Source organism: Brachycentrus maculatus, unplaced genomic scaffold, assembly GCF_059751285.1.
Source record: "Brachycentrus maculatus isolate JH-2025_06_01 unplaced genomic scaffold, ASM5975128v1 h1tg000420l, whole genome shotgun sequence".
NCBI lineage: Eukaryota > Metazoa > Arthropoda > Insecta > Trichoptera > Brachycentridae > Brachycentrus > Brachycentrus maculatus.
Window position 1 is genome coordinate 177533 of NW_028281168.1, and position 144179 is coordinate 321711.

Below are 144179 nucleotides of genomic sequence, written 5' to 3' on the forward strand. Positions count from 1 at the left end.
ATCAATCGCGGATGCTACAATTTTCATATAAAATTTTTGTCAAAAACGTAATCTATTAGAGACGTCTCATTGTTGCGAGGGACTTGTCGTTGGCTTAATGTGCAAGTGAGGCAACTCCGTTTGGCCAAATTTTAGAGAATACTTAATTAAAGAGATAACTTAATTTTTTTTTTAAACATATGAAATATCTCATGGCCTTTTAAATGCAGCATATAATCCTGTGGTAAGCGCACTCGTTACCGTGCTGGGGGTTACGGGTTCAATTCCCAGGTCAAAATTATAATTACTATCAATCAGTGTCGGGTTGTCGTCTCTCGAGTCACGGACTCTGAGTCAATATTTCTGGGTTCGACCCCACCCTACTACAACTTGATGCCCATTTTTAATAACGAGCCCTTTAGGCTTACGAAAATAGTATTAAATTAAAAAATTTGCGTAATTTACTTATTTATTTAACATTACCCTGGACTAGCGGAGGACTTGTCACCTTGTCTTAACACAGTTAACAATCAAGACAACACTGCGTCAATGCGATGCAGTGCCTTATGCACCATTGGGTTCGGATTAGGATAAGAAAAACCGTACAAATACTAAAAATGAATGTCAATATTATCGCTGTATACTTATTTGCAGAAATTTATACATATTGAATATTTCTCCAAATATACGATATATTAGCTCAATTAGGTTTAACTACTGCACGACAGTACAGAGATCACTAGAAAAGTATTTGACAGAACGTTTTCAGCAGTATTACATTTAAAATTAGGTCAGTTAAAAAGAGTTGTCACATTTGCACATTAAGCATACGGCATTCCCGATTCGCTCCTGTTATCCGCGTTAATCTATTACAAACAATTGTCACAAATGTTTAGCGCATCATTGACATATATATACCTTCCCGCACGAAAACATTTCTCTCACTCGTCACATTTGAGTTTGAATCTGTCGCGAACTGGTTAAGTCGTGTGTGTTGTTACTGCGGTTACGTGTGATGCTTTTTTAATATGGTTTTTTCAAGCGACGTGTTGAAAGCGATATGCGTGCGGCTGCGGCGTGGTCGCCCCCTGTACGGTCGCCGGCGCTACACCTTGGTTTCGCCGTGCCGCGGCGTCTTTTGCGGAGTCAGCTGTTCGCCTCTCTCCTTGCGCAGGTAGACCTGGAATTTGAAACGCAACGTCAACGCAAGTCCATGGTTTTTGAAAGAGAGGAAGATGTAACAGAACTAGCTAATTGGGTGTTTGTGATGTATTTTTCACATTTATCTTCCCTATCCTTGTCCACCTCTGTAGCGCAGCGGTAAGCGCGTTTGGCTACCGTGCTGGAGGTCCCGGGTTCGATTCCCAGGGGGGTCAAAATAAATATGGCCGATTTTCACTCTCATATTTATTTAATATCACCCTGGACTGGTACAAGAAGCGCAGAGCTGTCTTCATGCAAGTAACGATCAGGATAACACTGCGTCGCTACGATGCAGTGCCCTATGCACCATTGGGTACGGACAAGGGTTAGAAGAAGAAGAAGATCCTTACAAAGATTTTACAGCAAATCTTGGTCACAACTATCGGTAGGCAGAGAGAATAGAACGCCACACCACTCTGCCTTTGCAAACATTCTTCGCCTCTTCCACGTTCATGCATCTCCTCATACATACCCGCCGATTGTTACGACTCCTAACCTGACCACTTTCAAGTATTTGGCATACCTGATCGCGTCATGTTTTTCTCGGTCTTCCTCTGCTCCTTTTTCCAGTTACATTTGCCTCATAAATTTGTTTTACCGTTCTTTCCTCACTCATTCGTTCTACATGTCCAAACCATCTCAACACACCTTTCTTAATTTTATCGATAATGCTGTTAATGAATAAAAATATCCCTTTAATTTGGAGTTAGCAAGATGTTCAAGCAATATCTCCGCTGTGACGTAGAGTCTTTCATCGTTACCTGGAGGAGTCGGATCTTGGATGCAGTGAGCTGCTGCAGATGAGGCTTCATGCGCTCCTCGCCAGTGGCGAGCTGCAGTTGCACCATGCAGAACACGGCGGCCTTGCGCACCGAGCTGTTCTCGTGGTCGGCCAGCTGGGGTAGCAATCCAACAGATGTATTCAAGTGTAGAGAGTGATAATTCAATAATAAGTGGATTTAATTTCAAATTCAGCAAACAATTTTGAAGTGAAAAATTATTCAGAGTGGTGGTCAATGATTTGGAGTGAAAATTATTTTGAATGAACAATGGCTTTAAGTCAAGAGTTTATATAAGTAAATGATGATTCGTAGTGAAAAAATATTCTGAGTGAACAAACAATGATTTTGAGTGAAAAATTATTTAAAATGAAAAAATCATAAGAGTGAACATGATTCGGAGTGAAAAATTATTCAGAGTGAACAATAATTCCAAGTCGAAAATTATTCAGAGTAAACAATAATTCCGAGTCGAGAATTATTCATAGTGGGCAATAAACTCAAGTCAAAAATTAATCAGTGAACATAATTTTAATTGAAAAATTATTGGAGTAAATAAAGCATATAATTCTAAAATTAGTTAGAGTAAACAATGATTCATAGTCAAAAATTATTCAGAGTGAACTATGATTCCAAGTCAACAATTATTACGAGTTAACAATGATTCGGGGTCAAAGATTATTCTGAGTAAACAATGATTCGCAGTCAAAAATTATACAGAACGAATAAAGATTACAAGTCAAAGATTAATCAGACTGAACATGATTTGGACTGAAAAATTATTGAAGGCTAAAATATTTCAAACAGAAAGATGATTTTGAGTTCAAAATTATTGAGAGTGATAAATGATTGCAAGTCAAAAATTATTCAAAGTGCACAATAATTTGGCGTTAAAAATTATTCAGAGTGAACAATAATTTGGAGTTCAAAATTATTCAGAGTGAACAATAATTTGGAGTTCAAAATTATTCAGAGTGAACAATAATTTAAAGTCAAAAATTATTCAGAGTGAACAATAATTTGGAGTAAAAAATTATTTAGAGTGAACAATGATTCCAAGTAATTAAAAATTCAGAGCGAGCATGATTCAGAAAGAAGGATTAAGCATGATGGGTCTCACGTTGGCGACGCCCGGCATGAGCGCGGCGAGGTGGTCGTCGGAGATGTCCTGCGGGCGCGCGCGCGCCAGCTCCGTGGCCAGCTTGAGCGCGCACAGGTTGTGCGGGAACTCCCGCGTGCTGATGATGGGCCGCAGGAACACCACCGTCTTGTCGGCCGGCAGCGCCTTGGCCAGCGCCGGCATGCCCCCCTCGATCACCCGCGTCACCTGCTCGACAAGCAAACACGCATGAGCACATTGTCCGCTATGTTGAACAATATCACATTGGATATGTTCCATCTGTTCCATGTGTCCGAAGGAGTTTTCCGAAGCGGGATTCTTCTACACATTTAACAAGAGTCTTCTTGCTTACTTTTTAATTTGTTTTTTTATTGTATATGCCTTAAATGTTAGTTTGTAATGTATATATTAATTATTGAATAAATTTAATTGAATTGTCGCAGCCCCGGCTCTAATTACGGTATCAACTTACCAACCCTCAATAATTTATACAGGGTGGCGCAAAATTAATCATCCCTATCAGAGGATGTTATAATTTTGGCAAATAGCATCGTGCGGCAATCATATTCGACATTTGTGAATTAGACAGCTGCAGTTACTTACAGGAAGGCAAGATGATCACTCTTGCGCTTCAGAGACCAGTGCAGGGTGATATTATATAAAAATTAGAGTGTAAAATCACTTATATTTATTTTCACCCCCCCTGGGAATTGAACCCGGGACCTCCAGCACGGTAGCCAAACGCGCTAACCATTACACCACGGAGGCGGACAAATGTGAATGTTACATGTACGTAAAATGATCACTTGACCAAGCCTAAGACGGTCGTGAGTCCTGCAAATGCCCAGACTTTCATATTCTTCTACATCTATGTTGAGACGTTAAAAAATGATTATATATATTGATTTTTTTTTAAAACATGCCCTTTTTAAAAAATAATCTTCATAATAGGGTTAAAATAAATAGATGAAAATGCAACATATTGAGTGTGTCCTACTCATACTTGTTCACAAATCTGGATCACTGAAACCAGCCTATGAAGGTCTTAAGCCTCGTAAATGGCCAGATTTCCATATTTTACATCATCTATGTTGGGATGTGAAAAAAATAAGATAAAAACGCAGTGGTACCTCCTTGGTCTGCACGCTGTACTTGTCCATGAGCTTGAGGAGTATCAGGTCGAAGTAGTCGAGCCACGTGCTCCTCATCTCCGCGCGCCGGCACAGCTGCACCAGCACCCGGATGGCCCCGGCCACCGACGTCTCCTCGGGGCAGTCCATCAGCGCGAGGATCGCCCGCATTATGCTCCTGCAGACGCGACCGGAGACGATCAAACAACCAAATGGGGGGCAAGTCCAAACAAAGTGGTATGGACAATCGCAGACGGTAATTTTATTTTTCATTTAAAGAGATTACATAAATTAAAAGTTGTCCTGTTCAAAAATACAAAACAGAAGAGATAAAAAATATGCTACTACTACTACTACCATCACACTGTTTCCCCGTAGGGGTAGGCAGAAAGGATGGAACGCCACACTCTTCTGTCCTGACATACACTCTTAGCCTCCTTCACATCTATACATTTAGTCATACATGCCCTCCGATTAAGCAAACTTTTGATGCTAAAAAATATGAATTTGTATAATTTATTTTTTTTAAAGAGAAATAATATAATAAGGGTTATGCGCCCAATGGTGCATAGGGCACTGCATCGTATAGAAGCAGTGTTATCTTGATCTTTTAATACACAAAGCAAAGGTGATCAGCCTTGCGCTTCAGGTACCAATACAGGGTCATATTAAATATTAGACTGAAAAATCACAAATCGCACACTCATTTCAACAACGTCATATATCAAAAATCGTAAATTTTCAGTTGTGCATGTTTTCGGAATGCCCAAATGTACTATATCCCAGCAAAAGCGGCATATTTTAAACTTAATATTTACCCGCTACAGAGCAAAGAGTGTTGTTTTTGCATTTTGAAGAAAAGGTATTGTTGAATTATTTTATTAAATATACTAAATATTTTTCAAATGGAGAAAAAACCTTCAGGTTTTACCTAAAAGGATCTGTTGCATAATAAAAAGTTCAATTAGTGGCTTGATATTTATTTTTAATACATTTTATTATATTCTTAAACTCTATAAATTACCTCCTGAAAAATCAAGTTTTTTGATATATGACGTTGTTGAAAGGAGTGAGAGAAATATTTATTCTGACCCTCTTGGGAATCAAACCCGGGACCTCCAGCATGGTAGCCTAGCGTGCTTACCACTACACTATGGAAGCAAACAATTATAACTTATATAATAATAAAACCCTTACCGCACCCCAATGGTGCATAGGGCAGTGCTTCATATAAACGCAGTGTTATCTCGATCGTTTACACATGAAGGAAAGGTGATCAGCCCTCCACTTCAGGTACCAGTCCAGTGTAATATTGAATAAATATTAGAGTGAAAAAATCACTTATATTTATTAAACCCCCCTGGGAATCGAACCCGGGACCTCCAGAACGGTAGCCGAGCATGCTGACCATTACACTACGGAGGCAAACTTATAATAAATAAAATTAAAAAAGGGTTGATGACTGTAGAGCTGCCGCTCAAGTGATGGTCGAAGTCAGGGGGACCCGACATGACACGCACAGAAGAAGAAGATTCAGCTAAACAGATGGCTGGATGGATTCCGGGATTACCTGAAGTGCTCCTGCGGCTTCCGGCAGTCTCCGTACTTGAGCACCTCGTGCATGGAGTGCATGATGGTCATCCGCGTGTTCTCATCGTCGGAGGACTTGAGCGTGCCAAACTTGTCCAAGACTTGCTGCTCCGTCAGCCCGTCTGCAGAGCAGTAATAATAATAATAATAAAATTTTGGATAATTCTTAATACACAAAATAAATAATACAATAAAGAAATATAATAAATATTATATCATTCATAAGTATGAATAATAAACAAGGGTGTAAGTCCCTCTCCAAGCACAAGAGCTTAGTCTCTTAGTTACTAGTATTAACCTGTTAACCGGGCAACACATATAAATATGTCAAACGTAAACACTATCAGATACGGGTAGGACATATGAATACGTTCTGTACATATCGCTCTCTCCTTTCAACAACGTCATATATCAAAAATTGACAATTTTCAGTTTTGCATGTTTTCGGAATGCCCAGAAAATGTATTATATCCCATCTGATATGGGTAGGACATATCGCTCACTCCTTTCAAGAACGTCATAAATCAAAATACTTGATTTTTCAGGAGAACGATTTTAAAGTTTAAAAATATAACACAATGTATTAAAAATAAACATTAAGCCACTTATTGAACTTTTTACTGTGCAACAGATCTTTTTAGGTAAAACCTGAAGATTTTTTCCACATTTGAAAAATATTTAATTTATTTATAAAAATAATTAAACAATACATTTTCTTCAAAATGCAAAAACAACATTTTCTGCCCTATAGCGGGTAAATATTATGTTAAAAATATGCCTCTTTTGCTGGGATAAAGTACATTTTCTGGGCATTCCGAAAACATGCACAACTGAAAATTGTCGTTTTTTGATTTATGACGTTCTTGAAAGGAGTGAGCGATATGAATACATCCTGTAGATATCGCTCACCTTTCAACAACGTCATACATCAAAAATTGTCAATTTTCAGTTTCACATGTTTTCCGAATGCCCAGAAAATGTAATATAACCCAGCAAAAGTGACATATTTTTAACTTAATAATATTTACCCGCTACAGGGCAGAAAGTGATGTTTTGCATTTCGAAGAAAAGGTATCATTTAATTATTTTATTAAATATACTAATATTTTTCAAATGGAGAAAAAACATTCAGGTTTTACCTAAAAAGATCTGTTGCACAGTAAAAAGTTCAATAAGTGGCTTGATATTTATTTTTAATACATTTCATTATATTTTTAAACTTTAAAAACGAACTCCTGAAAAATCAAGTTTATTGATATATGACGTTGTTGAAAGGAGTTAGCGATATATGTTGCGCCCTGGAAAGGGCGGGATCTATATTTTCCAACAACAAAGGTAATTAGTCATCCACACATGTCTCCACATGAATTCTCTTCTATTTGTTTGAAATTTTGCATTTTCCTTTGTAATTCATGTATACATAATTTAATTAATTTTAATTTAAAACCCTTATCCGCACCCCAATGGTGCATAGGGCACTGCTTCATATAAACGCAGTGTTATCTCGATCGTTTACACATGAAGGAAGGGTGATCAGCCCTCCGCTTCAGGTACCGGTCCATGGTAATATTGAATAAATATGTATTACAGTGAAAAAATCACTTATATTTATTTTACCCCCTTGGGAATCGAGCCCGGGACCTAGAGAACGGTAGCCGAGCGTGCTGACCATTACACTACGGAGGCGGACGTATACATACATAATATGTATGTATAAACAACAAAAAAAATATATTTCAGTCTTTTCATTTATTTTAAATAAAATATATGACATACTAACACGTCCCAGTGATAGGGTTCGCGCCCATTGTATGTTTCATAATTAAAAAAGTAAACTCCACGGTTAACAGGTTAATTTGCCTTAGCTGATTCTTCTGATGATTATTCCGTTAACCGGATCCACGCGGCTCGCATAACCGTATGTGTTTTAATAAAACATGCCCCATACGCGGCTGACATAACCGTATGTGTTTTTACTTTGCTCCAAGTTTCCAACCTCAGTTCAACTTGGAGGGATTTTTTCACGGTGTGGAACTTTGGATAAAATAATACGTCAATCCTTGGCCTTATGACATCTGTTGAAATATCTGACTAATAATTTGTAACATCACAAGGATAAATAAAATAACAGATCCCTGATTTTTCTTGCGGTCGGTAATTAGTCCGCGCCATAATCACGCCCTATATCTGTCTCACTCTCGACGCTACGCATAGCCAGTGGGTAAGAGTGAGACACGATGCGTGCTTTGATTTATTTATGTTAGGATCTAATTTGTTTATATTACGATATATTTCAAGAATAATGTGACACAAGTGTATTATAGAGTACCAAAAAGGCACAATGAATCCCATTGAACGTTTTTGTTTGGGAAAATAAATTGTTTCTTAACTAAATACATGATAAAAGTAATCATTTTAAAAACGGCGAAATACCGCCGCGTACGGGCGTCTCTCAGGAACAAAGTTGACGCGGTTAAAAGGTTAAGGGATTCTTCCAACATACGTTGGGATGTCAAAAAAAATACAACAAAAAAACATACCCTTAGTGATAAGGTATCCGTCCTTGTCAAACTCGTGTGTTCTCACTCTATCCTTTGATCTCTCCCTTTCTTCACTGGACCCATCCCTAAAAAAAAAAAAACACGTAACATTTATCAAATGGCACTTTCTTCCCCATTCTCGTTTACGATAAGTACACACAATGCTGAGATAAGTAATAATAATAATAAATTCCTTACCGCACCCCAATGGTGCATAGGGCACAGCTTCATATAAACGCAGTGTTATCTCGATCGATTACACATGAAGGAAAGGTGATCAGCCCTCCGCTTCAGGTACCAGTCCAGTGTAATATTGAATAAATATAAGAGTGAAAAAATCACTTATATTTATTAAACCCCCCTGGGAATCGAACCCGGGACCTCCTGAACGGTAGGCGAGCATGCTGACCATTACACTACGGAGGCGGACTATTACACTACGGAGATAAGTACGTACCGGTAATAGTGCATCAGGTTGGCGGTGTTCTGGGGAGTCGGCGACGAGTCTTTAGTGCTTCCGGCTTCGGAGCTCTCCGCTGATATCGGTTTGCTGTCGCACATGTCCAGGCTGGAATGAGACACGTTTTATATCAACACTTTATTTACTGGCAATTTTTTTTAACGACTTACCGCAACACACACTGTTGTCTGGCAGTTTTTTCATCAACCCCGACCCTAATTACACTCAGACAGTCTGCCGCCTGACCCTCAGTATACTAATCACAAGTAGCCGCAACACCCAATTCCCATCTGTACAATGTTTGCAGGCGTCTCTCGCGCTCTACCTAAAGTAAGCAAATAGAACGCTCGCAAGCGTCTCCCGCTCTCTACCAACAGTATGGAAAAGGACCCTAATTATACTCTGGCAGTCTGCCGCCCGACCCTCAGTATACTAATCACAAGTAGCCGCAACACCCAATTCCCATCTGTACAATGTTTGCAGGCGTCTCTCGCGCTCTACCTAAAGTAAGCAAATAGAACGCTTGCAAGCGTCTCCCGCCCTCTACCAACAGTATGGAAAAGGACCCTAATTATACTCTGGCAGTCTGCTGCCCGACCCACAGTATACTAATCACAAGTAGCCGCAACACCCAATTCCCATCTGTACAATGTTTGCAGGCGTCTCTTGCGCTCTACCTTAAGTAAGCAAATAGAACGCTTGCAAGCGTCTCCCGCCCTCTACCAACAGTATGGAAAAGGACCCTAATTATACTCTGGCAGTCTGCTGCCCGACCCACAGTATACTAATCACAAGTAGCCGCAACACCCAATTCCCATCTGTACAATGTTTGCAGGCGTCTCTTGCGCTCTACCTTAAGTAAGCAAATAGAACGCTTGCAAGCGTCTCCCGCCCTCTACCAACAGTATGGAAAAGGACCCTAATTATACTCTGGCAGTCTGCTGCCCGACCCACAGTATACTAATCACAAGTAGCCGCAACACCCAATTCCCATCTGTACAATGTTTGCAGGCGTCTCTTGCGCTCTACCTTAAGTAAGCAAATAGAACGCTTGCAAGCGTCTCCCGCCCTCTACCAACAGTATGGAAAAGGACCCTAATTATACTCTGGCAGTCTGCTGCCCGACCCACAGTATACTAATCACAAGTAGCCGCAACACCCAATTCCCATCTGTACAATGTTTGCAGGCGTCTCTTGCGCTCTACCTTAAGTAAGCAAATAGAACGCTTGCAAGCGTCTCCCGCCCTCTACCAACAGTATGGAAAAGGACCCTAATTATACTCTGGCAGTCTGCTGCCCGACCCACAGTATACTAATCACAAGTAGCCGCAACACCCAATTCCCATCTGTACAATGTTTGCAGGCGTTTCTTGCGCTCTACCTAAAGTAATCGAATAGAACGCTTATAGGCGTCCCCTGCTCTCTACCAACAGTATGTAAACGACGCTTTTAAGTGTTTCCCAAAAAAATCAAGCAAATATGCAAAAAAATGCACATTTCAGCAAAAATAAGGATAGCCTGGAATGACTGAATGTTACGATTGGTAGCCTGGAGGGGAAGAAAGGGAGATGAAGGTTCCCAAATGTTGGACCGATCGAGTCAAGTGGTTGGAGGGCTACGTGCAGCGCAGTCAAGGGATAACTGGAGAAGAGTCATTGCTTCTACAAGGGTTACAACCCTCAGTAATGAGGAATAAGACGGAGAAGAGATTAATATTGAAATATTAACTAACTAACTAACTAACCATCACGCCGCTTCTCCGCAGGGGTAGGCAGAGAGAATCGAACGCCAAACCACTCGGTCTTTGCAAACATTCTTTGCCTCTTCTACATTCATGCATCTCCTCATACATACCCGACGATTATTACGACTCCTGACCCGGCCGCTTTCAAGTATTTGACATACCTGATTGTGCCAAGTTTTCCTCAGTCGTCCTCTGCTTCTTTTTCCAACTACATTCGCCCCATAAATTTGTTTAACCGTTCTTTCTTCACTCATACGCTCCACATGTCCAAACCATCTCAACACACCTTTCTTAATTTTATCGATAATGCTTATCTCAGCCTTACATTCTTTACTTATTTCATCATTCGAACATCTATCAAACATCGTTTTGCCACACATTCGTCTGAGCGATCGCATTTCGACTGCATTCCAGTCTGCTTTCATCCTTCTTTTGCCAACTCCATGCTTCGCTTCCATACATAAGGGTAATATTGAAATATTTATATATGAATAATAATATTGAAATATTTATCCCTAAATATTTGCATACTTTGTAAAATGAGTTTTGCAAATATTGTAAATATTTTCAATATTGCTTTTAAGTTTTATTTTTTGACATCTCATCAAAGACGAAGAAGAATACGGAAGTCTGGGCATTTACGGGGCTGACGACCGTCATAATTGTGGCGTGTTGCCGTTGTAATGTGGCATGTTGCCGTTGCAATGTTGCAAGTTTTGATGTGTTCTTTCGTCGGGGTCTACCAATATGGTAACAAGTGTGTGTGCCAGAGTAGGATATTTAAATGAAATGCTTGCTTATAGTTTGTTTATTGATATAAAATTCTTACACGATTTGATAACGATTTGATATTAACTTATTATAATTTGTCTAATGGATTATTGAACTTTGAATGAAATATGAAGCTAAAATATACGTTCTTTAGTCACCAAGTGATAGCAGACGATTCTCGCCCCCGCGCTCCGGTTGGCTGCTTTTGTTGAATCTGCTCAGTGTTGTCAACCTGACAGTAGCGGTATAATTCAGTGTTGTCAACCTGACAACACCAAATGGCGTAACCGGACGCCTACAGGTTGGTTTAAGTGATCACTTTACACACGTGTAACATTCACCAATTCTACCCATTATTGACAGCCACACTACTCAAATTCTCGGAAGTTCTGTATATATGAACCAATTTAGAAACCTTGAATCACTAGAACTTAACTAGAGACATCTCAGCTGCCCAAACTTAAAACACAGTAAGCGACATTTGCGATCACTTTACACTTTCTTTCTTTACACTGTCTTTTGTTAATTGGTAATTGGTATATTAATATGTAATTTAAGTTTTTTTTTTAAATGTCAATTTGTAATTTATGTTTTTTAAATGTTCAAGTACTATCTACCCTCTGATTGCAAACGGCTATAAATGGTATCAAACGTTTTGATCAATATCACTAGTCCGTCTTTGGTCGGTTGGAAGATATTGCTTTTTAGCAATAACCCCGCCAATGTACTTTTTATTTTCTGTACAATGAAGTTTAAATAAATAAATAAATAAATAAATTTGTTTTGTAGTACGTTTTTTTTGCATTTTTGGACTAAGTAGAATCTACTTGGACAGGAATGGAATAGTTTAGACAGCCGATCTATTGGTGAGATGTAAAGAAGCTTTTAATTAAGCAGAAACTCTTATATTAGTATGTGAACATCTTATATCAGTAAATAAATTGCTTTTAAGTACCTATGGTGGCCATTGATCCCGTTGAGCGGTCGGTTGTTAGCAGCGTCAGACATCTGGCTTATTCCAGAATCCTTAGAGGCCGAATCCCCGACAACTTCTGTCATGCCTTCAAACAAAAAAATACAAATTTTATTACGGTATTTGGAAAATAAATAATGATTTACCTTTCCTGGAGTATGGGTGTAAATGAACATCCGTGCGAATTTTTCTCAAAGGAGTATGGACGTTGGTGAGGCAGATTTAGCATGATCACCATGAAGCATGATTAGCATGATTAGCATGAAGGATGAAAGTAGACTGAATGCAGTCGAAATGCGATCTCTCAGAAGAATGTGCGACAAAACGATGTATGATAGATGTGCGAATAATGAAATAAGGAAGGAATGCAAAGCTGAGATAAGCATTATTGATAAAATTAAGAAAGGTGTGTTGAGATGGTTTGGACATGTGGAACGAATGAGTGAGGAAAGAACGGTAAAACAAACGGCGAATGTTAGTGGGAAAAGAAGCAGAGGAAGACCGAGAAAAACATGGCACGATCAGGTATGCCAAATACTTGAAAGTGGTCAGGTTAGGAGTCGTAACAATCGGCGGGTATGTATGAGGAGATGCATGAACGTGGAAGAGGTGAAGAATGTTTACAAGGACAGAGTGGTGTGGCACTCTATTCTCTCTGCTTACCCCTGCGGGGAAGCGGCGTGATGGTTAGTTAGTTAGTTAGTTAAGTATTTCAAATACTCGGGCACGGTTAGATCATGAGTGGGCATAATCGGCGGGTATGTATGAAGAGAAGCATGAGTGTGAAGATTGTTTGCAAAGACATATTGGTGTAGCATTCTGTTATCTCTGCCTAGTGGCGTGATTTAGTTAGTTATATTATTTAATGATTCGGCATTAACTTTGTGGAATGACATGATTATTTTATTAAAATTAAACACTTGAATAATTCACTTAATCGAGTTTTATTTTATTTACAATAATTAATAATATACTGTTTCAAAATCCCCCTCCTCCCCTCCCCTCCTTTCCATGTTCGCTCCATAGGTGGAGCATATGGCCAACACGAGTCGTCTCTAAGTCACTCTGTCACGCGCCATCTCCTTGGCTTCCTCCCAGGTCAGTCCGGCGTCTCGAAGTTCCGCTGAGTATACTCGGTGAATGGTCGTCAGCGGCCTTCCGGGGCGCCGGAATCCTCGGGGTTGGAAGAAGAGACACGAGGGGTTGATGCCCTCAGGTGGCATTCTAAGGACATGTCCCAACCATGTCCACCTTCTTCTCTTCAGGACTTCCAGTATGAGGGGCTGTTGAGTTCTTCTCCTCACATCGTCATTCCTGACGAAGTCATACCACTTTATACCCAGTATTCGCCTCAGGCATCTATTTTCAAAACTACGTTTCAAAATACGTCACCATTATTATCAATGTTTCCTTTTACAAAAAATGTTGTTCCTTAACCCCCCTACCTATATTTATTGACCTATATATACACCTAAATATATTTTTATTCGTTAGTTTTAATTTGTACCAGAAGATGAAAACAATTGTCGTTTTCGAAACTAGTAGTAAATAAAATAAAACTTGATTAAGTGGATTATTCAAGTGTTTAATTTTAATAAAATTTATTTAGTTAGTTTTTTCAATTGACAAGGCGCCTAGAAGCGTGGGTAGGCCTCAGACAAGATGGTCCGATGGCATTAGGAAAGTAACGGGCCTGCACTGGAAGAGAGTCGCGTCCAACAGAGAACTGTGCAAGTCCAAGAGGGAGGCCTTTGTTCACTACTGGCCACAAGAAGGCTGAAGTAAGTAAGTAGTAAGTAAGGTTACCATGCGACTGAAGATGTGTGTAGTTCTGTATCTCGGCCGTGGTTCGTCTCAAGCTTCTGTACACATCTTCGGAGCACGCTGTCGGAGACCCGCCGTGAGGAATGGACGGACTGTCTCCGCCGGCTGGAAAAATATTCATCATATATCAAAGTTGTCTTCTACTCGAGGCAGAGCGTCTATCGTTTTTATACAAAAAAAAGAGGTATTTCGAATAATACTCTTGGTATGAACGCCAAAATTGACCCTTTTTTTGAACTAGTGGAGCGTTCGGATTATACAGTACAGAGAATCTGTAGGGTATTTTTTAAAAAAAAAAAAACAAAAAGAAATATCAAATGTGTACTAAACTTTTTTAAGGAAATCAAATATTTTCTTCTTCTTCTTCTACTAACCCTTATCTGCACCCAATGGTGCATAGGGCACTGCATTGTATAAATTCAGTGTTGTCTTGATCATGTACACATTTTTAATGTATACGATTTAAAAAAAATTATAGTTTGTTGTGTATTTATTAATTGAAATAAATAAATTGAATTGTGAATTTTGAAAATGAAGGAAAGGTGATAAGCCCTCCGCTTCAGCTACCAGTCAAGGGTAATATTGAATAAATATTAGACTGACAGTGAAAAAATCACTTATATTTATTTGACGTTCCGGCAGGGAATTGAACCCGGGACCTTTAATATGGTAGCCGTACTATATAACTTAATCCAATAATATACATTGATATATCATCCGTAGGGAAAATAATCCAGAGAGAGAAAATGTAATAAAAAATTATCAAAAATATTTATTGTAAATTTGTAGTATTTTTAAGGCTGATCAGAAATGGAACAGGATCTTCCTCGCAGTGGGGGGGGGATAACCAAAAGGACCCGCTAGAGTTCCTCTAGAGAGAGAAGAAGAAGAGGGTGCACTTACACGAACTGGTCCTCCTGACGTGAGACTGCACAATACTGGAAGCAGCCGCCTGCAAATCTGCCGGCAGTTCAGACAGCATTGATGTCATCTGTAAATGAAAATATAAACAACGTTTTTAGTGTGTCCAAATACTTGCTCACAAAATCTGGATTATCTCCAATTACAGGAGTTATATTCATATTATTTTTTGACATCTCATCAAAGATGAAGAAGAATATACAAATATTCTAGTGATTCAAGAATCATGTTTCAAAATAGGTTCATATATACAGAACTTCCAAGAATTTGAGTAGTGTGGTTGTCAATAATGGGTAGAATTGGTAAATGTTACACGTGTGTAAAATGATCACTTAAACCAGCCTGTGATGGTTGTCATCTCTGTAAATGCCCAGACTTCCATATTCTTCTTCATCTTTGATGAGATGTCAAAAAATAATATGAAAATATAAACATTTTCCGTGTTAAAAGCATTGTCAACTTTGTGGTAGGGTAATATAACACGCTCCTTATCATTCATCCTTCACTTTGTGTAATACCACTTACCCTTTTTTAAGTGGTATAACACAATGTGAACGACGAATGATAAGCAGAGTGTTATACATATACATATTCATTTATAAATTCATAAAGCCCTAGACATCCACGTATCTTTCTCATGAATAGCCCTAGACTTCCACATTTCCTTCTCACAATAACCCTAGACTTCTGCATCCCCTTATATCACTAATAGCCCCTAGACTTCCAAATCCCCTTTTCACAAATAGCCCTAGACTTCCACAGGTGCAATAATATGGTTGTGTGGCGCGTGCCTCGCGCAATTGCGAACAGAGCACCACGTGTGACGTCACCACGCCTTCAAAAGTAGTGACGACGCAAGGTAGATCCTCTTTCGTCCCAAGCCCCCGGAGCGACCTGGCCTACCTTCAGTTGCCCATTTACCGCGCCTCATCGTGACAAAAATTGGTAACATTTAAAAAAAAAATTGTTAATATAAAAAAAAACCTAAACCTTGTTTTACTAGAGTAAAACCTGTATATCTTAAGTTATTTGTAAATAATAAATCTTTTATGAAAATAAACGCGAATCTTTCAAGTGATAGATTTATATTATCCACTGACACTTCGTGATGGAATTGCATTTTTAATTTATTATTAGATTAAAACCAATATTTTTAGCTTTTTTTTAGCTTTGGAAATAAATAGATTAAAAAATTGTCACAATAAAGACATTAAATGATCAAGTAACACACATTCATTCTCCCTTACTTTACCCATTAGAAAAGAAACAATAGATGCCTTAATATCTTGTCGATAAGAAATGACTGCCGGGAAATTTACATTTCAGAGAACTTCGGACTCCCCCCGGACAACCACAGCGTAGTGGAGGGAGCCGTCAACCAGCATTTCCTGATACTTCGTTACATAATTTAAATTCATTTACAAAAAATGCAAATCTATTATAACTTTATATAAAATCGTGCTTTTAATACAAAAAACCTTTATAAAAAATATTTTTAATATACAATACTTAAATTCACTCAAATTAAATTAATTTCTCAATAAAATTATATCAAATCATGATTATCAACTCCTGCCTTCTTTTATATATAACATAACAATTTGTATAGCCTCTCACCAGCCTGATGATGTCGGTAACGACGAAACCCGGTCGCTGGTCAAATAAAAAAAGTGGAAAAGCTAAAAATATTGGTTTTAATCTAATAATATATTAAAAATGCAATTCCATCACGAAGTGTCAGTGGATAATATAAATCTATTAAAAAACAGTACGATTGGGTAAACACGCTTCCACAGATGCTCATATTTTTCCATTTAGACTCAGCAAATTGACGTTTTACTTTAATATATTTTTTTTTTCTATCATTACCATTTTCATATCATAATCCACATCTGTATAAGGGCCCTTGTGGTAGTGTAATATAAATTATCCAAAATAATTATTATTGTTATTATTCCCTTCTCACGGATTATTCGAACCCGGGCAGCATTAAATAAAAACTATATTGGCCCAGCCGTTAAAACAAGTTTTGCTCAAAAAACTTTTTCATTCCTTGCGCCAAAAATGTTTAATTTGCTGCCCGAAACCATTAAGATTTCCAGGAGTGATCAGGTCTTTAAGAACAGTGTCCGTCGATGGTTGCTTAGCATTGGAAGGGACAAGGTAGAAAGTGAATTAATTAAAGTCCAGGTGTAATTATCTTATTGAAGAACCTTTTAACTGTAAATTATTTTTGTATCTCCTGTATGTTTATAATCTAATAATTTTAAAAAAATATTATTAAAAAATAAAAAAAATAATATAAAAATTGTATTAACATGTTAGTATTCGGCTCAACACAAGCCATGCCTAAAGAGACGTAATACGTATAATAAATGTATATATGAAATGAATATGTATATTTGAATGTATCTATGTATTATGAAAAATAAATAAAAAATTAAATAAAAATAGCCATAGGCTTCCACATCTCATAAATAGCACTAGACTGACAGCCCTAGATTTGCACATCCCCTTGTAGTGAATAACCCTAAACATCCAATTTCCCTTATCACGAATAACTTTAGATATTTTATTAATTAAAATAAACTCAAGTGGTTAAAAAAAAAACAGTGTTTTTCTTTTAAGGTGGAGACTGACCTCCTAATTTCGTGGTAACATAACGTTGTAACATCGCTCGCGGCGAGCATCCGAAACTATGGATGGAGCGCTCGGCTCGCTGTACTGACTATGCGAATGCTCGCATCGTAACGTGTTACGTTACGACCAAATGCTCCGGTCAGTCTCCACCTTTACGTAACCCTAGACTTCCGCATTCCCTTGTCGCGACTCACCATGGGCGCGTCGCAGCCGAAGAGCGCTATGAGCGCGCGTCGCGAGGCCAGCTTGATGTCGGCGTTCCGCTCCTGCGTCATGAGGATGATGCGCTGCAGGGCGCGCTGGCTGGCGGCGGGCGCGGGGCCCGCGCCGCCGCCGCCGCCCGACCCCGTCCAGTACTCGTTGGCCAGCGACGTGAGGAAGTCCAGCGTGGCCAGCTTCGTCTTGTTGTTGGGCTTCTGCACGTTGTCCGCCAGGAACCTGCGCAGACCACCGAGCGAAGGTTAACCAAAGACAAAAATAATTACAAAGTTAAAATTACGATGTTAAGATGTTAGATGTTAAGTTAAGATTACAATGTTTGGATAAGGGAAGAGACCAAGGTAATAGATGAGTCTCAACGAAACGCGGAACTAATGTGAGACTGGACAGGTAATGTAAAACATGATTGTATCCCGATTTTACTGTGAATTTACATTTAAAAATTTATTTTATTTATTGTTTCGCCATTAACTTTGTGGTAAGACATGTTACAATGATTAAAGAAAACACTTCGGTTTTTACCACTTGAGTTTTATTATAGACTACATGTTTCAGAAGTCAAACTTCCATCATTCAGGTCTGTATAATAACTAATAGTTATTATACAGACCTGAATGATGGAAGTTTAACTTCTGAAACATGTAGTCTATAATAAAACTCAAGTGGTAAACAACGAAGTGTTTTTTTAATCATTTTAAAAATTTAGTTCAAAATTTAAATCGATATTATGTGAGTTATTTTCAGTACGTTGGTTAGAAAAACCGACTAATCGGTGTTGGTTGTTTACGGTAATGTGTTAATATACAAAATTCATTCATTCAAACCCTTATCCGCACCCCAATGGTGCATAGGGCACTGCATCATATAAACGCAGAGTTATCTTGATCATTAACACATGAAGGAAAGGTGATTAGCTCTCGGCTTCAGGTACCAGTCCAGGGTAATATTGAATAAATATTAGAGTGAAAAAATCACTTGTATTTATTTGACCCTCCCCGGGAATCGAGCCCGGGACCTCCAGTACGGTAGTCGAGCGTACTGACCATTTACACTACGGAGGCGGATATACAAAATACAATATATATATATATTACGCCGTGACTAGACATCACCGTGGATTCCCAGCATAATATGTACGCTTATCAATCCAATGCGCAATGAAAGTATCCACTCACTTGAATATGCACTGCAGCTGCATCTCAGAGGGGAAGTACTCGTGCACCATCTCCAGAGTCTTCAGCACCTTGGTCTTCACGGAGCCCAGCAGGTCGGTGCCCAGCTTCAGCAGCAACCTGCCGACAACAAATCACTCCGCATTGTGGTCAAGCCGAACACTTCAAGCAGTTCATCGAGTTTATTCAATTCAATTCAAACCCTTATCCGCACCCCAATGGTGCATAGGGCACTGCATTATACAAACACAGTGTTATCTTGATCTATTTATGTATTAATTTTAAATCACACACAGATTTTTTGAGTCTACTAAGTTGTATTTTATTAACAAAAAAACACATAAAAAATTATATTGTGACAATTGTTTCGCATTGTTAGGGCATTATCAAACGAATGTGAAGATCAAATGGACTACGGTCCTTATGTAGCTATACAATTCTAAGTGACAGTTTTAACACGTGCAGCAATAATTTATGGGAGACAACAGTAGCTAATGGGGGATGTAGGTATGTACCCTTATATTTGTTTTCTGGGAAAGGAAGAATTTTGTTAATTAGTTGTTGTGTTTTTTGTTAGTAAAATACAACTTAGTAGACTCAAAAAATCTGTGTGTGATTTAAAATTAATACATAAATTAAAATGGAGTTCTACAAATTAAACGCCAAGTCAATAAATAAGTTATCTTGATCGTTAACACACGAAGGAAAGGTGATCAGCCCTCCGCTTCAGGTACCAGTCCAGGGTAGTATTGAATAAATATTAGAGTGCAAAAATCACTTATATTTATTTGACCCCCCCTGGGAATCGAACCCGGGAGTTCCAGAACGGTAGCCAAGCGTGCTGACAATGGTCAGTTGTTGATCACTCAACAGGCCGAAGTACAAGTTTAGTAGAAATCGCAAATCATATAGTAGTAGTTGTGACTCGTCCAGACCTCGTGAGCAGCATGTAGAGCCAGTTGTGCAGCTGGTCCGCGTGCGCCACGATCAGCTCCCCGACGGCCTCGAGGAACAGCCCGAAGACCTTGGTCTGCCCGTCCACAAACATGCGCGCAAACACCTCCGTCACCTGCTGCAGCTCCGTCACGCACAGCAGCTGGCCCTGGTTCAGGTAGTCCGTCTGGAACGCGGAAACACTGCTCAGCGCCTCTTTTCTTTACAATTATTCATTAAATATATATTTATTAACAACATTTTGAGTGTGTCCAAAATGATGTAAATAAATTATCTGGTCAAATTATAAGCTTAAATAATAAAAATGAAAATGGTATTTTTTGGCGTTTCTCATGTGTGTGATTATAATCCAGGATTCGAACCTCACATACTAATACAAGAGTTTCTGCTTAGTAAAAAGCTTCTTTACATCTCACCAATAGATGTCTCTTGTGAAGTTCTAGTGATTCAAGAACAAGGTTTCTGAATTGGTTCATATATATAGAACTTCCAAGAATTTGAGTAGTGTGGTTGTCAATAATGGGTAGAATTGTTGAATGTTACACGTGTGTAAAGTGATCACTTAAACCAGCCTATGACGGTCGTCAGCCCCGTAAATGCCCAGACAAAAAAAAAAATTATTTAAGCACTTACACCTCGTATATTATCTTAATATCTTCCAATACATTATCTTGATATCTACAATAAAAACAGACTAGTGATATTGGTCAAAATGTTTGATACCATATATCGTAGTCGTACAGAAGAAATTGACCAACTACCAAAACGTAAAATGCTCAGGTGGGCCATTCAAGTCATTTTTAACAAGTCAATATATTATACTCCCAAGTTTAAAATCCTTTGGGATATTTTACAGGCCAATATTAAGCTAGTAAGATGTCAAATAGTCAATAATCACGTTTTTGTAAAAAATGCACTTGGTAACTTTCTCCTGTATGACTACGATATAGCTAATAACTTTTATCTTTTAATCTCTAATAACTTTTAAGAAACGTCTGAGACATTACTATTTATCATTAGAATCCGAACTGTCCACCAAACCTCTTCCCTCTACCTCCTTCCCTAAACTCCCTTTTTCCTTTGCCCTCCTTATTATCATCTTTTGTAATTTATGTTTTTTTTTTAATGTCAATTTGTAACTTATGTTTTTTTAAATGTCAATTTGTAACTTGTTTTTTTAAATGTCAATTTGTAACTTATGTTTTTTAAATGTTCAAGTACTATCTACCCTCTGATTGCAAACAGCTATATATGGTATCAAACATTTTAATCAATATCAGTAGTCTGTTTTTGGTTGGCTGGAAGATATTGCTTTTTAGCAATAAGCCCGCCAATGCACTTATTTATTTTCTGTACGTGAAGTTTAAATGAATAAATAAATAAATATAGCTGTTTGCAATCAGATGGTAGATAGATACTTGAACCTTTAAAAAATCATAAATTATAAATTGACGATACTAAGGATGGCAAAGGAAACAGGGGAGTTTAGGGAAGGAGGTAGAGGGAGGAGGTTTGACGGACAGTTAGGATTCTAATGATAAATAGTAATGTCTCAGACGTTTCTTAAAAGTTATTAGAGTAATAATAAAATAATAAAAAATCCGTATAATTTGTATAGCGCCATTTTTGTAAAATACTACCTCAAGGGCGCTTATAAAGACATGGATAATAATAATAATAATAATAGGATGATGATGATAAGCTCTTAACCGGATCCACGCGGCTCGCATAACCGTATGTGTTTTAACAAAACATGCCCCGTACGCGGCTGACATAAGCATTTGTGTTTTTACATTGCTCCAAGTTTCGAACCTCAGTTCAACTAAGAGGGATTTTTTCATGGTATGGAACTTTGGATAAAATAATACGTCAATCCTTGGCCTTATGACATCTGTTGAAATATCTGACTAATAATTTGTAACATCACAAGGATAAATAAAAGAACAGATCCCTGATTTTTCTTGAGGTCGATAATTAGTCCGCGCCATAATCATGCCCTATATCTGTCTCACTCTCGACGCTACGCATCGCCAGTGGGTAAGAGTGACACACTATGCGTGCTTTGATTTATTTATGTTACGATCTTATTTGTTTATATTACGATATATTTCAAGAATAATGTGACACACGTGTATTATAGAGTACCAAAAAGGCACAATGAATCCCATTGAACGTTTTTGTTTAGGAAAATAAATCGTTTCTTAACTAAATACATGATAAAAGTAATCATTTAAAAAACGGCGAAATACCGCAGCGCACAGGCATCTTTTAGGAACAAAGTTAATGCGGTTAAAAGGTTAAAAGTTATTAGCTATATATGATATCAAACATTTTGACCAATATCACTAGTCTGTTTAGTTGGTTAGAAGATATTATGGATATTAAGATAATATATTGGAAGATTCTAATGATAGATAGTAATCACTTAACCTCTAAGCTGCTCGATTTCGAGTGTCAAAACCGTCCCGTGCTGGATTATTTTACATTACAATATTTTTGACAAAAAAAGCATATTTTTGTCTATTTTTTGTAGTGAAACTTTCGGATATCCATCATAGATGTTCACAGTACACAATGCACTTTACTTATTACGTTTTTATGGTGTATTTACACAAAAATATTAACATTTACGGACTCGCGGCCTAAAGTATGGCGGCTGTATAGAAGACGCGGCTGTCGTATCTGCGGAGCACGAGCCGACCGGAAGTATTCACGATAAAGTTGACACTAAATTAAAATAATTTTGATATTTTATGACAGTAAATCAAAGAGAACTAATTCATCCATGCCTCGAACCAAATTTAAGTGCAAAAAATTATCCATAGGTGTTGGATATAAGTACGTAAAGTTGAAAAACGACTATGCATGCGATCCGCAGTCAACGGTACTTCTATAAAAAACGACAATAGATGCGATCCGCAGCTTACGGGTAAAAACTTATGAGAGAAGGTGCATTTTTTACGAGGAGAGGTAATTCATTCAACAGTCATCATAAAAAATTAAATAAAATTTCAATGTACCAAGTAGAGTAGTCCATCCTTCCTTTCGGTCCAGTGGGCGGATGCGCACATCGCGATGATCTCCGCCACCGTCAGGTTCAGGTCCATGCTGGTCTCGTGTCGGCCGGCCAGTCGCGTCTGGCTGCCACTCCAGGACATAGACTGGAGAAGAAACAGAATATCACCGTCTGATGAAGGCCGATCGGCGAGAGCTGAACTACCAGTACACAACAGGGTCAGACGTCATCCTTATACAATGCAATTACGCATTTACGCAATCAACGTTCTCGCAAATTTTACTCGTACGAATCCACGATTAAACATACCGTAGTCGTACAGGAGAAAGTGACCAACTAACAAACCGTAAAATGTTCAAGAGGGCCATTTAAGTCACTTTTGCTTGCCAAGAAAATAAACACCAATGCAGTTGGTAATTTTTAACAAGTCAATATATTATACTTCCAAGTTTAAAATCCTTAGGGATTTTTTTCAGGGTAATATTAAGCTAGTAAGATATCAAATAGCCAATGATCACGTTTTTGTAAAAAAAAAAATGCACTTGGTCACTTTTTCCTGTATGAGTACGATATGTTAATTTTAGCTGAATGAATTTAATTGAATCCTTCCTTCGCCGACTTCATACTTCACTTCCATATTTTCTTGACTCTGTCATGTACCTCCTTCATTTCCTTTCCCATACAGCAGTAACATCCTTCACCTTGATTTTATTCAGGCATCACTCTGAAGTCACCGGAAGGGCACTTACGTCGTTGTGTCGCCTGTAGGATTCGTAGCTCCGCTCCGAGCAGACGCTGGAAGCTTCGGAGTCGTTGTCGCCGTCGTGGCCACGTAAGCGAAGTCGACTCATGTCTCCGGAGAGATCTCCGCCGTTGGGGTCTTCGGGGCTCTGATGTAAAAAGAAAACACTCGATAAAAAATTATAAAACGCCTTGACTGCAACTGTTTCAAAAACATCTGCCGGTACGTGGAATATTGTGGATGAGTACCATTGTTTGAACAACAAACTAGACAAAAATATCGAAATCCTTTAGTACACAACCATGATACACGATTTACACACAACGAAGGTTTGACAGTCCCAAGAATTAACAGTAAATATGGGAGTCCAACACTGCAATATATCGTCCCGAACATTTGATTCCCGCCTGATGTGGCGTGTGGTGTGGTGTGATGTGCTGTATTAGTTTAATTTTGTGTTAGAGTAAAGAGTGTGCAAGGCCTAGAGTTATCGTCGTGAATTATCCCTAAGCCGAGTTCCGAGCATGCTTCGCACATTGAGCCCTATACTGAATCCAATGCTCAAAACACAACCAAGAACTCAGCCCAGATCCTCTCCACAACCACAACCTGCAGCCTAAGTGTGTAAAGATGCATCTTGCTCAGTTAACTTCTTCTCCGTCTTAATCCTCATTGCTGAGGGTTGTGACCCTTGCAGAAGCAATGACTCTTCTCCAGCTATCCCTTGACTGCGCTGCACGTAGCGCTCCAACCACTGAGGTGCCTGCTGCTGCCTTAATTTGATCGGTCCATCGTGTGGGGGATCTGCCTCTCCCTCTCTTTCCCTCCAGGCTACCGATCACAACTAGTCGTTCCAGGCTATCCTCGTGGCCACGCGCAACGTGTCCAAAGAACTGGAGAATCCGTCGGGTACAGATATTGGCCAGAGACAAGCCATCCAAGCGTAGTTCCTGGCGAATGGACTCATTGGTGCGTCTAGCTGTCCATGGAATTCGGAGCATGCGCCTCCAACACCACATTTCGAAGGCATCAATTTTTCTCCTTTCTGCTGCTTTTATAGTCCATGTTTCAGCAGCATAGAGAAAAATGGAGTGGACCAAGCTCCTGACAAGCTTCATCTCAGTTAGCACTCTTATAATAGAATTTATTTTTTGTGGTAGTATAAAAATCAATTTGATTAAACCTGTGGTTATAAGAGTGGTGATTTTAAGGCCGGAAAAACATTATTTGTATTCCTTAATGTCGTTTTTATTGAACGTTAAAGTTCAAATGTGACAATTTTGTAATGTTAGCTCTGGAAAAAATCTAAAAATAAGAAAAATAACATCGCAAATATCCGCCAAAGCCAATAACTTTTTTTTTATTTCGTTATAAATTTACGTAAATGTATTGGCATTTTTTCGTGCGGGACAAAAATGATTTTGTTATATATATCAACGAGATTTCGTTATATAAATGCGTTTTTGTATGAAAAATTGGTTTTAGGGAGTAAATGTCTTTTTTTTTTCGATATGTCATTTTGCGCTATTTCGCGTTTCGTTATATCACGGTTCTACTGTATTTGTATACATATTTTTAAGAAAAGCTGATATGCGGATGGGTTGAAGAACTTCACTCCCGTTTTACAGTTTCCCATGCAGAAATGCACTGCAAAGCAGATGAGGATATAAGTCATGAGTATGAAATGGCGTGAGTGATGTTACCAGTGTGTTCTCCGCGTCGCGCGACTGCTGCAGTAGCCGATGTGACGATAGGGCCACGCGGGGGGGCGGCGGCGGGCGCTCCGAGGACATGCGCCGCGTGCCCATGCCGACCAGCCCGCGGCCCAAGGACGTCTTCATAGCGGACCTGCGTCACGCAAATGGGCCGTGAATGAGGGTCAAATGTCACAAGAGTGAACAACAAATGTGGAAGTTGGTAACATAAATTTCTTTACAGTATGTACAATAGAAGAAGAAGAAGTAGTAGTTGGTACGTATTACACAAAGTAAAGGATGAATGATAAGAAAAAAATCACATATATTTATTTGTTCCCCCCTGGGAATCGAACCCGGGACCTCTTGTCCGCCTCCGTAGTGTAATAAAATTTTTAATATCTTAAAAATAAAATAAATAACACTGCACAGTGACAGTAAGTCAATATGGCTCCATTTAGATATGGTGGGAGGCTTTTCTCCCAGTGCCGCTTGAAGGGTAAACCGCTATACGAAGACTGGACATTCCAAAGTTACCTGGACGGCGAGGTTTCTCTGGAGCCGGCCAGCGACCGGGGAATGCCGGAAGACCTCCTGGTGGGTCGGGGAATGGCCCCGCCCACGGTCGGCAGTCGGGAAGTGGGGGAACTCGATCGGGAAGATGCTGAAACGAAATACATACATATTTATTGTAACTGCAGACAGTTGGTAGAATTCCATCTTGAATTGTTGGCTAATATATCCAAAATTAAACAAGGTTTATTGGTTTTTAATTAATATTTTACTTAGTGAATACTACTATTTCTAAAAATCTATTGTGACACGTGTTTTGATGCATTCCGCATCATTTTCAAACACCATGCGGAATGCATCGAAATACGTGTCACAGTAGATTTTAAGAAATAGTGGTATTTACTGAGTAAAACATTATTTTATTTATTGTTTCGGCATTAACTTTGTGGTAAGACATGTTACAATGATTAAAGAAAACACTTCGTTTTTTACCACTTGAGTTTTATTATAGACTACATGTTTCAGAAGTTAAACTTCCATCATTCAGGTCTGTATAATAACCTATTAATATTATTAATTAATATTATTAATATTATTATTATAGTTATTATACAGACCTGAATGATGGAAGTTTAACTTCTGAAACATGTAGTCTATAATAAAACTCAAGTGGTAAAAAACGAAGTGTTTTCTTTAATCAGAGTAAAACATTACTTAAAAATGGATAGATTTTATCACAAAGTGACTGCCGAATCAATTAATGAAAAAAGTTTTATTGGATCGAATTCTACATTTATATATGTATATGTTAATACGTGACGTTTTTCGTCTTATTAGAGTGTTATCATTTTTGTCACTCGTATGGAACAGAGGACAAAAGATTTTTTTCCAATTGGCATGTAACTGTCTACCTTGATTTTTTTTTAATTTTGGGGGACCGGAAAGGGTTAAAAAAAAGAAATGTAGAAAAAAAGATGAACTCACGCTGTGACTGGGAAACTCGCGGCCTGGATCTCGTAGAGGAATTGTACTCCGGACTCCTGGGGGTTTGGGAAGCACTGGCCGGCGGTACCGAACTTTTCTTTGAGCGCGCTGGAAAATACAGACATATATTTTATAAAATTTCCCATCACTAACAGCACTATGCACACTTCCATCAATATACATCAATTTCAATTTATTCAATAATAATTCATACATATATACATTACAAACTAAAATTTAAAGCGTATACATCAAAACATAAATTATAAAGTAAGCAAGAAGACTCTTGTTAGATGTAGAAGAATCCCGTTTCGGAATACCCCTCAGACACATGGAATAGATCGATATCCGGCGTGATATTGTTCAGCATACCGTTAGCTCTTCCTACAGGCATAACCATCGGCAGGTTGGTCCTGTATATAGGAATGGGAAACAATCTATGCCGACGCTGTCTTAGCTAACTATTGGCAACATACAGACCAATGTTCCGGATAATTACAGGATTATCCATCATACCAATCAATAGATAAAAATGCGTAATCAAATACACATTCCTTCTAGTCTCTAAACATTGTAGTCAAGCATACCTACAACATATCAACAATGCTACATATCTCTCTACTGCCTACTCTAAGCCTTCTAAAGTCAACTATGGACTCTGTCCCAAGCTACCACAAACTAGTTCCAGAGCATTCCAAATATTTTATTTTTACTTTATGTACAGAAAAAAATATATCGTAGCCGTACAGGAGAAAAGACCAACTAACAAAACGTAAAATGTTCAGGAGGGCCATTTAAGTCACTTTTGCTTGGCAAAAAAAAAACACCAATGCAGTTAGTCATTTTCAACAAGTCAATATATTATACTTCCAAGTTTAAAATCCTTTGCGACTTTTTTCAGGGCAATATTAAGCTAGTAAGATATCAAATAGTCAATGATCAAGTTTTTCTAAAAAAATGTCACTTTCTCCTGTATGACTACGATATACATATATTGGCTGGCTTATTTCTAAGAAGCAATATCTTCCTTGCTAAGAAGCAAATATGGTGCTATAGAAGAAAACTCAAAATACCACAGGTTTCAAGAGCTCCAAAGTAAGATGTTTTAAGGTAGATTGTGGTCCCGTGGTTAGTTAGTTAGCTATAAGAGTTAGAGCTTCTGGGTTCGAAGTCACTGTACCACAACTTGAGATCCAATTTAGTAATTTCCGTTACATAAAATGAGTAATGGAAATAACTCATCGGGAATATTATACATCGTGTGCAATGAATGATCGTCCTTTCAAGAATGTCATAAATCAAAAAACTTCATTTTTCAGGAGAACGTTTTTAATGTTTAACCGGATCCACGCGGCACGCATAACCGTAAGTGTTTTCACAAAACATGACCTATACGCGGCTGACATAAGCGTATGTGTTTTTACTTTGCTCCAAGTTTCGAACCTCAGTTCAACTTAGAGGGATTTTTTCATGGTGTGGAACTTTGGATAAAATAATTTGTCAATCCTTGGCCTTATGACATCTGTTGAAATATCTGACTAATAATTTGTAACATCACAAGGATAAATAAAAGAACAGATCCCTGATTTTTCTTGAGGTCGGTAATTAGTCCGCGCCATAATCATGCCCTATATCTGTCTCACTCTCGACGCTACGCATCGCCAGTGGGTAAGAGTGACACACAATGCGTGCTTTGATTTATTTATGTTACGATCATATTTGTTTATTTTTTGTTTAGGAAAATAAATCGTTTCTTAACTAAATACATGACAAAAGAAATCATTTAAAAAACAGCGAAATACTGCCGCGCACAGGCGTCTCTCAGGAACAAAGTTAATGCGGTTAAAAGGTTAAAAATATAATACAATGTATTAAAAATAAATATCACGCCACTTATTGAACTTTTTACTATGCAACAGATCCTTTTAGGTAAAACCTGAGCGGAGGGCTGATCACCTTTCCTTCGTGTCAACGATCAAGATAACACTGTGTTTATATAATGCAGTGCCCTATGAACCATTGGGGTGCGGATAAGGGTTTGGATTGAAAAAAATATGAAAGTGGTCATGCTCTAGTGTTTTAAATTAAAAAATAGTAATAATAAACGTCTATTTTACCTCTCGGCGGTACATCACCCTCTGCAGATGGCATTAAAATATTACAAAACATTATTTCTATATTTCAAAACACAAACCAATACATTCTACCATTTCTTTATTTTCTAAATAAGTTCAATACCACTAAATAATTCCACATCTCAAATGCAACACTGTATTTATAGATTTGGCGTTTAATTTGATGAACTCCATTTTAATTTACATATTAAATATTAAAATCAAACACTGATTTTTAGAGTCTAATAAATTGTGCATAATTTATTATTTATTATTAAAAACATATAAAAATTAAATTTGCAATTTTCAAACCATATACGGTAGAACGGGGCTACTTGAACTTTAATGTGTTACTTGAGCCCAGTACAAAAAATATATACTTACATCTGTATTTGGTCTACAATAATGAATGTATCGACACGATCATTGTTTCCCTGACAGGTGACACTTTGTCATGTCACGATACTTTGATCGATACCACAATCTAAATATTTTTTTTTGTACTGGGCTCAAGTAACACATCAAAGTTCAAGTAGCTCCGTTCTACAGTACTGTGGACAGTAGTTTCAAAATGTCATAACAAGGCGAAACAATTGTCACAAATTTTATCTTTATGTGTTTTTCATAATAAAATACAATTTACTAGACTCTAAATATGAGTGCTTGATTTAAATATTTAATATATAAATTGTAGCATTGTATTTAACCTTTCCTTCCCAGTGATTTGTATTTACTACAATTCGACTCTAATGATGAGAATATCGATATCGAAACATCACAAGTAGCAGGCATAGCTGGTGTAGCGGCACAACCGCCGCAGAGTACGACTTGCGCGCTACTAAAATGAGATTGGCGGAAAAAATATGAAACCAAATGCGCGTGTACGCAAAGCACGGCACGCAAGCACACACTGAGAAACGTTTGTGTATTGGTGATTCTAACCCTGATTTTTTCACTTATTAGAATAATCTCGTTGCTTTGAATGAGTACGGGTGTACTTACGGAGGCTGGCAGTGTTGGAGGCTAGCCGATTCCTGGCCTGCTGCGAATACAAGGCCCGCGCCTTGGCCCTCTGAGCGGCGGCGGCATCGACGGCAGACACGCTCCGCCCGACGGCCGCTCCGACGCTGCGGTCTAAAAATTTCCATCGAAAACTTAGCACAGAGTCAACCAAACGCCCCCGCCAAAACTAAACGGCCGAACCCTGACTGTACTGGCCTCCAATCAGCTTTACAATTATGGGGCCCGAGGTCTCGGAGACCAGGTGGATCTCCTCCAGGCTGACGTGCTTCAGGCCGGAGAGTTCGGGGGCCCACGGGACTCGGAGTAGGGTCGCCGGGATGTGGATTAGGTTGAGGGATTCTGCAAGGGTTAGGTCGGGTTAGGTCAGGTTAGTTCGGGTTAGGTTGGATCAAACTAGGTTAGGAAGAATTTAAAACGATGCGATGTAAGCGAAACTATGTTTAAAAGAGCTAGTTATATAATTGGACAATAGAAGATATCAAATGATGTATGATGGTGGGGTTTGGTGAGATAGTTTGGGCATGAGGAACGAATGAGTGAAGAAAGAACAGTAAAACAAATTTAAGAAGTCGAATGTAGTTGGAAATAGGAGCAGAGGAACACCGGGGAAAACTTGTCATGATCGAGTATTTCAAATATTTGGGCATGGTTTGGTCAGGAGTCGGAATAATCGGCGGGTATGTATGAGGAGATGCATGAATTGGAAGAGGCGAAGAATGTTTACAAAGACAGATTGATGTGGCGTTCTATTCTCTCTGCATTTCCTTTGTGCGTATCGACGTGATGGTTAGTTAGTTAGATAGTTAAAAGCTTAAAACAATAAAAATTATACAAAATGTAAATAATTTAAAACCACATACCTTTTACCTTATTTATTATTTTTATTGCATTTGTTTTAAAAAATAAAATAAAATATATATCTGAAAACACCCTATTGGTTAGGTTTCATCACGGTAGATGAAAATTAAAAAATTAAAGATTGAAAATTTAAAAAAAGGTAAGACAAGGATGTTAGCTATTAAGGCGGAGACTAACCTCCACATTTGGTCGTAACGTAACATGTTACGATGCGAGCAATCAGGCAGTCAGTACAGCGAGCCGAGCTGCTCGCCGCTCTTTCCGAATGCTCCATCCGAAGTCGGATGCAATTTTAGGTTAGTACAGGGTTGCCAATCTGTGGGAAATTCCCCAAACTGCGGGGAATTTGTGGGGATTGGCACTATATATTTTTTTTCTTCATTTGGAGTAAGCAGTACATAATTTGTTAAAATCACAGAACCAGGAATCACGTCTTCGTCGTCCGACATTTCAACTACAGTACGAATGCAATGTTGCAAAGATTCATACAGATTTTGGGTTATTGATTCAGATTTTCAGATTTTTTGGTGTGACATATGGCAACACTGAGCACAAGGCCACTAGTGAGCACTGATCGCGGTCAGTCAGCAATGCCGTAACGTCATAACGTAACATGCTCGCCGCGAGCGATGTTACGATGTTTTGTTACGACAAAATGCTTCGGTCACGTCTCCGCCTTTAGATTAAGTTATAACAAGAAAGGTTAGGTCAGATAGGTTAGGTCATATTAGGTTAGGTTATATTATATTACGTTAGACAGTATTATATAGAGGAAGATGTCGGAAGGTCGGGATGTATTTTACTACAGGTAAGGAAGGGTTAGGTCCCTGCAAGAAAGGTAAGGTGAGGTGAGGCGGGCGAAATTCAACATACAGGTCGGGTTTGAATGACAAAACAGATCGGGAATAGGTCAGGTTGGGTTGGGTGTCAAAAAAATAGTACTCAATTAGCTACCAAGAAACAAGTGGAAATTTCTCTTGCGATTTATAGTTTACACCTTGCAAAATAAAAGGTCTTACACATGACGATGTTATCGGCATCTTCTTTTTCTACTTCTAAACCTAAAAACCATCCAATGGTGCATAGGGCACTGCATCATATTAACGCAGTGTTACTTACACGAAGGCAAGGTGATCAACTCTGCGCTTCAGGTACCAGTTCGGCTGTTCAAACTTAAAACACATTAAGGGACATTTTTGTTGTAGTTTATTTTTTTGCATTTTTGGACTAAGTAGAACCTACTTAGTCCAAATTTTTTTTTTTTAAAAGTACTACAAAAAAATGTCCCTTACTGTGTTTTGAGTTTGGACAGCCGAGTTCAGAGTAATATAAATAAATATTAGAGTGGAAATCAATAATATTTATTTTGACCCCTTCTGGGAATTGAATCTGGGAAACCAGCATGGTAGCTGAATACGCTAACCATTGAGCTACAGAGGCGGACGAAATTTCGCCCTTCAATTAATCAAAATAGGAAAGCATGAAAGACTTTCAATCAAATATATCATCAGATCGAAGATCTTCAATTTTAAGAGCTGTTCAGATGCTGATCAGCGAATTATATTATAAGTTCACAATATTTTGAATATGCCCAAATCTTTGTTCAGAAATTCTCTTTTTTTTATAAAGGTCTCTGCTAATTTAAAACTTACTAAACTGAACCATAGATGGTGCCGAAGAAGTAGCGTGTGGAAGAAGGTGTCAATTGAAGCATAAATATAACTTCCGAAATTTCGGTAGTGCAGTTGTGAATCATGAATGGTGAATGTTGCAAGAGTGGAAAGTGATCATTTAAACCATCCAACGACATTATAGATTTATAGATTTGGCGTTTAATTTGTAGAACTCTATTTTAATTTATATGTGAAATGTTAAAGTCAAACTCTGATTTTTAGATATTAAAATTCTAAATTGTATTTTAGTGTTAAATCTTCACATTCACATTTGAAAATGCCATAACAAGGCGAAACAATTGTCACAAATTTTATTTTGATGTGTTTATAACACTAAAATACAATTTTAGTAGACTCTACAAATCAGTGTTTGATTTTACCATTTAATATATAAATTCACCTCTAGTCGGCAGCGGGATATTGGTCCGATCATGCGACAGCCTTCTCCTGGGAGATCCGGGAGTTCTCCGGAAGGACCCTGTCCTGCCTAGGCCTCCCGGAGCCGCCGGGGCGGCCCCGCAGGCGCTGAGGTTTTCGGCAGAGGCTTCCAAAGCCAAAGAAATCCCGAGAGCGAGTGACAAATTTTAATTATGCGGTTACATAATTTCAAATTAAAATTATGGTCAATACATTACCGGATCCATGTTGAAAATTAGCGTTTGAAATAAAGATAAAAAATGATATTAATAAATCGTATGTTTAGAGGATGTGGTTATTGGTATTATTATTTATTTATTATTGTCATTTGTTTACGATACTACGTTATTTAAAACGTTACGAAGTTATTTACCTGTGATGCTTGCCGATGGACTTCTGGTACTGGTCATCATTTTTCTGTCTGAGAATTAAAAAAATAAAACATACATTAAGGTTTTGAAATCCAATAGTGTATCCTACACATAAAAGTTATAAACAACAATAATAATAAGTTTTATAAAATAAAACTGGTTGTTGTCATTGACTTAAAAAAATAAACGTATTGTTTACTCTGTGCATATATTTGTGCGTTTCAGAAACCTTTTATTGCGGAAGGGTGCACATTTTTGTGCATTTCGGTTACCTTCAAATATACAAAAAAAAACAAGTCTTAAACGTCTAATTTCTAGTCTTGCTTTGCTGTGTGGCAGACTTCATCCTTAAATTCTGCTGAGTACAGTCAGTGATCATCAATTGTTTCCTAGGGAGTCGAGATATTAATTTAATTGACTGATTTTTTAAATTTTCACTCTTAATGTTGCAATTTCTCACCCCATTATTCTCTTTGTCTAAATGAACCATTTTAGTCTGGTTATATCGAACAATGCTACGCATTTCATGGACCGATGTGGTCAGCAAGCAAATGTGCTCCAAAGAGCGAGAGCAGGGAGACAGTTACCGACTGATATCAAGGTCCGGAAGGTGTCCTATCTGGGGCATGTGCTGAGAGGAGACAAGTACGAGCTATTGCACCTAGTGGAGGGTCCACGAGGTGTGGGCAGAAGGCACATCTCCTGGCTCCGGAATATACGAGATTGGACGAGGATCAGGACTGGCTATTAATAAGTAGGCCGAGACAAGGACAATTACTCTCAAGTGATGGTCGCCGTCAGGGGGACCTGACATGACACGCACAGAAGTAGAAGAAGAATGCTATTTGGCTATTAATAAGTAGATAGTTGTGTAGTTAATGGGTAGCTAGGTTGCAACTTATACGAGGATATGGGCTGTTTAACGTGTGAAAAGCTGAAAAGGGTTTGACTTAATAGTCCGGAATGGCAAAGGAGGTGTCATTCATTGCTGCAGGCCAATCCACAGGGAGGGAAATGGGTAGTAAATAAAATAACTCTCAAGCGTCGCCTAGCGGGGTACCTGATATATCACACACTAAATGCCATTTGGCTAGTAATGCGTGGGTAGTAAGGACCAGGGGGGACCTGACATGGCACACACAGAAGAAGCAGAAGAAGCGGAAGAACGCCACTCGGCTAGTAATGGGAAAGCGTCTAGTCACCGTAGAGGGGTCGCGGCACGGAGGAGGGCGTGTGCGCGGGCGCGGGCGTGTGCAGGCTGTCGGTGCTGCCGTGCCGCGAGCCCGCGTCCTTCTCCACAGCGCGCTGCGCCGCCGCGTCCAGCTGCAGGAACAGCGCCTCGCCCGCCGCCGGGAAGTGCCTCTTGAACAGCCAGAAGGCCCTGACGGAAGAGAAATTAAATTTCAATGTCATTTTTACCAAGTCAATATATTATACTTACAAGTTTAAAATCCTTTGGGATATTTTCAGGGCAATATTAAGCTAGTAAGATATCAAATAGTCAATGATAACGTTTTTGTACAAAATGCACTCGGTCACTTTCTCCTGTATGACTACGATATATTCCCTTCATTCAGGTTTTTGTAAGCAAAAAAAAATCATCTACATGATTTTCACAAAAAATTCAATTAAAATGTTTTTTTTTCAATACCCCTTATTCACGTTTTCCCTCCATTTGGCTTTTTGTATACAAAAAAGACTCATCTATATGATTTTTTTAAATAAATTAATCGTGGGGGCCCGAGTTACCTCCTGCAGTGCACGCGGGTCATGTTGTCGGCGTCGGAGCAGCCCTTCCTGATGGCCTCACGCACCACAGCCTGCTGCTTGTCCAGAGAGGCCGTGCTCCAAGTGTCCAACAGGGCGCACAGAATGTCACTGCAAAACAAACATTCATTTTTTTAAATGTATTGAATGTTACATCAAACACTGATTTTTTGAGTCTACGAATTGTATTTTATTGTTAAAAAAAACACATAAAAATCAATTTCCTGACAATTGTCTCGCCTAGTTATGGCATTTTCAAACAAATGTGAAAAAAACAGATCTTAGTAATTTCTTCTTTTCAACATATAACTCATATGGTACATATTTGCTAACATTTTTCATTTTCATCATTTTGAATTTTTGTTTTCTTTTCAAATCAAATATTTGTACTTATTTATATTTTACAAAAATGTTAATAATATTAGTATATAACCACTCACCGAAATTTTTATGTCTACCGGTTTCGAGACGTACCCGTCTCCCGGTAGACACAAAAATCTCGGTGAGTGGTTATATACTAATATTATTAACATTTTTCTAAAAAAATAAATAAGTAAAAATGACTAACCACAAAGTAAATGCTTTAAATATTAATAATATTGAAAATATTTGTATGTAGTTTATATTAGCACTTTTAATCTGATTTTATATCTGATAATATCTATTATATTCTTGCTAGCGCCCTGTATTAAAACCTAAAATATAATGTATACCCACACACAGGCTATGCCTTTGTGGGATCTTTTTTTTTTTGTATTAATATTTAATATTTTTTTGTACTTGTAATTATAATGTATTGTGAAATGCAAAAGAATTCAAAATAAATAATAAAAATATATATATAAAATGGAGATCATATTTAGTGATGTACCTCAATGTGGCGCGGATCTCTTTGGCTTTCGACATGGTCATCATCTGCATGAGGATGGGAACTAGGCGGGGGGAATGTACGTAGCGAACGATGTAACGAATGGCCGTCGTGCCCGCTGATGAAATAACCTGGAATAAAAAAAATTGCCACTCGTGAAAACCAACACTCTGTTCCTCTGTTCCTTTTCCTTCACGTGTCTTTGGGATAAACGCTCCTTCACACCTCTCATCCCGGTCTACTCTGGAATGCTCCCAAGCCACAGGAAAGCTGCCTTCTTCCAACCCCTCTGCGCCCCTCAATCTTCCCTTTCATGGCCAGTTGTAGGATGGCACACTTTTCAACTCTTGTTATGTGAACAAAATGTTCCTACTTGGATATTTATTTATTATGTGTAGAGATAATTGTAATAAACTGTTCAATTTATTCCACAAAGACTATTTGTTAGATGTTAATTACCTAGTTTTTGTAGATTTAAATTTTGCTTAGATTGTTTGCCATATGCGTCTGGCGAGTATTCCGCACTGCGAGAAATGTTAGATGTATGCGCCTGGCGCGTTTACCGTATCCAACCTTAAAGGATTAACCCTTACTGGTCCAATGTCGAATCTCATTCGACTCATCGATTTTCTTTCTCATAGATTTTTTGCTCTTAGGTCCCATGTCGGATGTTATTCGACATTTTTTTCATCATTAGTATTATGTATTTAAATTCCAAGCTTACATTTTTGTCACTCGTATCTATTACAACAGTATGTGGAGCAGGGGACAAAAGATTTTTTTCCAATCGGAATGTAACTGTCTACTTAGATTTTTTTAATTTTGGGGGACAGCAAAGGGTTAAAAGGTCAAAAGAATATTTGTGATAATAGATACACACCTTGGCGGAGTTAGGAACGAGGTTGATCATCTCGGTGATAATATACAAACAGAATTGGTCCAATTTGGTCTTCAGCGTCTTCGCCATGTACGCTATCGTGATGCACGCTTCTCTCACGACCTGCGGATTTAAATTTTACAAAAAAAAACATTACAATCACAGGTTAGATTTAAAATGGTGGAAATTGATCGGCAAGTGAATGAAAATAGTCAAATAGTTTTAAATTTAAATTAAGAATAGAATAAGACCATTTCAAAAATAAAATTAAAAACAGAATCGCAAAATTGCTTTTAACCGGATCCACGCGGCTCGCATAAGCGTATGTGTTTTAACAAGACATGCCCCATACGCGGCTGACATAAGCGTTTGTGTTTTCACTTTGCTCCAAGTTTCGAACCTCAGTTCGACTTGGAGGGATTTTTTCATGGTGTGGAACTTTGGATAAAATAATACGTCAATCCTCGGCCTTATGACATATGTTGAAATATCTGACTAATAATTTGTAACATCACAAGGATAAATAAAACAACAGATCCCTGATTTTTCTTGCCGTCGGTAATTAGTCCGCGCCATAATCATGCCCTATATCTGTCTCACTCTCGACGCTACGCATCGCCAGTGGGTAAGAGTGACACACGATGCGTGCTTTGATTTATTTATGTTATGATCTAATTTATTTATATTACGATATATTTCAAGAATAATGTGACACACGTGTATTATAGAGTACCAAAAAGGCACAATGAATCCCATTGAACGTTTTTGTTTAGGAAAATAAATCGTTTCATAACTAAATACACGATAAAAGTAATCATTTAAAAAAGGGCGAAATACAGCCGCGCACGAGCGTCTCTTAGGAACAAAGTTAACGCGTTTAAAAGGTTAAATGTTATGTGTATTGTAAGAAGATGTAAATATATATGTTATATATTTACATCTTCTACGATAAAAGCCATAATATAGTGTCAACTTGAGATGAAACATACTACTACTGACCCTTATCTGCACCGAATGGCGCGTAAGGCACTGCATTGTATAGAAGCGATGTTACGATACCAGAAAGAAATACTTAAATCGGTCAATATTATAGAAAAGTATCGCTGATTTTGTACAAGCCTAGTAAAAATACCATTTTTGCAAAAAAATCTTCAGAAATTTTAGTATACATATAAGAAAAAATCTCAGCACTAAAACGGTTAAACGTATGGCATCCATTTTAAATAAATGAAGATACAAAGTGCCCATATGGCTACCGTATGTAAACTAGTTGGTTACTTTTATGCACCCATAGCAGCTATCCGTGTATGCAATTTGCCCATATGGTGCCGTTGGACATATGAAGGGTATAATCATACACCCATTGCAGAATTACAAACATACAAAGTGCCCATATGGCTACTGTAAGGTAACTAGTGGATTATTCTTATGCACCCATAGCAGCTATCCGTGCATGCAATTTGCCCATATTGTGCCGTTGGACATATGAAGGGTATAATCATACACCCATTGCAGCATTACAAACATACAAGGTGCCCCATATGGCTACTGTATGTAAACTAGTGGGTTACTATGCACTACTATGCACCCATAGTAGGAATCCATTCAACCTGCTCATATGGTCATTTGGTTTCCGTTACCCTGTACAATAAATGGTCTGTAATAATTCACCGGCTCCGTACCTGACTCCTCAACTCTTTAATAACGACTAGAAATGGCACGGACATCTCCTTGAGCTGCGCCGTGAACTCCACCGGGAACAGGGCGTGAGCGTTGGCGACCAGCAACGCTCGGATCTTCTTCAGCTGCAAACACACCGATGAAATTACAATTCAGTTCCATATTCCAAATATCGTAGTCATACAGGAGAAAGTGAGTCAAGAGTTTCTCGGTTCGAATCCACTCTACCACAATTTGATACCTATTTCTAATAATGAGCCGCTTAGGCTCACAGAAATATTATGAAATTGAAATATTTGTGTAAATAATAAATAAAAAAAAATAAAAAAACATTTCTCTTTTAAAAATTTTTAAAAAAAATGACCAAGACATTTTTAACGAAAACTTGATTATTGACTATTTGATATCTTACTAGCTTAATATTGCGCTGAAAAAATCCCAAAGCGATTTTAAACTTGGAAGTATAATATATTGACTTGTTAGAAATGACTAACTGCATTGATGTTTATTTACTTGCCAAGCAAAAGTGACATAAATGGCTCTAAATCAAAATAAGATTGACAATTTAAGGTACAACTTAGTAGCAGATGAGACGCGATTGAAATGACGCGTGTGTCTGATATTAACCGTCAATGTGATCAAAGGTTGGCACAAGGACGCCAAATATACTGCCAGTTTAGCTTTCTCTATTGACCCTTACTGGTCCAATGTGGAATCTCATTCAACATTGATTTTTTCCTCTTAGGTCCCATGTCGGATGTTATTCAACATTTTTTTCATCATTATATAATATATAAAACCCTTATCCGCACCCAAATGGTGCATAGGGCACTGCGTCATATAAACGCAGTGTTATCTTGATCGTTTATACATGAAGGAAAGGTGATCAGCCCTCCGCTTCAGGTACCAGTCCATGGTAATTTTGAATAAATATTACAGGGAAGAAATCACTAATATTTATTTTACCCCCCTTGGGAATCGAACCCGGAACCTCCAGAACGGTAGCCGAGCGTGCTGACCATTACACTACGGAGGCGGACAAAAATTTTTCATCATTAGTATTATTTATTTAACCTTTCCAAGAGTACAATAATTGATGTCCGACTTTCTCCATGGAGTGAGTTTTTTTACATTGAATACGTATTTTTAAAAATAAAATCTTTGTATTATAAAGACAAAAATTATGTTAAAAATAATTTAAATAAAATATAAAGCTCACCATCTCTAGGTTTTATTATATGACAAAGTTAAATACAAATATCCACAGATGTCATTACTGTACAAATTATATCATACCAAATGACAGATAGACTTTGACGTTCATTAACGTCGACATTCCTTTGAGGAAAATTCGCACCGACGTTCGTTTACGTCCATACTCCCGGAAAGGTTAAATTCCAAGCTTACATTTTTGTCACTCGTATCTATTACAACAGTATGTGGAGCAGAGGAGAAAAGATTTTTTTCCAATTGGAATGTAACCGTCTACCTAGATTTTTTTTTTAATTTTGGGGGACCGGAAAGGGTTAGGCTTTTATACAGCCTATTCCTGTTTCGGGTTGATAAACCCATCTCACCGCGTCTATCCTCTTCTCCCAGTCGGCGTTCTTGTCACCGACGACGGAGGCCGCGAGGCGGCAGACGTCGTCCAGGTCCCGGGAGCTGTACAGTGCCACCGGAGGCACCGTGCAGAACTGGGCTTCGAAGGCCTCCGAGGTCACGGCGCCGGCCCCCGTATCCACTGCGGGAAGGAATAGAGCGTCAGTCACCGCACAAATTGTCAATCAAAGCCATTGGAAGAAAACTGAAGACTTATTTTAACACATTGTTTGCGGGAAATGCTTTAGAGCAAGGGTGGCCAACCCGCGGCCCGTGCGGAGCATTTCACACATTTCTTCTTTATGTGTACATAAAACCACCAAAAGAACATTCCATCGTGCGTAGTTTGTATCATATCCCATATATGGAAGTATCTCACTATCGTGACAATTTCTGATATAGTATATTCGTGGTAACAAACAACTTAAATCGACTTATAAGTACACACTGATAATAATAAAAGCTGCTATAACTGTCTGCTAGAGCGACTCAAAGTAAAAATGCTATGTAAAAGCTAGTTAAACAGTAGCCATGATAATAGCAGATGGTAAAATGGTTAAGGATTCTATTTTACGGCCCGGTAAGAAGTCTGATTTCTTAAATCTGGCCCGGCTGTTGAAAATGTTGGCCGCCTATGCTTTAGAGCGTGTTTTACATACTGCTGGTAAAGAGCGGAAGACGCTTATAAGCATTAATTTCCAATTTCAAAGCAATCGAGTGAATAGCTTAAGATTTTGAACAAATCAACATTTACATTTTTATTTATATAGATCATTCGTTAGTAAAGAGATCATATCGCTCACTCCTTTCAAGAACGTCATAAATCAAAAATCGACATTTTTCAGTTGTGCATTTTTACGGAATACCCAGAAAATGTACTATATCCCAGCAAAAGAGGCATATTTTTAACATAATATTTACCCGCTACAGGGCAGAAAATATTGTTTTTGCATTTTGAAGAAAAGGTAATGTTTAATTTTTTTTATAAATATACAAAATATTTTTCAAGCGTAGAAAAAACCTTCAGGTTTTACTTAAAAAGATCTGTTGCACAGTAAAAAGTTCAATAAGTGGCTTGATATTTATTTTTAATACATTGTGTTATATTTTTAAACTTTAAAAACGTTTTCCTGAAAAATCAAGTTTTTTTATTTATGACGTTCTTGAAAGGAGTGAGCGATATATACATTACTTCTTTATATCATGAATTTGTAATTTATGATTTTTTAATGTTCAAGTACTATCTACCCTCTGATTGCAAACAGCTATACATATAAGGTATCAAATATTTTGACCAATATCACTAGTCTGTTTTTGGTTGGTTGAAAGATATTGCTTTTTAGCAATAATCCCGCCAATGTACTTATTTCATTTTTTTGTACATGAAGTTTCATTCAAACCCTTATCCGCACCCCAATGGTGCATAGGGCACTGCATCATATAAATGCAGTGTTATCTCGATCGTTAACACATGAAGGAAAGGTGATCAGCCCTCCGCTTCCGGTACCGAGGTAATATTGAATAAATATAAGAGTGAAAAAATCACTTATATTTATTTGACCCCCCCTGGGAATCGAGCCCGGGACCTCCAGTACGGTAGCCGAACGTGCTGACCATTACGCTACGGAGGCGGACAGAATGAAGTTTAAATAAATAAATAAATATATGTATTTAATGCCATTTTTAAAAATGGCCCCATTTCATGTTTTTTTTTTCAGTAAAAGAATATTGATTTGAGAGATAAAAAGCAGTGCTATTTTTAACACCTGTTTTGTCACTTTATAACGTGTGGACACTGCCTCAGAATAAGACAGTGTTATTTTATTAGTATCATTAACATAACAGTGGGATGAGAATTTGGCTGACGACCCACCGGGAATCAAACCCATGTCGCTCACTCCTTTCAAAAACGTCATAAATCAAAAAAACTGAGTTTCCAGATCATTTTTAAAGTTTGAAAATAAAATGAAATGTTTTAAAAATGAATATCAAGTCACTTATTGATCATTTTACTGTGCAACAGATCTTTTTAGGTAAAACCTGAATGTTTTTTCTCCATTTGAAAAATATTTAGTTTATTTAAAAAAAATAATAAAACAATACCTTTTCTTCAAAATGCAAAAACAACCGTTTCTGCCCTGTAGCGGGTAAATATTAAGTTAAAATTATGCCGCTTTTGCTGGGATATAGTACATTTTCTGGGCATTCCGAAAACATGCACAAATGAAAAATGTCGATTTTCGATTTATGACGTTCTTGAAAGGAGTGAGCGATGTGTGGTAGCCAAACGAACTAATCACAACTACAGAGGCAAACAACATACCAAGTAATATCGGTTTGTTCAAACTAGCCTTTTGAATAAAATAAAGTAAACAATATTCATGCAGAATGTGGAGTGCAAGTGCATTGGTGTATATAATATTTATTGCATGCATTAAATATTTCCGTGAGTGGATTCTTAACTTAACTTAACTATATCTGAGAAGTGAGTTCTGGCAAAGCAAGCTGTTTCTGAGGAGCGAGTTTTTGCAAAGCAAACTGTATCTGAGGAGTGAGTTCTTGCAAACTAAACAGAATCTGAGGAGTATTTTCTTGCAAAATAAACTGTATCCTAGGAGTTCTCGCAAAGCAAACTGTATCTAAAGGTGAAGACTGACCAGAGCATTTCGTCGTAACGTAATACGTTACGATGCGAGCATTCAGGCAGTCAGTACAGCGAGCCGAGCGCTCCATCCATAGTTTCGGATGCTCGCTGATGCTCGCCGCGAGCGATGTTACGACGTTATGTTACGACGAAATACTCCGGTCAGTCTCCACCTTAAGAATTGAATTCTTGCAGACTTAACAGTATTCGAGGAGTATTTTGATGCAAAATAAATTGTATCTGAGGAGTGAGTTCTTGCAGAGCTAACTGTATCTGAGGAATGAGTTCTTGCGAAGCAAACTGTACCTGAGGAATGAGCTCTTGCAAAACAAACTGTATCTGAGGAGTATTTTCTTGCAAAGCAAACTGTATCTGAGGAGTGAGTACTTGCAAAGCAAACTGTATCTGTGAGTGAATTTTTACAAATAAACTATCTGAGAAGTGAATTTTTTCAAAGCAAACTGTATGTGAGGAGTATTTTCTTGCAAAATAAACCATATCTGAGGAATAAGTTCTTGCAAAGCAAACTGTATCTGAGGAGTGAGTTCTTGCAAAAGCAAACCGTCTCTGAATGAATTATTACAAAGTAAACTGTCTCTGAGGAGTGAATTCTTGCAAACTAAACAAAATCTGACGAATATTTTCTAGCAAAATAAACCACATCTGAGCAGTATTTTCTTCCAAACTAAACAATCTAAAAAAATAACAGCCCACAACGCTGTTCCAACTGCTAAATTCAACTAGCGTTCGGCACGGATTCACGGCTACGCAAGCGGCGTGACGCGGGGCAAGCGAGTAGATGATGAGGATAGACAGACCGCTGGATCCGGTGCGGCGCGTCGGCTGCGGCAGGCCCCCGCACACGGCCGTGGTGGCTCGCCGCTGGAACTCGCTCACTAGAGGGGGGAAGGTTAGCGCACACGTTAGTTAGTGGATGGCATGACATGAGGGGTTATCCGGTGAATGAAAATGGGGTGAAAAGACACAACTAGTACTAGAATCACCAAGCATCGACTTTCATACAATTGACAATTAAATACATCGCAAAAATATGTCTTTTTTTCATTCTAAACCCTTGGAGAGAACATTCTTATCCCATGGGAGAAAACCCAGATTTGTGAACAAGTATTTGGACACACTCAAAAAATAAATTTTGGTGCTTTAAATCATCCTATAGAAAATCTGATTAAAACGCATTTATTTAACATCTATCTTCTTCAATCCCTTGTCCGTCCCCGATGGTGCATAGGGCACTGCATCATATAAACGCGGTGTTATCTTGATCGTTAACGCATGAAGGAAAGGTGGTCAGCCCTCCGTTTCAGATACCAGTCCAGGGTATAATTGAATAAATATTATAGTGAAAAATTACTTTTATTTATTTGACCCATCCCTGGGAATCGAACCCGGGACCTCCAGTACGGTAGCCGAGCGAGCTGACCATTACACTACTGAGGCGGACATTGGTACATTACAAAAACGCATTAAGTCATTATTAACACATTGTTTGCAGGAAACGCTTAAAAGCGGCTTTAAAATACTTTCGGTAGAGAGCGGGAGACAATTATAAGCGTTCTATTTGCTTACTTTTGGAAGAGCGCGAGATACGCCAAAAAACTTACTTGTGATTAGTATACTAATTAGGGTCGAGGTTAATGAAAAAAAAACTGCCCGCCAACAATGTGTTAAGGCAATCATTCATATATTCCACACTCAAAAACACAAATTTGGTAACTAACATTATAAATTACTTTTTTTTTTCTTTAAACCCTTATCTGCACCCCAATGCACCATAGGGAACTGCGTTATATAAACGCAGTGTTATCTTGATCATTTACAAATGAAGGAAAGGTGATCAGCCCTCCGCTTCAGGTACCAGTCCAGGGGGTAATATTGAATAAATATCACAGTGAAAAAATTACTTATATTTATTTTACCCCCCTTGGGAATCGAACCCGGGACCTCCAGAACGGTAGCCGAGCGTGCTGACCATTACACTACGGAGGCGGACAAATTACACAGAGCTCAAAACTTTCACACTCATAAAATTACCGGCCAATAAACGTTACGATCAAAATGAAAATGAAACATGAACCGATTGTTACATTATTACTTTAAAAATACACACAAATGATTGTTACATTTTAACACACTATCTGCGGGCGGATTCGCGCTCATAATAGAGATAAACATCTCTGAAAAAAGTAAAGAAGTGATAACATTTAACCATACTGTATACATGGATATGAGATCAAAAGATGCCGCAAAAGTCATGCGTAAAAATAACTCACACGCAATTTACGATGAGTCGAGTGAAAAGGTAAAATTACCCTTCCCGCAGATAGTGTGTTAAAATACAAAGTTAAATTGGTGAATATAACAAAAATTATACTATTTAGGAGAGCTCTGCATTCAGGCAACAACATAACACAAATAACTAAAAAATAAAGTGAGTCATTTGTATTATTATACAGTACATCCCGATTTTCCGGGTCAGGTTACCTGGGAAACGGATTATCCGGACACTTATGTCATTTATTTTGTATATTGACCCCTTGTGTGATTTGCCCGAATTCAGTTCAGATAGGTAATTTGCTGACACAGTGATTTGCCCAAATCCAGTTCGGGCACATTGTACACCAAACTTTTTATAGCGATTTGCCCGAATGCAGCTCGGGTCATTCCCCCACCAGTCTTGAGAGCGCATCGCGCGCGTTGAGTGACACGTGTCGTAATTTTCACTTTACTAAAAATTCCACATACAATGTCAACGCTCATCCAAATCCCAATCATAGTATGTAATAAACTTTTAATAGTGAAAAAAAGTGTGGCTTTTTTTGACCCACTTCCACGTAAAATGCCAACACTCATCCAAATCCCAATCATAGCATGTAATAAACTTTTAATAGTTAACAAAAAGTGTGGCTTTTTTTGACCCACTTCCACGTACAATGCCAACACTCATCCAAATCCCAATCATAGCATGTAATAAACTTTTAATAGTTAAAAAAAAGTGTGGCTTTTTTTGACCCACTTCCACGTAAAATGCCAACACTCATCCAAATCCCAATCATAGCATGTAATAAACTTTTAATAGTTAAAAAAAAGTGTGGCTTTTTTTGACCCACTTCCACGTACAATGCCAACACTCATCCAAATCCCAATCATAGTATGTAATAAACTTTTAATAGTGAAAAAAAAGTGTGGCTTTTTTTGACCCACTTCCACGTAAAATGCCAACACTCATCCAAATCCCAATCATAGCATGTAATAAACTTTTAATAGTGAAATAAAAGTGTGGCTTTTTTTGACCCGATTCCACGTACAATGCCAACGCTCATCCTAATCCCAATCATAGTGTGTAATAAACTTTTAATAGTTAAAAAAAAGTGTGGCTTTTTTTTACCCGATTCCACGTACAATGCCAACACTCATCCAAATCCCAATCATAGTATGTAATAAACTTTTAATAGTGAAAAAAAGGGTGGCTTTTTTTGACCCACTTTTTTCCACAGAAGTGGTTAAAAGCATTGTTAACTTTGTGGTATGGTAATATAACACTCTCCTTATCATTCTTCGTTCACTTTGTGTAATACCACCTTAATAAACACTAATTTGTGACTACCGCCCTTGAGGTAGTATTTTACGAAAATGGCGCTATATAAATCATCCTAGACTATTATTAGTAACACCTTTCATCTGTTACAGTTTTTAATTAATATAAATATGTGCGTATCCTAATGCAACGTAGTATCAAAATTTCTGGCACAGAAGGTAAAAATACCCTTCCCGCCTCTAAGGATCAATCGACCCAATGAGTAGAAATACATTTCCCATCGCAGGTGTGTTAACTGAGAATCGATTACATGGGAATTTTTTCACCATCTATCCCGGAAAATCGGGAATGTACTGTAATTAGAAGGGATGAATGCAACTTGAAGGGTTTTATATTATTTCTATTACCTGGTGTTGCCGCCAAACTCTGCTGAGCTTCCACGGGCGCCTTCTTGGCCGAGGTCGGGATGCTGAAGGTCCTCTTGACTGGTTTCGCCGGCTTCTGCATGAGGATGTTGTCAATCTCATCGTTGCTGTTGGCCGCGCCTGGAGACAGGGATTTTTAAACAAGTCTTTAGTATATTTTGTATATTAACAGCATTGTTAACTTAATGGTAATATATATGGTAGGTTAGCCAAGACAGCGCCGGCATAGATTGTTTCACATTCCTATTTGACTTTAGGAGCCTTAGAGTAGGCACTTAAGAGAGATGTAGCATTGTTGATATGTTCAGGGTATGCTTGGCTACAATAGTAATTGCCAATTTCGAATTGTTGTTCTTGAATCACTAGAACTTCACTAGCGACATCTATTGGTGAGATGAAAAGAAGCTTTTTTTTTATCGAGCAGAAACTCTTTAATGATAAATTTAACAACAATGATTCGAAATTGGTTCATATATATAGAACTTCCTAGAATTTGAGTAGTGTGGTTGTCAATAACGGGTAGAATTGGTGAATGTTACACGTGTGTAAAGTGATCACTTAAATCAGCCTATGACGGTCGTCAGCCCCGTAAACGGCCAGACTTCCATATTCTTCTTCATCTTTGATGAGATGTGAAAAAAAAATTTAAGTACTCTGTTGCATGTTTGTATTATATTTAGTCCTTTATTTTTATCAAATGTGTGATTATTTCTAATAGAAAATAAGTTCAACAAGTCCAATAAGGCGGAAGCAAATAGTGTGGCAACACTCACTGGTGATGGTCATAGCGGAAGCGACCATCAGGCCGGCGGCTTGTGCCTCATCAAACTTCTGCTCCAGCCCCGCCATCTTGTTGGCCGGAACGTCCATCTTGCGAAGGTCCGTGCGTAGCCTCTCACCTAAAAAAATAACGCGATATATGAAAAAAAAAACTACATAGCATGTGTGGCTAGAAGCTAGGACTGTATGCCAGGGTCAGGAATGGAGAAATTAGAAGGAATGTGCGGCTGAGGAAGGTATCTTCTTTTGTTCGCGTCATGTCAGGTCTCTCTGATGTGGACTATCACTTGAGAGTAATTGTCCTTGTCTCGGGCAGATCTAAACAGTACTAATCTCGTATATTCCTGAGCCAAGAGATCTGTCTTCTGCAGACAGATCTCATCGACCCTCTATTTTCCGTTTTATAATTAGAAAGGTTTTTATTTTAAAAGTTTAACACTTGAATAATATCACTTATTGAGTTTTATTTAATTACACACGACTAGTTTCGAAAACTACACATGTATTCATCGAGTCTTCATAGTATGTGTGACTAGAAGCTAGAACTGTATGCCAGGGTTAGAAAAGAGGATACCAGGGACTTGGAAGGACTAAATATATCTGCACGCTAGATACAGCAGAACTCACCAAAGTGTTTGTACATTTCGACGAGCGTCTCCGAAGCCTGGTCCCTCACATTGACGTTTGGATCTCCCAGGAGCGCAGCTATGGAGGGGGTGACAGCCTTCAGTTGCAGTTCTTGACTCCCCTGCCTGCAAGACAGAGAAAAAACAGAAATCAATCAAAAATATACTTGGCGACAATTCGCTCACTCCTTTCAACAACGGCATGTATCAAAAAACTTGATTTTTCAGGAGATCATTTTTAAAGTTTTAAGAATATAATGAAATGTATTAAAAATTAATATCAAGCCACTTATTGAACTTATTATTGTGCAACAGATCTTTTTAGGTAAAACCTGAAGGTTTTTTATCAATTTGAAAAATATTTAGTATATTTAAAAAAATAATTAAACAATACCTTTTCTTCAAAATGCAAAAACAACACTTTCTGCCCTGTAGCGGGTAAATATTAAGTTAAAAATATGCCGCTTTTGCTGGGATATAGTCCATTTTCTGGGCATTCTGAAAACATGCACAACTGAAAATTGACGATTTTTTATATATGACGTTGTTGAAAGGAGTGAGCGAAATGCCCACAAGTCACTCGTAAACGAGGGGACGCTTGGTAAAAAAAAAAAAAAAAATCTCCACAAATAAGACGTTTCACTGCCATCTACAGTCTTAGTATTAATATCCCAAAATAGCCTTATCCAAACCAAATGTTGCAAAGGGCACCGCACAAATTGCCAGTAGACCCTATATAACTAACCATCACGCCGCCTTCCGCAGGGGTAGGCAGAGAGAATAGAACGCCACACAACTCTGTCTTTGCAAACATTCTTCGCATCTTCCACATTCATGCATCTCCTCATACACACCGACAATTATTTCGACTCCTGACCCGGCCGCTTTCAAATATTTGACATACCTGATTGTGCCAAGTTTTCCTAGGTCTTCCTCTGCCAGTATACCCATGATATAGAATAAACCCAAGTCAAAGAACTAGCAAAATTTTACTGATAATCTTCCACTACATTACCACACAACAACTTCACAAGAAAATAGTTGTGCCGCCCCACCTGCACGAGCAATGTTAGAGTTACAGTACTCACTGGTTCAGTGCCTCCTTGAGCGAGCGGAGGGCCTCCTCCCTCATGTTGGCGTTCTTGTGCCGGAAGGCCGCGCCCAGCCGCGCCAGCAGTTGGGGGCCCGCCAGGGAGCCGCTGCTCCACAGCGCCGCGAGCGCAGCGCGAGCAGCCCCTCGCACCGCCTCCTTCGAGTCGCCCAGCCTGGAATGGGAGCACACACGATAAGTCTGACGCCCAAACTCTAGACCAGTGTCTCGCGAAGCGTGTGCCGCGGCACACTTGTGTACGGTGGTGATTACTCGGTGTGCCGCGGAAAAAACGTCTAAATTTTGAAGATAACATCCTTATAAACAATTGCTCCAAATTTTGATTGACTGCGCTCAGTTAAAAAGGCTCACATTTCGCATTAAACATTATATCACTCTTTTCAATACTTGATTTTAAAGAAAATCGTTTTTAAAGTTTAAAAATATAATGAAATGTATTAAAAATAAATATCAAGCCACTTATTGATCTTTTTACTGTGCAACAATTCTTTTTAGGTATCACCGGAATAATTATTCTCCATTTGAAAAATATTTATTATATTTTTTAAAAAAATAATTAAACAATACCTTTTCTTCAAAATGCAAAAACAACAATTTCTGCCCTGTTGCGGGTAAATATTAAGTTAAAAATATGCCGCTTTTGCTGGGATGTAGTACATTTTCAGGGCATTCTGAAAACATGCACAACTGAAAATTAAATGTTTTTTTATATATGACGTTGAATGGAGTGAGCGATATGCTATATATATATTTTAGCTTATATAAATTTTTCTAATAAATCAACATAAAATAAGCTTTGTTTTTTCTTTGGCAGGTGAAAAAGTTTGGGGAACACTGCTCTAGGCCAGATATCGCCACGCGGTAGCTCGTGAGCTACACGGTAGCTACCCGAGGCTTTTTCAGTGGCTCGCGTAGGTTATTAAATTTCTTCTTCTTTCCATGTTCGCTCCCTAGGAGGAGCATATGGCCAACACGAGACGTCTCCAAGTCACTCTGTCACGCGCCATCTCCTTGGCTTCCTCCCAGGTCAGTCCGGCGTCTGGGAGTTCCGCTGAGTATAGTCGGTGAATGGTATTCCAATCCTCAGGGTTGGAAGAAGAGACACGAGGGGTTGATGCTCTCAGGTGGCATTCTAAGGACATGTCCCAACCATGTCCACCTTCTCCTCTTTAGGACTTCCAGTATGAGGGGATGTTGAGTTCTTACCTAGTAAATTTTTTATTATTGAACCGAAAATAAATACCTGTCGATGACATGTGGTAGTACAGAGGGGGTGTATGTTCCAAAGTCGGATCCCATGCGCCTTATCAGCGCGGTCAGCACCTCCAAACCATTCTGGGAAACCTAAAAAAAACAAAAAATATTATATTACAATTTATAACTGGAAACACATTGCGAGACCGAGTAAGAAATACCGACATCCGGAGCATGTGTAAGACGGAGGATATCGTGAGGTGGGGACAACAACGAAGGCCATACTGGAAGGAACATATAAACACAATGTCAGAAGACAGACTTCCACGTATCGCCCTCCAAGGCAACCCTGAAGGACGCAGGCCCCAGGCAGACCTCCGAAAATATAGAAAGACTGCTGAGAGTCAACATCCCAAGAGCGACATGCGGAGGCACAAACAGATCCCTAGGATCCCTAGGATCCAAAAAGAAGAAGAAGAAGATTTGTACTGACATTTATTGGAGGAACTGCATTTCGTATAAAAAAACAAAAAGTATTTACTTTGTATTTTAAAAGCAATGAAAACTCTGGTATGGTAATAAAACACTCTCCTTATCATCCACTGTTTACTTTGTGCAATACCACTTTTAGAAACACTTATTCGTGACTACCGGTTCCGGAAAATCATCCATCATCAGGTTATTAAAATAAAATTATAACAATTTGACATTTTGCTCACTCCTTTTGACAACGTCATTTATCAAAAATCACATTTAAAAATGGTTCAAAATCTGCAATATTTCATAGTCAAAAAAATTGTGCCCAATCATTTATATAATCAAAGGGACAGTCCAATCTTGATATGTAAACATTTAAAATTACTGCCGGTGCGTGGAATATTGTGGATGAGTATCATCGTTGAACAACAAACTAGACAAAAATATCGAAATCCTTTAGTACACAACCATGATACACGATTTAAACACAATGAAGGTTTGATAGTCCCAAGAATTGACAATAAATATGGGAGTCGATCACTGCAATATATCGTTCCGAACATTTTTAATTTGTTGCCGACGGATGTTAGAGGTCAAAATAAAATATGGAACAAAGGCAAAATAAAGGAATGGGTAAATGATCAAGAGTTAATTTTATGAAAATTGTAAAATGTTTTATGTCCTTAATTGTTTTCTCTTTTTAGTGTATATATTAGGTTAAAATCGTTAAAAACAGTAAAAATGTATTAAAAAAGAACTCCACCAACAAGACACACAAGGTGGCTTGGTGGGTCTCTGCAAAAAAAAAAAAAAATAATTAAATATGTATAAATTGTGATTTGAATAAATGTATACAAATAAAAAATAAAAAATTTTTTTTTAAAAAAGGTACAGGGCGATTTCCCGCTCACATTCGCCACATATATTTTCTTGATCATTCTCTCGCTATCCATTCGCTCCACATGTCCATACCACCGTAAAGAACTCTTTCTAATCATTTCAATTATTCCTTGTTTAGCCTTACAGTCCTTTCTTATATCTTCGTTTTTAATTCTGTCATACAATGATTTTCCACACATTCGTCGGAGGAAGCGCATTTCACACTGAAAATGTTGTAAATAAATCAAATACAATATTATTTTTTGACATCTCATCAAAGATGAAGAAGAATATGGAAGTCTGGGCGTTTGCGGGGCTGACGACCGTCATAGGCTGGTTTTATTCTTCATCATCTTTGATGAGATGTCAAAAAATAATATAAAATGACTCCTGTAATTGGAAATAATCCAGATTTTGTGAACAAGTATTAGGACACACTCAAAATGTTGTTACTCAAATATATTATTTTATTAAAACCAATATTTTTTAGCTTTTCCACTTTATTATTATTTGACCAGCGACCGGGTTTCGTCGTTACCGACATCATCAGACTGGTCATCTGATGGTCGGTAACGACGAAACCCGGTCGCTGGTCAAATAAAAATAAAGTGGAAAAGCTAAAAATATTGGTTTTAATCTAATTATATGTGAAAATGCAATTCAAGTGTCAGTGGATAATATAAATCTATTAATCAAATATATATATATATATTTTTTTAAACCCTTACCGCACCCCAATGGTGCATAGGGCACTGCGTCATATAAACGCAGTGTTATCTTGATCGTTTACACATGAAGGAAAGGTGATCAGCCCTCCGCTTCAGGTACCAGTCCAGGGTAATATTGAATAAATACGACAGTGAAAAAATCACTTATATTTATTTTACCCCCCTTGGAAATCGAACCCGGGACCTCCAGAACGGTAGCCGAGCGTGCTGACCATTACACTACGGAGGCGGACAATCAAATATAAAATTCATAAAAATCTTTGGATTATTTTTTTTTATCACGAACTCGTATGGGTAATGTGTTCTCATAGTTCATAAAAAAAAATCGTACATAACAGTACGAAATTATCGAGTCAAGGACAGTGTTTCCAGTCACGCACAATTAGCTGGTATTTAATATGGCCATAAGGATGTAACTAGAACGCTTCGGCGCCACTCCTATTCGCGTCTTCAGAGCCAAGACTCATACAATTTTTTTCTTGCATCAATAATGTATACAAATTAGAAATAAAAAAATTAAAGTGAAAATTATTAGGTGGTGATTGATGGTGATCGATGATCGGACGAGAATTAAGAGTGAAATTTCAAGGACGCGTCACGTTTGTTAGGGACATTTCGTTACATGAGAGAGATGAAAGATATAACGTAGAGAAAGAGTGAAAGAGAGCTATTTATTCCAACGCCACGGAAAAACTGATCATCACAGATATACCTTAAAATATTACATATTTTTAAACGAGTTTAAAAATGCAATAATATTTTTTAAAAAATCAGTATTTAATACCATTAAGAGAACAACGATTATATAAATATATATCACATGATTTTTACGAAAACAATCCACCTATACACAACACACCTGTACCAACGAGTGAAAAAAATAAAATTATATTTAATACATTATTATAAAGCCCGGTGAAACATGAAGATCGAGTTAAAAATGAGAATATAGTAAAAAAAGGTGTACAAATTATGTACCATATGGGTATAATACTCTGGCGGAATTTCCAGCCCGGCAACACAGTCCGCCTCCTCGTCGCCAAACTCCTCGTCCTCCTCCCAGTACGTCTCCAGGCCACCGTGCAACATGGCGAGGCGCCACGACACAATCACAACACGATCACAACACGACCGCAACACGATCACCGCCACATCGCCTGGACGAGGTTTGGATTTTCACTAACAATAATCACACGGCACTGTGAAAAATAGGTACCGTACTGTAAATCGGCACTGTACTTTAAATCAGCACTGTACTATAAATAGGCACTGTACTATAAATAGGCACTGTACTATAAATAGGCACTGTTCTATAAATTGGCAGTGTACTATAAATATGCAGTGTACTATAAATAGGCACTGTACTATAAATAGGCACGGTACTATAAATAGGCACTATACTATAAATAGGCACTATACTTTAAATCGGTGCTGTGCCTTAAATCGGCACTGTTCTGCATTTTAGCGATAAAAATGAGATGTTTTATTATTTATTTATTTATTTTATATGGTTACAAGAGTTTTTTTTCATAATTTAATTAATTTTCCAGACATTTCAACGTTACAATCTTAAAATTTAATACGCTGTTCTCTCCAATAAACATACTAAAAAATAAAGTATCTAAAATTAATTGAGTAGATATATAAAATTTATATCATTAATTGATTCGACAGCCACTTTGTGGTAATATCTATATATTTTTAATTTAAGTTTTACTTGGTAAATACCGCTTTTTCTAGTGGTATTTATTTATTTATAAAAAATCAATTTAATTAAAAAATAATAATGTTTATTTTGTGAAGTTCCCCTATTTTAAGGATCATATAAAAAAAAATTATGCAATATGGATGTTCAATGACGGGGCACAACGATGAACGTTACTACTACTACTACTACCATCACGCCGTTTCCCCGCAGGGGTAGGCAGAGAGGATGGAACGCCACACTCTTCTGTCTTTGAACGTTACTCGAGTGTATAAAGTGATCACTAAGCCAGCCAAATGAATTTTACAACACTTTTTTAAATGAATATTGTTTGTCGCGAGTGTGTCATTATTGATGATTTGGCCAAATGTCACGATCTACCCCGTCCATTATCCAATTATCTTACTAGCTCTCTTGTGAAATTGACTAACTCCCTGTTAAGATCGATTGTAGACAAAGTGGAGACTGCCACGATGATTGCCAACCTTCAGCGTGGAGAAGGATTTACCTGTCCGGGCGTATGGCCGTACATGTGCGACCATACCAAATATTCCTCATAGGAGTATGGCCGTAAATGTAGGGCGGATACAAAACATGATTTATGACATGATTTATATATCGCTCACTCCTTTCAAGAACGTCATAAATCAAAAATCGTCAATTTTCAGCTGTGCATGTTTTCGGAATGCCCAGAAAATAAACTATATCCCAGCAAAAGAGGCATATTTTTAACTTAATATTTTCCCGCTACAGGGCAGAAAGTGTTGTTTTTGCATTTTGAAGAAAAGTATTGTTTAAATATTTTTTTTTAATAAACTTAATATTTTTCAAATGGAGAAAAAATCTTCAGGTTTTACCTAAAAAGATGTGTTGCACAATAAAAAGTTCAATAAGTGGCTTGATATTTATTTTTAATACATTGTATTATATTTTTAAACTTTAAAAACGTTCTCCTGAAAAATCAAGTATTTTGATTTATGACGTTCTTGAAAGGAGTGAGAGACATATCAAAACATTTTTGCAACATAATTTACCCCAAAATTATCAAAGTTTTGACTAATCATGTCTACTAGTAAATAAAAAAATATTCCAGAAAATATGTTGCTAATAGCATCAAATATTATACAAAATTATAATAAATAAAAAAAATAATAATAAAACTGACTAATACAGTTTTGTCCACAGAAGCTCACTCTCGGACAGGTTAAACATATAAAACGCAATGTGATTTAAAAATTTAAGAAAATAAATAAAACGCAGTGATTTAAAAATTGAAGAAAAAAAACAAGGTTAGTTGTTTTATTCAAAACTTCAACAAACAAACCAAGAAATCGGCTCTGAGGTCGTCCAAAAGAGCTCTAATGTGTTTACAAGAGAAGTCAGCAAAAAAAAATACAAAAATGAGGTAATCTGCATACGTATTTATAGTGGTATGACATCACGACACTCCATAACAGATAATAATAAATGATACGTAAGCATATTTAAAGACGCATCTTCATTTAATCTTAAAACCTGAAGTCGGATTACACGATTCGCTCACTCCTATCAACAACATCATATATCAAAAATCGTTAATTTTCAGTTGTGCATGGTTACGGAATGCCCAGAAAATGCACTATATCCCAGCAAAAGAGGCATATTTTTAGCATAATATTTACCAGCTACAGGACAGAAAGTGTTGTTTTTGCATTATGAAGAAAAGGTATTGTTTAATTATATTTATTTATATACTAAATATTTTTCAAATGGAGAAAAAACATTCAGGTTTTACAAAAAAAGATCCGTTGCACGGTAAAAAGTTCAATAAGTGGCTTGATATTTATTTTTAATACATTGTATTATATTTTTAAACTTAAAAAAACGATCTCCTGAAAAATCAAGTTTTTTGATTTATCGCTCACTCCTTTCAAGAACGTCATAAATCAAAAATCGTCAATTTTCAGTTGTGCATGTTTTCGGAATGCCCAGAAAATGTACTATATCCCAGCAAAAGAGACATATTTTAAACTTAATATTTACCCGCTACAGGGCAGAAAGTGTTGTTTTTGCATTTTGGAGAAAATGTATTTTTTTTAAATTTTTTAAACTATACTAAATATTTTTCAAATAGAGAAAAAACCATCAGGTTTTACCTAAAAAGATCTGTTGCACGGTAAAAAGTTCAATAAGTGGCTTGATATTTATTTTTAATACATTGTATTATATTTTTAAACTTAAAAAATCGATCTCCTGAAAAATCAAGTTTTTTGATATATGACGTTGTTGAAAGGAGTGCGCGAATTGTCTGTGCCTTTGAAAATGTGTTTTCATAACATTTTCAAAGACACAGAATCCCTCATCAGATGACGTAGAATGTTCTTAGACCAGTAATTAGAAACAAAGTAAGATGATATTTAGAAGAAGAAAAAACGCATATGTTAACATAATCATTTCCCCAGGTCATTCAGAGTGAAGTGCCCTTGAGGTAGTATTTAGCAAAAATGACGCTATATAAATTATCCAAAATTATCAAAATTACACATTTTTGACAACTCAACAAAGATAAAGAGTATTTACAGGGCTTAAGACCCGTCAGAGACTGGTTAAGTGATCACTTTACACATGTGAAACATTCACAATTCTACCCGTGATTGAAGACTCTTCTTCTAACCCTTATCCACACCCAATGGTGTATAGGGCACTGCATCGTATTGACGCAGTGTTATCCCGATCGCTACTCAAATGAAGGCAAGGTTATCACTCCAGCGCTTTAGGGACCAGTCCAGGGTAATATTAAATAAATCTAAATGAATAGTAAATAATTATAAATATTAAATAAATGAGTGTAAAATCACCAATATTTATTTTCACCCCCCTGGGAATCGAACCCGGGACCTCCAGCACGGTAGCTAAAAACATTAACCATTACACCACGGAGGCGGACATATTTAAGTGTGCCAATATTTTGAGTGTGTCCAAATTTTTGTTCACAAATCTTGAATTTGCTCCACTTAGGGGTTATTTATATTTATATCTAAATTTTATTCTTCGCAATCGTGACAGGTCGTGATCCCCGTAAATGCCCCGACTTCCACATTCTCATTCGTCTATGTCGAGATGTCAATATGAAATATTACTCCAAACATCAATATCACAATCGGCTTGCACAGTTTAGGGTAGACGCGTAAATATGGCCGATTAGTGCGAATATCAATATCACAATCGGCTTGCACGGTTTAGGGTAGATGCGTAAATATGGCCGATTCGTGCGAATATTAATATTACAAACGGCTTGCACAGTTTAGGAAAGATGCGTGAATATGGCCGATTCATGCGAATATCAATATCACAAACGGCTTGCACAGTTTAGGGGAGATGCGTAAATATGGCCGATATCAATATCACAAACGGAGTGCACAGTTTAGGGTAGACGCGTAAATATGGCCGATTCGTGCGAATATCAATATCACAAACGGCTTGCAGTTTAGGGGAGATGCGTAAATATGGCCGATATCAATATCACAAACGGAGTGCACAGTTTAGGGTAGATGCGTAAATATGGCCGATTCGTGCGAATATCAATATCACAATTGCCTCGCACAGTTTACTCGAGGGTAGATGGGTAAATATGGCCGATTTGGCATTAAAAAAATTGCGCACCAGATATATCGCGACGCGACACGGCAGAGACGGCGACTGAATGGAAACATTCGGCAATCGAGCATGCATGAGCGAGTAAGGTAGGTTTACCCATCGAAATCATATTCGCTAATGTATTGGTAGCAGCGTTATGACGGCACAACAGGGTTGCTGAAAAATCACTGCGACCAGTAATTTTTCAGCACCCAAATTACCGTGCCGGATTGTGGTCCCGTGGTTAGTGTCGCGGACTCTTGAGTCAGAGTTTCTCGGTTCGAACCCACTCTACCACAATTTGATACCTATTAAAAATAACCTACTTAAACCCACTTAAAATCCATGTCAAAACGGATTGACGCACTAATAAAAAAGGAGGAACAAGTAGGTATTGATTTTGTTGGTTTTTGAAAATTGTAAGAGTTATGTACCTATATAATTTTATTTGAAATAAATTTTTTTTTTTTAATTATATGAGTATTTTGGATTTTTGTGCGAAAAAATCTAAAATATACAAATTAAACATAAAATTATAAAAAATTGTCGCTAAATAGGTCATTTTTTGGTACATCATCTTTAAACAGTGTTGTTTGATATTTTGGACTGAAAAACTATCAAGAAATTACAGCAAAAAACATTATTTTTGAAAAAAAAAATATATTCAGTCTGAAAAGATTTGAGTGCTCGCTACTTTATTTTAAACGCTTGCTAATAAATTGTTAAAATTATTACCGATTGCTATTTTACTGTACTGGGGGTCCCGGGATCGATTCTCAGGGGAGAGGGTCAAATAAATATTGATTTTTCACTCTAATATTTATTCAATATTACCCAGGACTGATTGATACCCGAAGCGTAAGGCTGATCACCTTTCCTTCGTGTGTTAACGGTCCAGATAACGCTGCATTTATACGATGCAGTACCCTATGCACCATTTTGTAGAAAAATGGAAAAGGTTTTGTAGAAGAATAAGTTTTTTTTAAATACATATTCCGCTTTTTTCATTTTATTTGGTACTTTGTGAACACCCTGCAAAAGATGACAGTCTATTATTAAGTATCGAACAAAGGAAATATATTCTTACAGTCATTTTATTACATCTCGATCATTCCATATTACAATCTGTGGGTGTTTGTGTACGTTGTATAAAATATAGCCAAAAAGTGTGTGTTTAAAAAAATCATGAATCTGTCGTGTGAAAATTTTAAAATCTGTCAAACGATCAACACTGACGTGAAGAAAATGTCTCGAGTCCATCAGACGAACAGCCCAATATCGAATGTCATCCAGTCAGTTTTAGTATTAAGTATTTATTTTTTCCATCGAAGAATGGGCTCAAGAAACGAAAAAAGGTAGGTAAACCATTTATTTGAAAATTGTAAATGGATGAATGGGGATGAATGAAGATGGATGATATTACTATAAAAAAATATTAAGAACATATTTTTTTAGGATATCGCTCACTCCTTTCAAGAACGTCATAAATGAAATAACTTGATTCTATAATAACCATCACGCCGTTTCACCGCAGGGGTAGGCAGAGAGAATAGAACGCCACACCACTCTGTCTTTGCAAACATTTTCACCTCTTCCACGTTCATGCATCTCCTCATACATACCTGCCAATTGTAACGACTCCTAACTTGACCACTTTCAAGTATTTGGCATACCTGATCGTGCCATGTTTTTCTCGGACTTCCTCTGTTCTTTTTTCCACTTACATTCGCCTCATAAATTTGTTTTACCGTTCTTTCCTTACTCGTTCGTTCTACATGTCCAAACCATCTCAACACACCTTTCTTAATTTTATTGATAATGCTTATCTCAGCTTTGCATTCCTTCCTTATTTCACTAGAGAACGTTTTTAAGTTTGAAAATATAATACAATGTATTAAAAATAAATATCAAGCCACTTATTGAACTTTTTAATGTGCAACAGATCTTTTAAGTTAAACCAGAAGGTTTTTTCTCCATTTGAAAAATATTAAGTATATTTAAAAAAATAATTAAACAGTACCTTTTCTTCAAAATGCAAAAACAACACTTTCTGCCCTGCAGCGGGTAAATATTAAGTTAAAAATATGCCTCTTTTGCTGGGATATAGTACCTTTTCTGGGCATTCCGAAAACATGCAGAACTGAAAATTTACGATTTTTGAATTATGACGTTCTTGAAAGGAGTAAGCTATTTGTAAGCACATCATAACCTCACTTTTTGACAGATAAAAGCTATTAAATAGACCAACAACAACATTCTAGATTTAGGTAAACTTTAAATAAGTATATGTAATTTCGGTGGTATGGACATGTGGAGCGAATGGATAGCGAGAGAATGACTAAGAAAATATATGTGGCGAATGTGAGAGGGAAAACAGAACGTGGACGACCGAAAAAGACTTGGCACGATCAGATCAATCAGAACCTAAAATCTGGCGGTGTCAAAAGTCTGCGTAATCGGAGGGCATGTATGTCTAGATGTATGGATGTGAAGGAGGCGAGGAGTGTATGTCAGGACAGAAGAGTGTGGCGTTCCATCCTCTCTGAATACCCCTGCGGGGAAACGGCGTGAGGGTAGTAGTAGTAGATATTTGAAGCACTAGCTTTGTGATTTTCCATTTTATAATCGAAAAGGAACTATGTTTTAAAATCACAGTAAATATTTTATTAAAACTAATTTTAATGTCTACCGGTTTCGAAGCTATCCCCTTCTCTAAGTCAAAGAAGCGGTTAGCTTCGAAACCGGTACACGTTATAATTAAGTTATAATAAAATATTTATAGTGATTTTAAAACAAAGTTACATTTTAATTATATCTAAATTAATATATTAAATGTTGAAATCAATACTGACTTATTGAGTCCACTAAGTTGTATTTTATTGTAAAAAAAAAACACAAAAAATATATTTGTGACAATTGTTTCGCCTAGTTATGGCATTTCCAAACGAATGTGTGACAAATTCGTTTTAAAATGCCATAACTAGGCGAAACAGCAAAATTATTTTATTATGTATTTTCTAACAATAAAATACAACTTTGTTGACTCAAAAAATTAGTTTTTGATTTCAAAACATTCAATTTATAAATTTAAATGGAGTTCTACAAATTAAACAACAAATCTATTATTTTAAATATATTATTAGATTAAAACCAATATTTTTAGCTTTTCCACTTTTTTTATTTGACCAGCGACCGGGTTACCGACATCATCAGACAGGTGGGAGGCTATACAAATTGTTATGTTTTATATAAAACAAGGCAGGAGTTGATAACCATGATTTGATATAATTTTGTTGAGAAATATATCAAATCATGATATATAATTTTGTTGAGAGATATATCAAATCATGGTTATCAACTCCTGCCTTGTTTTATATATAACATAACAATTTGTATAGCCTCCCACCAGTCTGATGATGTCGGTAACGACGAAACCCGGTCGCTGGTCAAATAAAAAAAGTGGAAAAGCTAAAAATATTGGTTTTAATCTAATAATATATTAAAAATGCAATTCCATCACGAAGTGTCAGTGGATAATATAAATCTATTATTTTGTTTTAAAAAAACAGTTTATATTCAAAACCGTAGATGGACACATCTGTGGCTTTCAAAACAATATACTTAATACTCAAAAGTTAAAATACAAGTGTTTTAAATTTTGTACCAATGACAAACTTTTTAGACGTTTTGCGAATACGAGAATCGTACACGGTAAGACCCATGTTTATATTTCCAACCATCTGCCTAATTTGGGTCGTGCATATTAACCCTTAGCGGCGGAGTGCCGCCATAGAGGCGGCATGCAAGGTTTGCCGCATCATTCGAATGCCGCCGCTACGGCGGCAACAGTATACATTCTTATTTCTCAATATTTTTACAATACTTATATTTTTTTTATTTTCAATATAATTTAATCAGAAACATACTTAAGAGTAAAAAGTTGCGGAATTTGATACTTTCGAGTTCGAAGACTGCACGACCCAAATCAGACATATCGCTAATTAAATGCCAAAACGCCACAACGCCAAAAAAATATTTATTAAAATTATGAAATTATTATAAATTTTTAATTACTTAAAATGATTATTTATTCCAAAAAAGGTATCTACAATAAATCGTCAACAATTTCATATTCGAAAGACACCCATGATTCCGACGTTAGAAATGAAAATTTATAAAGTTTTATTTTCGATTTTCTTCTAATTTTTTTTTACGTTTCGGCCCTTTGGTATTTAACCAGCGATATAGTAGGAATGTTATAGTAGAAACACGCTAACATATTAAAATTCTCAGCAGTAAGGCCAAATATAAGAAAAATCGCAAATTACATTTATATTAACCCAGGTAACATTTGACGTTATTGAATTTTTTGCTTAAAATGTTGAAAAATAAGTTTTTCGTCGAAATAAATACATGGTTTTGAAAAGAAAAGAGCAATTGAAAGGTAATATAAGTAAATATTTTTTCAATATATTTTCTAAAAAAGGTCGAATCCCAATATATATTTAAATCGTGCATAGAGACACAGCCGGCTTCTCACGCAGCCGAACGCATACGAAATCATCCAGATTGCGAGAAAGGCCTTAAGGTACCTACACATGCTATTTATTGAGCACGCTTAAAACGAGCATGCTCTCTAAGCCTGTATACATTCGCTTGAAATAAGCATGCTCGTTTTAAGCATGTTTTTAAATAAGCATGCTTAAAGCTAAAACTCCATAATATGAAATTTACTAGCAGTTCTCTGCCTACTCAGTGTCGTGAAAAACGTTAAACGAATTGGTTCTTGTTATTATACTAGTAATATGATACAGAGTCCGCTTCCGTAGTGTAATGGTCAGCACTCTCGGCTACCGTTCTGGAGGTCCCGGGTTCGATTCCCAAGGGGGGTTAAATAAATATCAGTGATTTTTTTCACTGTAATATTTATTCAATATTATCCTGGACTGGTACCTGAAGCGGAGGGCTGATCACATTTCCTTCATATGTAAACGATCAAGATGACACTGCGTTGATATGACGCAGTGCCCTATGCACCATTGGGGTGCGGATAAGGGTTTAAAAAAATATGTAACAAGCTGTTTTAATAAAAAAAATTATGGTCGTTTTTGACACTGCGTGCGGTAAGGGGTTAACAAGCGAAACGAAAACGTTCGTCTGGCGAACGAATCGAGATCCACTCCATGCTTGGATCCGCGCATATTATTAATTCGTCATCAGACCATATTAAATATCGCGAGAAATGCCTTTCCTGCCCACACCAAGCGTCGAACTAGTCTTGACAAAAATTCTAACATATCGTTCGGCCATTAAAGCTATCGATTCGATTAAATGATAATATTAACTTAATGTAATAAACAATATTATATTTTTTAAATACGAAACTGGTGTGGTATTATATAAACAACAAACTAGTATGGAAAAGCAAATGGAGAAATATGAATTGCGTAGCTGAGGCAAATATAATTTTAAAAATTAAGACGCAGTTTCTAAGATGGTTCGGCCATGTACAGGGAATATATATGGGAGAGTAGAACCGAGAGTCTACATAGCATGTCGCTCACTCCTTTCAACAACGTCATAAATCAAAAATCGTCAATATTCAGCTGTGCATGTTTTCGGAATGCTTAGAAAATGTACTATATCCCAGCAAAAGAGGCATATTTTTAGCTTAATATTTACCCGCTACAGGGCAGAAAGTGTTGTTTTTGGCATTTTGAAAAAAAGGTATTGTTTAATTATTTTTTTTAAATATACTAAAAAAGTTTCAAATGGAGATAAAACCTTCAGGTTTTCCTTAAAAAGATCTGCTGCACAGTAAAAAGTTCAAAATCTGGCTTGATATTTATTTTTAATACATTGCGTTATATTTTTAAACTTTAAAAACGTTCTTCTGAAAAGTTTTTTGATTTATGAAGTTGTTGAAAGGAGTGAGCGATATGGTCTATACGTTTGCGGCGTTCTATCATCGTGTGTACATCATAATCGATGTAATTATGACTTACTAATATTAACAACACAAATAATAGTGGGGCATATTCCGAAATATCCGAAAGAAATTATTTTCCCAGCTTAATTAGTATAGAAACTTTTAATCATTGTATTTAATTTGTATCGAATAATTAAAAAGATTTATTAGAGTAATTTGCCATTTCAGACTAATTCCACCCATTGTTAAAGCATATCTTTATTCAGTTAGACGCCTGTGCACATAAGTAGCGCCAATTCCAGAAGAAATTCATTGTTAAATTTTTAAAATACAGCAAAGCCTCGATATAACTGACCTCTACTTAGTGAAAATAGAGAAGCGCTGTTATGTAAGCCGATTATATACCGTGTCGCAGTTGGCAAATAGCTCACTCCTTTCAAGAACGTCATACATCAAAAAACTTGATTTTTCAGGAGAACGTTTTTAAAATTAAAAAAATATAATACAATGTATTAAAAATAAATATCAACCCACTCATTGAAGTTTTTACTGTGCAACAGATCTTTTTAGGTAAAACCTGAAGGTTGTTACTCCATTTGAAAAATATTAAGTATATTAAAAAAATAATTGAACAATACCTTTTCTTCTAAATGCAAAAACAACAATTTCTGCCCTGTAGCGGGTAAATATTAAGTTAAAAATATGCCGCTTTTAGTGGGATATAGTCCATTTTCAGGGCATTCCGAAAACACGCAAAATTGAAAATTGACGATTTTTGATATATGACGTTGTTGAAAGGAGTGAGCGATATCTTTATTCATTAAGACGCCTTTGCACATAAGTAGCACCAATTCAAAAAGAAATTCATTGTTAAACTATTTTATAAATACAGCTAAGCCTCGGTTCACAACGGCGTGCTAGTACCGACACTAATGTATGGAAGCGAAACATGGAACTGGCAAACGAAGGATGAAAACAGAGTGAACGCTGTTGAAATGCGCTCCCTCAGACGATTATGTGGAAAATAATTATACGACAGAATTAAAAACGAAGATATAAGAAAAGAATGTAAGGCTGAACGAGGAATAATTGAAAAGATTAGGAAGAGTTCTTTACGGTGGTATGGACATGTAGAGCGAACAGATAGCGAAAGAATGACTAAGAAAATATATGTGACGAATGTGAGCGGGAAAACAGAACGAAGACGACCGAAAAAGGCACGTTCAGATCAATCAGAACCTAAAATCTGGTGGTGTCAAAAGTCCGCGTAATCGGAGGGCATGTATGACTAGATGTATGGATGTGAAGGAGGCGAGGAGTGTATGTCAGGACAAAAGAGTGTGGCGTTTCTGTCTACCCCTGCGGGGAAACGGCTTGATAGTAGTAGTAGTTGTAGCAAAGCCTCGATATAGCGGACCTCTACTTGACGAAAATAGAGAAGCGCTGTTATGTAAGCCGATTATATACCGTGTCGCAGTCGGCAAATGGTAAAGTGCGTTACATCACCATATTACGAATGTGGACAAGATATAGGGGATGTCCGCTCACAACAGGGAAGGAGAACTTTATAAATAGCTTAACACTGTGATCACTCCTGCGCTTCAGGGACCAATCCAGGGTAATATGAAATAAATATTAGTGTAAAATCACTAATATGCATTTTCAGCCTCCCCCCCTGGGAATCGACCCGGGACCTCCAGGACGGTAGGTAAATGCGCCAACCATTACACCACGGAGGCAGACAAAAACTTAGCTGTGTTTACCGGCTCCGCACGTATTTTGTTATGTCCTCGAGTATTATAATGTTCGTTTACAAAATTTGGTATGTTTTGCATCGATATTCTAGAATTAAATTTCGATTTCAACCGCCACTGAGATGTCATGTCTCACGGCATAGCGGCCCAGAAAAACGCTATCAAAGACTTCTTGAAGTTTTGTCATAAAATATCGATCGTATACCGGCAGGACCATCGTGAAAAAGTTGAAATTATCAAAATGTCCAAAAATTTCGTGACAAAAACGTAAAACAGGTTTAACGATAGAGATTTGTCCATTTTTAATTTAAGTTTTACTTAAATAAGTAAATTTCACTTTTTCTTAAAGTCTACTGTGACACGTGTTTCGATGCATCCCGCTTCATTTTCAAACACCGTATGTGAGGCTAATTGTTTATTTTTTAAAGAGAAATATTTTTGTTTTTATTATTTAGGTTTTTATTATTTTGTCCGCCTCCGTAGTGTAATGGTCAGCATGCTCGCCTACCGTTCTGGAGGTCCCGGGTTCGATTCCCAGGGGGTTTAATAAATATAAGTGATTTTTTCACTCTAATATTTATTCAATATTACACTGGACTGGTACCTGAAGTGGAGGGCTGATCACCTTTCCTTCTTGTGAAATCGATTGAGATAACACTGCGTTTATACGAAGCAGTGCCCTATGCACCATTGGGGCGCGGTAAGGGATTTAAATTTAAAAATTATTATTTAGGTAGGTAAATACGCTAACTATCACACTACGAAGGCGGATAATATTGATAATTTAGATTCAATTATTTTTTTTTATATATTTTTTCTTTTTTAAAGGAATAACCTATAAAGCCTATATTAGAGGCTTTTTCTACATGTAGGATAGTAAGGATAGGGAAGGTAAATGTGAAAAATACATAAAAAACACCGAGACCAATTGCAAATAAATGTTTCTTGAATTTGTTTTGCACTTGGCGGGAATCGAACCCGCGACACCAGTTTCGCAGTCGAGCGTCTATCCAACTACGCCACGGCGCCTGTCGTGTTAATTAATATATACATTACATACTAATATTTAAGGCGTATACATTAAAAACATAAATTAAACAGTAAGCAAGAAGACTCTTGTTAAAAATGTAGAAGAATCCCGCTTCGGAATACTCCTTCAGACACATGGAACAGATCAATAGCCAGTGTGATATTGTTCAGCATAGCGGTAGCTCTTCCTACAGGCATAACCATCGGCAGGTAGGTCCTGTATATAGAAATGGGAATTCTACAACATACTTAATTTTAACCCTAAAATGTCGCGGTAAGGCAGCAGTCGGGGAACCGGGGTAAATTACTCCAAATGATGGGGTAATAAGGAAATTTTCATAGTTTGCTATTTGGTAAAAAAAAATACATATTATTTACAAATATACTTCAATTTCATACTATTTCTGTGAGTCTAAGCGGCTCTTTATTAGAAATAGGTATCAAATTGTGGTAGAGTGGGTTCGAACCGAGAAACTCTGACTCAAGAGTCCGCGACACTAACCACGAGACCACAACCAGACAGAAAAATCTAAATTAAAAATCAAAATACCAAATTTTAGAGTTGGGTCCTTGGGACGTTGAAGGTCGATGAGGGGGTACGAGCTGTTCCTTATTTTTATTTATTTATTTATTTAGTTTTTATTTTTATTTTCTATCAGTGGGAACATAGGCAATAGGGGGGAGGCTTGAGAGTAGATAGAGTGAGTGGGTTGGTGTTTGATTCCAATTTGAAGCCCATTACCGAGATGACGGGTTCAACTATGTGGACCATCAACACCTACGCGTATTAACGTCTAATCACACGTTGTTTTCAAGTCTACGACTCTATATATGTCACCCAATTCTAGATGTCCCATCACCGGGTGGTATGTATGGTATGTATAGTTGCCTGACTGATGACCGTATTTTTATATTTATTTAATTGATTTCACCAATCTGGAACAGTCTTGTATTTTGTACCTTATGTAGCATAGTTTAATTTCACTTTTAATTTTTACTTCTAATTTTTATTTTTCTTACTTCATTACTTTTAATTGTTATTACCTTTTTTACAAGCAAATTTCTATTCTGTATATATGTCGCTCACTCCTTTCAAGAACGTCATAAATCAAAAATCGTCAATTTTCACTTGTACATGTTTTCTGAATGCTCATAAAATGTACTATATCACAGCAAAAGAGGCTAAACATGATCGGGTATGTCCTTGGGTCGACCAAAATCGCATGTGATTAATATTTTCAATATATAGTGTGTGAATAGTGCCATGGCAGTAATCAACTACTAACTAACCATCACGCCGTTTCCCCGCAGGGGTAGGCAGAGAGGATAGAACGCCACACTCTTCTGTCCTGACACACACTCCTCGCCTCCTTCACATCCATACATCTAGTCATACACGCCCTCCGATTACGCAGACTTTCGACACCACCAGATTTTTTTTTAAATCAGTCTCGTCACTATATCGCCTGACACCGAGCACCAAAGGAGTTGCCCGGCAGAAACAATGGCCGGCGAATCGGGTCGCCGAGTCGGCGCGGCAGAAGACACCTCCCTCCGTCTCTATCTCCCTGTCCGTCTCTCTCCCTCGCGTCTGGTCCGTCTGGCCCGATCAGAGCCAATGGGGACGTGGGAAGAATACATTTCCTAAGCTACAGCTGATTGGGCGGCGTATTCCGGCGACGGTGACAACACGAAAACGCGCGTTAATTTTGTTTTTTAACATGTGTTAATTTTGATTTTAATTGACAAGCGTTAAATGTAATTTTTTAACAGGCGTTAAAATTGTAATCAACGCTTTGCGTTTAAGGCCCAGTATTCGTTAAGTCGCAACTTAATTTTCTCTAAATACAGGTGATATTTAACGTAATTGGTTTTTTTCTTCATAAAACACCGTTTTTGCATTGAAAAAATTAGTTTTTCATCGAAATAATTATAGTCACTGAAAGATAAGGATATATAAAAATATTTTTTTCTATTTATGCATACATATTCTAAAATAAATAAAAATATACAATATACAATACATTCTTTAAAAAATCGAACGTGAATAGACATGCCGCTAACTGCTTTCAACAACGTCATAAATCAAAAATCGTCGATTTTCAGTTGTGCATGTTTTCGGAATGCCCAAAAAATGTACTAGATCTCAGCAAAAGCGGCATATTTTTAACTTAATATTTACCCGCTACAGGGCAGAAAGTGTTATTTTTGCATTTTAAAGAAAGGGTAATGTTTAATTATTTTTTAAATATACTAAATATTTTTCAAATGGAGAAAAAACACTCAGGATTTACATAAAAAGATCTGTTGCACAGTAAAAAGTTCAATAAGTGGCTTGATATTTATTTTTAATATATTTTATTATATTTTTTAAACTTTAAAAACGATCTCCTGAAAAATCAAGTTTTTTTTACATATGATGTTGTTGAAAGGAGTGAGCGATGTGTCCTACCCGGTGGAATGAATTCTGTGTTTGCAAATATCCCCTTAATCGAATCAGTATAAAAACGCGACTTTTCTCTGTAGCTCGTTATGCGAAAAATCGCTCGTTAAGGGAGCAAGTTTTTCAGCTTTTTTTGCTCGTTATGAGAGGTCCCACTGTATACCTATGTCAGCTTTGAGAACTTTTTGAAGACCCCTACCTACGTATAGCGTATGCGCTGCTAACAAACGAATGCAGCTAAAAGCAGTCGGCATCGACTCCCTATAAGGCCGGCTACCTCGGGTGATCTCCGCTTAGTCATAACACACAAAACACAATCTACGTACGTATATAAGTTTTCAATTTTCTTTGTATTGTTTTCATTGGCACCTCAACATAGGTGAAGGAGAATATAATAGTATGAAGAACATTTAACTAACTAACTAACTAACCATCACGCCGCTTCCCCACAGAGGTAGGCAGAGAGAATAGAGCGCCACACCACTCTGTCCTTGCAAACATTCTTCGCCTCTCCCACGTTCATGCATCTCCTCATACATACCCGCCGATTGTTACGACTCCTAACCTGACCATTTTCAAGTATTTGGCATACCTGATTGTGCCATGTTTTTCTCGGTCTTCCTCTGCTTCTTTTCCCGCTAACATTCGCCTCATAAATTTGTTTTACCGTTCTTTCCTCACTCATTCGTTCTACATGTCCAAACCATCTCAACACACCTTTCTTAATTTTATCGATAATGCTTATCTCAGCTTTGCATTCCTTCCTTATTTCACTATTCGTACATCTATCATACATCGTTTTGTCGCACATTCTTCTGAGAGATCGCATTTCGACTGCATTCAGTCTACTTTCATCCTTCTTTTGCCAACTCCATGTTTCACTTCCATGCATCATATGAAGAACATATAATGGATCATTTTCATGATGTGTTATTATTGGCTAATAAATTAATATGAAAAATCACAAGACTATCGGTAGCATTCTTATTGAAATCTGTAGAGAACTAAGGGAGATATGAAGGTTTAAACTTATAAAACGCACAACGTGCGTTCTCATACGTCATCAAATTTCCATCATCGAACGTTTTATGACGTCATATGGCTTAATATCTTTGGTTTAAAGAGCTGTAATAGTAGTAGTGTGGATTGTTTGTTTACCACTACACTACCATTTGTGTTATACAAATATGACATATAGTGACATATAGTGTCGAATGCTTTAGTAAAATCTATTTTCATAGATTTTACTAAAGCATTCGACACTATATGTCACGCAAAACTGGTCAGTATATTAGAATCAATAGGCATAAGGGGAAAATTGCTAAACTTCTTTAAAAATTATCTTACGGGGAGAAAAATGAAAATCAGAATCAAAAATGTTCTCAGTAAAGACAAAAAATATTTATCTGGAGTTCCGCAAGGTTCGATTTTAGGACCAAAACTGTACATAATATATGTCTCACTGATGAAAAAAATATTTAAATATGTAAATAGATTTGTGTTCGCCGATGACACAGCTTTAGTCATAGAAAGTGAAAATCCATTAGAAGCTAAAGAAAAATTACAATATGATTTTAATCAGCTTTTAAAATGGGCGCATGATTTTGGACTCTTAATCAATTCAAAGAAAACTAAATGTATGTTTATTAGTTCACCTCACTTTGCTGCCAAATTTGCACAGATAGGTAATATTATTGCACACAATTTTGACTGTTTGCACAATAAAAAGCAACAAAATTGTAGTTGCGATAGGATTGAATTTGTGGGCGAATTTAAATATTTAGGTTTATGTATAGATAATAAGTTCAAATGGGATGCGCATATTATAAAACTCTGTGATCGTCTGCGGGCTCTAGGGAGTACTTTTTATAAGTTGTACTTTATCCTGCCTAAACCAACCTTAAAGATTATATACTGTTCTTTAGTAGAATCCTTAATAAGATATGGAATTAAGTCTTGGGGACATTCGACGAAAACAAATTTAAAAATGGTTCAAAATCTGCAATATTCCATAATCAAAAAAATTGTACCCAGTCATATATATAATCAAAGGGACAATCCAATCTTGTTATATAAACATTTAAAATTACTGCCGGTACGTGGAATATTGTGGATGAGTATCATCGTTGAGCAACAAACTAGACAAAAATATCGAAATCTTCTAGTACACAACCATGATACACGATTTACACAAAACGAAGGTCTGATAGTCCCAAGAATCAACAATAAATATGGAAGTCGAACACTGCAATATATCGTTCCGAACATTTTTAATTTGTTGCCGACGGATGTTAGAGGTCAAAATAAAAGATGGAACAAAGGCAAAATAAAGGAATGGGTAAATGATCAAGAGTTCATTTTATGAACATTGTAAAAAAGATTATATAGTTAATTTTTCTCCTTTTTTGTGTGTATATATTAGGTTAAAATGGTTAAAAAACAATAAAAAAATTTATGCAAAAAGAACTCCACCGACAAGACACACAAGGTGGCTTGGTGGGTCTCTGCAAAATAACTTTTTATTTTTATTTTTAATATATGTTAAAAATTGTGATTTATAAAAATAAAATAAATAAAAATAAAAAATAAAATTAAAAAAAAAATGAGGGGAGAGGGGGTGGGAGGGTGGACCAAAGACATCAACAAATAGAGCCGCCAATAATTTAGCAATGTTACCAATATTAAAATAAGTCCATCGTTTCTGTTACGTCATTTATTACCAACTTACGAAAACAATTTATTTACGAAGGCGAATTTTCCACGATAAAATGTGCTATACGTCATCAAATTTTACGTCATCGGGTGTGTTATTGGGCGCATCCGCTTTATAGAGCTGTAATAGTAGTAATGTGGATTCGTTTCTGCGACGTCATTCGTTACCAACTTACGGAAATAACGTTTTTACGAAGGCGAATTTCGTAAAAAATATTGATTACATCGGCTGTTATAAACACAATCCTTTATAGGTTGAGTATGTTAAATTAGATATTCATCCCTATTATTGGTAGGAGTGGATCGCGCGGACTCACCTTGAAGTTGCCCCCGTTGATCCAGGGCAGCAGGCCGTCCACCAGCAGGCCGAGGTCCTCGCACACGAGCCCGTTGGCCGGGTTGGCCAGGAAGGCGAGCAGGTCCTCGCCGAGCAGCTGGCGGGCGCGCGGGTCCGGCCGCGCCAGCAGCGGCGCGAACCCGTCCAGGGTCGCGGGCCGCGCGTACGCCATGGGGGGCTGCGGGCAACCAACGAGACATCGGTCAGTTAACATGGGAGGACTCGGACATGCTAGATGGGACGACTCTATACTGGGCTGGGGGACGTAGCAGCAGTCAGTGTACACGCTAGGTGGGAGGACTCTATACTGGGTCAGTGTACATGCTAGATGGGACGACTCTATACTGCGTCAGTGTACACGCTAGATGGGAGGACTCTATACTGGGCTGGGGGACGTAGCAGCAGTCAGTGTACACGCTAGGTGGGAGGACTCTATACTGGGTCAGTGTACACGCTAGGTGGGAGGACTCTATACTGGGTCAGTGTACATGCTAGATGGGACGACTCTATACTGCGTCAGTGTACACGCTAGATGGGAGGACTCTATACTGGGCTGGGGGACGTAGCAGCAGTCAGTGTACACGCTAGGTGGGAGGACTCTATACTGGGTCAGTGTACATGCTAGATGGGACGACTCTATACTGCGTCAGTGTACACGCTAGATGGGAGGACTCTATACTGGGCTGGGGGACGTAGCAGCAGTCAGTGTACACGCTAGGTGGGAGGACTCTATACTGGGTCAGTGTACATGCTAGATGGGATGACTCTATACTGCGTCAGTGTACACGCTAGATGGGAGGACTCTATACTGGGCTGGGGGACGTAGCAGCAGTCAGTGTACACGCTAGGTGGGAGGACTCTATACTGGGTCAGTGTACACGCTAGGTGGGAGGACTCTATACTGGGTCAGTGTACATGCTAGATGGGACGATCCTATACTGGGCTGGGGGACGTAGCAGCAGTCAGTGTACACGCTAGGTGGGAGGACTCTATACTGGGTCAGTGTACACGCTAGGTGGGAGGACTCTATACTGGGTCAGTGTACATGCTAGATGGGACGATCCTATACTGGGCTGGGGGACGTAGCAGCAGTCAGTGTACACGCTAGGTGGGAGGACTCTATACTGGGTCAGTATACATGCTAGATGGGACGATCCTATACTGGGCTGGGGGACGTAGCAGCAGTCAGTGTACACGCTAGGTGGGAGGACTCTATACTGGGTCAGTGTACATGCTAGATGGGACGACTCTATACTGCGTCAGTGTACACGCTAGATGGGAGGACTCTATACTGGGCTGGGGGACGTAGCAGCAGTCAGTGTACACGCTAGGTGGGAGGACTCTATACTGGGTCAGTGTACATGCTAGATGGGATGACTCTATACTGCGTCAGTGTACACGCTAGATGGGAGGACTCTATACTGGGCTGGGGGACGTAGCAGCAGTCAGTGTACACGCTAGGTGGGAGGACTCTATACTGGGTCAGTGTACACGCTAGGTGGGAGGACTCTATACTGGGTCAGTGTACATGCTAGATGGGACGATCCTATACTGGGCTGGGGGACGTAGCAGCAGTCAGTGTACACGCTAGGTGGGAGGACTCTATACTGGGTCAGTGTACATGCTAGATGGGACGACTCTATACTGGGTCAGTATACATGCTAGATGGGACGACTCTATACTGGGCTGGGGGACGTAGCAGCAGTCAGTGTACACGCTAGGTGGGAGGACTCTATACTGGGTCAGTGTACACGCTAGGTGGGAGGACTCTATACTGGGTCAGTGTACATGCTAGATGGGACGATCCTATACTGGGCTGGGGGACGTAGCAGCAGTCAGTGTACACGCTAGGTGGGAGGACTCTATACTGGGTCAGTGTACACGCTAGGTGGGAGGACTCTATACTGGGTCAGTGTACATGCTAGATGGGACGATCCTATACTGGGCTGGGGGACGTAGCAGCAGTCAGTGTACACGCTAGGTGGGAGGACTCTATACTGGGTCAGTGTACATGCTAGATGGGACGACTCTATACTGGGTCAGTGTACATGCTAGATGGGACGATCCTATACTGGGCTGGGGGACGTAGCAGCAGTCAGTGTACACGCTAGGTGGGAGGACTCTATACTGGGTCAGTGTACACGCTAGGTGGGAGGACTCTATACTGGGTCAGTGTACATGCTAGATGGGACGATCCTATACTGGGCTGGGGGACGTAGCAGCAGTCAGTGTACACGCTAGGTGGGAGGACTCTATACTGGGTCAGTGTACATGCTAGATGGGACGACTCTATACTGGGTCAGTATACATGCTAGATGGGACGACTCTATACTGGGCTGGGGGACGTAGCAGCAGTCAGTGTACACGCTAGGTGGGAGGACTCTATACTGGGTCAGTGTACACGCTAGGTGGGAGGACTCTATACTGGGTCAGTGTACATGCTAGATGGGACGATCCTATACTGGGCTGGGGGACGTAGCAGCAGTCAGTGTACACGCTAGGTGGGAGGACTCTATACTGGGTCAGTGTACACGCTAGGTGGGAGGACTCTATACTGGGTCAGTGTACATGCTAGATGGGACGATCCTATACTGGGCTGGGGGACGTAGCAGCAGTCAGTGTACACGCTAGGTGGGAGGACTCTATACTGGGTCAGTGTACACGCTAGGTGGGAGGACTCTATACTGGGTCAGTGTACATGCTAGATGGGACGATCCTATACTGGGCTGGGGGACGTAGCAGCAGTCAGTGTACACGCTAGGTGGGAGGACTCTATACTGGGTCAGTGTACACGCTAGGTGGGAGGACTCTATACTGGGTCAGTGTACATGCTAGATGGGACGATCCTATACTGGGCTGGGGGACGTAGCAGCAGTCAGTGTACACGCTAGGTGGGAGGACTCTATACTGGGTCAGTGTACATGCTAGATGGGACGACTCTATACTGCGTCAGTGTACACGCTAGATGGGAGGACTCTGTACTGGGCTGAGGGACGTAGCAGCAGTCAGTGACACGCTAGATGGGACGACTCTATACTGGGTCAGTGTGCATGCTAGATGGGACGACTCTATACTGGGCTGGGGGACGTAGCAGCAGTCAGTGTACACGCTAGGTGGGAGGACTCTATACTGGGTCAGTGTACATGCTAGATGGGACGACTCTATACTGCGTCAGTGTACACGCTAGATGGGAGGACTCTATACTGGGCTGGGGGACGTAGCAGCAGTCAGTGTACACGCTAGATGGGAGGACTCTATACTGGGTCAGTGTACATGCTAGATGGGACGACTCTATACAGGGCTGGGGAGCTCTTAATATTTTTTGTTACGGTATCCATTATTTAAGTCTCTTTAAGAGCTTGGAATAAGCTCGTATTATATCATATAGGAAGCGGCATGAGGACAAAATCGCACTTATGAATAAAAATTGTGCAAACGCAGTTACGACAGTCAGCCGAGAGAGCGACGATGCGCTCTCCGATCTGCAATGGCACCATTTAAAAGTTTTGTCTACAGAAATAGGCTGCCGAAATGACGGGTTCGCGTGCACAGCTAGCGTACTACATACATGGACGTATGTAGTGTGTAGTCAGTTTGTGGTATTAATGTGTAGTTACACGGTCGTGTATTTTTTGTCAAGCCGGTAGGTACTAATGCCCATTTAGCACGAGAGCGAATTGGAAGCGGTCGCGTCTGCCAGTATGGCCTTACACGGTGACCCGAAAACCAACAATCTATATCAACTAACTAACTAACTAACCAACCATCACGCTGCATATGTCACCATTCGAACAACTATCATACATCTTTTCACCGCACATCGGTCTGAGAGATCGCATTTCGACTCGCCCATTCGTTGTCATGTCTAAACCATCTCAACGCACCTTTCTTGGGTTGATGGAACATCTATCAAACGTGGTTTTGCCGCACATTCTTCTGAGGGATCGCATTTCGACAGCATTCATTCCACATTCATCCTCCTTTTGCCATTCGAACATCTATAATGCACCGTTACGCCGCACATTCTTCTGAGGGATCGCATTCCTAGTGCATTCAGTCTACTTTCATCCTTCTTTTGCCAACTCCATGCTCCTCTTCCATACATTGATAATATCCATACAATATTACCCTGGACTGGTACCTGAAGCGGAGGGCCGATCACCTTTCCTTCATGTGTAAACGATTAAGATAACACTGCGTTAATATGACACAGTGCCCTATGCACCATTGGGGTGCGGATAAGGGTTTTATTATTATTATTATTAAACTAACGTCCACAGAACTGTGTTTATATATTTTTCGTTACGATATAAATTTAGGAATTTAATATTGTAATAGAGGAAGACCGAGGAAAACTTGGCACTATCAGGTATGTCAAATACTTGAAAGCGGCCGGGTCAGGAGTCGTAATAATCGTCGAGTATGTGTGAGGAGATGCATGAATGTAGAAGAGGCGAAGAATGTTTGCAAAGACAGAGTGGTGTGGCGTTCGATTCTCTCTGCCTACCCCTTCGGGGAAGCGGCGTGATGGTTAGTTAGTTTATATAATAATGTTTTTTTTTTTTAACTGTATATTCAAACTGTCCGCCTCCGTAGTGTAATGGTCAGCACGCTCGGCTACCGTTCTGGAGGTCCCGGGTTCGATTCCCAGGGGGGGGTCAAATAAATATAAGTGATTTTTTCACTCTAATATTTATTCAATATTACCCTGGACTGGTACCTGAAGCGGAAGGCTGATCACCTTTCCTTTGTGTGTTAACGATCAAGATAACACTGTGTTTATAATGCAGTGCCCTATGCACCATTGGGGTGCGGAAAAGGGTTTGAATGAAAAAAATGAATGAAATATTCAAACTATGTAATAAATTTTATACAAACTAGCTACAGCTGTTAATAAAGGGGAAAAAATGAGGTAGACATTTTCGGCGCACCCTGTACGAGACTAGTTGCAGCTCACAGCAGCCTTGATACGAATGATAGAAAGAAAGTCGAGCGCTCGCGTACGCACTTATAGGTCTCGGGTTCAACTCTTGCACAATCAATTACAATTATAATGTACTCTATTCATCCCGACATACGCGACTCCGAGCATACTAAACCCACAAATCGCTCACTCCTTTCAAGAACGTCATAAATCAAAATACGACAATTTTCAGTTGTGCATGTTTTCAGAATGCCCAGAAAATATACTATATCCCAGCAAAAGCGGCATATTTTTAACTCAATATTTACCCGCTACAGGGCAGAATGTGTTGTTTTTGCATTTTGAAGGAAAGGTATTGTTTATTTTTTTTTTTTAAATATACTAAATATTTTTCAAATGGAGAAAAAACCTTTTACCTAAAAAGATCTGTCGCACCGTAAAAAGTTTAATAAGTGGCTTGATATTTATTTTTAATGCATTTCATTATGTTTTTAAACTTTAAAAACTTTCTCCTGAAAAATCAAGTTTTTTTATTTATGACGTTCTTGAAAGGAGTGAGCGATACATGACTTCTGCTGCTTTTAAAAGCATAAATCCGAATTCCATGGACAGCTAGACGCACCAACGAGTCAATTCGCCAGGAACTACAATCGGATGGCTAGACTCTGGCCAATGGCGTACATGACCGATTGATTCTCCAGTTCTTTGGACACGTTGCGCGTGGCAATGAGGATAGCCTGGAACGACTGGTTGTGATCGGTAGCCTGGAGGGAAAGAGAGGAAGAGGAAGATCCCCACACGATGGACCGATGGAGTTAAGGCAGCAGCAGGCACCTCGGTGGTTGGAGCGCTACGTGCAGCGCAGTCAAGGGATAACTGGAGAAGAGTCATTGCTTCCGTAAGGGTCACAACCCTCAGTAATAAGGAATAAGACGGAGAAGAGAGATCATGACTTCTACTATCTGTAAAGTAAATTAATATTTGAGGTATACTTACATATTAAGAGGGTGTAATCGACTGCTATGTGTCGGGCAAGAGTGATTTCTTTCCAATACTTGGTAGCTCCTTAATGCTTATCATGTTCCTCGTAAAAACTACACACTATATTATAAAACTATATATATATATTCACATACTGATCACACTCACTTTATTATTTTTATTATATTATAGTCTATAACCGGCGTTGGTTAATTTTAGTCACTAATTAAATTATTTTCTAAAAAAATAAAACAAATACAATTATGGATATTATATATTTTATTTATTGTTTCGGCATTAACTTTGTGGTAAGACATGTTACAATAATTAAAGAAAACACTTGTTTTTTACCACTTGAGTTTTATTAAAGACTTCTTGTTTCGGAAGTTAAACTTCCATCATTCAGGTCTGTATAATAACTGATGATGGTTTAACTTCTGAAGTTTAACTTCTGAAACATGTAGTCTTTAATAAAACTCAAGTGGTATAAAACAAGTGTATTCTTCAATTATTGGATATTATGTATTACATCTTTTAAATATGCGAGGTCGAAGATGTCATTAGGTGGGGAAGGCAACGAAGGAGACAATGGTATGCGCGTGTGAGGAGAATGGAACCATCCAGACTCCCCCACATCGCACTATATGGCCAACCCCGTGGTAGGCGACTCCCGGGCAGACGACCAAAGAGATGGTTCGATAGCTGGGAATCGACATCGCAGGAGGCTAATCCCTCTTAAAAACAGGCCGCAAGGCCTACAATAAGAAGAAGAAGACATCTTTTAAAAGAGAGAACGGATTTTTCTTGATAAGAAAATATGGAAGTCTGAACATTTAAAGGTCTGTGATTCGTTGCAAGACAGGACCCCATAAGATGGACCCTAAAATTTTTAAGATGTAGACCTTGAGAGAATAAAAGAAGCGTCGGTAGACCCCAAAAAAGATGGTCCGAGGACATAGTCGCTGTGAGGGGTAAAAACTGGCTGCAAACAGCGACCGACCGGAGGAAATGGAAGGATATCGAAGAGATCTATATCCAGGAGTGGAGAACAGAAGGCTAGAGAAGAAGAAGAAGAAGAAGAACTAACCATCGCGCTGCCATATTTAATAAATGTACTCTTGATCGTTAATGTATTTTACCTTTGATTAAAATAATATTTGGTTACCTCTATTACAGTCAAACCAAGATATAAAAGACCTAAACATAAGAGAGTTAATTCACTAATATATATTAAAAATATATACTAGTGAATTAAACTCTAATATTTATTAAATATTACCCTGGACCGGTCCCCGAAGCGCAGAAGTGATCACTTTCCCTTCATGTAAGATAACACTGCATCAATACGATCCAGCGCCCTATGCACCATTGGGTGTGGACAAGGGTTAGAAGAAAAAGAAACATAAGAAAAACTTCTTTAACAGAGAGTACTGGTCCCTGAAGCGCAGAAGTAATCACCTTGCCTTTGTGAATGTACCTTCCAGATAACACTGTGTTAATGTGATGCAGTGCCCTATGCACCAGTGGGTGTGGACAAGAGTTAGAAAAAGAAGAGACATAAGAGAAACTTCTTTAAAAGAGAGTACTGGTCCCTGAAGCGCAGAAGTGATCACCTTGCCTTCATGAATGTACCTTCCAGATAACACTGTGTTAATGTGATGCAGTGCCCTATGCACCATTGGGTGTGGACAAGTGTTAGAAGAAGAAGAACATAAGAGAAACTTCTTTGAAAGAGATTTGGTCCTCTCATTTTACACCATTGTAAAAAAAACATGGATACAAGAGACCGCTTCATAAAAAAATGTTTTATTCCCATGTGTTCTTACTATCAATAGCTTATAAAAAGAGAAAAATAGAAGGCAAGAGATGAAGTGGAAGACCAATGAGTAATGTGGAGCAGATAAAGAATTTTTACATAACATTGAATTGACATCACGACAAATCAAATATTGTGAATGAGTATTATCGTTGAACAACAAACTAGACAAAAATATCAAAATCTTCTAGTACACCACCATGATACACGATTTACCCACAACGAAGGTTTGACACTCCCAAGAATTAACAGTAAACATGGGAGTCCAACACTGCAATCGTTCCAAACATTTTTAATTTGTTGCCAACGGATGTTAGAGGTCAAAATAAAATATGGAACAAAGGCAAAATAAAGGAATGGGTGAATGATCAAAAGTTAATTTTATGAAAATTGTAAAATGTTTATATTTTTAATTATTCTCTTTTTGTGTGTATATTAGGTTAAAATGGTTAAAAACAATAAAAATGAATTTAAAAAGAACTCCACGACAAGACACAACGTGGCTTGGTGGGTAAAAAAGAATTAAAATATGTTTAAAATTGTGATTTAAATAAAATAAAAAAATGAAATCATCCATGTTGAGATGTCAAAATGTAAAAACGACTCCTAATTAGAGAAACAGGTTTGTGAACAAGGGTTTGGATACACACAAAATGTTGTGATAAGGAATTTGTCCCGAAAAACAGGTTACGCCTCTGTAGTGTAATGGATAGCGTATTTGGCTACCACGCAGGAGGTTCAATTCCCGGGGGGTCGTGAAAAAAACAACAATAAAACAGCAATTCATCTCAGAAATTTGATAGCATTTGACGGGTATATTGAAAGCTTTCAAATGTAAATTCACAGTAAAATCGGGATACAATTTTATATTGTTTCACATTTTCAATCAATTTCGCAACTTAAAAAAATTGCTTAGCAGGAGCAGATCTGTCAGGAAGCCTAGATGCTTCTGTATCAGATCTGGGCATGCGGGGGGACAGCTTTCAATGGAGCATTTCAAATTAGTACATAAAGTATTGTTGCAATTTTTCCTAGTATGTTTTGTTTTCTACTTATTTTTTTTCCAACCCTTATCTGCACCCAATAGAGTTTAAGGCACTGCATCCTACACAAGCAGTGTTATCTTGATCGTTAAATACATGAAACAATGGTGAGCAGCCCTGCGCTTCAGTTATCGGTCCAAGGTAATATAAAATATGAGAGAAAAATCACTTGTATTTATTTTGACTCTCCTGGGAATCGAACCGGGGAACTCCAACGAGGTTGCCAAACACTCTAAACACTACACTACTTTATTTTAATATTTTTACTGTCGTTTGGTTGTCCCGTGGTTAGTTCTCAGATCGAACTTACTCTACCATAATTTGATACCTGTTTCTAATAATGAGTAGCCTAGGCTCACAGAAATAGTATGAAATTTAAGTATTTTTGAAAATAGTAAAAACACAAATATTTATCTTTAAAATTTAAAAAAATATATATAATAACACTATTTTCTAATAAGGATAGGTAGAGATGATAAAACGTATATTAATAAATGCAGTTTTGTTTCCATATCTTAATGCATACATGATAATTATCCAAAACATCTGACATGTTTGCAATCAAATACGCACTTAAATCATGACAAGAATTTTTCAACCTTCCTGAGTTTCAAAACTCATAACTGTACGCAGAAAAATTAACACTCTCTCTGACGGTTTTTTCATTATCAAAAAACGTCTTTCTTTAATTAATAGAATATTTTGACTATTTCAATTGCGCAAATTGCAAATAAACCGGGGAAACAATTTAAAAGTGAAAATTATAAAACCTATGTTGATATTTTGAAAATTGGGTTATCTTTAATTTTAGGTTACATTTAAAAATTCACTGATAATCTCGCATTCCAGAATTAAATATTTTGATTGCGTTCTGATAAAAAGCCGTTATCTTTTCCAGGTTATGTTACGTATGTGAGACGTTTTTATTTACTTTTTTACTGATGTCACAGAAGGAAAGAAAAACAAAAAACTCGCGATATTTAATGCCACAAAAATGCACGAACAAAAAGAGAACTACTTATCCCAATTGTTTATTATAATATTTACACTTAATAAAGGCAATTCACCAACCTAGATTGGGCAGAAGGCTGAATTAAGAATTAGCATAAAGTAATGACATCATGGATTGATCAAACAGACACTGTAAGGTGAAGGAAAACAAACACGTTACGAGAATGGCGGATTGGGTGAATTGGGAAGGTTTTTTGTACGGGTCCGTGAAAGAATGGAGTGATAATTGGAAAACATTCGACCCGCAAGGTGAAAAAGAAGGTATTTCGCACCGGTTACACATTACGTCAATCTTTAGATTGGCCGAGAGGTAAACTCGTAAACGAACCGATTCACCGAATCGATTCGAAAATATAATGTAATCGTTCGTTTTTTTAACCAGTTCGGCATTATTCCTTTCTAATGACCATATTGTTTTCATGTATTTGGCGCGCGGAAATCCAATAGGTACCCTATGCACTGACTGGAAGTTGTAGGTGTTTAAAAGAGAGAAGAGTTTAAAATAATAATAATATTGCATGATTTAAAGGGCGCTATTTTTATAAAATACTACTTCTAGGGCACTAGGGCTCTTTCAATATATAATACGTACGTGAAGCCTATATTAATATGACTCTTTTAAACTCACGGGACGATTTACAATATTGGAAACAAACAGCAATTTCTAAAACAAAGATTTTTAATAACATGAAAAAAATTATACTGCACAAAAGTCCGAGATACTCAACAGTCCCTGTAAGGTAATCAACATTGTTTCACATGATCAGCTGCTGTAAATAATGGGTGATTCATTATTTACAATAGGCGATCATGGGGTAAATACAATAACAATGGATATAACTAATTTAACGGGCTGTAGGTTGTTAATCTAAACACTAAATCCATATCTTAACCATGGCAGAATGAAAATAAAGAAACCAAACGAAGATTGGGTTAAATGATTCAGATCCGATGACTGATCGTAATGAATCGGATCACAAAATAGATCCGGGTCCACCTTCGTTAAAGTGAGGAACTGTCAAAATAGGAATTAAGCTCGACCAAGGCCAAACCACCGATGGAAACGTAAATATTGCCCTAGAGGCGAAATCATATCTTTAAGATCAATTTCGGAACCGTTTCCTTTACATAAACGCAAAGCACCACACTGAAATCCGCACGCGTGAAACAAAAGACGTTAGAATAAAAACATTTGCTAATAAAAGTGGGCAGGACTTCCATTTTGAGAAGCGCCACTAACGGCATGCAGCACGGCCGTTGCAAACATAAAAATGAATACGCACTCGGATCACTCACATATTAACTCGCGATTGGGTTATTTACACTATCTCGGAACGGTCGGATGAAAAATCGGATTTAGTAACAACACGGGGCGATATCAGCGAGACGGGCAGCCATCATTTTGAAATTGTACAATCGACGGCGCATGCGCGAATTAAAATATTAGTCACGTGACCTTATCACTTTTAGTACCTACTTACTTACTTTTTTTCTTAACCCCTTGCCCAAAAATTACCAAACTAATCATTATCAAATAAAGTACATTATACTTTAATGGAAGTAATTTGTCCAGTATTCTAAAACATAATTTTTATTATAATTAAAAAATCAGTTTTTTTAAACGTGTTATTAATACGAATAAATAAATAACACGATATAAGCGTTGATAAATATTTGTCTTATTTTATCTTAAATGAATTAAAACAACAGCATTTTATTTTTTTTAATTAAATATTTGTGTTTCATTATTTTAATTTTTGTTTAATTAATAATGATGGTGGAGAAAGAATGAGGGGAAAACTCGAGGACAGAAGCAACATAGGGAAACAGAATGTCCTAGCTCCACAACATGAAGTGGACGAGTATTACAAGGATCTTTTTGTCCTGTTGAGGGATGGCTCAAGATTTTTCAGCAAGTTTACCTATCTCCAATAATTGGAGAGGTACCAGAACAAGAAGGAAAGAATTCCGTAATACAATAATTAAGAGTCGCCTTATGATTGTGATATCACTCGATTACAAATTAATTCCTTTTGAACAACAGGCCACTTTAGTCTGCAAAAAATACTATTCAATTTAAATATTTAGAGATCAATAATCAGTATTAGAAAGACAATTTGCGCATTAAGGTTTTCAGTTATCGATAAACCCCTATAAACTCACAGAAAGATATGTATTTAAAAATGATATTTTCGTAGTTTTCTTCCGCATTTCTTTTCAAAAAATTAAAAACATGATGTATTTGTAAAAGTGATATTTTGTGTATGATATAATAATTTACAAAAGCCTGCTTTCCTGTATTTTTCAAAAATTATTTTTATTTAAAAAAAAAGTGTACTTAATGAAATAAAAAGACAACATCGAAATATTTATGTTCAATATGAACGTAAGGTAAGAACAAAATATAAAGGAACTTAAAAGTAAACTTAGCTTTACATCACTAACCGATTAGCTTATGATATACCATGTAGCACAAGTGTCTATTTTTGAATTTTGTATCGAAATATAAAAAACGAAGGGTTAAAATAAATAAAAGTAAGTACTGTCATTATTTAAAAACAAGGTATAAAAAAATACGCGTCAGCCGCCGCCATGTTTTGTTTATTTGTCGTTACCGTCGCTGGCGTTTGTGGCGGGCTTTGAGGTTATAATCCGTAGATTTTATAAATTGAACCAACAATTTATTAAATACGATTACTTTTGTAATAAATACAAGTTTGTTTATTCCAACATCCGATATTTTAAAGCATTTAAAACGTAAAAACACTATTTTTTACAGATCATCTTCGCACTAAACTCAGCCAGCTAATCATTTGTACAAAATGGTAAAAAAGGCCAAAATATTCAAGCCGGGCGATCTAGTCTTTGCTAAAGTGAAAGGTTACCCTGCATGGCCAGCTAAGGTAACTGCTTCATTGCCTCTATTCTGTATTATAATCATGTCTGATAAAATCAAGTTCCTTATCTCGAGACAGTAATAGTTGTCAAATTTTGGTCTCAGGCTACCTAACCTTATTTCGGTTTAATAATTTGTATCAATCTATTAAAAAGTTTATATGTATTTTTAGGTCACAACTATAAATGGAAAGAAGTATAATATTTATTTTTATGGAACCGGAGAAACGTAAGTGAATACCTGTATATTTCTAAATGATATTGTCACGTAAAACTAGACGTAAAAAATATAATCCTATGCCGATTTTATACTCTCTTTTACCCGGAGGGCGCTTGTCCACTACCCGGAATTCCGTGTAATTTTACCGTCCGGCACGTCAGTTAGCGTTTTTAAAGGACGATTGGCTTGGATTGGCTTGTGCTTTTGTCCATCTTTCTTCGGATCGGAGCTCTTTATCGGTGCGTGAACACGTCGCACGTAAATTCAATCACGCTAAACTGTAAAATAGAGCAGAGGAAGACCGAGAAAACCATGGCACGATCAGGTATGCCAAATACTTGAAAGTGGTCAGGTTAGGAGTCGTAACAATCGGCGGGTATGTATGAGGAGATGCATGAACGTGGAAGAGGCGAAGAATGTTTGCAAGGACAGAGTGGTGTGGCGTTCTATTCTCTCTGCCTAGTGGCGGAGAAGTGGCGTGATGGTTAGTTAGTTAGTTAGTTTAAACTGCCGTAGTCTTTTTTCATTTTTCAAAACCGGACTGCCGGACAGTGAAATCCCGTGTAGCGGTCAAACGCCCATAGACATTGATTGCAATGCGAATGAAATTGTATGTTTTGTGATTGGTCCCTCATTTGAATTTAAATTGAGTCAATATTTAGTATTCTCCATGGGACCGTATATAAAAAAAGCATAGCCGACATTATTTTTAAAGTCATTTAAATAATGTGCGATGGTGCTTAACAAAATTATCTACTCGTATATATGTTTTTTATTTATAATTTGCACTGGTACCCCTAACATTATATCGCTGGTTAAATGCCAAAGGAACACAACGCAAAAAAAATTAAACTGTTTATTCCAAAAATGGTATCTAAATCATCGATATTTTCATATTCGAAATAGACACTTGATTCATTGACACGTGATTCTTGCGTTAGAAATGTCCATTTCTTAAAATGCCCAGAATAAACAAAATACAATACAAATTGAAAGTTTTTATTTCTTCATAATTTTCTGTATTTTACCTGCATATTTCAATTTTGTGAGCTTAAAAAAACAACAGGAAAGTTATGATATAATAAATTAATAGTTTTTACAACAATTTTTTTAAAAATATTTAATTGTAACCTTTAGTATACAAGATTCAAATAATTACCTGCGTTTTTGCCAAATTTGGCTGTTAATTTCCCCGACTCATCGCTCACTCCTTTCAACAACGTCATATCAAAAAACTTGATTTTTCAGGAGATTGTTTTCAAAGTTTGAAAATATGATACAATGTATTAAAAATAAATATCAAGCCACTTATTGAACTTTTACTGTGCAACAGATCTTTTTAGGGAAAACCTGAATGTTTTTTCTCCATTTGAAAAATATTAAGTATATTTAAACTATTATTTTTTGACATCTCATCAAAGATGAAGAAGAATATGGAAGTCTGGGCATTTACGGGGCTTACGACCGTCATAGGCTGGTTTGAGTGATCACTTTACACACGTGTAACATTCACCAATTCTACCCATTATTGACAACCACACTAATCAAATTCTTGGAAGTTCTATATATATGAACCAATTTAGAAACCTTGTTCATGAATCACTAAAACTTCACTAGAGACATCTATTGGTGAGATGTAAAGAAAACTAAATGATTTAAACTAAATAATTGAACAATACCTTTTCTTCTAAATGCAAAAACAGCACTTTCTGCCCTGTAGCGGGTAAATATTAAGTTAAAAATATGCCGCTTTTGCTGGGATATAGTACATTTTCTAGGCATTCCGAAAACAAGCACAACTGAAAATTGTCAATTTTTGATATATGACGTTCTTGAAAGGAGTGAGCGATATGTGTTAACAATAATATTTACCGCCATTTTTACAAAATATTGTCTTAAAGGCGTTTTTCATCGTTCTTATTTACTATACCTTATGCTTAGTATGTACTATGAATTAAGAAAGATGTGTGTTGAGATGGGTATGGAGTAGATTAGTCAAAAATATGTATGAATAATTTCAGCGGCAACCTGCCCCCCAACGATTTGTACGACTACTTTGAGCACAAGAAGCAGTTCCTCGCCAAGGCGATCAAGCGGAAAGACTTCAACGACGGAATCAACCAGATAGAGGAGGAGATCGCCAGCCACGGCTTGGTGGATAACTCCGACTCCGGTAACCTCACTGCAGAGGTATTATATTTTTATTTCTTTCTATTTATGTGAAAATTACTATATTACATCAACTAACTACTAATCACAAAAAAAAAAATAATTATAAAAATTGTATATATATATATATATATATATATATATATATATATATATATATATATATATATATATATATATATATATATATATATATATATATATATATATATATATATATATATATATATATATATATATATATATATATATATATATATATATATATATATTATATATATATATATATTCATAGATTTGGCTTTTATTTTGTAGAACTCCATTTTAATTTATGTATTAAATTTTTAATAAGTATTATTCAGTCTTGATAAAGAAGCGGTTAGCTTCGAAACCGGTAGACATTATAATTAAGTTATAATAAAATATTTACAGTGATTAAAAACAAAGATACATTTTAATTATAAAATGGAAAATCACAAAGTTATTGCTTCAAATATAAATTATACATAAAAATAAATTTTTCGACAATTGTTTCCTCTAGTTATATGTAGCATTTTCAAACGAATGACATTCGACATTCGTTTTAAAATGCCATAACCAGGCGAAACAATAAACAATTTTTAATAATAAAATACAACTTAGTAGACTCAAGAAATCAGCGTTTGATTAAACATTTAATACATAAACTTATCTCTTTCACTGCCTGCACCGAGGCATTTCTAGAAAATTTGGTGGTGGTTTTACAAATTTGTATTTATTTAGATTGACAGGGACATTGAAAGCTTTCAAATGAAAATTCACAGTAAAATCGGGATACGATTTTGTTTCATATTAAGAGAGTGTTTTAATAATGAATATTGTTTTCAGTCTATACCGGGAGAAAGCAATGAAACCGCAGAGACGGAGACAGAACAGAATGACGTTGAAAAGGTAAGAAATATAAAAATAAAACCCCAAACCATCTCGACACACATTTCATAGTATTTTTGACATCTCATCAAAGATGAAGAAGAATATGGAAGTCTGGGCATTTAAGGGGCTGACGACCGTCGTAGGCTGGTTTAAGTGATCACTTTACACACTTGTTACACTCACCAATTCTACCCGTTATTGATAACCACACTACTCAAATTCTTGGATGTTCTATATATATATATATGAACCAATTTCAAATCATTGTTTCTTGAATCACTAGAACTTCACTAGAGACATCTATTGGTGAGATGAAAAGAAGCTATATTATTGAGCAGAAACTCTTTTATTAGTATATGAGGTCCGAATCCTGGATTATAATCATCAGCCGTCAGCCCATAACCGTCAGCCCCGTTAATGCCCAGACTTCCATATTCTTCTTCATCTTTGATGAGATGTCAATGTCATTCCACAGAATTAATGCCGAATCAATAAATAATTTTTAGGGTGAAGATGGCGACAGAACAGAAGAATCTATTGCCGACAGGACCAAAGACTCCGAAAAAGATAAGGACGACATGGAGACTGATCAGGCGGAAGATGCAGCCAATAACGGAGATGGTGAGCAATGCAAAGTGCACGACATTTTAACATCCCAACGTGGATGTTATTTTATATGATGCAGTGCCCTATGCACCATGGGGTGCATATAAGGATTTTATTATTATTACACATGTGTAACATTCACCAACCCTACCCATGATTGACAACCACACTACTCAAATTCTTGGAAATTCTATAAATATGATCCAATTTCGAAATGATGTTTTTTTAAAACATTTTCTATAAAAAAAAACCCTAGCATTAATTAAGTGGTTAAAGTGTTAGTTTTTTTGATAAGGGTTTGATGACGTCATTTGTTACCAACTTACGAAAACATCGTTTTTACGAAGGCGAATTTTGCAAAAGAAAATGATATAAGAATGAAATTGTTGATTATATCGGCTGTTAAAAACACACAGTCTTACACAATCCTTTATAAGTTGAGTATGTTAAATTAGATATTCCTCACGAGTGATAATACCCTATTGTCCCTTTTTTGCTGTTGTTAGTAGCGGCTCCGGAAGTGGCCCCTGAGGCAGTGGCGGCTGTGACGAGCGAGGATACTCCGGGGGAGACAGGAACAGAAAAGGAGGCGCTGGCCTCTGCGACACCCAAGAGAGCCAAGAGGTCAGCATCAGCTCCCAAAACTCCGCAATCAGTGGTAAAAAAAATACAATTTCACCTAGAATCATTCCTTGTATCTCATTTTATCTATTAACACATTGTGGGTGTACTGTGAAAAAATGTACTGTGAAAAAACTCGAAAAATATGATATTTTCACTTAATACGTATTATAAAGTTTTGAACTACTACTACTACTACCATCACACCGTTTCACCGCAGGGGTAGGCAGAGAGGATGGAACAGCACAATCTTCTGTCCTGACATACACTCCTCACCTCCTTCACATCCATACATCTAGTCATACATGCCCTCCGATTACGCAGACTTTTGACACCGCCAGATTTTAGGTTCTGATTGTCTGTGTCAGTGAAGTCTTTTTCGGTCGTCCACGTTCTGTTTTCCCTCTCACATTCGCCACATATATTTTCTTAGTCATTCTCTCGCTATCCATTCACTCCACATGTCCATACCACCGCAAAGAACTCTTCCTAATCTTTTCAATTATTCCTCGTTCAGCCTTACATTCCTTTCTTATATCGTCGTTTTTAATTCTGTCATACAATGATTTTCCACACATTCGTCTGAGGGAGCGCATTTCAACAGCGTTCACTCTGCTTTCATCCTTCCTTTTGCCAGTTCCATGTTTCGCTTCCATACATTAGTGTCGGTACTAGCACGTCGTTGTGAACCGCTAGCTTGGCTTCCATGGACATATTCTTATTCCCAATCACTCTGTTCAAAGCACCACATTTTATAAACTGGAAAAATACGCTAGTAAAGTAGTTTGATATGTCATATTTATGTGGTTTTACAAGTAAATTCAACTTTAAGTTTAATAGCGGGTATTTTATGCAGGCAAAAAGCTTTAACCCATCGGCCTATCAGCCGCCAACCGTTGGCGGTAGGTATATTTTTACATTTGCAAATCAGCCGCCGCCAAGCCACGCCCCCATTCTTGGTACTTCATATTATAAAGATACTTTCGTGTGATATCTACAAATCAGTAAAGAAAGCTTTTGTAATGCATTATTTCTTATAATTTTAATACAAATTTATTGACGACACTTGACGAAAGATGTCCCTGTAAGGATGGAATTATCCTTTTGATTGAAATATCAACTAAAATCAGTGAGAAATCAAAACTTTACATCCCAGGAGTAATGTTCTATTGAGTTATTTTTTCAAGTTTTCATGTTAATTTATCACATTTCTGATTTAGACACACGATAAAATACGTGCATAATAGTTATATGTACCATATTTATTAGTAAAACAGTAAAAGTTATATTTTTATTAGTTTATTTTTATAACTCGGTTGAATTTGAACGCCGTTGACGCCGCAGCCACGCGCGCGGTGTTATTGGTCGGCTGTTGGACTGCGCATTAAACATCAAATGTTTAGTGCGCAGTACCTTTTTCTGCTTTAAAGATTTTTCCTATGTTTGTTCTCGTTTTATTAGGTGCAAAATATTAGCGCCTCCTCGTTTGACAACCCATATCACCTCCCCTCCGGGCGGGGCAACTTTCTTACTTGCGGGGATACATTCAATTAGTGTCTTTGTATACATGTTTTGAAAAAAAACTGATATGCGGATGGGTTAAAGAATAGGGATTTTAGAGTTAACGCTTTTACCAGTATTCCGACGGCATTGTTGTCAGAGGGTTTTTTCATCACCCCGACCCTAATTAGTATTCTAATTAGGGTCTTATACTAATCACAAATAACTGCAAACTGATTCCGATCTATGCAATGTGTTTTGGCGTCTCTCGAGCTCTACCAAAAGTAACCAAATAGAATGCTTACAAGAGTTTTTCCCTTTCTACTAACAGCATTTTTTTATTTTTTATTATAAATTTTTTAATCAAAGATACATTGTATGGCAAAATAATCAACATAGTTACATATATATATATATATATATATATATATATATATATATATATATATATATATATATATATATATATATATTTTTTTTTTACGTGCTACCTCACTAAGAGAGCAGATTACTCGTGTTTAGAGAGGGAGTTCGCTTACAGGGTTTGTACATATAAATAAGAAATAATAAATGGTAATCAAACGGGAGTTTGCCTTATATGTTTTTGTAAATCATTTTTGAAAGATTTTAAATTGATTATATTTTTTATTCTTGCAGGTAGTTTATTAAAATAATTTATTCCTATAAAAATATATATTTAAAAGCGTCTTTTAAATGTTTCCCGCAAACGGTGTGCTAAGATTTCCGTCAGCCGGACATCCTATTTTTAATATATACGCCTTGAATATTGTTTGTTTTGTAGATATTATTTTTTTGTTGAACAAATTGTTGAAATTATTGTTGAAATTGAAATCACCTTTCCTCATGTGTAAACGATCAAGATAGAACTGCGTTTATATGAAGCAGTGCCCTATGCACCATTGGGGTGAAAATAAGGGTTTTATTTTTACTCATTATGTCCCGCATGGGCATTTAAAGGTTATAATTAATAAACAATTTATGAATTATTTGACTTAATATTTTTTAATGACTTTTTCACCTTGTGATAGATAGCATTGTCATTGTCAAAAGCAAGATAATTCCTTTATCATGTAGTGTGGATAACTTCGTGACAACATTACTCTCGGACTTGTGTTTCTTTTCGGCATTTTTAAACCAGTTGTATACCAGTACTGTCAGCTAGTTGATGGTGTGGAAACTTTTTGTAATCAATATTTGCTTTTTGCCAATCAGAAGTATAGTTAGAACTATTATTTATATTTTGTTTTCTGATTGTCAAGTATTTTTTGTATTTTATATTTACACTATTATCCTAGTTCTACTTATAACACCTATTGTATTCTTGCCACCTCCGATTTGTCCACCTCCGTAGAGCAGTGGTCAGCGCGTTTGGCTACCGTGCTGGAGGTCCCGGGTTCGATTCCCAGGAGGGTCAAAATAAATATGGCCGATTTTCACTCTCATATTTATTTAATATCACCCTGGACTGGTACAAGAAGCGCAGGGCTGATCACCTTGCCTTCATGCAATTTACGATCAAGATAACACTGCGTCGCTACGATGCAGTGCCCTATGCACCATTGCGGATAAGGGTAAGAAGAAGAAGTATTCTTGCCAGTGCCCTTTACTATGATCTAAATTATATTGTATACCCACACACAGGCCATGCCTTTGTGGGATCTTTTTTTGTATTTATATTTTATTCATATTTTTTTGTATATGAATTTATGTCATGTTTGTATAATGCAAAAGAATTTAAAATAAAGAAAAAAAAGAAAAGAAAACCACTCATCGTTTCAAAACGCTAACTGACGTGCCGGACGGTAATATTCTGTGTAATTCCGTGTAGTGCACAAACGCCCTTAAGAGGCAATATGATTTGTAATATAAGCAGAGAGTGACAGAGGAAAACTAGTGATGATCAAATATTTCAAGAACTTGAAGTGGTCAGGTCAGGAGTCAGTGTGTTGAAAAGGTTTGGACATGAGTGAGTGGAACAATTGAGTGAAGAGAGAATAAATAAAACAATTCTTTGAGGCAAGTCCAGTTGGAAATAGAAGCAGAGGAAAACTTAGCATGATCAAGTACTTAAAATGCTTAAATATGGACGCGTCAGGAATCAAAATGATCGACGAATATTTATGAGGAGATGCAAGAATGTGGAACAGACAATGATTAAAGAAAATGATGCGGAATGCATCGAAACACGTGTCACAGTAGATTTTAAGAAATAGTGATACTATTTACACACAACGAAGGTTTGATAGTCCCAAGAATTAACAATAAACACTGCAATATATCGTTCTGAATATTTTTAATTTGTTGCCGAGGGATGTTAGACGTCAAAATAAAATATGAAACAAAGGCAAAATAAAGGGATGGGTTAACAGTTAATTTTATGAAAATTGTAAAATGTTAATATTCTTCATGTTTTTTTTTTTGTGAGTATATTAGGTTAAAATCTTTAAAAACAATAAAAAATGTATTAAAAAAGAACTCCACCCACAAGACACACAAGGTGGCTTGGTGGGTCTCTATAAAAAATTGTGATTTAAATAAATGTATACTAATAAAAAAAATTACCAAGTAAATTTGAATTGAAAATATACAACAGATTGGTGTGGTGTTCTATTCTCAGTTAAAATTATCTACGCTGCTCACTGTAAGCTTCAACTTTGCCCGGGACTTTTTTTCTCTTTTGCATTTTTTTGTTTGTGATCTTTATTTGTTTGGCCGTTTTAAAGCTCGTTGTGACAATTCGCAGAAAACTCCCCGCCGAGGTCTGAAGCAAGAGATTGTCACTCCGAAGATGGAGCCCAAGACCCCCCAGTCGGCAACTATGAGTCGTAGCGGCAGAAAGATAAAGCCTAAACGGTAAGGACATCGTGACAGGTACCTAATCACAGTAATACCCCACTTGGACAAGTCGCCTTTGCATTAAAACTGCATCATCTCAAATCTTACTCATTTTACAGGAGAGAGTTTAAAAGGTTTTACGTGTAATATTGTTAATAATAATATTATTTTCAACGTTAATTTTTATTATTTGCTAGTTATATTATCTCTCTTTCAAAGTAACATAAAATTATATAAAGGTGGAGACTGACCGGAGCATTTCGTCGTAACGTAACACGTTACGATGCGAGCATTCAGGCAGTCAGTACAGCGAGCCGAGCGCTCCATCCATAGTTTCGGATGCTCGGTGATGCTCGCCGCGAGCGATGTTACAACGTTATGTTACCACGAAATGCTCCGGTCAGTCTCCACCTTAATAATTTTGTTATATAGTAGCCGAAATGTGGGTCAGAAAAATAATCGTTTTGGGTTTCAGTACTTTTTTATATAAATTTGGCTTAATTTTTAGGATTAAATTTGAACATGAATTATATAATTTATTAAATACGATTCAATTCGAGGAAAAAATTCATATTTTTCACAGTAAAACAATAATATTTTATAAAATATTTATTTCTTTCGGTACAATTATGAAATTATTATACGAAATATGGACTAAAACTTTGCAACAAAGCAAGCGTTTGTTGAACTATGCTCTTTGTCAATATTTAAGAGAAGCATACTGGTGATACCAAACGTTATCGCATATTAACTCAATTTAGAATATTTTTGGAAATTGTATACTTTTAACCTTTCCCTCCCGGTGATATCGCTCGCTCCTTTCAAGAACGTCATAAATCAAAAAACTTGATTTTTCAGGAGAACGTTTTTAAAGTTTAAAAATATAATACAATGTATTAAAATTAAATATCAAGCCGCTTATTGAACTTTAAACAGTGCAACAGATCTTTTAAGGTAAAACCTGAAGGTTTTTTCTCCATTTGAAAAATATTTAGTATTTTAAAAAAATAACTTAATACATTTTCTTAAAAATGCAAAAACAACACTTTCTGCCCTGTAGCGGGTAAATATTAAGTTAAAAATATGCCTGGAATAAAGTAGATTTTCTGGGCATTCCGAAAACATGCACAACTGAAAGTTGTCGATTTTTGATCTATGACGTTCTTGAAAGGAGTGAGCGATATGCATTTACTACATCTCGACTTTTCAAATGAGAATATTAATATAAAATATAATAGATACGGGCTCACAATTTTTGCATTCCTCCGTAATATGATTATGTATTACACGAAAGTCTTAATAACGCTGTAAATAATATAAAGTTATTCATTTGCAGCGACAGAAATAAATAATTTGTGAAAAAATCGGGAATAAAATCACTAAAACACAAACGTTTCTGTGTTTGCGCGTGTGGTGTGCTTTGGAAGTATTCATGCATGTCGCATGTCGTAACATGTTTACTCTGCCAGTCCAGTAGTGTGCAGATTGTCTTGTGCGACGGTCGTGTCACACTACGCCATTTATAACGGCCACTTACGATGTATTTATTTCTCGTTTTCAGGTAATTATCAGAGCTAACATTACAAAATTGTTATATTTCAACTACAACTATGGTCAATAAAAGCAACATTTAGGAATATTCACATTTCTCCATTTTTAAACCATATTTTCATATGGTGTACGAAATACATATCATCGGAGCGCGCGGAAGTTTTTAGCATCGTAAGGGAAGGGTTTGTGCGAAGAGGCGTAGTATACTTTCCAAAGAGATGTCTAAAAATATGTCCAAAAATATCAGGTAAAATTCTGCAAAGACATCGCTTTAAATATTCTTCTTCTTTTTGTAGATCCTAGGGATCTGTTTGTTCCTCCGCATGTTGCTCTTGGGATGTTGACTCCCAGCTGTCTTTCCATCTTTTCGGAGGTCTGCCTGGGGGTCTGCGTCCTTCAGGGTTGCCTTGGTGGGCGATACGTGGAAGTCTGTCTTCTTTAAATATCGATGTTACATTTCCAGACGCGCGGACGAGTCTGAAGACAGCTCCCCGGAAGGCAAGCCTGGCGGCAAGCGCGCCATGCTGCATTCGCCAGGCGGCGGAGAGGAGGCGGCAACCGTCGCAGACCCGCCTGCGGAGACCGAGCCATTAGTGGAGGCGGCCAGCAAGCCGAATAATGAGGCGAGGAAACCCAAGAAGGGGGCACAGAACGGGGAACCGATCAAGAAATTTACCGATCGGTTTAATGTAGTAAATTCTGTAAGTTTACAACATTTTGAGTGTGTCCAAATACATACTTGTTCAAATGTCACCTGTCAGGGAAACAATGAATCATGTCGATACGTTCATTATTGTAGACCAAATACAGATTTGATATTTTTTTTGTACTGGGCTCAAGTAACACATCAAAGTTCAAGTAGCCCCGTTCTACGGTACTTATTTTTTGACCAGTTGATTATTAACAATATTAACATTTTTTATTATATCGGACACTGGATTATTCACCCTACGGATGAGATGTCAATATTAAAGGTGTCTTAGCTAGATATGATTTGATAGTGCTTATTTCTTTCCTTATTTCACCATTCGAACTGTTAACTAATTTTTTCATTATATTTTACAGCATGAATTAGAAGATATTCAACAACCCTTCAGCAAAGGGGAAGGTAAGTTTTTCTTTTAATTTTTTTAATTTTCTTTCATGTTTTGAGTAACCAAAAGCATGAATTAAAACATAATTAATGAGAGTCAGTTCCAAATTCATTTATGATGGACACTAAATGCGAATGACGCTTTAAAGGAAACAAAATAATGTATGTATTATTTTTATGTGACAAAACTATACATATTTAGAACGTAACATACTAATGGCGATAAAATGCATATCTGCTTTGAAAATCTAAGACCAATATTATGGTACCCAAGTTAATTTTTCCTTTTTTATAATAATAATTACTATGAAAAACATAACAAATTATTTAAAAAAATATAAATGTATAAATACGAGGAAATAGGTACTTGTAAATTAATTTTAATATTTACTTTTGTTTTATATTGGTGGCGATACTAGAAGAAGAAAAAATGTACTATAATAGGTACCTGTCTTTGTATTGTTTAAATAATTATTCCATTTTTAAACATTTTTTATTATGTTGTTTTTCTACACTGGCAACACTGTTGGAAATCTTCTGGGCAGCTACTTATGAATTGTTTGAGTGTTTGTTCTTTTTTTAAACACTTTATTATTGTTATTTTTCCACACTGCCAACACTGATGAAAAATTCACAATTTTTCCCACCAAAATTGAAAACTTTTCACTAGTTTGTGTCATATTTTTTTAAAATTCATTCTATAACATTTGATGATGGATAATCAAAGATTTCTTCGCATAAAAATGGCAAAAAATAATTTTCAAAGTGAATCAATGGATAAACCCAGAAATAAAGTAGCAAAAACTGTTAAAAGTGTAGTGAATAATATTTTGACTAGAAGCCAAGGAATAAATAATTATAATGGGCAACTGAAGAAAATTGTTAATCTCCGTGAATTGATGGGTGAATCAAAACGTGCAGTGGTAAAATCTACTCAAGAAATGAAGTGTAGGAAGGACATCGTATTAAACAATATTTCTACCAGGAGCAGAGGAATAAGCAAAAATAAATATAACCCCATGTCAAATTCTGTTACACGTATAAAAAAATCCTTATTACATGTGAATCATAGTGATAAAATGGACAGCGTTAAGAACAATATTTCTACCAGAAGCAGAGGAATAAACAAAAAGAAATTCATTCCTGTTTTGAGTTCTGTTGTTACGCCAACAAAAAAATTGTTAGCATGTGTAAATAATACTGGTAAAAAAAACAGTTTAGTAAATAATATTTTTACCAGGAGCAAAGGAATGCACAGTGAAAAATTAGCTCCTGTTTCATGCGCTGTAATGCCCATAAAAAAATCCTTTTCAAGTGTAAATAATTCTGATAAAAAGGACGGTATAGTGAGCAAAATTTCTACCAGGAGCAGAGGAATAAACGATAAGAAATTCATTCCCGTTTCAAGTTGTGTAACACCCATAGAAGGATGTGTGAATAATAGTGATAAAAAAGACAGTCTAGTGGGCAATATTTCTACCAGGAACAGAGGAATAAACAGTGAAAAATTTATCCCCGTTTCAAGTGCTGTAACGCCTGTAAAAAAATGCTTTGTACATGTGAATAAAACGAATGCTCGCCATACACCCATAGAAAAATCCTTTTCATATGTGAATAATACTGATAAGAAAGACAGCATAGAGAACAATACTTCTACCAGGAGCAGAGGAATAAACAATAAGAAATTTATTCCTGTTTTGAGTTCTGTTATGCTTTCAAAAAAATCTTTAGCATGTGTAAATAATACTGGTAAAAAGGACAGTGTAGTGAATAATATTTCTACCAGGAGCAGAGGAATGCACAGTGAAAAATTAGCTCCCGTTTCATGTGCTGTAGTGCCCATAAAAAATATTATTTATACCAGGAGCAAAGGAATGAACAGTGAAAAATGTATTCCCATTTTGAGTTCTGTTACCCCTACAAAAAAATCATTAGCATGTGTAAATAATACTGGTAAAAAGGACAGTACAGTAAATAATATTTCTACCAGGAGTAGAGGAATGAACTGTGAAAAATGTATTCCCATTTTGAGTTCTGTAACACCCACAAAAAAATCGTTAGCATGTGTAAATAATACTGGTAAAAAGGACAGTATAGTAAATAATATTTCTACCAGGAGCAGAGGAATACACAGTGAAAAATTAGTCCCCGTTTCAAGTGCTGTAACGCCTGTAAAAAAATGCTTTGTATACGTGAATAAAACGGATGCTCGCAATGTATTGAATTATTGTTTAAAAAATTGGATCTGGGAGTCATTTAATGCATCCTTAGATAAAGAAGACAGCCTGACCTATACGTTGATATCAAAATTTGATAAAGCGTTCACCAAGATGGAACACAGTAAAGATGAATGCGATATTAGCAAGTCTAATACAAGTTTAGTTGATATTTTTATGGATTTTTCTAGAGAAATGGCATCGTTCTACGCTAATGAATGCGAAAAGAAATTGAACAAGAGTGTGGCAGATTTAAAAGACTTACCGAGTGTGGAAGGGGTTCTTGCCAATGAATTATCAGACGGTGATCAAATACTTCAAGAAAATTCGGACACTCTTTTTTTACCGAGTGTAAACGATAAAGTTGAAAAATTTCTAACACTGTTGGAAACTCACGGTTTTTTCGGTGAAGAAAATGTATCCAAAATATCAAAGTCCCGATCCTGTATCGATTTGAAGATTTCCAGAGATATGTTGTCTGTTAGTCACGTGAATTTTACGAGACAGCCGTTACTTCTGAAAGACGGTTGTAAAAAGTACAACCGCTCATTGAATGGGCTCGATTTAATGTATGGTGTTAACTGCTTCGAAAAATTGATCGATTTTGATAAAAATGGTGAAATTAATATGTCTTTTAGCGATGATGAAAAATTAACTACTGAAGAAAAACGTGTTCAAATAAACAATGTCTTAGACAAAGATAAAAAGGATCCGGTTTCGCTTGAAGACGCTCCTGCAACTTTGCATATTGATGATGTTCAAGGACAGTGTAATAGTACTGGAATCATCGACACGGAGAATTGCATGGCAAAAAATATAACAAACAATTCAAACAGTCTTGATGACGATTTGATCGTAATATTGGGTAGTTCAGATGATGATTTAAAGAGGGAAAGCGATAACAACAGTACAGATATGTCTATCGACGATGAATTGACCAAGATAATGCCTTATATCAAAGATAATAATGTCCTCTTTCAAAAAACGACAGACGGAAATGTCCTGCTCCAAGATAATATATCCAACGATATCCCACTGCAAAACGATAAAGACAGCAATGTCCCACTTCAAAATAACATATGTAGCAATGTTCCACTACAAAATTGTAAAGGCAGCAATGCCCCATTCCAAAATATCGCAGACAGCAACGTTCCGCTACATAATGACATAGACAGCAATATCCCACGCCACGATAACATAGACAACAATGTCTTATTTCAAAATAAAAAAGACAGCAATGTCCCACTTCAAAATAACATATGTAGCAATGTTCCACTACAAACTTACAAAGGCAGCAATGCCCCCTTCCAAAATATCGCAGACAGCAATATTCCGCTACATAATGACATAAGCAGCAATGTCCCACGCCACAATAACATAGACAACAATGTCTTATTTCAAAATAATAAAGACAGCAATGTCCAGTTATATAATAACAAAGACGGTAATGACTCACTCTGCAATAACATATGTAACAGTGTTCCGCTACAAAATTGTAAAGGCAGCAATGCCCCGCTCCAAAATATCGCAGACAGCAACGTTCCTCTACATAATAACAAAAACGGCAATGTTCCTCTCCAAAATAACATAAACCGCAATGTCCTGCTGCAAAATAACATACAGAATCCTGCTCCTGAAACGAATGAATGCATGGCAGACATACACATAGAAGATGAAGACTTTTCTTTTGATTTTGGGGGATTCTTTGCCGAGACTTGTAACATACTGCACGGCAATATAATGAATAGTCAAACCATGGATGATTTTAACAATTTTCCGGAAGATTACGCCATATCTGATATTAGTCACAACCCACCGTCCATCGCTTACGGGGTACAGGCATCGAATGAAGTTACTTCCGATAATCAACAATATTACTTTAAAAATTTAGATCATATCCCGGGTCGTGAATCTAACGTGTCTTATGTAAATTATATGAACCAGTTGATGCCTGAACCAAGTAACAATTTACAAGAAACAGCGTTCAATAATTACGATCCTGCCGAAGACATTAGAAATATTCATTATTTTCCCGAAAACGGTGTGACGGGTGCAATTTCCAATGTACCAGATGCGGCGCCTCAATGTTCATCAAAACCGAAAAAGAGCCGACCAAAAAAGCGTGCTGATATTGCAACCGTCAATGAGAATCAATCCGAACTGCCGAAAAAACCTGCCAAAAAGACAAATAAGATATTAAAATGCGAAGAAACGACATCAGAAATTGTATTTGACAATAATCAATGCATGAGCTTGCCGCCTGTTCAAAGAAAACAAAGTGTTGTAGAAAAAATAGCAAAAGAATGGAATCCGAATGAGTCATTCTCTAAACCTCAAATGTATACTGACGACCGAATGAAATTCAACTCGTCTCTGTTTATAACGCCTCAAAGGGATAAGGCCATCTTTGAAAATGAAAAAAACAAGATTCTGAACATGTACTACGATGAGAACCGATTATACAGGAAATTTCATAGATACAAAGAACAAAAGAAGATATTCACCGTCGAAGACATCTTGAGTTCTTCTTCGGACTATTCCGAGAACGATGCGCGCTTTATCGATCCGGAAAAGTACTGCTACTACGTCAGCCCCCAGTCTATAACGGAACTAGACTCTGACGAGAGCGTTATCAATGTCGGGCCATTCTACGCCATCAGAAAGGACTACGTACATAAAAATATGAAAAATTCTCTCTGTGAAGCTTTGGAGAAAGACGAGAATACGCCTAACAACGCTGAAGACAACGTATCGCTTGCCGGGAACCCCAGACCTTTGAGCGACTTTATTTGCTACACCGCAAAGACGATCCCGTGGCACAAAATATCGTCATCGTTCTACATTTCGCTTTTTAAAATCTTCACCGGCGCCAGCTCAAAAAAATCTAGTCCAACAGCTCAAAAACAGACTACAGGCGCTTCCTCTAATACTGTAGATAAGGCGAAAAAACCTGAAGATAGCCCCTTTTGCTTTAATTTAAAATACGGCAATAATTACATCAACGCTTCGCGGAATGTCGGTGACAGACGTCTCAGGAAGAAACGCAAACGAAGCGATGTCTTCAATCGATTCAAAGACAACCGGAAATGCGAATCGCAAAAATTGGAAGAAAAATCTAAGAGGCCTCGTAGGGAATGCGTCACGTCCACAAAAGACAGGATCAAAACTGTTCTAGACGATGAATCCGATTTGGATTTTTTCGGTGAAGGCTCTAACAGCGACGCCAGCGATAATTTTCGAATGTCCGACTTCGAAACCTGTTCAAGTTTTTCCAATAAAGACTCGGAAAAGGCCACGAGTGTGTCCGAAAACGACTCGGAGGCGTTTGAAGAAATCAAAACAGACATTGAAGACTTCGGTGTCGGATTGAAGACCCTGTCTAAAGGTGGTTGCGTATTGCCCGTATTTATTTGACCGGGATTAGCATTTTGTTCTCCATGTATTTTCTTCTTCTTCCTGATGGTGCATAGGGCACTGCATCATATAAACGGAGTGTTATCTTAATCGTTAAACACACGAAGGAAAGGTGATTAGCCCTCCGCTTCAGGTAGCAGTCCAAGGTAATATTCGAGTGAAAAAGTTAGGTATATTTATTGGACCCACCCCTGGGAATCGAACCTGGGACCTCCAGTACAGTAGCCAAGCATGCTGACCATCACACTACGGAGGCGGACGGTATTTTTTTAGACCGAGTAAAACTTGGCATGATCAAGTATTTAAAATACTTTCATAAATTTGTTTTAATTCCTGAATAAAGTAACGTAGTATAGTTGTTATATTGTTATCCCACTTTCATAAATTTGTTTTAATTCCTGAATAAAGTAAAGTAGTATAGTTGTTATATTGTTATCCACCTTGAAATCTGTACTTTCCCAGCATTTCTTCTCCATGTTATAATGGATAAATTTAAATACAACATTTTGAGTGTGTCCAAATACTTGTTCACAAAATCTGGATTATCTCCAATTACAGGAGTTATTTTCATATTATTTTTATGATGAAGAAGAATATGGAAGTCTGGGCATTTACAGGGCTGAAGACCGTCATAGGCTGGTTTAAGTGATCACTTTACACACGTGTAACATTCACCAATTCTACCCATTATTGACACAAGTATTTGGACACACTCAAAATGTTGTAAATAAATTGTCTGGTCAAATTTAAATGTTGTGTTTCACTCCCTCTCGCTGCTTGCTGATAGTGTGTGAGAGAGAGTGTGTGGTGTATTTACCAGTGCTTACTGTTTGTTAATATATTATTATTTTATGTTATGAGACTTTTTGTTTCTCTATTCGTGTTTCTGTATTCGTGTCCGCCTCCGTAGTGTAATGGTCAGCACGCTCGGCTACCGTTCTAAGGGGGGTAAAATAAATACAAGTGATTTTTTTCACTGTTATATTTATTCAATATTACCCTGGACTGGTACCTGAAGCGGAGGGCTGATCACCCTTCCTTCATGTGTAAACGATCAAGATAACACTGCGTTTATATGATGCAGTGCCCTATGCACCATTGGGTGCGGATAAGGGTTTTTAATTCGTGTATTCATTATTGTATTTTTATATTAGATACTGTATATGTGTATTATGTTAAAAGCTTTAGCCGTTCAATAAATAAATATTTAATATATTTCGCACCCAGATCTTTATTGATCTCTTGATCTCTTTATTGACCAAAAACCATAGCTTGGGATTCGTCAAACAACCACAACCCGACACAAGTTAGTTATTTTTAGTATTTTTTTTATGTGGTGTTTGGTTGCGGTCCTGTGGTTAGCGCCGCGGTCTCTGACCCAGCATTTCTAGGTTCAATCCAACCCTTCCACGAATCAGTTGTGTGTATCAAAGGAATGCAAATATTTAAGAATATGTACAATGTATTTCCAATATTGCGTGACCTGAATCTAATTTTTTATTTATTTATTTAATTTCCAGAAGATCCACAGCCGAAAGAAAACATACTTCTATGCATGCTGCCTGGTGGGAAATTTGTGGGCCTTAAGTTATTCCAGGTAAAAAGAAATTTTAATGTCAAAATATTTAATCTTAAATTCCCCAATTACTTACTTACTGAAATCATTACTACTAAGCACTTAATGTTTTTACTACTGGCAACCCTTTTTGCAATATGACTGCATTCATGTTTGAATGTTACGCAATAAAACTGGTCAACCTTCCTTTATCCATAAAGTTAAAAATTAAACCTACAAAAAATAAACCCGCAAATAATGTTTATGAAATTTTAACAGAATCGTCCGGAAACTTTTGGAACGCCCACTGCGAAACAACTGTGGGAAAACACCACAGCAAAAAATTCTTTGAAACTGAAGCGCCAACTTGGTAAGTTATGGTTATACAAGCATTTATTTAGATTGGCAGGGACATTGAAAGCTATTAAATGTAAATTATCAGTAAAATCGGGATACAATTTTGTTTTACATTTTCTATATTTTTTTCAATTTGGTTCTATACAAAAACTGCTTTGCAAGAGAGGTCTGTCAGAGGCCTAGATAGTTCTTTACCGAATCCGGGAATGCGGTTAGGAGAGCTTTTAAATGCGCCAATCGGGTGCATATAGGGAATGGGAGAGAAGGAGAATGAAGGAGTATATTTTTATTCTATTTCAGAAAGCGGAGAAATAAAGCCAGAATCGATTCCTACACAGCTGGAGACCAATTTGCAGTTGACGGAAGATGAAATCAGGACTTTGAGAAGGGAGAGAGAGCTTGGTATGTGATACTGCCCTCTGTAATCATACATCGGTAATGTGTCATCAATATATCGGGAGATGTGTTCCGAAATATTAAATGATATATCGCTCACTCCTTTCAAGAATGTCATAAATCAAAAATCGTCAGTTTTCAGTTGTGCATGTTTTTGGAATGCCCAGAAAATGTACTATATCCCACCAAAAGCGGCATATTTTTAACTTAATATTTACCCGTTTCAGGGCAGAAAGTATTGTTTTTGCATTTTGAAGAAAAGGCATTGTTTAATATTTTTTTTAAATAAACCAAGTTTTTTTCAAATGGAGAAAAAACATTCAGGTTTTACCTTAAAAGGTCTGTTGCAGAGTAAAAAGTTCAATAAGTGGCTTGATATTTATTTTTAATACATTGTATTATATTTTTAAACATTAAAAACCTTCTCCTGAAAATTCGAGTTTTTTGATTTATGACGTTCTTGAAAGGAGTGAGCGATATGACAGGCGCCCTTTTAGCTGCCCTTCATGCTTTCACCTGCTCCTCAAATGAAAAAAAAAAAAGGAGACACTCAGTTTTCACAACAGCAAAAAAATATATTTGAAATATTATTTTTCTAAATAACTTTAACCTTTTCCACTCTGACCATTTTTTCTCATAACTGATCAGCTACTCTGACCAAAAAAATGTGACATTTTTCTACCATTAAAATAAATATTTTGGCTCCTAATTTTGGGACACTGTCTGGCAATTTGTATGACCATATTAATTAAGATTAACTGTATTTATCTGAAATATTTTTTTTGTAGAATATATTTGTAATTTTGCTAATATGCCCTTTTAAAATTCTTTTGCATTTTATAACATAATATAAATACAAGTACAAAAAAATATTTGTAACATAAATACAAAAAAATATCCCACAAAGGCATGGCCTGTGTGTGGGTATACATTATATTTAGGTCATAGTAAAGGGCACTGGCAAGAATACAATAGATATTATAAGAAGTAAAAAATTGATTAAAAGTGTTAATATAAACTGCAAATACTTGACTTTAACCTTTTAACCGCGTCAACTTTGTTCCTGAGAGACGCCCGTACGCGGCGGTATTTCGCCGTTTTTAAAATGATTACTTTTATCATGTATTTAGTTAAGAAACAATTTATTTTCCTAAAAAAAAACGTTCAATGGGATTCATTGTGCCTTTTTGGTACTCTATAATACACGTGTGTCACATTATTCTTGAAATATATCGTAATATAAACAAATAACATCGTAACATAAATAAATCAAAGCACGCATCGTGTGTCACTCTTACCCGCTGGCGATGCGTAGCGTCGAGAGTGAGACAGATATAGGGCATGATTATGGCGCGGACTAATTACCGACCGCAAGAAAAATCAGGGATCTGTTCTTTTATTTATCCTTGTGATGTTACAAATCATTAGTCAGATATTTCAACAGATGTCATAAGGCCAAGAATTGACGTATTATTTTATCCAAAGTTCCACACCATGAAAAAATCCCTCCAAGTTGAACTGAGGCTCGAAACTTGGAGCAAAGTAAAAACACAAACAGTTATGTCAGCCGCATATGGGGCATGTTTTATTAAAACATACGGTTATGCGAGCCGCGTGGATCCGGTTAACAGAAAACAAAAAATTAAAAAATTAAAAATATGAAAAAGAAAAAAAGTTAGCAAACATGTACTACATGAGTGATACCTCTAAAAGATCCAATTGGTTCCAGACTTACAAAGAAATCGGTTGAATTTCTTCCGGACTGAGAGCAAGCTGTTGGACTTGGAAGTGAAGATCCAGGCGGCGCTCAGCTTTAACTCTCCAGACACACAGAGCTGCATCCAGCTCTTGGGGCAGATGTCCGGTAAGTAAAACCGTTCACCGCTTGCGGCAGTATTCTGGAATCTTGTTCAATGTTTGCATCGTTTCAAGTTTTTTGAGATAGACAGCAGCATGCGTAATGATGAGACACCTCAAGATTTATTTATTTAAACTTTATGTACAGAAAATATATAAGTACGCTGGTGGGCTTGTTGCTAAAAAGCAATATCTTCCAGCCAACCAAAAACAGACTAGTGATATTAATCAAAATGTTTGATACCATATATCGCTCACTCCTTTCGACAACGTCATATATCCGGCTTCCGGGAGAGGCTGATGAAGAGCTCCAACCTCATCATAAAGCTGCTTGTGGAGCACAGATGGGGGCTGGACATGTGGCGGCACTGGAGCACAGTGCTGCGTTTGCCAGCGAGCTAATGTTTATCTACATCTCTCCAATTTTTTATTTTTTTCTTTCAACGTTTCTTTTCATTATTTTTATTCTTATTTGTTTATTATTTTGAATATCATTGTATAAAAAAAAGTTGTAAAACATATATGGCTGACTAAGTATTGCACCTACCACTTAGTCAAGCTGAAATAAATAATAATAAAAATAATAATAATAATTATTATTATTATATCAACAAAATTGATTTTTCAGGAGATTGTTTTTAAAGTTTAAAAATATAATAAAAATGTATCATAAATAAATATCAAGCCACTTACTGAAATTTTCACTGTGCAACACAGATCTTTTAAGGTAAAACCTGAATGCTTTTTTTTTCTCCATTTGAAATATATTTGGTATATTTAAAAAAATAATTAAACAATGCCTTTTCTTCAGAATCCAAAAACAACACTTTCTGCCCTGTAGCGGGTACATATTAAGTTAAAAATATGCCGTTTTTGCTGGGATATAGTACATTTTCTGGGCATTCCGAAAATATGCACAAGTGAAAATTGACGATTTTTTATATATATGACATTGTTGAAAGGAGCGAGCGATATAGCTGTTTACAATCAGAGGGTAGACAGTGCTTGTGAACATGCCCAAAGTGTGTTGATACGTGAGCGGGGCCACCTGATATGGCTGACCACAAAGTGATGTGTCTAATTGTATTGTTGGGTAATATATCCAAAATTAAACAAGGTTTATTTGGTTGAAATCTACATTTATTTATGTATATGTTAATATGTGATGCGTTTAGTCTTATTAAGACATATTTTGCCCGTATATTTTTATATATTGGCCCGCTATATTCCTAAGGCTTCATCTGAGAGGCAGAATGTATTATTGTAGTCTGGTTATAAAGGATTGTGCGTGGTGGGGAAGAAAATATAGAAATGGGGGTTGTAAATGTGGGTTGTTCAGGGGTTCCCAAAGTGTGCGCCGTGGCGCCCTGGTGCGCCGTAGAAAGTAAAGAGGGGCGCCGTGAGTCGATCCTCTATCATTATCCGAAACCACAAATATTCTCGGGTACCTATAAAGCGACAATTTCTTTTTTGAGAGCTAGCATCTTTCTACACATTATCTTATTGTAGGTTTATTATTATTTCTACATTATAGCTTTCTACACTACTACTATTATTCTTTCGACTATAATATATGTATATGCATATATAGTCACATTGTCTTTTCCAAATAGCTTACTAAAGTAGGGCGCCGTGACAAAATACTAAACTTGTAAGTGCGCCGCGGGCTGAAAAAGATTGGGAACCCTTGGCCTAATGGTGTTTGGTCTCCGCAGAGCTGGAGGCGAAACCGGTGATGCTGCTGAAGCACCCCAGCCTGGTGGAGACGGTGAAGAGGATCCGGCGGTACGTGGGCAATCTTCCGCACTGGAATCTCTCCGACGAGGACACGGTGGACTTCCAGCAGAAGGCGCACCTCATCAGGAAGAAGGCGCAGCACTGCTACAACAACTTCAAGGTACCGAGTGCTTCCGTCCTGCCTAACACCTCGACAAACCATATTTTGTGTCCAAATCCTGGAATAATAATTTTGCATAATTTATATAGCGCCATTTTCGTAAAATACTACCTCAAGGGCACCTACACAGATGTGAATTATGATATGAAAAAGATAATGATAGGCAAAAACATGATTTTCAGTTTTTTTTATACAGCGTATAATTTGACCAGAATTTTTTATTTACGGCATTACGGCATTACTGCCTTTCATTAAAAATTGTAATGAATGTGTTTTTAACATATGTTGTAATTAATACAAAAATGTAAATATTATATAGAAAATAATAACAAATGATGTATAGTAAAAATAATGAAAAAAGAAAAAATTAGTATGTACAAGTAATAAAAAAATATGAAAATGGTGAAAAAAATATTTAAAAAAATTCACAACATTTTGAGTGATATTTTTACATTTTTGACATCTCAACATAGACAAAGAAGAATATGGAAGTCTGGGTATTTACAGGGCTTATGACCTTTCATAGGCGAATAGAATACTTATAATATTCTTCTTCATCTATGTTGAGATGTCAAAAATTTAGTTTCATGTTCTTCATTCTTGTAAGAGTGTTATTTCACCCAATCCAAGAATGCATTGTTTTCATCTCTCCAGTTGCTGTTCACCGTGGAAGAAGGCAAGACCTTCTTGGAATACTTTTCGGACCTCGTACTCCGCTTCAAGAGGAGCACCAAGGACCTCGGCGACATGGAGCTCATGGAGCTGGACAAGGAGCCACCAGGTTAGTCCGACTGCGTGTCCATCCTGATGCGGTGAGCCAGCCAGCTCCGACCACCATAGATGAATGTACCGCAAACAATCGTGACGCCACCACGTCGTCGCGGACCAGCGTAACGTCACCACGCAAAGAACGAAATGTCGCTCACTCCTTTCAAGAACGTCATAAATAAAAAAACTTGATTTTTCAAAAGAACGTTTTGAAAGTTTCGAAATATAATACAATGTTTGAAAAATAAATATCAAGCCACTTATTGAACTTTTTACTGTGCAACAGATCTTTTTAGGTAAAACTTGAAGGTTTTTTCTCCATTTGAAAATTTTTTAGTTTATTAAAAAAAAATTGTTGCACACTACCTTTTCTTCAAAATGCAAAAACAACGTTTTCTGCCCTGTAGCGGGTAAAGATTAAGTTAAAAATATGCCGCTTTTGCTGGGATATAGTACATTTTCTGAGCATTCCGAAAACATGCATAACTGAAAATTGACAATTTTTGATTTATGACGTTCTTGAAAGAAGTGAGCTAAGATGTGATCTTTAAAAGGACTGACAACTGAAAGTACATCAATGCAGTTGGTCATTTTTAACAAGTCAACATATTATACTTCCAAGTTTAAAATCCTTTGGGATTTTTTTCAGGGCAATATTAAGCTAGTAAGATATCAAATAGTCAATGATCGTGTTTTTGTAAAAAATACTCTTGGTCACTTCAATGGTTTCGTTTTTGTAAACAAAAGGTACTTGGTCACTTTCTCCTGTATGACTTTGATATAAATATTAAAAAAAAGGAATAACCCCCAAAGCCTCTACTTTTAGAGATTTATAGGTACAGGTAGGATAGGAAAGGTAAATGTAAAAAATGCATCGCAAACACTTAAAATCAATTGAAAATAAATCTTTCTTGGATTTTGCACTTGGCGGGAATTGAACCCACGTCAATTTCACAGTCTAGCATCTACCCAATTATGCCACGGCACCAGTCTATAAGAAAAATCTCAGCGTGTAAACGTTATTCTTCCCAACTACACCTGTCAGCTGTATATTCCTTCCGATTTCTCCATTCCTAACCCTGGCATACAGTCCTAGCTTCTAGCCACATGTACTATGTAGACTCTGTCCTACTCCCCCATATATACTGCTCTAACCGTTATCTTCACATGGCCAACCCATCTTATAGACACTTAATCTTCCCAACTATACCTGCCTCAGTTACACATTACTTTTGATTTCTCCATTCCTAACACACACATGCTATGTAGACTCTCGGTCCTACTCTCCCAAATATATTACTCAAATCATTATCTTCACGTGGCCAAACCATCTTACAGACTCTTAGCACATTGTTTTGCGAGAAACGTTTAAAAGCGTCTTTGATATACTGTTGATAGAGAGCAGAAGACACTAACAAGCGTTCTTTTTGCTTACTTTTGGTAGAGCACAAGATGCCAAAAAACATTATACAGATGGGAATTGGGTGTTGCGGCTACTTGTGATTAGTATACTGAGGGTCGGGCGGCAGACTGCCAGAGTATAATTAGGGTCCTTTTCCATACTGTTGGTAGAGAGCGGGAAACGCTTGTGAGCGTTCTATTTGCTTACTTTAGGCAGAGCGCGAGAGACGCCTGCAAACATTGTACAGATGGGAATTGGGTGTTGCGGCTACTTGTGATTAGTATACGGCCCTAATTAGTATACATTCTAATTAGGGTCGAGGTTGATCTTCCCAGTTATACTTCTCTCATCTCTACTCCTTTCGATTTCTTCATTCCTAACCACGGTATAATACGACATGTTGTTGGCCGATATACTGACAGTTGAAATGTTTCAGGATTCTGGACGCCTGGTCACCTCACGATGAGGGCGGCCGCTGAGGAGTTTGCCAAGGAAAATGCGGCGGTTCCCGTAGATACCACCAACCAGGATGGAAACGATGAATCAAACCCTGTAAGTTTGTTCCTCCCTATATGTTACACCAGTAGTGTAATGGTCAGCACGCTCGGCTACCATACCGGAGGTCCTGGGTTCGATTCCCAGGTGGGGGGGGGGGGGGGTGAGAATAAATATTATAGGGAGTTTACACTCTGGTACTTGATGCAGAGGGCTGATCACCTTGATGTGTTAATGATCAAAAACACACTGCGTTTATATGATGCTGATAAGGGTTCGAAGAAGAAGAGAAGAAGTCTAAAGAAAGAATATATTTTGTCTTATAACACTCTCATTATCATTCATCGTCTACTTTGTGTAATACCACTTTTTTAAAAAAACACACTATTTTAAATACTCCCATTGTGATTCATTTCTCTTCTCTCTCTCTTTCTCTTTCAAATTTTATTTTTGTATAAATGTCAGATCGTAACAATTTCATTTTAGTCTACATTTGACCTGATGATGGAATGATTATTATTCCAAAGCCGGTCACAAAGTAGTGTTTTTTTTAAAATGATATTACAGTGTTATACATATTACCATACCACAAAGTTTACAATGCTTTTTTTTATATTTTTTTTTATAACCCTTGTCCGCACCTAATGGTGCATAGGGCACTGCATCAAATTGACGCAGTGTTATCTTGATCATTACTTACATGAAGGCAAGGTGATCACTCTTGCGCTTCAGGAACCAGTCCAGGGTAATTTTAAATAAATATTACAGTGTTAAATCACTAATATTTATTTTCACCTCCCCCCCTGGGAATCGAACCCGGGACCTCCAGCACGGTAGCTAAACACGCTGACCATTACACTGCGGAGGCGAACAATGCTTTTAATAAACGAAATATATTTCGTCTTATTTATGTCATTTTTCTTACAGGAAACATTAACAACGGTCCCCGACTCACCCACCAAAACGTCACGCAAGGAAAAGAAGAAAGCCGACTGAGTTCTCAATTTCCAACGCGTGCGCGATGTTTAGTAAAATAACGAGAGACACTACTTTTTGAATGATGATGTATGTTTAAGGTTTTGTAAAATAAAATCTATTTTAAAATAAGGAGCCAACGTAGATGTAGACTTATTTTAATATCCAGGGAGTCATTTACACGCTAACTATAGTTACTTCCTTTTTGCATGCATTCCATTTAGAAAAAAAAAGTTATTCAGACTTATGAGGAAACCTGTGAAAAAAGTGAGCAAGTCCAAAAATGCATGTATAAATGGAATCATACAATTACATATGATTTTCATCATTTTATTTAAATTTTTCATGTTTTATATAAACAAAACCCCCATTTAGCACACTGCTGTATATTTTTCGATATCGTAAAATTTTTGTATAAAAATCTCATACTGATGCTGCATTACACCTACTGATATTACGATACATGATTCAAACTTAGTATTTTCACCAGTTTATATGAGAATGTCTGTAGTTCTCGAAACTAGTCACGATAGTTCTGGGCTCAGGTGACAAGTTATATGGCGTTGAAACAAGTACATAGATTAATTTAATATATAATAAGGGCGAATATGGAAAAATCTGCTTTTGTCGAAAATATGTATCTCCATAAGAGAATTCTGTAACTTCCATCAATATCTATAGCATTTTCTCCCGAAACACCATCAAATCCATAACATATTATCAAAAGTGTTTGTGACTTATTCATACATATCGCTCACTCCTTTCAAGAACGTCATAAATCAAAAATCGTCAATTTTCAGTTATGCATGTTTTCATAATGCCCAGAAAATGTACTAAATCCCAGCAAAAGAGGCATATTTTTAACTTAACCGTTTGAGTGCCAAAAAATGCATACAGTTTCTTGTAAAATGCCACCAAAAAAACATCATTTTTTATGAAACTATATATTTTTTTAAAACCCCATAAATTCTTTGAATTTTCATGAATTTTGATGATTTTTTCGGTGTTTTATTAAAGAATGTCGAAATATTTGAAATAAAACGCTTGTATAAATGAATACAGTATTTTATTTAGAAAAAAAGAAAGACAAAAATGAAAAACAAAAGAAAATCAACAACTGTGCTTTCCTGCACACGCCGTGTGGACACCCTTCTTACAATAAGCACAAATAGTCGTTGATCTACGCAGCCCAGCACCATCTTTATTACTACAGACCACACAGCGACGTAAATTCTTTCCTGGAAGCTTCTGCAGTTTGGATTTATGGAATAAAATTGTTGAAGAAATTTCAGCTTTTTTTTTTGTAGGTAACCATTCCCTTTCAATCGATTCAATTATTTTTGATGTGAACTCGTGTCTTGAAATTTTTTTGCCTTCATTATTGATTGAATATATTATATATGCGTTTAAAACCATTCTTCCAAAAATGTTAAATGTTACCTTTTTCCAATATTTCAATGTTCTTCTTTCATCTAAATATACATACAACATTTTATCAGACTCATCTATTCCGCCCATGTATTTATTGTACTCATGAATCATCTGTGGTTTTTCTGTTTGCGTTTCGTATGAACCCCTATATTTTTTCACTGTGACGCCACTCGTATTACTATTTGTAGAAATTAGGATGACCGGGTGTTTTTTGGTTTTTTTATCTCGATATGAACAGAGAAGAATGTCGTCACTTTTATAATAATTAGGTTTTCCAACTTGAGACACTTGTGCCTCACGTGGTATATATTTCCTGTTTCGACGGATGGTTCCTGTAATATACGTAATTCTTTCCAATAAAGTCTTAGCCAGTTGAATGCTTGTAAAAAAATTGTCAACAAAAATATGATAACCTTTGTCCAGGTAGTTACCAATTTTTAACAGATTCATTACTACAACATGGCCAAGGCCAAATTTTTTTGTATCATCCTTGTCTTGCTCTAATTTTGCTCCTCGGTAACAAAAAAATGCCAAGCAATAATGGGTTATGGAGTCGCATAACATCCAAAACTTTATTCCCCATCTGTGGTGTTTTTTGTTGGGGAGATATTGTTTGATTTTTGAGTGGCAATGAGTCCCTACCAATGACTCATCAATAGAGAGCTGGCGATTAGGGATATAATGGCGTCGGAAAACTTCATTGGCATGGACAACTATCATATTGAATTTTGCACAGGGGTCGTAGTCTGGATGATTGGATGGAGCCAAGGTGGAATTATCAATTAGATGAAAAAATTTCAAAATTATCTGAAATCGGTTTCTTGAGAACATTTATTTGAACCATGGTATGCCCCTCGAATCTGTACTCCAGTAGGAAACAATTGACGGTCGTCGTGTAATACCCATTTCAAGTATGACCGCTATGAAAGCCTTCAATTCCAATACAGACACCGGTTTCCAAGCCTTTGCACGTGATTTGTTTCGTAAAGTGTCAGAAGAGTTTTCAGGAAATTGTTGGGCATATTTGTTGGTTTCATTTTTTATCGTTGTTAACAGAATGACATTAAAAAATAAATCAAAATATGATATAGGTTTGGAATCACGCGGAGGAGGATCCCGAAGTCCAGGCGTTTCGAAAAAATGAGAATTTTCGGTAGAAAAATTGGTTCCGGGAGGTACATTTGTAAATGAGTAATTTCTGGTGTTACTCTCCATTTCTTGGTCACGATCAGAAGAATTACTGGAAATTCGCATCCTGCGGTTGGGAAACACGTATATTACATCACTCTCACCAGAGCTACTCTTACTCGAACTTGAATTAGAGGAGTGGAAATCGTCGCTCCCGCTATCAGACATTTCAGAGGACGCGCTCGACATTATGTTTTTTAAATTAACTAAAATAAAAAAAATAATAAATGAATCTGAAATTTAAACGGTTTACAACGATCTTACAACTATTAAGATAATATTAGAATAATATTTACCAACGCCGCAGCACCACACCCTACGTACGCGCGAATCAGAGCACGACTGACGCAATCGACGGAAATCGACGATCGGCAATCTTCGTTAAAACACGAATCGACGAAAATCGACGATCGGCAATCAAACGGTTAATATTCACCCGCTACAGGGCAGAAAGTGTTGTTTTTGCATTTTGAATAAAATGTATTGTTTAATTATTTTTTTAAATATACTAAATATTTTTCCAATTGAGAAAAAACCTTCAGGTTTTACCTAAAAAGATCTGTTGCACAGTAAAAAGTTCAATAAGTGTCTTGATATTTATTTTTAATACATTGCATTATATTTTCAAACTTTAAAAACGTTCTCCTGAAAAATCAAGTTTTTTGATTTATGACGTTCTTGAAAGGAGTGAGCGATATCTGTTAATGTAATAAATGAGTTTTTCTCAACAAAATAGTAATTTTACCATAATATTTCTAGTGTTTCCAAATACAGTAAAACCCCCTATAACATTGAGATAGGTACCGCGTTAACAGGGGGAACGTTATAAGGGTTTAATATTTTAAATTGTATTTTTACATTGTAACCAGCGGAAATGACTGAATGTTCCAATTTGTCAATAATTTTCACAAATTCAACTACAGTAGAACTCGGTTATGACGACGATGAAGGGACCGACCAAATTTGCTCGTTATAACCGTTCCTCGTTATATCCGAGAATAGGTATTTAAAAAAAAACATATCTATCACATGAAGTATGTTATCTGGAATGGTCACATAACACAATATGTCGCAATTGAAACAAAATTCATACAATTCACCCATTACACACATCGCCTACTCCTTTCAAGAACGTCATAAATCAAAAATCGTCAATATTCAGTTGTGCATGTTTTCCGAATGCCCAGAAAATGTACTATATCCCAGCAAAAGAGGCATATTTTTAACTTAATATTTACCCGCTACAGGGCAGAAAGTGTTGTTTTTGCATTTCGAAGAAAAGGTATTGTTTAATTATTTTTTTAAATATCCTAAATATTTCTCAAATGAAGAAAAAACTTTCAGGTTTTACCTAAAAAAGATCTGTTGCACAGTAAAAAGTTCAGTAAGTGGCTTGATATTTATTTTTAATACATTGTATTATATTTTTAAACTCTAAAAACGCTCTCCTGAAAAATCAAGTTTTTTGATTTATGACGTTAAAATGTACTATATCCCAGCAAAAGAGGCATATTTTTAACTTAATATTTACCCACTACAGGGCAGAAAGTGTTGTTTTTGCATTTTGAAGAAAAGGTATTGTTTAATTTTTTTTTTAAACATACTAAATATTTTTCAAATGGAGAAAAAACCTTCAGATTGTACCTAAAAAGATTTGTTGCAAAGTAAAAAGTTACATAAGTGGCTTGATATTTATTTTTAATGCATTGTGTTATATTTTTAAACTCTAAAAACGTTCTCCTGAAATATCACGTTTTTTGATTTATGACGTTCTTGAAAGGAGTGAGCGATATATCAGAATGTATAATTTCGGTATTGTATACTAGGCTATTCTATCAAATCATAGCTACAAGAATGCAAGCAAAAGGTTGAGTAAAACATTAAAATAAAATCAATTAAAAATTTATTTTTTTTCATTGACCCGCACAATTTACTATATTTAATTTGATAATAAAAATAGATTTGTAGTTTGTAAACTAATGGGGCTATTCTCAACACCTTCCGTTAATGTTAAAATGTGTACAAAAATGTACCTGAAAACAATCAGTTCCTAAACTCATGTATGCATTATGTGATATACTTTGTAAAAAATATACTAATATAATAAATATGGAGGATTGGTTTCCTTGTATAAAAATCAATTCAGGATAACATTTGTTGATCAATATATCTTCAATTCAAAGCCTTATCCGCACCCCAATGGCGCATAGGACACTGCATTATACAAACACAGTGTTATCTTGATCATTAACATACGAAGGAAAGGTGATCAGCCCTTTGCTTCAGGTACCAGTCCAGGGTAACATTGAATAAATATTAGAGTGAAAAAATCACTTATATTTATTTGACCCCCCCTGGGAATCGAACCCGGGACCTCTAGAACGGTAGCCATGCGCGCTGACCATTACACTACTGAGGCGGACATATCTAAGAGTTCCAAAAATTTGATTAGTGTTTTTGTCCATCATGGGTAGAATTGGTGAAAGATTACCTGTGTGCTAAGTGATCACTTAACCAAGCCTGTAAATGCCCAGACCTATTTTTCTTCATCTACTACTTACTGCTACTACAATCATGCTATTTCTCCGCAAGGGTAGGCAGAGAGGAGGAATGCCACACTCTTCTGTCCTGAAATACAATCCTCGCTTCCTTGTTATCCATACATCTAGTCATACATGCCCTCCGATTACGCAGACTTTTGACACTGCCAGATTTTAGGTTCTGATTGTGCCAAGTTTTTTCCGGCCGTCGCCATTCTGTTCTCCCGCTCACATTCGCCACATATATTGTCTTAGTCATTCTCTGATTATCCATTCGCCCCACATGTCCATACCATCTTAAAGAACTGTTCTTAATCATTTCAAGGATCCCTAGTTCAGCCTTACATTCCTTTCATATATCTTCGTTTTTAATTCATCGTCATACAATAATTTTCCACGCATTCGTCTGAGGGAGTGCATTTCAACAGAGTTCACTCTGCTTTCATCCATGCTTTGCCAGTTCCATGTTCCGCTTCTAAACATCAGTGTCGGTACTAGGACTCCGTTGTGAACCGCCAGTTTGGTTTCCATGGACATATTTTTATTTTTAATTTAAGTTTTACTAAGTAAATACCACTATTTATTCAAATCTAGTGTGTCACGTGTTTCGATGCATTCCGCATCATTTTCAAACACCGTATGTGAAGGTTTTTAATTCTACCACACGATTTTCCACACATTCATCTGATGGAGTAAAAAGGTTTAAATAGTTTAGTTTGTGAAAACTCACTCCCTAAGGGTGAAGACTAACCGGAGCATTTGGTTGTAACGTAACATGTTACGATGCGAGCATTCAGGCAGTCAGTACAGCGAGCCGAGCGCTCCATCCATAGTTTCCATAGGATGCTCGCCGCGAGCGATGTAAGTCAGTCTCCACCTTAAAAATTATTCTCAATTTTTGAACTATCCGTCAACAAGCTATAATGGGAAACAGTTATCATTTTAAGGGGGTGTCAAATTATACTATTTACATTAACGGAATGGGTTTCTGAATAGCCTCTAAGTATTTTTGTCTGAAATTTGAACTGTATAATTATTATTTAAGGTTGAATGAAGCAAATGTCTGATATAGTTTTTTTTTTGTTTATATGTTGGTCACATTGCCTAAGTGTAGGAATCTACTTAACGGATGGTAATTAATACATAGTGTAAAAAAGATTTTTATCTACTTAGATACGTACATGAAAATAATAAAAAAAATGTAAAAAAAAAATGGTTTTATTTATTAACACATTGTTTGCGGGAAACGCTTAAAAGGGTCTTTTCCTCACTGTTGTAGAGAGCGGGAGATGTTTATAAGCGCTCTATTTGCTTACTTTTGGTACAAGAGCGACTGAAGACAAAATAAAAATATATTTTGTATATTAAAAGCATTGTTAACTTTGTGGTATGGTAATATAACACTCTAATAACTTGACATTGGCAAAAGCAATATATTTTATATGCAACACCATTATATATTAAAAAATATATAACACTCTCCTTATCATTCATCATTCACTTTATGTAATACCACTTAAAAGTAGTACGTTCTGGCATTAATACAAAAAAAAAATTAGAAATGTCAGACTGTAACAATTTAATTTTATTCTACATTTGACGTGATGATGGAATTATTATTCCGAAACTGGTAGTCACGAAGTAGTGTTTTTAAAGTGGTATTACACAAAGTGAACGATGAATGATAAGGAGAGTGTTATATTACCATACCACAAAGTTAACAATGCTTTTAATATACTATAATTTCAATTATTGAAAAGGAAGAAAAACATTGAAAATGATAAGAGTAAAGGAATAAAAACAAAGGTTTGGTTTACAAATTTATTGAAAGAATATCAACATTACAAATGACACACCTATATACTTGCTCCGTGTCTTATATATCATTAAAATGGTTCAAAAATCCTACGACGCAGTCTTGTGGTTGGCAGTAAATATGACAATCAGACAAAATTGTCAAATACAAAATAATATAATGCCAGTCATTTTTAAAAATGCATTCGATTGGAATATTATATTTTGTACATAAGAAAATTAAACCTGTATTTGTAAGTTATATTATATTTTATGTACACACGATTGCCGTGTCAAAAAAGTATTTATCGCGATGAAATATATTATAGATAAGAGAGAATTGTTTGTTGTTTAATGTTTGATGTCACTTTTTTCCAGACTTTTTTATTCCTCCCGTGACAAGGGGACCCTTTTGTGCAGCCTTCGCCTTAGCATCCTGGAAAGATAACAAAAAAAAGCTATTAAATAATTATCCCTTATTTATGGAAGTGAGGCATTGTGATCTGGCAAAAGAATGATGAACGTAGACTGAATACAGTAAAAATGCGACCTCTCAGACCTGCAAATATGCACCAAAGCAGTGTATGATACATCGCTCACTCCTTTCAACAACGTCATATATCAAAAAAAATGTTTCAGGAGATCTTTTTTAAAGTTTCAAAATGTAATAAAATGTATTAAAAATAAATATCAAGATCACTTATTGAACTTTTTACTGTGCAACAGATCTTTTTAGGGAAAACCTAAATGTTTTTTCTCCGTTTGAAAAATATTTAGTATATTTAAAAAAGAATTAAACAATACCTTTTCTTCAAAATGCAAAAACAACACTTTCTACCCTGTAGCTGGTAAATATTAAGTTAAAAATATGCCGCTTTTGCTGGGATATGGTACATTTCTGGGCATTCCGAAAACATGCACAACTTAAAATTGACGATATTTGATATATGACGTTGTTGAAACGACTGAGCGACATGTTTGAAGGGAGAAATGAAGAAAAAATGGCTGAAATAAGCACTATCCATCAAATTAACCCATTGTTTGTTGGTAGAGAGCGGGAGACGCTTACAAGCGTTCTATTTGCTTACTTTAGGTAGAGCGCAAGACGCCAAAAAATATTGTACAGATCGTCATTAGGTTTGCGGTTACTTGTGATTAGTATACTGAGGGTCGGGCAGCAGGCTGTCCGAGTATAATTAGGGTCGGGGTTGATGAACAAAACCACCCAACAACAATGTGATAATGTAGTTTTAGCATTTTTAAAATTGCTATCTTGTCAGCATCTCATGATTTTGTGACATATTGAACGCTGTGAATGTGTTAGATATTAATTAAGTTTTAGAGTAGGAGGGCAGACCATGTGGCACGTATGCCTGAGGATATCTATCCTTAGGCATATCTGGACAAAAAAGATGATTGATTGGAGGCCTAGAAGTGTGGGTAGGCCGCAGACAAGATGGTCCGATGGCATTACGAAAGTGGCGGGCCTGCACTGGAAGAGAGTCGCGTCCAACAGAGAACTGCGGAAGCCCAAGAGGGAGGCCTTTGTTCAATACTGGACACAAGAAGGCTGAAGTATGCAAGTATGCGAGTACCTGAAGAGCTTTCTCCTGTTCCTTGAGTTTTTGCTTGTGCGCCACATCGTCATCATCCATGTCCTTGTCTCCCTTCTTGGGGGCCTTCAGTGGCTTCTTCTTGCCTCCCTCTCGGCCAGACATTGTTACTGAAACACAGAGGAAATCAAGCAAGTTAATGGGGAAGATTTTACCACCATTCGAACATCTATAAAAAAAACTGCACTATCATGTAAAAATAATACTGTTTCAAAAAGATTAGTATGACAGGCACCGTGGCATAGTTAGGTAGATGCTCGTCTGCAAAACTGGCGTCACGGGTTCGATTCCTGCCAATTGCAAAGTAAATTCAAGAAAGATTTATTTACAGTTGGTCTGGGTGTTTATGATGTGTTTTTCAGATTTGCCTTCCCTATCCTCAAAAAGTAGAGGCTTTGCGAGATATTCCTTTTAAAAATAAGAATAAAAGAAAACTTGTTTTTTTTTATTACATTTTTGACATCTCAAAAAGGATGAAGAAGAATACAGAAGTTTGGGTATTTACAGGACTTACGACCGTCATAGATTTGGTCAAGTGATCACTTTACACACATGCAACATTTACCAATTCTACCCATGACTGACGACCACACTACTCAAATTTTTGGAACGCCTAGATATATTGATCGATTTCAGTACATACGAGTTCACAACAGCCATCTATGTTGGATTAAATCAAGTTTTATTAAGCGCAAGGACTCTTTTTATTTTTATGCGAGGTCTGAATCCTGTATTAAATTCACATAATTGAGACCCATCTGAAAACATGGTTTTAAATTTTTTATGTTGTTTATAATTTGACCAAAAGAAAAATATCTCTTTTTAAAAATTATTTATTTGTTTAAAAAGTCGATTATAATATAGAAGGGCGTTCACGGTAGAATTTGCATATTAATGAGGTTATGTTTATATAGTTAATGACAGGTTCGACCCAATTTCATGACGATAATAAAACAAAGGATGAAAAATATGAAAATGATTTTTAAGAACTAAATAACGATTTTTTAAAAGATATTTTAATAATAAAAAACTGATTATTCATGTGTGTACTGCACCGATAAGAGTATTAAACTAAATCTACCAACAAAATACAAGGAATCTTTTAAAATTGTGTATGACGAATATCTACGTTTGTCAAAAAAGTGAGGTTATGAAATGTATTGAACATCAAAAACAAAACAAAAAATACCAGCTGATTACATCTTAATGATATTAATTACTGCAACGAGATAATTTGCATACAAATATATACAGTAATAACGTGGGGCGATAACATAAGCCTATGTACAAAACATTAAAAACAAAACTGGTGGCATGATTTTTACAACTGTCACATTCATCAACCCGGCGAATAAGTTTATCAGAGTTCAGAAAGAATAATACAGTTGTAAAATGATAAAACAATTATTTTTCTAATTATTAATAAGTAAATTTGCTAGTTACCTGTTAATAAATGTTACTAAAATATCACAAATCAATGAAGCGAATTTCACGCGGATTCTATTCTCGTGTGTGAAGTGAAGTTAGTGTTTAATTGTAGAAAACTTGAGCAACAAATATAAAACATTATTTATTTGACCGACTGGCAGCACTTATCGTACATGCTACCAACGGATTAACATAAAAAATATAGGAACCTACTTTGTTTTTGGGTCCTACCCAGCAATAATTGAAAAATCCTACAATAAATAAAATACATACACGTACATAATTTATTTTACTATTTTTGGCGAGTCCATAGAAGGAGGTTGTGCGTCTTTTGTTGGTTTTAAATATAGGTAAGTATATAGATACTTTTTTGTTGTTGTTGGTAGATGATACAAAAAAATACCCCTAGCCGCATACAATGGTGCATAGGGTACAGTTTAGAATTTAAACAGCGTTTACTTGTTCGTTTATTAAGAAATAAATTAATGAAATGATTAATAATAACCAAATCACTTATTTATGTGAATTTTAACTTCTTTTGAAAAATTGATGCATTCACCGGACATTAAATAATTATTTTAAAAATCTAGAATACTTTTACTAAATATTGGATTATTTATTGTGTTTTTTTTAGAATATGTATTAAAAATATATTTTTATAACTCATTACCTTTCAATAACTCTTTTCTTTTCAAAAACATATATTTATTTCGAAGAAAAACTAATTTTTTCAATTCAAAAACGGGTTTAAAAAATATACTATTACGTAAAATATTACCTGGATTTAATGAAAATTAAGCAGTTGTTCAACGAGTACTAGGCATTTATGCACCGTGTAACATTCATCATTCTTTCCATGAATAACGACTAACTAACTAACTAACCATCACGCCACTTCCCCGCAGGGGTATGCAGAGAAAATAGCCACACCATTCAGTCTTTGCAAACAACCGTCGCTTCTTCCACATTTGTCCATCTCCTCATACATGTGAAGAATGCAAGTCCACACACTCAAATTATCAAAATTCCAAAATTCCATTTTTTTTTAATTACCTAACGTCCAACTGACTCTGAAATCTAGCTACAGCTTATGCAACACCGCTTATCATGACCCTACTCAGGCTTCAACTTTTTAAGTTTCATAGCCTATGCCTACTCGTGAGTGGATTTACTCTTTATGTTTAATATTACTATAATTTCTTGTAATTCATGAATGAAAATTCTAGACAAAAACACTCGCTTCAAAATTCTCAACAGTTGTATTTATACTTTAATTTAAAAGATTTTTTAATGTTTTTATTAGTATGTCTTTTCGTCGGCGGCATCTATGTCTGAAATTAGTAATTTTTTTCAATCCGAGAAATCTTCATACGTATTTTTTTTAAATTAATTATTTGGCAGTCATCCAGTGAGAGGATGTTTCTGCCAGTGTCAAATCCTTTATATTTACAAACAAAATGATAATAATAATAATAACGATTAATAAAAAATTCATACTTTAAATATGCATTTTGATTTATCATTTTAGAAATTATGACCGTAATTCTAGAATAAGGTTCAGAAAGAAGGGTGTATACTTGGATGGGGAGTTGGGTTTCTTTTCTGAATTATTTTATATGCAAGGAGACATACGAAACTATCATTTTTTTTAAATCATTATTTTTTAAACCATTATTTTAATACCTTTTATTATTATTTATTCAGTTCGTTAAGGGTCGTTAAAGTTCATCATCATATAAATAAAAAAATATTAGCAGAGTATTAAATTATTCAGACGGTACTTTTAAAATATCGAAGTCGTACAGGAGAAAGTGACCAACTAACAAAACATAAAATGTTCAGGAGGGCCATTTAAATCACTTCTGCTTGGCAACAAAATAAACATCAATGCAGTTAGTCATTTTTAACAACTCAAAATATTATACTTCCAAGTCATTAAAATCGATTTGGGATTTTTTCAGGGCAATATTAAGCTAGTAAGATATCAAACTTGTCCGCCTCCGTAGTGTAATGGTCAGCAAGCTCGGCTACCGTTCTGGAGGTCTCGGGTTCGATTCCCAGGGGGGGGGGGTCAAATAAATATAAGTAATTTTTTCACTGTAATATTTATTCAATATTACCGTGGACTGGTACCTGAAGCGGAGGGCTGATCACCTTTCCTTCATGTGTAAACGATCAAGATAACACTGCGTTTATATGAAGCAGTGCCCTATGCACCATTGGGGTGCGGATAAGGGTTTTAAATATAAGATATCAAATAGTCAATGATTACGTAAAAAAATGCACCTGGTCACTTTCTCCTGTACGACTATCGGTTTCCATATTTGACATTTGCTCATGGTTTTTGCAACGGCAGTATACGAATAGTTATTTTATAAAATGCTTTTAAAATTTTCTGATGAAAACTGACAATGCAGATTTTCACAAAAAACATCATAAATTATTCATTCGTCCGCTATAAAAATAGCGAATAGGTCAAATATTAAAAATACGAAAAAAATGTGCAAGGGAAGTTGTGAAAATAAACTAGATCACTGATTGTGAAACACGTTAGGAAGTTGGATCCTAAATGTTATGTCTATGTGTAGATATCGCTCACTTCGTTCAACAACGTCATATATAAAAAAAACATGATTTTTCAGGAGATCGTTTTTAATGTTTAAAAATATAATAAAATGTATTAAAAATAAATATCATGTACTTTTTACTGTACAACAGATCTTTTTAGGTAAAATCTGAAGGTTTTTTCTCCATTTGAAAAATATTTACTATATTTAAAAAAAATAACATTTTATGCCCTGTAGCGGGTAAATATTAAAGTAAAAATATGCCTTTTTTGCTGGGATATAGTACATTTTCTGGGCATTCCGAAAACATGCACAACTGAAAATTGACGATTTTTGATTTATGACGTTCTTGAAAGGAGTGAGCGATATAATGATCGCCGAGGGGTAGGCAGAAGACAGATCTCCTGGCTCCGGAATGTACAATGTTGTACGGGGATCAGGACTGTTTAGAGCTGCCCGAGACAAGGACAATTACTCTCAAGTGATAGTCGACATCAGGGAGACCTGACATGATACGAACAGAAGAAGAAGAAAATGTATAAATTACCGTAGAACGGGGTTACTTGAATTTTGATGTGTTACTTGAGCCCAGTACATTTTTTTTATTATTTAGATCTGTATTTGGACTACAATAATTAACGTATCGACATGATTCATTGTTTTCCTGACATGTGACACTTATTGTCACCATACGTTCATTATTGTAGACCAAATACAGATTTAAATCTCATTTTTGTACTGGCTCATGTAACTTACTTGAGCCCAGTACAAAAAAAATTGTATTTGATCTACAATAATGAACGTATCGTGACAATAAGTGTCACATGTCAGGGAAACAATGAATCATGTTGATACGTTCATTATTGTAGACCAAATACAGATCTAAATATATTTTTTTGTACTGGGCTCAAGTAACACATCAAAGTTCAAGTAGCGCCGTTCTACGGTACTTAATTTTATCGATGTAACAACTGTGATGTATGGCATAAATAGTCGTAAGTCACCTTTTGGATTGATTATTCTTGCAATACATTCCGAGAATAGGGCTGAATTATTTAATTGGGTACCGAAAGTTACACCACGGGAAGCATATATATACACATACATACAATATGCTAAATACTGATGCTAAGTGCATACTGGATTTGTCTTTACAGGGTGAACATATTTTTTTGTATGTTGGATTTTTTATTAAATAATTATTTCACGATTGAAATTTTTACAGAGAATGAGTAATACAAATGAAACAAAAAAAACAACGCGTAACCTTAATATAAGAATAAAAGAACACATGAGATGCCTACATAATAATATTTTTTCTGAATTTGCTGAACATATATTAAATAACAATCATTCTTTTAATTTTGAAAATGGCATTGTAAAACTACATTCTAATAAAAATGTAAACTCATTGCATAATTTAAAGAATTTTGAAAATTAAAAAAGCGATAAAACAAAATTTAAATATTATTTTTTAACATCTCATAAAAGATGAAGAAGAATATGGAAATCTGGGCATTTACGGGGCTGACGACCGTCATAGGCTGGTTTAAGTGATTACTTTACACACGTGTAACATTCACCAATTTTACCCATTATTGACAACCACACTCCTCAAATTCTTGGTAGTTCTATGTATATGAACCAATTTTTTGAAACATTGTTCTTGAATCACCTAGCACTTCACTAGGGACATCTATAAGTGAGATGAAAAGAAGCTTTTCCGAATCCTGGATTATAATCACACACATGAGAAACGCCAGAAAATATCATTTTCATTTTTATCATTTTAGCTTATACTTTGACCAGTTAATTTATTTACATTTGATGTGAAAGTAAAGATTGATCATGGCGAACAGCGTGTTTCTTGACTTTGCTGTCACTTAGCGTTTTAAATGCTTTCTATCTCATTTTTAATAAATGGTGAATGAATGGTACACGCGTGTAAACTGATTAAGTGACATTTAACCAGCCTATGACAAGTAATCGCTGTAAATACCCTGAGTTCCGTATTCTTTTCATGTCATTCATTCTTTCTTCTGTCAAAAAATATAAACAAATTGTAATTTTCATTACTATTATCCCAAAGGGTGGGGAATTTTGGTTATCCCACAAGCTGCACACAAAGTTTTCTCAGAGTCCCGAAACTCCTGTGTTCCCGTTTGACGTCCCGTCAGGAGGAGTTGCAGTCGCTGGTCGGTTCGAGTCGGAACAACCGTTTCCGACTATTATTTATTGATAACATCCCAACTAGATTCTGGATTGACACTGCAATGTCGGATACAAAACTTATCGATGTCGCTATCATAAACAAAACTAAGTTTTTTTCTTATTATTTTTTGACATCTCATCAAAGATGAAGAAGAATATGGAAGTCTGGGTATTTACGGGGCTGACGACCGTCATAGGCTGGTTTAAGTGATCACTTTACACACGTGTAACATTCACCAATTCTACCAATTATTGACTACCACACTACTCAAATTCTTGGGAGTTCTATTTACATATTCTTCTTCATCTTTGATGAGATGTCAATTTTTTTTTTAAATATTTTCTTGTACTGTTTATTTTAATAAAATATATTGTGAAATGCAAAAGAATATACAATTAAGAAAAAAATGTGATTAGCAAATTCTGACTCCACGATGAAAAGCACGATGGTAACGTGATTTCTAGTTTTGTATCGATCTCACGGTAGGTACTAAAGTAGCCACTAAAAATATTTCTTTTTTCAAATGTCCCCAATGGCAGGGCCGCATTCGTCTCAAGCCTAAATATTGCCAAGACTGGCCATTGATTGCATTCTGAAGTTAAAGTTTTTGTCCCCCTCTGTAGCGCAGGCGTCAGCTTGTTTGAGTGCCGAGCTGGAGGTCCCGGGTTCGATTCCTAGAAGGGTAAATAAATTAAGTGATTTTCCAATGCTATTGTATTAAAAAGACATGTGTATTTATTTATTTTACTGGTGTCTGACGCGAATGGTTGATCACCTTTTTTAATCGTTAGTATTTTTATTTGTAATTTCAAGATATATATATATATATATATATATATATATATATATATATATATATATATATATATATATATATATATATATATATATATATATATATATGTATATATATATATATATAAATATATATATATATATATATATATATATATATATATATATATATATATATATATATATATATATATATATATATATATATATATATATATATATATATGTATGTATATATATATATATATATATATATATATATATATATATATATATATATATATATATATATATATATATATATATATATATATATATATATATATATATATATATATATATATATATATATATATATATATATATATATATACATCTTCTTACAGTAAACAAAACATTTATTTTTAAATTCTTTCAGACCCTTTTCATTTTTCATACATTCAGGCATTTCATCATATATTTTCAAACCCTTATACATTAAACAATATTCCTTATTTCTAGTACTATGTTCATGAAATTTTTTGTTTAAAACTATTTTTTACTTAAAATATTTGGGTAATTTATCGTTAAAAAAATTATATATAAATATAGGCATTTATATATGATATTAGTCTCTTTTTTATAGGTAATTATTTGAGTTCTTCTATAATTTTTTCTTTATTCTATCTATTTTTCTTAAGTACTATTCTCATCGCTTTATTTTGTATAATCTCCAATTAATTTAAATTTCCTTCAGATAAATAATGATAACTGATAAATGAAAAATCTAGGGCTCTCCTAGGCCTAATCCGGACCTACTTAATAGGTACCAACATAGCACAGATAGTCGCTACACATCCATTTGTAGAACGGGGTAGGTAGTTTAATTTTTAATGCCGACTCGGATTTGCCGATGTCGCTTATACGCTTATAGGATCCAGTACTTAATGCCGCCACACTGTCTGGCGTGGAATGAAACCGGCCCGAATAAAAATAAACCTCGAGATGTTTATTAAAAAACTCAACGAGTCATTAGTCCTGCAAAAAGACATGAATAATGACACTAAAATTATAATAAACCTTTAAAATATATTTATTTATTCAGATACTGGAATATTCACCCTACCGATAATACATATATATCGCCCACTCCTTTCAACGACGTCATATATAAAAAAAAAGATTTTTCAGGAGATCGTTTTTAATGTTTCAAAATGTAATAAAATATATTAAAAATAAATATCAAGCCACTAATTGAACTTTTTACTGTGCAATAGATCTTTTGAGGTAAAACCTGTTTTTGAGGTAAAAATGTTTTTTTCTCTATTTGAAAAATATTTAGTGTATTTAAAAAAATAATTAAACAATACCTTTTCTTCAAAATGCAAAAACAACACTTTCTGCCCTGTAGCGGGTAAATATTATGTTGAAAATATGCCGCTTTTGCTGGGATATAGTACATTTTCTGGGCATTCCGAAAACACGCACAACTGAAAATTGTCGATTTTTGATATATGACGTTGTTGAAAGGAGTGAGTGATATGTAAATAATTAATTTGAAATTTGCCAATTTAAAATGAATTATTTGGCAGATCAAACATTTTACTTAGATTTTATTCTAAGACGATGCTTCTAGATTTTTATTATTTAGTACCTATTGTATAAAATTTTATGTTGATTTTAAAAATATATTATGTGATCATTTTATACATTACGTTACATTCATAATTCTAACTATGAATGAAAAATAAGTAACTAACCATAACACCGCTTCTCCGAAAGGAATATTCGCCTTTCCTACATTGATGCATCTCGTCACACATGTAATATACATGTTTGTATGGTGATATAAGGAAATAATGCAAGGCTGAGATAAGCATTATCCATCAAATTGAGACAGGTGTTTTGAGATGATTTGGACATGTGGAACGAATGAGTGAGGAAAGAACTGTAAAAAAAATATATGAGGCGAATGTAGATGGAAATAGAAGCAGAGGAAGACTAAGGGAAACTTGTCATGATAAAGTAGGTACTTAAAATATTTGGGTGTGGTCGGGAGTTGGAATAATCGGCGGGTATGCATGAGGAGATGCATGAATGTGGAATAGGCGATGATTGTTTGCAGTGACTGATTAGTGTGGCGTTCTATTTTTCTCTGCCTACCCCTACGGAACGATGTATTGGTTAGTTAGTTTAGGTTTAAAATGTACTATCTCGCCACTTGCACAGCTATCATCATCGTGGGCCCATTTGCCAGCGAATTGATTCCTTTATGATACGAGTGTGTTTACAAAGAGTTCAGAAATATGATTGTAGATAGCAATGAAATCAATTAGTTTTCCCAAACGTTCTCATATTTGACCTGTTCACGCCGTACTACACGTAGTACTATTATAAAGGTAAAATAATATAACGATAACGATTACAATGACTGAAATTTGTGAGTACTATCAATTAAGGCCCAACATAGCGCAGTCGTACAGAAGGTGACCAACTAACAAAACGTAAAATGTTCAGGAGGGCCATTTAAGTCACTTTTGCTTGGCAACAAAATAAACATCAATGCAGTTAGTCATTTTTACCAAGTCAATATATTATACTTCCAAGTTTAAAATCGCTTTGGGATTTTTTCAGGGCAATATTAAGCTAGTAAGATATCAATTATATATATATATATATATATATATATATATATATATATATATATATATATATATATATATATATATATATATATATATATATATATATATATATATATATATATATATATATATATATATATATATATATATGGCGGGTATGTATATTAATGAAGTGGTAAAAAAACTACTATAATTAAAGATAATCTAGATTTGTGAATAAGGATTTAGACACACTCAAAATGCTGCATGAGAAGGTGCATGAATATAAAAGAGGCGAAGAACGTTTGCAAAGATAAAGTGGTGTGGTGTTCCATTCTCTCTGCCTGCCCTTGCAGTGAAGCGACGTGATAGTAAGTTAGTTAGTAACTTCTTATTGTATTTTGCCTTTTTTAATCGTACTTCATTAATTTAATATATTGACTCGGCAGGTTTAATATGTTATATGTCGCTCACTCCTTTCAAGAACGTAAAAAATCAAAAAACTAGATTTTTCTGGAGAACGTTTTTAAAGTTTAAAAATAAAATGAAATGTATTAAAAATAAATATCAAGCCACTTATTGAACTTTTTACTGTGCAACAGATTTTTTAAGGTAAAACCTGGAGGTTTTATCTCCATTTGAAAAATATTTAGTATATTTAAAAAAATAATTAAATAATACCTTTTCTTTAAAAAAGCAAAAACAACATTTTCTACCCTGTAGCGGGTAAATATTAAGTTAAAAATATGTTTTTTTTGCTGGGATATAGTACATTTACTGGGCATTCCGAAAACATGCACAACTGAAAATTGACGATTTTTGATATATGACGTTCTTGAAAGGAGTGAGCGATGTATCTATATTTAATTTCAACCACTTTAATAAATAGTGGTAGTTACCAATCAAAATTTAATTATATCAGTTATTTTTATATCATTGATTTCTTTTGACATCTCAACAAAGATGAAGAAAAATATGGAAGTCTGGGCATTTACGGAGCTTACAACCGTAATAGGCTGATCACTTTACATACGTGTGACATTCACCAATTCTACACATGATTGACAACCACACTACTCAAATTCCTGGAGTTTCTATATATATCATCTAATTTTGCAACTTTGTACTTGAATCACTAGAATTTTCACTAGAGACATCTATTGATGAGATAAAGAAGTTTTTTTATTGAGTAGTAACTCTTTTATATGTATATGAGATCCGGATCCTGGATTATAATCCCGTACATGAGAATCGCCAGAAAATATCCATTACAATTTATTATTTTAGCGAATAATTTGACCAGTTAATTTATTTATTAACTTTTGAGTGTGTCCGAATACTTGTTCGCAAATCTGGATTATCTCCAATTGTAGGAGTTATTTTTCATATTATTCAATAATATTAAAAAAACTCCTATAATTGGAGATAGTCCAGATTTGTGAACAAGTATTTGGACAAACTCAAAGTGTTGTGTAAGCTATATTTTAATTATAAAATCAATCAAATTTATTGCTTTAATTATAAATGGTATAAATATTTTTCTCTCGGGTGGTACAGAGCGCCTCGACAAGCTCTATCGACAGATGGCCAATTTTCAATAGATCAGATTGGGCCCATATCCCGCGGACAATAGGCCAATAGCCCCACCCTAATGAACCCCCCTCCCCTATTTTGAAACTTAACCACCCTTCCTTTGTTTTATACAAATTCAATCCTTAATTTCTCCGATTTTTAAACGATCTCATTGGTCGGGACTTCTTTGTTTAATAGCACGACTGGGAAGAGGCGGTGTCGCAGATCGCTTTTGTGACAATTTGACATAAATTATGACGAGCAGCTGATGAACGGCGGCCATCTTTATCCGACGTCATTAAAAACAAATAAGTAAATAATAGTTCATTAAAAAAATGCGTTTGAAGTACCGTACGCGTGACATATGTGGTATTTCTTAAAAACAAAAAGTAAGACGGTTTTTTTGGAATTTTCAATACAATATAATATATATATATATATATATATATTTTTTATTTTTTATTTTTTTTTTTCACTATAATATTTATTTAATATTACCCTGGACAGGTACCTGAAGCGGAGGGCTGATCACCTTTCCTTCATGTGTAAACGATCAAGATAACTCTGCGTTTACATGACGCAGTGCACTATGCACCGTTGGGGTGCGGATAAGGGATTTATTTATTCATATTATATATATATATATATATATATATATATATATATATATATATATATATATATATATATATATATATATATATATATATATATATATATATATATATATATATATATATATATATATATATATATATATATATAGAAAAATACATCACAAACACCCAGACCAATTGAAAATAAATCTTTCATGAATTTATTTTGCAATTGCCAGATTCGCAGTCGAGCGCCTACCCAACTACGCCACGGCGCCTGTCTATATATACATACATTATAATTTGATTGGTGTGGTTGTCAATCATGGGTAGAATGGTGAATATTACACGTGAATAAAGTGATCAATATGTATATCTTTAAAAAAAAATCGCCCACTCCTTTCAAGAACGTCATAAATCAAAAACTTGATTTTTCAGGAGAGCGTTTTAAAAGTTTAAAAATAAAACACAACGTATTAAAAATAAATATCAAGCCACTTATTAAACTTTTTACTATGCAACAGATCTTTTTAGGTAAACACTGAAGGTTTTTTTCTCCATTTGAAAAATAATAAGTGTATTAAAAAATATAATTAAATAATACCTTTTCTTCAAAATGCAAGAACAACATTTTCTGCCCTGTAGTGAGTAAATATTAAGTATAAAATGTGCCTCTTTTGCTGGGATGAAGTACATTTTCTGGGCATTCCGAAAACACGCACAACTGAAAATTGTCAATTTTTTATTTATGACGTTCTTAAAGGAGTGAGCGATTCGTTAGTTGCCTGAGAAAGTTTTCCTTGCGTATTATGTGCAAGGATGTATAGCATATTTAGTTTATATGACTTAAAAATTAAAGTGGATGTGTATAGTTCCCAATAAATGAATGAAAAAACAAAACAAAATATACAATAATACAATAGACATAATGGATTCAATATCTTACATCAATCAAGATTCGTCACATAGCTCATTCATTTATGTTGAAATATCAAATATCTAAAAATTATTTATTGTGACTGCAGACAGTTGGTAGAATTCCATATTGAATTGTTGGGTAATTTATACAAAATAAACAAGGTTTGTTGGATTGAATTCTACATTTATTTATATATCTGTTAATACGTGACGCGTTTCGTCTTCTAAGGACATTATCAAACATTCGTCGAGTGTTTCGTCTTCTTAGGACATTGTCAAACCGCTCACTCCTTTCAAGAAAGTTATAAATCAAAAATCGTAAATTTTCAATTGTGCATGTTTTCAAAATGCTCAGAAAATGTACTATATCCCAGCAAAAGAGGTACATTTTTAACTTAATATTTACCCGCTACAGGGCAGAAAGTGTTGTTTTTGCATTTTGAAGAAAAGGCATTGTTCAATTATTTTTTGAAATATACTAAATATTTTTCAAATGGAGATAAAACGTTCAGGTTATACCTAAAAAGATCTGTTGCACAGTAAAAAGTTTAATAAGTGGCTTAATATTAATTTTTAATTCATTGTATTATATTTTTAAACTTTAAAATCGTTCTCCTGAAAAATCAAGTTTTTTGATTTATGGCCTTCTTGAAAGGAGTCAGCGAAACACTCGTCGTTGTCCTAAAAAGACGAAACGCGTCACGCGTTAACATATACATAAATGAATGTAGAATTCAATCCAACAAACCTAGTTTTATTTTGGATATATTACCCAACAAACTAAAAATTATCTTTTGATAGTTCGCCCAGGTTATAATTTTAAATTAATACTGCCTTTATACGATATAAAGGAGCTTAATCACGTCGCCGTTACAAATTCGCGTTTCCCTCCAAATTCAGACTGTCAACAAGATGGCGGACAATGCAAATGGCGGATTAACGTCAAATGTCAAACAGGGCCGAAACAATGTCGTCATTACATAATACAGCGGCGCTGTGAGGCCAGTCGGTTAGTGCCCACCCGCTGATTGTTCACACCAGGCAGGACCGGAGTAGGCTTTTGTCACGATGTTGGATTATTCGCTAATAAATTAATATGAAAAATCACAAGACTATCGATAACAATCTTATTGAAATCTGTAGAGAACTAAGGGAGATATTATAAGTTTAATATAAGTTTAAACTTTAGATATTTGAATAAATCGAAAAACGCGCGTTCGCATACGTCATCAAATTTCCGTCATCTAACGTTTTATGACGTCATATGGTTTAAAGACCTGTAATAGTAGTAGTATGGATTGTTTATTTACCACTACACTACCATTTGTGTTATACAAATATGAGGGGACCCCTCCCCATCATCAACAAATACAGCCACCATTTATTTAGCAATGACACCAAAATAGAAATAACTCCATCGTTTCTGTGACGTTATTCATTGCCAACATACGAAAATAACGTTTTTTCGAAGGCGATTTTTCCAAAAAAAATGATGAATGAAAATATTGATTACATCGGCTGTTATAAACACTTCGCGAGTCTAATAAAATCCTTTATAGGTTGAGTATGTTAAATTGGATATTCCTCCCGTCAGATAAAGATCCATTGCTGGGTTCATTTCCAAAAATGAGTAACTAACTAACTAGCCATCAGCCTGCTTACTGCAGGGGTAGCCAGAGAAAACATAGCACCATATATCGTTGATGATTAAAATAGTGAAGGACATTGGTACCATAAACCAAGCTAGGACACAAAATGCCCAACCCTCTTCTAGTGGAACGGAAGGCCTGTTGAGGACAGTCAGCAGTCCGGCTTCTCCTGAGGAGTGCATCGTGGTTTTCTCCCAGCAATGAGCAAATGCTGATAAGTTCCCGATTGGCTCACACTAGATTATCCCTCCTGTTCCCAACACACATTCAAATAAAAACACATGTTCATATTATTTTTTGACATCTCAACAATAATAATAATAAAACCCTTATCCGCATCCGAATGGTGCATAGGGCACTGTGTCATATAAACGCAGTGTTATCTTGATCGTTTTTACACATGAAGGAAAGGTGATCAGCCCTCCGCTTCAGGTACCAGTCCATGGTGATATTGAATAAATATTACAGTGAAAAAATCACTTATATTTATTTTACCCCCCTTGGGAATCGAACCCGGGACCTCCAGAACGGTAGCCAAGCGTGCTGACGAACAAAGATTTATTTATTTATTTATTTGTTCGGGAATTGTACAGCTTTACATTTAAAAAAAGGAAATAATAAAAAAAAATTACATTTACAATAATAAACATTACATTACATTAGCAATAATAGTTACATTAATAAAAATAAAGCCAATTAAACAATTCCAGATTTATGTTATAATAACTATTAATGAACAAGAACTCAAACTTGTTTATTAAGTTGAAGAAAAATATGGAAGTTTGGGCATTTACGGGGCTAACTACCGTCATAGACTGGTTTAAGTGATCACTTTACACATGTTTATGCAGTAACAGTCCAGGGTTATATTGAAAAAATATTTGAGTGAAAAAATCACTTATATTTATTTGACCCCCCCTGGGAATCGAACCTGGGACCTCCAATACGGTAGCCGAGCATGCTGATTGCATGCACTACGGAGGCTGACAAAATAATTATTTTTAAGTCATTTAACCAAGTTCGCCTCTGTCCGTGCGTGGAATATTATGTATGACGGAGCTGAGCGGGTTAAAGAAAACGTCCGTGTATTAATTATTATCCCTTTCACGCCCGAGAATTATGTAAATAATTGTATTAACCTTACTATTATGCTCAAAATCGAAAGGCGTTAAACGCCATATTGAAAACCACATTGCCAGTCTAGGCGAACAGCCAGTTTCATTAATTAGCCCCTCCTTCTCCGGGAATCGAACTAGGAACCTCTTGAACAGTGGAGGATAGAAGGCTCATGAAGAAGAAGAAGAAAATGCACCATTAGGTTTGGATAAAGATTAGAAGAAGAATTTTACGAAAATGGCGCTATATAAATCATCTAAAAATCATTATAATTATTATTACGACTCGTGAAAAAAGGCTGAAAATTTCAGCTGAAAACAAGCACACATTTCATGCCTGAAAGCATTGAAAATCTTGAATATTCTCAACCCACTTGATGGAAAATCTCTCTTTAAACGCTCCATAAAAGCCACGAATTAAGGGTGGGTCCTTGGACCATGGATTTTTCCATAAACATCGTGATATTTGAGTACTTTTAATCTGGTCCGATAAGGCGATGAGGGAGGGGGGGGGGGGGGCGGTTGGCTGGTCTATTCCCCATTTATCCAGCGCTCCAGAAATACTGTGGAAGGCTGAGAGTGTTCCAGAAAGTGTACGTCACGCAGTCACGGGTGGTTGGGTCGCTCCCTTGGCGGGAAAGGGGGTCGTTACACTCTGGAGCGGTCCGGGAAGTGCGTGCGTTTTTAGGGTGACCAATGCATCCCCTATTATGAAATTATCCTAACGATTTTTTTCAGATACTGAAGTAGTCACCCCATGGATAATATTTCAAAATTACAAATGTCTCAACTTTAGATTATAATTTGCTTTAACCCTTTGGACAATAACTCGACACTGGCTGTAACACCTAAGATGGGTGAAAAGCCATTAAAAGAAGAAGAAGAACCCTTTGGACGCGTAAATCGACTAAAGTCGCTGGAATTTTTTTCACCTTTGGACGCGTAAATCAATTATGGCCTATGGCTTGTAAAAGCCATGGACTAAAGTAATCAAATAAAAGGAAAATAAAGGAATGTTATAAAATTCTTTGTTTTTTTATGAAAAATTTGCATTTTTCAAGTCAACTTTTAATTTTTGATTAACGCATTCAAAGGGTTAACCGATTGTAGTGCGCCATTCACTCTCCTTTCTATATATCTTTATCAATATGTCCATCCCTAGAAAATATACTTTTAGGAAATCATCTACCTGTTCCACAATTTCCCCATTAATTTATATTTTTGTTTAATTCATACCCAGACCTACTTTCAACTTTAAAAAAAAAATGTCTTTGGATTTGCTGCACGTGCTTCAGCAGATCACTTCCCTTGCACACACTATACACCCTTGTCACCAGCTCCTGCAAGTCTTCTCTACTGTCAGCAAGACGAACAACGTCGTCACCAATGTTTTGGAAAGTTTGTATAATATTATATATAAATAGCTAAAATCAACTAACTAGTTGTATCCAGTCACGCGTTCTTATAGTTCAGTCTAGAATAATAGAAATACTACTTTTTCTGAGTTCTGGTTCCAACCTAATGTTCTGATTGTAAGGTTCTATTCTCTCACATATGAAGTATGGTTAATTAGTTAGTTTCATATATTTAAAAAAAAAACATGTTTGCTTTTTTTTTCCTTTTATAAAATAATCCATGGGCACCCCACTCCTCATAAAGCACCCGCACAATATGCTATAGTCTCGACGCGCCTTTATGCCCACGCGGTGTGCCTTCTCTCTCTCGCGCGCGCCTCCCGCGTGTCCCCGTCCCGCTCGCACGCGCCCTAAGGCCCGCTCCACACGCACTCCAGTTGTCACCGCGCTCGCGAAAGCCACGCTGTGATTTCGCAAGTGCTATTCAAAGCCGATTTGTGCCTAGAAATAATAAAATTTCTAATGATATACTTTTAAAATTTGCATTAACCCTTTGAGCGTATCACATACTGGTAAAAAAATGGACCATTGCGGATTTGCTTGTATTTTGTATGGGCACAAAAATTGGCCTTTGCGGGTTTTCCTGTATTTTGTATGGGCACAAAAATGGGCCTTTGCGGATTTGCCTGTATTTGATATGGGCACAAAAAATGGGACTTTGCAGATTTGCTTGTATTTTGTATGGGCACAAAAAAGGGCCTTTGCGGATTTGCTTGTATTTGGTATGGGCAAAAAAATGAGCCTTTGCGGATTTGGTTGTATTTGGTATGGGCACAAAAAAGGGCCTTTGCGGATTTGCATGTATTTGGTATGGGCACATAAAAGGGCCTTTGCGGATTTGCCTGTATTTTGTATGGGCACAAAAAATGGGCCCTTGCGGATTTGCTCATACCCCGGTGAAGAAAAAGTTTAAACTGATTTCAAAGTAATAATAGATTTTAATGGATTTTATAATTTATAACGGCGGTAGTAGTTTTACTCGGTACTACCACTATTTCTTTAAAACTATTGTATTATACGGTGTTTGGAAATGATGCGGAATGCATCGAAACACGTATCACAATAGATTTTAAGAAATAGTAGTAAAACCTAAATTAAAAATAGGTATTACCACAAAGTGATTGCCGAAATAATTTATGAGATTTTAACGGAACTCCGAACCCATAACTATGAGCTTGAAATACTAGATAAATAATCAGTTTAAAAAGTAGTTAAAAATTCTCTTAGCTAGAACCATTAATAAAAACTTTTAAAAAATCGTAAAAAGTGGAAAATACTTCCATTTAATGCCTTGCAATAGTGTTTTTATTTTAACAACATTTTGAGTGTGTCCAAATACTTGTTCACAAAATCTGGATTATCTCCAATTACAGGAGTTATTTTCATATTATTTTTTTACATCTCATCAAAGATGGAGAAGAATATGGAAGTCTGGGCATTTACGGGGCTGACGACCGCCATAGGCTGATTTAAGTGATCACTTTACACACGTGTAACATTCACCAATTCTACCCATTATTGACAACCACACTACACTACTTAAATTTTTGAAAATTCTATATATATATGAACCGATTTTAAAACATTATTCTTAAATCACTAGAACTTCACTAGAGACATCTATTGGTGAGATGAAAAGATGCCTTTTACTAAGCAGAAACTCTTTTATTAGTATTTGAGGTCCGAATCCTGGATTAAAATCACACACATGAGAAACGCCAGAAAATATCATTTTAATTTTTATTATGTCAACCCCGATAATGCCCAGACTTCCATATTCTTCTTCATCTTTGATGAGATGTCAAAAAATAAAAATTTTATTTTTAAATTTCATTTCTGAAATAAAAAAATTAAAACCTGCCCTTCAAAAAAATCATTTTAAAAACTCATCAGACAAAGGGTTAATGGTAAGGTAATTTTAAGCGGAAAAGGAGGAATGTATGATATAAGTACGGTTGAAACGCATTACTTTTAATTATTTAAAATATACGTAATACATTTTTCCCGTATTAATTTTATGATAAAAGGTCAAATTGTATAAAATGGTACGTTAATTTTTAAACTCTATACATATCGCTCACTCCTTTCAAGAACGTCATAAATCAAAAAACTTGATTTTTCATGAGAACGTTTTTAAAGTTTAAAAATATAATACAATGTATTAAAAATAAATATCAAGCCACTTACTGAACTTTTTACTGTGCAACAGATGTTTTTAGGTAAAACCTAAAGGTTTTTTCTCCATTTGAAAAATATTTAGTATATTTAAAAAATTATTAAACAATACCTTTTCTTCAAAATGCAAAAACAACACTTTCTGCCCTGTAGCGGGTAAATATTAAGTTAAAAATATGCCGCTTTTTCTAGGATATAGTACATTTTCTGACAACTGAAAATTGAAGATTTTTGATTTATGACGTTCTTGAAAGGAGTGAACGATATGACACTCTCCTTACCGTTCACTTTGTTTTATACCACTAAACACTCCACTTTATGACTACCGGTTTTGGAATAACCATTCCATCATTAGGTCAACTGCAGATTAAACATAAATTTATGTATTAATTTTTAAATCAAACACAGATTATTTAGTCTACTAAGTTGTGTTTTATTAAAAAAAACACAAAAATTAATATTGTGACAATTGTTTCGTCTAGTCATAGTATTGAACTGACCACTATTTGCTCTGGCTCAGTCTTGTCAAACGGAAAAAAAGAAAATAGAAAGTACACATTTCCAATATGTTTTTTTTGTATGTGTTTCACAATGCTCGTAATTTAGCAACTCTCAATAAGAATGCTGTCTGCCTTGATCAATTTTTAGTGCTTCATTTGTTGCTGTTACGTTCAACAGATGGCGCTGCCATTCAAGTAAAAAAGCATTAAAAGATGCTTTTATTTGTCCCAGGTATATGATAAAAAAACGCGCGTATTCGAATGCAACGCTGTGTCGACATTTCAAAACAACCGGTGAACAACTTTGGGAGATTTAAGATTTTGAGCAAACGAGCATATACATTTATGTATTACGCATAATTTATTCATTTTTGATAGGTATCACATATATTGAAAGCTGTCCCACCGCATGCCCAGATCTGATACAGAAGCATCTAGGCTTCCTGACAGATCTGCTCTTGCTAAGCAATTTTTTTTAAAACTAAGTTGCGATATTTATTGAAAATGTTAAACAATTAAAATTGTATCCCGATTTTACTGTGAATTTACATTTAAAAGCTTTCAATATACCGGTCGATATCACATGATCAAATTTACAAAAAGCTTTTAAGGACTCCACAGGTATATATACACATTTCCAAAACAGGCACAACAGCTGTTACCAGCGCGGAACATCAAAACTCTCGAGAAATAATGACTACATCTCATTTAGCGTAATGAATATTGCTCTAGTCACTGGTTACAGCCCCCCCCCCCCTACGTCACAGTCCCCTAAAGAGGGTAGTTGGAGAGGGTAGAACGCCCACGCGCATATCACCTCGCGGGTAGATTAATCTAGATCAGGGATGGCGAATCTTTTTCGCAAGTGGGTCAAATTTGATTTTTTAAATTATTTAAAAATCCATATCGCCGATCGCAAAAGTTTGAACATAGATGAAGAAGAATATGAAAGTCTGGGCATTTACAGGGCTGACGACCGTCATACTCTGGTTAAAGTGATTACTTTACGCACGTGTAAGATTCATAAATTCTACTCATGATTGACAACCACGCTACTCAAATTCTTGAAACATATAAATATATTGATAACATTCGAAACACAGTGCTTGACTTCGCTAGAGACATCTATGGTTGAATGAGGGAACCTTTTAGTAAGCAGAAACTCTTTCATTTGTATGTGAGGTCCGAATCCTTACTTATAATCAAATACATAAGAAACACATGGCAGGATCAGGTGTGCCAAATACTTGAAAGTGGTCAAGTTAGGAGTTGTAACAATCGGCAGGTATGTATAAGAAGATGCATGAACGTGGAAGAGGCGAAGAATGTTTGCAAAGACAGAGTGGTGTGGCGTTCTACTCTCTCTGCCTCTGCAGAGGGCAAGCGCCCCTGCGGGGAAGCGGCGTGATGGTAAGTTAGTTAGTTAGTTTTTTTTTACATGAGAAACGCTAGAAACATCATTTAAATTTTTTGTAAGCTTTTTATTTTATTTATTTTCAATGTTATAAGTGTGTCCAAATACTTGTTCACAAATCTGGATTATCTCCGATTATAGGACTTATTATTCATAATATTTTTTGACATCTCATCAAAGATGAAGAAGAATATGGAAGTCTGAGAATTTACAGGGCTGACGACCGTCATAGGTTTGTTTAAGTGATCACTTTACATACGTGTAACATTCACCAATTCTACCCATTATTGACAACCACACTACTCAAATTCTTGGAAGTTCTCTATATATGAACCAATTTAGAAACCTTGTTCTTGAATCATTAGAACTTCACTAGAGACATCTATTGGTGAGATGTTAAGAAGCTTCTTATAGAGCAGAAACTCTTATATAAGTATGTGAGGTCCAAATCCTGGATTACAATCACATACATGACTCCCATATCTTCTTCATTTTTGATGAATGAATTTATATATGAACCAATTTTGAAACACTGTTCTTGAATCACTAGAACTTAACTAGAGAGGAGATTAGAAGTTATTTTTTAAAACTAACTAACTAACTAACCATCACGCCGCTTCCCTGCAGGGGTAGGCAGAGAGAATAGAGCGCCACACCACTCTGTCCTTGCAAACATTCTTCGCCTCTTCCACGTTCATGCATCTCCTCATACATACCCGCCGATTGTTACGACTCCTAACCTGACCACTTTCAAGTATTTGGCACACCTGATCGTGTATTTTTTACATTATTTAAATAAGTAAAATATAACATAATAAGTATTTGGACACACTCAAAATGTTGTAAAAAATCTTATCTAAATAGTTCAAGATGGTAAGAAGATTCCCTTGTTGGCCAGCCCTGATCAAGACCACACCTACATCGTTAGAAAGGAAAATTTCCTTTAAAGCGTCAGCTACGTGCGTCAAACGCTCCCATATATGCATAAGGTTTGAGATTTCATAACATATCGCTCACTCCTTTCAACAACGACATATCGCAGTCATACAGGAGAAAGTGACCAATTGCATTTTGTACAAAAACGTGATTATTGACTATTTGATATCTTACTAGCTTAATATGGCGTTGAAAAAATCCCAAAGGATTTTAAACTTGGGAGTATAATATATTGACTTGTTAAAAATGACTAACTGCATTGATGTTTACTTTCTTGCCAAGCAAAAGTGACTTAAATGGCCCTCCTGAACATTTTACGTTTTGTTAGTTGGTCATTTTCTCCTGTACGACTGCGATATATCAAAAAAACTTGATTTTTCAGGAGAACGTTTTTCAAGTTTAAAAATAGAATAAAATGTATTAAAAATAAATATCAAGCCACTTGTAAAACTTTCAGCTAAACATCAGATCTTTTTAGGTAAAACCTGAATGTTTAATCTCCATTTGAAAAAGATTTAGTATAGTTAAAAAAATTATCAAACGATACCTTTTCATCAAAATGCAAAAACAACACTTTTTGCCCTGTAGCGGGTAAATATTAAGTTAAAAATATGCCATTTTTGCTGGGATATAGTACATTTTCTGGGAATTCTGAAAACATGCACAACTGAAAATTGACGATTTTTGATATATGACGTTGTTGAAAGGATTGGGCGATATGAGATATTCACCACGAAAAAATTCTCAATGATGTCCATAAATACCAACTTTACTAAATTTAAGTTTTACTTAGTAAATACCACTATTTTTTAGAATCTGAAATAACACGCGTTTCGATGCATTCCGCATTTGCCGTACGGTGTTTGGAACGTAACACGTGTCGCAATATATTGAAATAATTTGTGATATAAACCAAGTAAAACATAAATAAAAAATGGATAAAAATTATGACAAATTGACATTTTTATTGATTTAGATAAATAATTTTATAGATTTATAGATTATATATATTTATAGATTATATTTATATAATATAATATATTTATATATATCCACCCCCCTGGGAATCGAATTCGGGACCTCCAGTACTGTAGCCAAGCGTGCTGACCATTACACTACAGACGCGGACAAAAAAATAATAATAGCAATAAAAAAATGCGTTTAGCTTTATCATTTTAGAAATTATGACCGCAATTTCAGAATTAGGTTCAGAAAGATGGGTGGATACGTTGAGCATACAGTTTTTTAAAAATATTTATTATTGTTTTTTTTTACAAAATATATATTTAAATAATACAAAATAGTTGGTAACTATACAATACATTTCAAATATTATGTTTCTACCTCTCCAATAAAGCAGATACTTGTATTTAGAGAGGGAGTTCGTTTTACATTTTTTTTATATAAGTACATGTAAATTAAAATTTTAAAAAATATTCCTTGGTAAGGAGTCTAGGTAGGGGTGAGTCTTATATGTTTTTTTTTTTTTAAATTTTATTTTAGTGTTAAAGGTTTGATATTTTTTTAATAGATTTTTTTTTAATAGAAGTTTTCCGGAAGTTAATTTAAAAAAAACGGTTCGGATCTCACATACTAATATAAAAGTTTCTGCTTAGTAAAAAGCTTCTTTACATCTCACCAATAGATGTATCTAGTGAAGTTCTAGTGATTCAAGAACAAGGTTTCTAAATTGGTTCATATATATAGAACTTCCAAGAATTTGAGTAGTGTGGTTGTCAATAATGGGTAGAATTGGTGAATGTTACACGTGTGTAAAGTGATCACTTAAACTAGCCGATTACGGTCGTCAGCCCCGTAAATGCCCAGACTTCCATATTCTTCTTCATCTTTGATGAGATGTCAAAAAATAAGATAGAGGCTTTATTAAAAATTTCTTTAATTGTTGGTACATTAAGTTCTTTGAACACTAGTTCGAAAATCGTTATGTATATCGTTTTTGAAAGGTTCCCGAGGGAATCTATGCCTCTCTCTTGCATGCACTCATCCCTTAGCCTGTAGGGGTGGTTTT

The 144179-nt window shown here is 36.2% G+C and overlaps 3 protein-coding genes across 8 annotated transcripts; 1 reads left to right on the forward strand and 2 right to left on the reverse strand.

Annotated features, from left to right (window-relative positions):
* Positions 1-995: 995 nt before the first annotated feature.
* LOC148302714 (CLIP-associating protein-like) lies at positions 996-83352 on the reverse strand. Of its 6 annotated transcripts, none has more exons than XM_088271149.1 (36): positions 83218-83352; positions 78080-78302; positions 72140-72337; positions 50601-50701; positions 49335-49511; positions 48248-48372; positions 47614-47739; positions 46823-46960; positions 43678-43755; positions 40194-40357; positions 38619-38741; positions 36940-37059; positions 36063-36190; positions 35174-35302; positions 34627-34805; positions 33427-33474; positions 30301-30444; positions 30085-30216; positions 26969-27076; positions 26009-26135; positions 25481-25625; positions 23785-23925; positions 23040-23180; positions 20001-20185; positions 19069-19185; positions 17869-18112; positions 15017-15104; positions 14096-14218; positions 12272-12377; positions 8799-8909; positions 8342-8427; positions 5782-5923; positions 4212-4389; positions 3082-3288; positions 1944-2078; positions 996-1159 (listed from the first exon to the last, which is right to left on the reverse strand). In XM_088271149.1, the coding sequence occupies exons 3-36, from the start codon at positions 72329-72331 to the stop codon at positions 1085-1087; spliced, it is 4563 nt and encodes a 1520-aa protein (XP_088127275.1). In that variant the 5' UTR covers positions 72332-72337; positions 78080-78302; positions 83218-83352; the 3' UTR covers positions 996-1084. The 6 variants fall into 6 exon arrangements, with proteins under 6 accessions (XP_088127275.1, XP_088127274.1, XP_088127276.1 ...); XM_088271148.1 differs by having other exon boundaries at positions 83231-83348; XM_088271150.1 differs by lacking the exon at positions 43678-43755 and having other exon boundaries at positions 83231-83348.
* Positions 83353-84526: 1174 nt separating this feature from the next.
* LOC148302715 (uncharacterized) lies at positions 84527-112746 on the forward strand. The gene is made up of 18 exons (XM_088271155.1): positions 84527-84578; positions 84714-84837; positions 85003-85058; positions 87071-87239; positions 88086-88148; positions 88637-88751; positions 89243-89394; positions 93622-93731; positions 95728-95965; positions 96330-96372; positions 103508-103584; positions 103822-103912; positions 104200-104301; positions 106025-106159; positions 107868-108049; positions 108704-108830; positions 110656-110771; positions 111642-112746. Exons 2-18 carry the CDS (start codon positions 84757-84759, stop codon positions 111708-111710), a joined length of 1926 nt encoding a protein of 641 aa, XP_088127281.1. The 5' UTR covers positions 84527-84578; positions 84714-84756; the 3' UTR covers positions 111711-112746.
* Positions 112747-118655: 5909 nt separating this feature from the next.
* LOC148302716 (translation machinery-associated protein 7 homolog) lies at positions 118656-121820 on the reverse strand. The gene is made up of 3 exons (XM_088271140.1): positions 121699-121820; positions 120238-120365; positions 118656-119078 (listed from the first exon to the last, which is right to left on the reverse strand). Exons 2-3 carry the CDS (start codon positions 120358-120360, stop codon positions 119007-119009), a joined length of 195 nt encoding a protein of 64 aa, XP_088127266.1. The 5' UTR covers positions 120361-120365; positions 121699-121820; the 3' UTR covers positions 118656-119006.
* Positions 121821-144179: the final 22359 nt, after the last annotated feature.

Excerpts from the sequence above, each read along its gene's own strand:
- LOC148302715 (XM_088271155.1), top strand. The coding sequence starts at position 84,757 with ATGGTAAAAAAGGCCAAAATATTCAAGCCGGGCGATCTAGTCTTTGCT. Across the intron at positions 87,240-88,085 it reads CCGGTAACCTCACTGCAGAG|TCTATACCGGGAGAAAGCAA; the intron begins GTATTATATTTT and ends TATTGTTTTCAG. Across the intron at positions 89,395-93,621 it reads CCAAAACTCCGCAATCAGTG|AAAACTCCCCGCCGAGGTCT; the intron begins GTAAAAAAAATA and ends GACAATTCGCAG.
- LOC148302714 (XM_088271149.1), bottom strand. The coding sequence starts at position 72,331 with ATGGCGTACGCGCGGCCCGCGACCCTGGACGGGTTCGCGCCGCTGCTG. Across the intron at positions 15,105-17,868 it reads TCGGCTGCGACGCGCCCATG|ATGACATCAATGCTGTCTGA; the intron begins GTGAGTCGCGAC and ends TTTCATTTACAG. Across the intron at positions 8,428-8,798 it reads AACCTGATGCACTATTACCG|GGATGGGTCCAGTGAAGAAA; the intron begins GTACGTACTTAT and ends TTTTTTTTTTAG.
- LOC148302716 (XM_088271140.1), bottom strand. The coding sequence starts at position 120,360 with ATGTCTGGCCGAGAGGGAGGCAAGAAGAAGCCACTGAAGGCCCCCAAG. Across the intron at positions 119,079-120,237 it reads AACAGGAGAAAGCTCTTCAG|GATGCTAAGGCGAAGGCTGC; the intron begins GTACTCGCATAC and ends TTATCTTTCCAG.